Source organism: Vipera ursinii (assembly GCF_947247035.1).
Source record: "Vipera ursinii genome assembly, chromosome: 2".
NCBI lineage: Eukaryota > Metazoa > Chordata > Lepidosauria > Squamata > Viperidae > Vipera > Vipera ursinii.
This window is the reverse complement of record NC_139513.1, coordinates 756078-877973: the sequence shown is the minus strand read 5'-3', so window position 1 is coordinate 877973 and position 121896 is coordinate 756078. Positions and strand designations below refer to the sequence as shown.

At 48.8% G+C, this 121896-nt stretch overlaps 5 protein-coding genes across 5 annotated transcripts; all 5 read right to left on the bottom strand.

Annotated features, from left to right (window-relative positions):
- Positions 1-1423: 1423 nt before the first annotated feature.
- Positions 1424-16941, bottom strand: LOC310634694 (DLA class II histocompatibility antigen, DR-1 beta chain-like; the record flags this gene model as incomplete). Its single annotated transcript, XM_083353228.1, has 6 exons — positions 16847-16941; positions 14442-14714; positions 12185-12466; positions 11905-12018; positions 11643-11666; positions 1424-1638 (listed from the first exon to the last, which is right to left on the bottom strand). The coding sequence occupies exons 1-6, from the start codon at positions 16929-16931 to the stop codon at positions 1424-1426; spliced, it is 993 nt and encodes a 330-aa protein (XP_083209354.1). The 5' UTR covers positions 16932-16941.
- Positions 16942-21325: 4384 nt separating this feature from the next.
- Positions 21326-36704, bottom strand: LOC310634693 (H-2 class II histocompatibility antigen, E-S beta chain-like; the record flags this gene model as incomplete). Its single annotated transcript, XM_083353227.1, has 6 exons — positions 36549-36704; positions 34241-34513; positions 28501-28782; positions 28249-28332; positions 21849-21872; positions 21326-21339 (listed from the first exon to the last, which is right to left on the bottom strand). The coding sequence occupies exons 1-6, from the start codon at positions 36631-36633 to the stop codon at positions 21326-21328; spliced, it is 762 nt and encodes a 253-aa protein (XP_083209353.1). The 5' UTR covers positions 36634-36704.
- An 8097-nt stretch (positions 36705-44801) lies between these two features.
- Positions 44802-68949, bottom strand: LOC310633204 (H-2 class II histocompatibility antigen, E-S beta chain-like; the record flags this gene model as incomplete). The annotated part of the gene is made up of 5 exons (XM_083350886.1): positions 44802-44848; positions 45076-45189; positions 45349-45630; positions 66528-66800; positions 68865-68949. 5 exons carry the CDS (start codon positions 68947-68949, stop codon positions 44802-44804), a joined length of 801 nt encoding a protein of 266 aa, XP_083207012.1.
- A 14633-nt stretch (positions 68950-83582) lies between these two features.
- On the bottom strand, positions 83583-89584 carry LOC310633203 (DLA class II histocompatibility antigen, DR-1 beta chain-like; the record flags this gene model as incomplete). Its single annotated transcript, XM_083350885.1, has 6 exons — positions 83583-83596; positions 84088-84111; positions 84350-84463; positions 84630-84911; positions 86889-87161; positions 89500-89584. 6 exons carry the CDS (start codon positions 89582-89584, stop codon positions 83583-83585), a joined length of 792 nt encoding a protein of 263 aa, XP_083207011.1.
- Positions 89585-102178: 12594 nt separating this feature from the next.
- On the bottom strand, positions 102179-114769 carry LOC310633202 (H-2 class II histocompatibility antigen, E-S beta chain-like; the record flags this gene model as incomplete). The annotated part of the gene is made up of 5 exons (XM_083350884.1): positions 102179-102237; positions 102476-102589; positions 102749-103030; positions 112315-112587; positions 114685-114769. 5 exons carry the CDS (start codon positions 114767-114769, stop codon positions 102179-102181), a joined length of 813 nt encoding a protein of 270 aa, XP_083207010.1.
- Between the last annotated feature and the right edge of the window lie 7127 nt (positions 114770-121896).

Here is a 121896-nt window from a genome sequence, read left to right as displayed (position 1 = left end):
GTTCTCGGGTGGGGGGACCCTCCCCATCCCCCTCCTCCAAGTCTTCCCTCGGGGTCACCCCCACTGCAAGTGAGCCCCTCCCCTTCCATGCTGGTCCCCCTTTTCCCCCCTCCCCTCTTTCCCGGCCATCAGAGCCCCCCCCCCTTAGAGAGCCGAGTCTCCCCGTAACGTCTGAAGGGGGAGAATCGGAGCCTTTGGGTCCTTTGGGCCTCCGGGGACATTTCTTCAACCCTCCGTCGGTTTCTTCTCTGGGCTGTCCGGGGGTCGGGAGGTGCCCCTCAGCCTCTTCCAGGGGGGGAAAGGCAGGGGACCGAGGGGGCCGCCCCACCCGGAGACTTAGCCATGGGGTGGAGCAGGACAGCTGACCCGGGGAAGAATCCTGGCTTGTTGCCTGCTGGATCAGGGCCGGTTCCTCGGTTCCGCTTCGGGGGAGCCCAGCGCTTCTGTCCGGGGGGGGAAGGGAAGCGAAACTCCAGCCCTTCTCCAGCTGTTGGGGGTTGGGGAAACACACAAAGGTCCTCTCTGTGTTTGTGTGTGTGTGTGTGTTTCTGTGTGTGTGTGTGGGGGGGGGTGTTGAGGGCTGGGGGGGCAGGGAGAACCCAAGAGAAAATCCAAACCTCGCTGGGGAGACACGAAAAGAGGAGAGGAGTTCTGCTCTAGTCAGAGGCTGCCTGGATCTGGGACCCCCTTTGTGCGACTGGCTGTGTAGACACAATGGTGGTGCGGTGGGGGCAGGCCCTCCCCTCCCTCCCCCCTCCTGCTCTGGGGACCCCCTCCTGCCCGGAGAGTTTCTCCTCGAGTGATAGACAGACGTCTAGACGGGTGCTTGCCATTACACGCGCAGGCGCACACACGGCTCCCTCCTCCTCAGCGGAGACCCCCATTCACAGCAGCCGCTGCAACCATCCAGTCGCTTATCCGGAATAGCGTCGGTTCTGCTTGGGGTGGGGAGGGGGGGTGGGGAGGGGCTGGACTAGAAGACCTCCGAGGTCCCTTCCGTCTCTATTCCCTTCTAAAAAAAATCTGCTTAACTCCAAATCCTCCTCGGCCCTCAGCCAAGGCCACCAGATCCGGGAAGATCCCCAGACGCCCCAGATCTAGCAGCCCCCCCACAACCATATTTGTGTCTTCAGCTGAGGCTCTGCTGAACAGGCATGCAGGTGTACAAACACACACACACACACACACACACACACAAAGAGAAACTCTTCTTAAAGGGGCAGCAGCGAAGGAGTCACCTGAGGCCTTTTCCAGGACTGCCTGCTCAGCCCCACAGCCGCCCCACACTCCGAAGCCCCCTCCCTCTGGGACAGCGGAGACCCCAGACTCTTGCAGGGCCCGGGATGCTGCTGAGGACCCCCACTTTGTGTCCAGGGTGGGGGGCCCGGTCCTGGCCTGTCAAAGCGCCATGCGTGGCCCCCCCCTATAGAGTTCCCCCCCTGCTCAGAAAAGGGTTCGAGCGATTCTGCGGCCGGTGGCTTTGATCTTTGGGAAGGGGGCGCAGATGTCCGTCTCTCTGGGCCGGGGGCTCCTGGGCGGGGGGCCCGGGGGGGCGTCTTCCTGGGGGCCCCTTGGGCCGGAGCAGGAAGTCCAGGCTGAAACCGTTCCTGGCATAGAAGACGTTGGCTAAGACCAGCTCTGCGGGAGAGAGGGGGGGAATCAATGGGGGGAGCCCCCCCAGGAAGGCCCTGCCCTCCTCCCCCAAACCCCTTTTGTTTTATTCTATTCTTCAATCTATTTATTCTATTCTATTCTTCAATCTATTATATTCTATCCTATCCTACCCAATCTTATCCTATCCTATATTCTATTCTATTCTATTCTACTTTCTACTCTAGTCTATTCTTCAATCAATTTATTCTATTCTATTCTATCTGTCAATCAATCAATTTGTTCTATTCTATTTTTCAATAAATTTATCCTATCCTATCCTATCCTATCCTATCCTATCCTATCCTATCCTATCCTATCCTATCCTATCCTATCCTATCCTATCCTACCCTATCCTGGATTCTATTCTATTCTATTCTATTCTATTCTATTCTATTCTATTCTATTCTATTCTATTCTATTCTATTCTATTCTATTCTATTCTACAGTATTCTATTCTATTCTATTCTATTCTATTCTATTCTATTCTATTCTATTCTATTCTATTCTATTCTATTCTATTCTATTCTATTCTATTCTATTATAATATTATTTAATTCTATTCCATTCTATCTATTCTATTCTTCAATCTATTCTATCCTATCCTATTCTATTCTTCAATCAATTTATCCTATCCTATCCTATCCTATCCTGAAAGGGACGTGGTGGCTCAGTGGGTTAGAACGCTGAGCTTGTCGATCAGAAGATCGGCAGTTTGGCGGGTCGAATCCAGAGTGCCGCGTAGCAGAGTGAGCGCCTGTTAGTCCTCCCAGCTTCTGCCAACCTAGCAGTTCGAAAGCACGTAAAAACGCAAGTAGAAAAATAGGGACCACTCCGGTGGGAAGGTAACAGCGTTCCGTGCGCCTTTGGCGTCTAGTCATGCCGGCCACATGACCACGGAGACGTCCTCGGACAAGCGCTGGCTCTTTGGCTTTTCAGTCAATCAATTTGTTCTATTCTATTCTTCAATCAATTTATCCTATCCTATCCTATCCTAGATTCGATTCTATTATTCTATTCTATTCTATTCTATTCTATTCTATTCTATTCTATTCTATTCTATTCTATTCTATTCTATTCTATTCTATTCTATATTCTATTCTATATTCTATTCTATATTCTATTCTATATTCTATTCTATTCTATCCTATCCTATCCTATTCTATCCTATCCTATCCTATCCTATCCTATCCTATCCTATCCTATCCTATCCTATCCTATCCTATCCTATCCTATCCTAGTTCATACAAATAGCCCTCAATTTACAACCTCAATGGAACCCAACATTTCGGTCGCTAGTTAAGTGAATTTAAGTCCCATTTTATGATCTTTTCGGCCACAGTCGTTAAGTGAACCTGTGCCATCGTTAAGTGAGTAACATTGTTGTTAAGTGAATCCGGCTTCCCCAGGGAGGTTTGCTTGTCAGAAGGTGGCAAATGGGGGTCAGACGAAGCCCCCGGGACTCTGCCACCGTCATAAATACCAGTCAGTTGCCAGGCGTCTGAATTTTGATCATGCGCTGACCACGGGGAGGCTGCGACGGTCGTTAAGTGTGAAAAACGGTTGTAAGTCACTTCTTTTGTGCCCGAGTTCTTTTTGGCCCCAAATTTCAAAAATCTGTGGTATGCACAGCAAGGAGGTTTTGTTCAGGCACATTTTTTTTTAAAAAAAGGAGCAATTAACGAATATTAAAAGAGACATTTATCACTTGAGGAGAAACTCTCAGGGCAGGAGGGGTCCCCCCACCGCACCACAGTTGTGTACACACAAATCCACACAAAGGGGGTCCCAGATCCAGGCAGCCTCTGATCAGAGCAGAACTCCTCTCCTCTTTTCATGTCTCCCCAGCGAGGTTTGGATTTTCTCTTGAGTTCTTCCTGCCCCCCCAGCCCTCAACAACCCCACACACACACACAAACACAGAGAGGACCTTTGTGTGTTTCCCCAACCCCCAACAGCTGGAGAAGTGCTGGAGTTTCGCTTCCCTTCCCCCCCCGGACAGAAGCGCTGGGCTCCCCCGAAGCAGAACCGAGGAACCGGCCCTGATCCAGCAGACAACAAGCCCGGATTCTTCCCCGGGGCAGCTGTCCTGCTCCACCCCATGGCTGAGTCTCCGGGTGGGGCGGCCCCCTCGGTCCCCTGCCTTTCCCCCCCCGAAAGAGGCTGGGGGGCCCCTCCCGACCCCCGAGGAGACCCCGGACAGCCCAGGGAAGAAACGAGGGAGGGCTGGAGAAACGTCCCCGGAGGCCCAAAGGACCCAAAGGCTCCGATTCTCCCCCTTCAGACGTTACGGGGAGACTCGGCTCTCTAAGGGGGGGGCTCTGATGAGTGGGAAAGAGAGGAAAAGGGGGACCAGCACGGAAGGGGAGGGGCTCACTTGCAGTGGGGGGGGACCCTGAGGGCAGACTTGGAGGATGGGTATGGGGAGGGTCTCCCCCCAGAACAGGAGGGGGAATTATGGCAACTTAAGTCCTCTGGAGTCAGGATTGAGTCTTCTGCCCAGGACATGGGGGTGGGAGTGGGGGGGTCCTCAAACTGTGGAAGAAACCTTGTTCAGGTCTTCCCTGCCCAGAGGGAGGGGGCTTCGGGCCCCAAGGCAGGAAGGGCTGTGGGGGGGGCAGTGGGGCCAGGTGGGCAGTCCTGGAAAAGGCCTCTGGGGTGACTGAAGCCCCCCCACCTCCACCCCGGCCTCCAACCGTCTCCTCTGCTGCTTCTTTGAGGGGGGTTCTGTGTGTTTGTGTGTTGTGGGTGCATGTGTGTCCTGAGACAACAATATTTTGGGAGGACCGAGTTTGCCCCATTTTCCCCTCAATGGCCCCCCTGCCCCCCAGGTGGGAAGCTCTCTGCCCTCCCCATATCTCTCAAATGACCCCTTTTCAGGGTCCTTCCCTAAGAGGGGGAGCCATTTTGGGGGGGAGGCCATTTAAAGGCTGTGATGGAACCTGTTGACCGGGGGGGGTCCCCAACTCCCACCAGAGCTTACAGCCTCCCACAGGGGCCCTCGAGGGGCGGGTGAAGGCGGCTTTCCCCTGGTCTGAATGCAGCTGAGGTCAGAGGTCAGGAGGGCCCTTCCCTGGTCATGCGTGTGGTCTGAATGGGGCCACATCTTGACCCCCCCATGTCCTAGAGATAAGGGGAATTGTAGTCCTCACCCTCCCCAATGGAACTCCCCAAAGTTTACCCCTCACCAACCATGGTAACTTGGAGGAGGCAGCTGGATGGGCTGGAGTTCGTCTGGAGGGGGCTTTTCATAGATAGTTGATAGAATGTGAAAGAAGTTGAAAGGGACCTTGGAGATCATCTAGTCCACCCCTTTACCATTTATACCATCAAGCAGGGGAGTCTACACTTCCGGTGGCAACGCCATATATCAACAACAATCGGCTCAAATTATAATTAATGGGGGATTAACAGATGAATTTAAAATTGAAAAAGGTACAAGACGGGGGTGTCCCCTGTCACCGTTACTGTTTGTCTTAACATTGGAGATTTTATTGATTAAAATTCGGGAATCAACTAAAATAAAGGGAATAAAAATAAAGCAGAATGACTATAGGTTAAGAGCATTTGCGGATGACTTGGTTGTTACAGTATCCCAACCGATTCAATCGGTTATAGATTTGACGGAAATCATAATTCAATATGGGAAAGTTTCGGGTTTTAAGGTAAATAATAAGACTAACATATTATCTAAAAATATGACTATGAATGAAAAGGAAATGTTAGAACTGACAGGTTTTGAAATAGTGAAAAAGTTAAAAAGGTTAAGAGCCTTGGTGGAGCAGTGGGCTAATGCCTCCTTAAGTAACACCAGCTGCCTGCAATTAGTGCAGGTTCGAGTCCCACCAGGCTCAAGGTTGACTCAGCCTTCCATCCTTCCCAGGTAGGTAAAATGAGGACCCAGATTGTTGGGGGCAATTAAGCTGACTTTGTAATAATTCCGCTTGGGGTGTGTGTGTGAAAGCCCTAACAAGCAGGCATATACATAGAATGAAGGCTATTGCTAAGCACATTGATTTGTGCTTTAAATTGTAAGCCGCCCTGAGTCTTCGGAGAAGGGCGGGATATAAATGGGATTAAAATAAATAAATAAAAATAAAAAATAAATATTTGGGAGTATATATTACAGCTTCTAATGTGAAATTATATAAGAATAATTATGAGATGTTATGGTTAAAAGTACAAAAGGATTTAAAAATTGGAAAAAATTACAATTATCTTTGTTGGGAAAAATTGCAGCTGTTAAAATGAATGTTTTACCAAAGTTTCTCTTTTTGTTTCAAATGATACCTATTTTGAAAAAGGATGCTAATTTGGATGATTGGCAGAAGGGTATTAATAAATTTATTTGGGCGGGGGAAAAACCGAGAGTTAAACTTAAGATTTTACAAGACGCTCAGGAAAGAGGGGGACTTAAGGTGCCTAATCTGAAACTATATTATGATGCGGTGGTTTTAACACTGGTTAGTGATTGGCTCAATTTAACAAATAAAAGTATACTTTATCTTGAGGGGTGGGACTTATTATATGGGTGGCATGCATATTTGATTTATGATCAAAAAGTTGACAAGGCTTTTAAATCTCATATTTTAAGAAGTGCTTTATTGCGTGTCTGGAAAAAGTATTATTATAAGTTGAATTATAAAATACCAATTTGGGGGATTCCTGGACACGCAATAGAGGGGGTATCTATGGGTGTGAATTTAGATATGATTTCTTATAAGCAATTACTTAGACTGGTAGGGAATGATTGGCAATTAAGGTCGGTAGCTGAGTTAAAACAAGAAAATATCGTACAGTCTTGGTTTCAGTATACCCAATTGCAAGCTAGGTGGAAGTTAGATCAGAAGGTTGGTTTGACACTGATGGATGAAAATTTGGTAAAACAGATTAAAGATCAAACTCGAGCACATATAAAGAGTATTTATAATGCTTTAATTGAATTAGATTCGGAAACGGAATTGGTGAAAGATTGCATGGTAAAGTGGGCTCAAAATATTCAAGAATTGATCCCATTGGATGTTTGGGAGGTAATTTGGGTTAGAAATGTAAGATTTACTCAGGCCCGAAACTTAAGAGAAAATTTTTATAAAATGTTTTATAGATGGCATTTGGATCCTAAAAAGTTGTCTTGTATGTATTCCAACTTACAGTCCAAATGTTGGAGATGTGGTAGTTTGGATGCTACTTACTTTCATATTTGGTGGACTTGTAGAAATATAAAAGCTTTTTGGATTAAAATTTGGTGGAACATCCAAAAGATTTTCAAGAGAAAGATAAAGTTTACTCCACAATTATTTTTATTGGGTGTTATTACAGATGGTGATACTAAAGAAATTAATTTGATGTTGAATTTTATAACAGCTGCGAGGTTATTGGTAGGGCAATATTGGAAGAAGGACTGCCTGCCTACTATAGAGGAGTGGACGCTTAAAGTGTCAAATCTAGTAGAAATGGCTAAGATTTCTGCTTACTTGAAGCATCATTCACAAGAAAGATACATTTCGGTTTGGAGAAGATGGATAGATTATATTCAGAAAAAATATGGGACTAAAAAGTTCCATTTAGCTTATGAGTAAACTTTAGATTGTTATAATTTTTTTTAAGTTCGATATTTTTAGAGTGTTTGTAATCATGTTATAGGCGGGTTAAAGTGTATTATGTATTTGGATACGTAGATAGTTGATCAATGTTAGTTAGTTTATGATTATTATATATTTGTAACCCTGTAATCGGCTTTGGGAAGTGGGGGAGGGGAGGGGGGTTTAGGGGTGGGTTGGGGATGGGATAATATTGTTACTTTTATAAAACTCTTTAATAAAAAAAGCAGGGGAGTCTATACGATGAGAATCTCAGCCCCAAAGAGGGAGGGGGGAGGGAGGGAGGCATTGGAGGGCAAAATGGTGCAGGACCCTCCAGTTGTGAAGGAGAGAAATGGTACAAAGGGCTGGGGGAGTGTAGGAAGAGTCCCCCAATGGCTCCCCACAAGTTTTTAGGGAGGACCGTGGCCAATGGCATCCTGGTCCTCAAAAGGGGGCTTGAGGGGAAGCAGAGGAAAGGGGGCTCTGAGTAGGAGGGGGGTCCTGCCTCAGAGATCAGCTGCTTTAAGTCTTCTTTAGGATTCTCTTTTAAGCCCCTGATTCTAATAGCATACTGCATCTGATGGTACTGGACAAGGCTCAATTCTCCGTCCATTTTATCCCTTATATTTTCATTCTTTAGTACCTTTACTTCTAATATAGAGTTCTTTTGACTAAGATCCTCCACTTTTTCATCCAAACGTTGCACACATTCAGCCACACTTTCGATTGTAGACAAAATGTCTACCCTCATTGCACTAAACATCTCTTCCATCTTCTCCTCCAATTTCTCCAATTTCTCCTCCAGCTTTGCCATCTTATCATCCATCATATCTGACATTACTTGCGATTGCTTTGCAAAGGCATCTTGTAAGTCCTTAAGCATCAATGCCAGAGGAGGTGCAGGAGGAAGCAAAGCTTGCAACGAAGTCTGTTGCACCGGGGAAGTTCCTGCACTCTGAAGAGCTTTAGAAGATTTAGCCGCCATCTTTCCCCACTTTCACTTGTTGCGTACTTTCACTTTAAAGCTATAAAGTCTTGGAGCTGGCTGTGACTGTCTTTGAGCTGCTATTCCACCCTGGCCAGCAGGAGGCGCTGGTGCTGGTGCATTAGCATAACCTGCAGATGACACTGGCCTCCGCATATAAGAACCCGGTGGCAATTGCATGTGGGTTAAATATGGCTGTGTTCTGCCAGGTAGAGGGACTTGCATAGAAGCAATATTAACAGGAGAAGCAATAGTAACAGGAATCCTGGCACCATCAGGGGCTGGAACCTCAGATAATGGCAGAAATCTTGTATCTCTGAGCAAAGACTCCTCCATGGACAGTTGCGAGAGTTCATGTCTTAATGCAGCTTCACCAGTAGATGGTGCTATAACATTTGCTTCAGGCATCACTGTGGCTCTGTATGGCTTTTGGGACAGCCCATAATCATGTGACATAGGAGCCTCCGGTTCCCATTCGTCTTGCATGACACTCAATGATGGGCGTGACTTTGGCTCTGGGGAAGAAGGAGGCAATATGGCTTCTCCTTGTGGGTGTGGCAATATGGCCGGTTCATGCTCATAATTCCTCTCATATTGCTGAACCATTGACACATATTCCTTTGCCTGCTGCAAATGCTTTTCAAAAACCCCAATTTGTTCACAGTAGCCTTGCATAGCCCTATCTCGCATAGTTTGCTTGGGGCTTGAAGGAGCAGAAGGAATTTTCTTCGGCTGAACTTTAGGTTTCGCTCCAAGCCTTTGAAATTCATCTTGAGCCCCTGGAGTGTGAACATTTTCAAAAGCAGCTGCCAGGGAGCTTGGAAAAGTAGAAAAAAGGAGTGACTGACCTTCCATCCTCGACAGGAGCAGGTGCGTCTTCTCCAAGGCATGTGGCTGAAGCTATCGGAGTTCTTAAAGTTGAAGGGAGCTGCCCCACAGAAAGACTCCTTTTCAGCCGTGGCTTCCTTCCTGACATGTTTCAGCAGTTAATCACCGCTGCCTCGCTAGCACTAACTAACTGATAACAGCCGCAGAAACATGCATCTCTAAAAACATAAATCAAACCATCCTCTGCTACCAAAATGTCAAGGTATAAATCACCTTTGTAGAGGGCGAAGGACCGTGCTTCAGAGAATGCATGATATGCATGCAGGAAGGTAATAAAAACACGACGCATAATCTTACTAAATACCTTTTACTTACAAAAATATAAAAACTAAATATATATTATAAAGAGAGCTAGCTGACTACATCCTAACGTAATGGACAGTAACAGCAAAGTGAATAAAACAATAAAGATAAACATTGTGAGAACCTCTTCTACACATGCGCACTAAACAGACTGAAACCATAACATAACTAGTCATATGGGATTCACTATGGTTACCAGATAAATTATCACAACAGGTGCAGAGAGCAGGGGAAATGTACAGTTAGAAATGAACTTTCTGATGAACAAAAAAAAGTGCAGTGACACACACAAAGGAACCTTGTTTGTTTCTGCAACCCCAACAGCTGGAGAAGTGCTGGAGTTTCACTTCCTTCCCCTCCCCATCCCCAGCCTGAAGCGTTGAGCTCCCACGAAGCGAAACCGAGAAACTGGCCCTGATCCAGCAGGCAACAAGCCCAGATTCTTCCCCAGGGCAGCTCAGGGACTATCTGGCTCCGCCCCGTTGCTGAGTCTCTGAGTGGGGCGATGCCTCGGTCCTCTGCCACCCTGAGGGGCTGAGGGGCCCTTCCCGACCCCCGAGGAGACCCCGGACAGCCCAGGGAAGAAACGACGGAGGTCTGGAGAAACATCCCTGGAGGCCCAAAGAATGCAAAGGCTCTGATGCTCCTCCTTCACACGTTACGGGGAGACTCAGCTCTCTAAGGGGTGGGCTCTGATGGGTGGAAAAGAGGGAAGGGAAGAGAGGAAAAGGGGGACCAGCATGGAAGGGGAGGGGCTCAGTTGCATTGGGAGAAAGACCCTGATGGGAGACTTGGAGGAGGGGGATGGGGAGAGTCTTCCCCTCAGAACAGGAGGGGGGAATTATGGACTCAGGATCGAGTCTTCCACCCAGGACATGAAGCGGTGGGGGCCCCTCAAACTGTGGAAGAAACCTTGTTCTCCGGGTCTCTCCTGCCCAGAGGGAGGGGACTTTGGGCCCAAACGCACGAAGGGCTGTGGGGGCAGCAGTGGGGCCAGGTGGGCAGTCCTGGAAAAGGCCTCTGGGGTGATTGAAGCCCCCCACCTCCTCCCCAGCCCCCCACCGCCTCCTCTGCTGCTTCTTGGGGAGGGTTCTCTGTGTGTGTCTGTGTGATGTGGGTGCAGGTGTGTCCTGAGACACCAATATTTTGGGAGAGTTGAGTTTGCCCCATTTTCCCCTTAATGCCCCCCCTGCCCCGAAGCTCCCTGGATCTCCCCATCCTCCTCCCAAGCCCGTTCTGGCTTGGGACCCAAAGCTGTTGGGCTGGCCAATGCAGAGGCAGTGGAGGCCTCAATCTGGGGAGGGGGAGGGGAGAATGGTGGACCCCCTTAAGAGGGGCAGGAAAGAGAAGGAGGAAGAGGAAGGAAGGAGGAATTCCAGGGTTTTCCTACAATGTTTATTCGTTTACAGCAAAGGGAAGGGATTCGGAGAAAGAGTGATGCAGATGAAGCTGCTCTGGATTCAAAGCAGGGAGAGATTTGGGTGTCTGGAATGACAGGCAGGCCCAGAGTCCCCGGGGTCAGTCTAGATTGTCTCCACCCCTCCCTCCCAAGAAAGGGAGGCCCTGAAAGAAAGATGGGGGGCCTCTCAGCAGGAGAAACTCCAGGCTGCCATTGTCCTCCTCTCCCTAATCTAAAATCTTGAGACTCCATTTTTCAGAGGTTGCAAAAAAGCCAGAAATTCATCAGCTACTGAAAAAAAAATTCCTTTTCCATCAAGAAGCAGGAAAGATGGCAGGATTAATTCATGAGGGCTGTAGAGAAAAAGAGAAAAGGAGAAAATGAGAATATAAAGTGAAAATAACTTATTATTCCTCTCTTTTACCAACCCCCCCCACAGACCCACACTGAGGGGGGTGGTTGATAGGCAGGGGCAGAATGAGGGAAAATCTCCCACCCCCACTTCAGGGAGGAAAAGGATGCAAAGGACCAGCAATTCATTTCCCGGGACTTATGGAATTTTCCCCAAATGACTTAATTGCGGCACTTAATCAAAAGAGGAGTCCTCCCCGCCCACCACGTTGGAAAAAACCTGGTCAATATTTTACTATTTGTGGTGTGTTTGTATTTGTTTTTGATTCCAATGCATTTTCAGGTCTCTGTAAGGAAAAGCTGCCCAAAATTTCAACAATTTCTGTTATCCATAGCAAGGAGGTTTTGTTCAGGCACATTTTTTTTAAAAAAGGAACAATTAATGAATGTTAAAGAAACATCTGTAACTTGAGGAGAAACTCACCTGCAGGAGGCTGGATGGGAATTGCTGGAAGGAGAAAAAGAGCCAATCAGAACTCTTCATGGGCTGGAGGACTCAGGGGCTCCCCCTCCCCATCAATAGCCCATAATAGGTTGCAGCATGCTCGCTTATACAGCAGACCCTCAAAGAACAGAATTTCCCAAGCAAATGTCCAAGGGGGGCTCCTTGATTTCTGCTAAGCTTGCTGAGAGCCCCCCCTGGATGGTCCCCTCCCCACAACCTCTCATCCAGCCCCCAGACTCACCTTTCTTGCTCTTCAGGTAGAGGGAGAGCCCCGTGGCAAAGAAGATCACCCCGATCAGGGCCCCCATAATCCCCGTCCAGAGTTTGCTCCTGGCCGAGTTGGAGGATCGGGGCTCTGGGGAAGGAGAAGGAGCCTCCCCTGAGCAGGAGGATCAGGGCCAGCTTCCCACCCCCAGGAAGGTCCAACCTGGCTTCCCCCACAGGGAGGGCCTCTCTCCCCCTCTCAGGGAAGGAGGGGGTCCCCAGAGCAGGAGGGGAGGGAGGGGAGGGGAGGGGCTCACCCCACTGGACGGTGATGGGGGCCTCCAGGCTGGCGTGCCCCACCTGGCAGGTGTAGACGTCCCCCCACTGGGGCTGGGTCTCCAGCATCACCTGGAGCTGGTAGGTCCAGTCTCCGTTCTGGAGCTCCTCCCCGAAGGCCACGCCCTCCTCCTCCGGCCGCCCGTTCTTCAGCCAGCGGACCTGGATCTCCACGGGGTAGAAGCCCCTCGCGGTGCAGAGGAGGATGGTGTGGGGGGAAGCCGTGTCCAGCTTGGTGGAGGAGATGGAGACGGTGGGCTTGGCTGGAGGGGAGGAGGGGGAGGAGGGAGGGGGGGGAGACACAGGAGGGAACAGAACAAAGCAAATTGCAGCAAGAAATTAATTAAATTATCACTTGATTTTACTGATTCCTGCCTTTTAAATATTAAATTATATATACTCTTTTGGTGGTTTTATATTTTATGTGTGTGCCATGCAAAGTCCCTCTGTGTGTGAGAGAGATGGTTTTAAAACTTGATACGGGAGGAATAAAACACTCAGATATTTTCAAAGCCACCTTACAAGGAATCTACTTCTTTCAGATGGGAAAGAATAAAGAAGAAAATCTATAGGAAGCTACCTGAATGGCTTTCAACAATGGAAGCTTTTGCTTACCCAAATTTAATTCATTATGACAAAGCCGTTGACTTAGAAAGATATCTTGGATAACGGAGGGAAATTGAAAGATAGAGAAGATTTACAACGAGAAGGTATTGATTTAGCATGGGGGCCATATTTGCACATTCAAAAGAGATAAAGAGAACAGGATTCCATAAAGAACAGACAGAATTCAATCAAACATTGTTAAAAAGAAATGAAAACTTGATTAGGAAACTCTATAGATTTCTGCTCAATTTAAAGATGGAAGAAGAACAAGTAAAAGAAACAATGATAACATGGACAAAAAACTTTGGATATTCTACAGACTTGGAAGACTGGCAGAAACTATGGGATAGAAATATCAGATCGACTAAAGCAATCTCAGATAAAGAAAACTTGCATAAAATGTTTTACAGATGGCATATGACACCAGTAAGATTACCGAAAATGTTTAAAAACACAGTTTGGGGTTAAAACACAGACATGGTTGGAAAAGATGACTAAAGACAGAATTTAAGCCAGAATTGGTTTTGTTAGGAATATTAGGACCTAATTATGAGAAGGAGAATGAATATTTAATATTGCATGTTCTGACAGCAGTGAGAATAGCATTTGCCCAATGCTGGAAAAATGAAAACTTATCAACTGAAGAGGTTTTAACTAAGAAAATCTTAGAATGTGGAGAAATGGATAGATTGACGTTAGACATTAAAGAGAAAGAAGATTCAGTTTATTATAGAACATGGGATCATTTTTACCAACGGTTAGGAAAATGAACTAGCGAGAAATGAATGTGATATGTTATTTTGAATATATATTAGTAGGAAGAATGAAATGTATTGGGTAACTGATACTGTTTTTGATTTATTATTTATTACATTCTCTACAGATATCTATTACTGTATTAACTATTTTTAATTGAACGTATGTACCAGGACAACAGCCTGTTTGCTAAAGATAGAAAATGTTATTGGGGGATAATCCCAATGTTGATTGCAACCCCTCCCTAAACCCTAATCCCTAACCCCATCCTATTTTATCCCTAACCCTATAAAATTCAATAAAATCCTTTATAAAAAATGTTATTAAGTCAATCAATAAATATTATGGATTTATTCATATAAAATATATTGAAATATTATATAGCATACAGATTATATTGAAATCTATCTACCTACTGGGCAAGAGAGAGACCTTGCTGGATTACTCCCCCCCCCAGAAAAATATAATATTTGGTATAATATTCCGGAAAGAAGTTTTTTGGACCTGGGGAAGAGAAGGAAGATTGTGGGACGATAGGGAAGGAGAGGAATATATTTCTTCCCTCCTTTTGCATGTTTCATTGTCATCCTTGTAGAATTTCTAACATTTAAAGGGTAATTTATTTTTTACACATTTTTATTTAGGGGTGATGTTATAATCCTACCCCCTCCAGACCCCCGCTTTGAGGGAGGGAGGGGGTTAAATTAGGAGGATCAACAAACAGCGATAAATACCAAAGAATAAATTTCCTAGATCGGAGAGCAGAGAATAAATAATGGGCAAATCTTTATCTGGGAGATCCCTAATCAATGAAATGAAACGGGGGGGGGGGAGTCCCTGCATTCCCCCCCATGGAACCCCCCCTCCCCCCCTCACCTCTCCGGCCAATCGCGTGGCCTCTCTGGAGAACCCCGTAGTTGTTTCGGCAGAAGCGATTCACGTGGGCCTTCGCTAATTGCAGGAGATGCTTATCCCTGTTCGCAGCCTCCGCAACCCCCTTCCCGAACTCCGTGACGGCCTCGAACTCCCCGCGGACGCTGTCGAAACGGACGATCTCCTCCCGGTCGTAGATGTACCTGTAGAGGAGCCTCACCTGCTGCGTCCCGTTGAGGAAGCGGCACTCGTACTTGTCCTGCAACAGGAAATGGGCTGCGGGGAGGAGGAGGAGGGGGGTCAGGAGGGACTCCGGCGCCCATGGTCCCCAGCGGCTACTGGAGGAGGGGCCCACGTGGGGAGGGGGAGGGACTGCCGGAAGGCGCCCCCTGGAGGAGGGAGGGGGAACCGTCGGTCCCAGCGAAATTCCCCCTTGGTGGGGGGTCTGGAGGGGGGGGAAATGAGGGAGGGGAGGGAAGAGCTTCCATCTCCCCAGGGTGGGAAAAGGCAGGCAGAAGTTCAGCCGGTCCAGCCCTCCCTCTGTCTGCAGGGAACGCTGGATCCCGGGGGGGGGCTCTTTCCCCCCCCAACCGGCAGGAAGTATAGAGGGAGGGAAGAGACACCCCCCCCCGCTGAGGGAAAATAATATCCAAACTTCTCTCTCCCTCTTCCTTTTGGGAGCACAGTAAGGATACCCACACCCATGCTCCTGGGCTCTCCCCTCCCTTCCAGCCCCACTTTCTCTCCCCCTCCCATCTTAAGCCCCACAAGCTGCCTTTGGATGCTTTTCTAGGCCTCCTTTCTGTCCCCCTCACAAATAGACCCCCCCTGCAGCCCCCCAAGGCCACCTGAAAGGGAGGGGCTCCAGCCCCCTTCACTTAAGGGGGGGTTGGAGGAGCAACTCAGACCCCCCCAATATCCCTCCCAAGAGAAGCGGAGAAGGGGAGGGAGGGGAAGATTTTCAGTCTTGGGGGCTGCAACTTCAGGGGGGTCTTCAGGATGTGTGTGGACTTCATTTTGTGCCCCCCCCATGACTCTCCACCGCAGTCTCCCTTTCTCTTTCTGCCTGCAGGGGTGGACTAGATGCCCCTTTAAGCTCCCTTAAGACCCCCATCAGGAGTCCAGGCTGGGTCTGGGGAGACTTCGGAAGGGCCGAGGGGAGCCGGGGGTCTCTCCGGAGAGTCTCCCCCTCCGGGTCTCGCTTGGCCCAAAGGGGCTTTTCCCAAAGGGAGCAGGAATTTCCTGGTTTTTCCCTTGAAGACGTTTCGCTTCTCATCCCAGAAGCTTCTTCAGTTCTGACTGAATGTTGGAGGATGGGAAGACTGATATTCTTTGGGGTCCTTTTGAAAGTCGGTCCCTGGTTCTCTGAGGGGCCTCGAGGAGCCCCAGGGATTTATCTGGGCCCTCTGGGTCCCCTGAATTGGGGGGACAAAGGGGTGGGGAGCCTTCCTGGGGCTGCTGAAAGGACCCTGTTGGAGGCAGGAGATGGGGGGTCCTTTCCCTCCCCCCTGTTGAAGGGAGGGCTGCTCAGGTGTGACCTAGATGGCCTGGGGGGGCTGGGGATCCTGGGGAGAAGGGAACCCCCAAATTCCCTAGATATCCCCCAAATTTTCTCCCCCCTCGCAACTTCCCTCCTACTGGCTGCCTTTGCCTGATTTGGGGGTTCAGCCCTCTTTCCTGTCCCCCTGCAGTCCCCCCAAAACTATCTGAAAGGGAGGGGCTCCAGCCCCCTTCCCTAAAGGGATAGTTTTGGGGAGCCAATTTAGGGGAGCTATTCAGACGCCCCCCCGAATATCCTCCCTCAGTTCCCCCCTCCCCTCCAGGTCCCGATTCAGCAATGGGGGATTATGGGGTGGGGGGTTCTGGGTCTCCTCCCCAAATTCAGAGTCTCCCCCCAGAAGGAATCCAAGCTCAACTCTTCCTCCGCCTTAAAAAAATGGAGATTCAGAAGAAAAACTGAGGTTGCCAAAAAGCGTCTTTTTGTTATACATTTGCTGATCTTTGTGGATTCGGCTCTGAAAATGCCTCAGTTTCCCCCTTTCGCTTTCGCTTTCCGTCTCCTTCCTCTTTCGGTGCCAGAAACTTCGGGGCTCAGGCGCTAATTAGGGATCCGCAAGGTCCCCCTCCAACCCAGCCACGGGGGGGGGCGAGAGAGGGGCCCCGGCTGCCTCTTATCCCACCTCGGCTGCCTTCCCGCGACCCCCACCCACCTCGCCCGCAAGCAGGGAAGGGGGGCCTCCGTCTCCGTCCTACGGGGGAAAATGCTGAGAGGGAGGGGTGGAGACCACGCGGAGATCCCGCCTCTCTTGCCCTAGACCCCTTTCCCCACTTCTGGGGTCCCAGCCCCATTCATCGCCCCCAGAAACACTGAGGGCCCCTCCCCTCCCCCCGCCGAGCCCCCTCCTTACCGGGGGTCTCCTTCCCCGCTTCGCCTCCGGGGATCCGGGCCAGCGCCCCCACCAGCAACAAAAGGGGGACCCCAACGGAGCCCATGGATGCTCCCCACAAGCGCCCCCAAAGGGAGGGGAGAGAGACGCGGAGGCTCCCAGCCCAGAGGCGGAATCGGGGGGGTCTGGCTTGGGGGGAGGGGCGGTTTCCTCGGACTTCGGGATTGGGAGGGGCCAGGAAAGCGGAGGGACCAATGGGAATTCTCCCTTCTGCAGCGTCATCGGTCTCCGGGCAGAGTCTGCCTGAGTTCATCCACAAGAGGAGATAGTGCGAAGCCGAGAGAGAAGCGGAGAAAGTTGGGGGAGGGGAATCCCTTCAGTCTGGGGGGGCTGCATTTTAGGGGGGCGTTTCCTGCCAGCTCCGGAGGGACCCCCCCTCTGGGATGGAAGGAAAGTAATATCCATGCTTCTCTCTCCCTTTTGGGAGCACAATAAGGATACCCACACCCATGCTCCTGGGCTCTCCCCCCCTTCCAGCCCGTCCTTCCCTTTTCCTCCCCTCGCTCCCATCTTCAGCCCCACAAGCTGCCTCTGGATGCTTTTCGAGGCCTCTTTCCTGTTTCCCCCCCCCCGCCCAAATAGAGCCCCCTGCAGCCCCCCAAGACCGTCTGAAAGGGAGGGGCTCCAGACCCCCTCGCTAAAGGGAGGGTTTTGGGGAGCCAATTTAGGGGAGCTATTCAGACCGCCCCAATATCCTTCCACAACCTTCTTTTTGAAGAGCTCCAGGGATGGAGAACCCCCCCCCCAAATTCCAGGTTCCATTGGTTCTCACGGCTAGGAGATCCCTCCCGATCCCTTCCAGGTCGGATCCCCTTCGGAGGCTCCGGACGGTCCCAACTTCCCTCCCAGGCTGACCGTCACCGACCTTCTCCGGGCTTCGCCTTCGGTCAGCTGCCAGATGATCCCTAGCGAGGCTGCCTCCCCTCCGGGATCTGCCTGTGAGATCCTAAAGGCAGCGAGGAAGATCCCAAGAGCGGGAGTGGGTCTCCACTCGGTCTCCTCCTCCAGGAAGGGCCGCGACTGGATCTGCTTTCCCCCCAAGAAAGCCAGCCGGGACCCCCCTTCCCCCCCCCCGCTCCTTTCCCAGCAGAAGCCCGGAATCCGGGAATCTCCCCCGATGGATCCGCGGCTCTTCCTGGCTCAGCCCGGCCCGATCCTCCGCTTCAGGCGCAGCTTTTCCTCCCGAGGGGAAGTTCTGAGTGGGTTTTCCTCCACAACCCTCTCCGGCTTCCGTGTGTGTTCGTGCAAAGCTTCTTTTGAACAGAAATATCTCAGCTTTTCCCGCCTTCCCAGATTTCTCCTCTTAATTCGGAATAAACATTAACGAACTCCCTGACACGAAGACTTTGAGGAAAGAGAAGGTGGATTATTCAAGGCCGGTGAAAGGATTTCAGCTCAATCAATTTTGCCAATAATTTACATTGTGAGCAGGATAGAGGCTCAGTTCCTGCCCTTGGCTGCGTGCCAATGAATTCAACCTTTTGACTGGCAGGAAGGGAATTTTAGGGGAAAAGGAATCAGCCCCGGGACTCGGTCCTCAGGATCAAGAGACTCGGAAGTTAACTCCGTTCTTCCGGATGGGAGTGGAAGGAAACGTTTTGCCCAAAGAGGAGAAGAAAAAAATCCACCCCCGTGGACGTGGACAGGATGGATGAGAGGATCTGATCGGAGTTTCTTCCTTGGAAAAGTTCTCAGCGTTGAAGGAGGAGGGATGGACGGGGAGTTTATTGCAGGAAACGATGAATTTGGAATTTATAACGTCCTGCAATTTGAATAGAAATTCTGTGGACTTCGGGAATCCCTCGCCTTCAAGTATTGGATTACAGGCTTCACCATTAATGTCTGAAAACCTTTCTCTGCCCCCCCACAACTATCCCCCCCCAAATAAAAGACTTCCTGTTTCTTCTCTTTCCTTACATCAATAGAAAACATTTTTTTTCTAGTCTTCTGCGGAGATTCGGGTTGTGGCGAGTTACGCAAAGGCGGGTCAGGCAGATCCTCAATTCCCGACTCTCTTCAAAAGAGCTTTGGGGGGGGGGTCCAGAGGGGCCCTGAATCCTTTCCTGGAATGGGGGGAGGGGGCTGGAGGGGGTCAAACTCTCCCCCCCCCGGCCCAGCACCAGCCCCGGCAGGCCAGAGCCGGGTTCCTCCCCCCCCCCCGCAGCCGAAGGAGGCGGCAGAGTCCGAATCTGCCCCCCCCCAGTTGTGTATCTGGACACAGCCAGTCGCACAAAGTCTGTCCCGGATCCAGGCAGCCTCTGGGGGGGGCATCGCTCATCTGACCCAGGCAGAACCTCTGGGCTCCTTTCATGCTTCCCCCCCCCCCAGCAAATATTGTGAATTTCCCAGAGTTCTCCCTGCCACTCCCAGCCCCCCACAAACACGCACACACAAACACAGCAACTCCTTTCCACAAACTCCGAAGAGGCGCTTGAGTGCCGCTTCCTCCCCCCCATCCCCGGCCTGAAGCGCTGGGCTCCCCCGAAGCGGACCCGAGAAAGCGACCCTGATCCAGCAGGCAACAAGCCCGGGGCAGCTGTCCTGCTCCACCCCATGGCTGAGTCTCCGGGTGGGGCGGCCCCCTCGGTCCCCTGCCTTTCCCCCCCAGGAAGAGGCTGGGGGGACCCTCCCGACCCCCAAGGAGACCCCGGACAGCCCAGGGAAGAAACGATGGAGGGCTGGAGAAACGTCCCCGGAGGCCCAAAGGACCCAAAGGCTCCGATTCTCCCCTTCAGACGTTACAGGGAGACTCAGCTCTGGGGGGGGGCACTGATGGGTGGGAGAGGAAAAGGAGGACCAGGATGGAAGGGGAGGGGCTCAGTTGCAGTGGGGGGGATCCTGAGGGCAGACTTGGAGGAGGGGGATGGGGAGGGTCCCCCCCTCAGAGCAGGAGGGGGAACTATGGCAACTTTACCTCCTCTGGAGTCAGGATTGAGTCTTCCGCCCTGGACATGAAGGGGGCCTGGGGGGCCCTCAAACTGTGGAAGAAACCTTGTTCTCTGGGTCTCCCCTGCCCAGAGGGAGGGGGCTTCAGGCCCAAAGGCAGGAAGGGCTGTGGGGCAGCAGTGGGGCCAGGTGGGCAGTCCTCGAAAAGTCCTATGGGGTGACTGAAGCCCCCCCACACCTACTTCCACCTCCTCTGCTGCTTCTTTGAGGGGGGTCTGTGTGTGTGTGTGTGTGTGTTGTGGGTGCAGGTGTGTGCTGAGACACCAATATTTTGGGAGAGTTGAGTTTGCCCCATTTTCCCCTCGCCCCCCCCCCCCGCCCACCAGACGGGAAGCTCTCTGCCCTCCCCACATCTGTGAAATCACCCCTTTTCACCGTCCTTCCCTAAGAGGAGGAGCCATTTATTTGGGGGGAAAGAGGCTATTGAAAGGCTGTGACAGAAGCTGCTGACTGGGGGGGTTCCCCACAACTCCCAAAGCCCCCCAGAGCCAACAGCCTCCCACAGGGGAGTTCTAGTCCTCGCCCTGCCCAGCAGCTGGATGGGTTGGACTTCATCTGGAGGCGGCTGTTCATACAGAGTTGATAGAATGTGAAAGAAGTTGGAAGGGACCTTGGAGGTCATGTAGTCCAACCCCCTGCTTGAGCAGGTGAAACCCTTTACCATTTATACCATCATGCAGGAGAGTCTGTACCATGAGAGCCCCAAAAAGGGAGGGGGGAAGGGAGGGAGGCGTTGGGAGGCAAAATGGGGCAGGACCCTCCAGTGCTGAAGAAATGGCTGAAATGGCTTGGGGAGTGTAGGGGGAGTCTCAGATGCCCCCCGAATGGCTCCCCACAAGAGCTTGGGGAGGACCGTGGCTGATGGCATCCTAGTCCTCAAAATTGGGCTTGAGGGGAAGCAGAGCAAGGGGGGGTCCGAGTAGGAGGGGGGTCCTGCCCCTTCCCCTCCCTGAATCTGGCCACCCTCCTCCCAAACCAGTTCTGGCTTCAGACCCAAAGCTGCTGGGGTGGTCCATGCAGAGGCAGTGGAGACCTCAATCTGGAGAGAGGGAGGGGAGAAGGGAGGACCCACCTGGAGGGGGAGGAAATAGGAGGAGGAAGAGGAAGAAAGGAGGAATTCCAGAGTTTTCCTACAATGTTTATTCTTTTACATCAAAGCAAAGGGAAGGGAAGGGATTCGGAGGAAGAGTGATGCAGATGAAGCTGCTGTGGATTCAAAGCAGGGAGAGATTTGGGTGTCTGGAATGACAGGCAGGCCCAGAGTCCCCAGAGTCAGTCTACATGGTCTGCACCCCTACCTCCCAAGAAAGGGAGGCCCTGAATGAAAGATGGGGGGGGGCTCTCAGCAGGAAAAGCTCCAGGCTGCCCTTCTCCTCTTCTCCCTAATCTAAAATCTTGAGACTCCATTTTTCAGAGGTTGCAAAAAAGCCAGAAATTCATCAGCTACTGAAAAAAAAATTCCTTTTCCATCAGGAAGCAGGAATGACGGCAGGATTAATTCATGAGGGCTGTAGAGAAAAAAAGATGGGGAGAAAATGAGAATATAAAGTTAAACCTTCAGTGTAAATAACTTATTATTCCTCCCTATCAGCCCCCCCCCAGACAGACCCACACTGCAGGGGGGTGGTTGATAGGCAGGGGCGGAATGAGGGAAAATCTCCCACCCCCACCCCCATTTCAGGGAGGAAAGGGATGCAAAGGACCAGCAATTCATTTCCCCAAAGAAAATTCATTCTTATGGAATTTTCCCCAAACGACATAATTGCAGCACTTAATCAAAAGATTAAGTGCTCCCCGCCCACCACGTTGGAAAAAACCTGGTCAATATTTTACTATTTGTGGTGTGTCTGTATTTGTTTTTGATTCCAATGCATTTTCAGGTCTCTGTAAGGAAAAGCTGCCCAAAATTTCAAAACTTTCTTTTATCCACAGAAAGGAAGTTTTCTTCAGATACATTTTTTTAAAGGAACAATTAACGAATGTTGAAGTAACATCTACAACTTGAGGAGAAACTCACCTGCAGGAGGCTGGATGGGAATTGCTGGAAGGAGAAAAAGAGCCAATCAGAATTCTTCATGGGCTGGAGGATTCAGGGGGTCTCCCTCCCCATCAATAGCCCATAATACAGAGCCTTGGTGGAGCAGTGGGCTAACGCCTCCTTAAGTAACACCAGCTGCCTGCAATTAGTGCAGGTTCGAGTCCCACCAGGCTCAAGGTTGACTCAGCCTTCCGTCCTTCCCAGGTAGGTAAAATGAGGACCCAGATTTTTGGGGGCAATTAAGCTGACTTTGTAATAATGCCACTTGGGGGGGGGGGGTGAAAGCCCTAATAAGCAGGCATATACATAGAATGAAGGCTACTGCTAAGCTTGTAAGCCGCCCTGAGTCTTCGGAGAAGGGCGGGATATAAATGGATTTTTTAAAAAAAAAAGGTTGCAGGATGCTCACTTATACAGCAGACTCTCAAAGAACAGAATTTCCCATGCAAATTTCCAAGGGAGCCTTCTTGCCATCTGAGAGGTCCCCCCCCCGGATGGTCCCCTCCCCACAACCTCTTATCCAGCCCCCAGACTCACCTTTCTTGCTCTTCAGGTAGAGGGAGAGCCCCGTTGTCAGGACCCACCTCAATCCACATCTTAGGAAATAAGAACTCTTGGATGCAAGTTTAGTCCAAAAGGAAAATGTTTACTAGGAAGGAATTGATTGTGGGAATACAAGACGGAATCTGAGAAAAGTTACATTTCAATCCTATATAAACCATTCCCATTCCAGCCCCTCCCCTCATCCATTTGGTCAGGCTGTCGTCAGTTGCTAGGTGTCAGGTTCTTCCATGGGAAAGGGAACTCTCCTTGGTTTTATGGTTATTGCTTCCCTTTTTTCAGTTGTAAATGAAGACACAAACCATATCTGTCTGTCCCCCTCCCTTCCCCCGTTAAAACATCCCCTGTTGTTTGAAAATCGCTTTAGTAACCATCCTCTCCCCCCCCTCGGAGAGATGGCAGAATCCCCAGTAATAGCACGTTGTTCTACCTATACAATTATGAAATGTGATATAAATGGATTCTGACATTCGGCTCTCCTTTCAGAAAAAAGATGAGTCCATCTGTGGGGAAAGAAAACATATAACTGTTAGCCTGGTTTGTTTGGATATTCTGTATGAAACCTCTTAAGCAACTTAGGTGCTTTAACATGGAGTTTGTTAACCCATTCGTTTTCTGAGGAGGGGAGGTGTTTCCATGCCACTAAATATTGTATCGTTCCATGGTGTTTTCTGGAATCTAAGATTTCTTTCACTTCAAAATGTTGTTCTCCTTCCACCATGATGGGGGGTGGTGGTGGTGGGATTTTTTCTCGTAGTGGAGATTGTTGTTCTCTCTTTAATAGACTGCAGTGGAAGGTTGGGTGTATTCGTCTAAGATTTTTGGGTAGTTCTAATTCAACTGTTACTGGGTTTATGATTCTTTTAATTGGAAAGGGTCCAATATATTTTGGTCCTAGTTTTTTACAGGGTTGGAGTGATTTCAGGTATTTTGTGGATAAATATACCATCTCTCCTACCCTAAATGGTGTGGGATCGGTTCTTTTTTTGTCTGCCTGTGTCTTGTATGCTTTTCTGGCATCTTCCAACGCTTTCCTAACGATTGGCCATGTATTTTGTAATTGAGCAATCCATTCCTTCAGGTCAGGGATAACCGGTTCTTTTGGGGTTAGTTCTGGTATTGGGTTGAAACTCTGGCCTGTAGCTACTTGAAAAGGAGTGTAACCTGTGCTTGAGTGGACTGCATTATTATATGCTACTTCTGCAAAAGGCAGTAGGTCCGTCCAGTCGGACTGCTGAAAATTAATATAGCATCTCAGATATTGTTCAAGTATATTATTAAGTCTTTCAGAAGCTCCGTCTGTCTGAGGATGGTGACTAGATGACAGTCCTTGGGTGGTTCCTAAGAGGGATAAAAATTCTTTCCAAAATGCCGACGTAAATTGCACCCCTCTGTCAGATATGATGCGTTGTGGTACCCCGTGCAATCTGTAAATATGCTGTACAAAAAGTTTTGCTAATGCTTTTGCAGTCGGGATTTTTTGGCAAGGTATGAAGTGTACTTGCTTAGAGAACAGATCTGTGACAGTCCAGACTACGGTGTTTCCATTACTTTCAGGCAGTTCTACGATAAAATCCATGGCTATTTCTTTCCATGGGGCTGAGGGGTTTGCCACCGGTTGTAACAGACCTGGCGGTTTCCCTTGCAGTCTTTTGGCCATCGCGCAAATTTGACAGCTACCCACATAGCTTTCTATGTCCTTTTTCATAGATGGCCACCAAAATTGCCTTTTAGTTAAGTGTAAGGTTTTTACAAAGCCAAAGTGTCCTGCTGATTTTGTATCATGGCACAGTTGCATGAAATTGATTCTCTGTGTGGCAGGTATATATAGCTTCTCCCCCACCCACGGTAGTCCATCTTTAATTGTGCACACATGTTTATTTTTCTGGAACCATTCATCACTTTCCAAAGATTTCCTGAATTCTATTCCAGTTTGGCTATCTACCTTCGGCTTCATTTTTTCTTGTGCCCTGGTGGTGACTGGTGCTGCCAGTTGTTGTTCCGGTACAAGTGGTTTAAAGTCAGTAACTCTTGTGCTGTTATATTGGGGCATGCGGGATAATGCATCTGCAAGGAAGTTCTTTCCCCCCGGTAAGTGTTTGAGAGTGAAATTGAATCGGTGAAAATGTTGGGACCAGCGGGCTTGCTTAGGAGTGAGCTTCCTGGGCGTTTTTAGTGCTTCCAAATTTTTGTGGTCTGTCCAGACCTGGAAAGGTATTTTATTTCCTTCTAAAAATTGGCGCCATGTTAGTAATGCCCACCTCAGCGAGAATGCCTCTTTTTCCCATATTGGCCAGCGTTGTTCTGTTTCTGTGAGTTTTCTGGATGTGTATGCGCATGGTTGCAATGTCCCCCCATCATTTTCTTGTAATAGTACGGCTCCTACCGCTACATCACTCGCATCTGCCTGTATTACAAAAGGTTTGTCGGGATCTGGGTGTTTTAGGACAGGTTCAGCAGAAAAAAGTCTCTTTAGCCTCTCAAATGCTGCTTGACATTCCATTGACCATTTCAGAGGCTGGCTGGGTTTCACGGGTGACCCCCCCTTCGTTTTCAACAAATTTGTGAGGGGCATGGCTATTTGGCCAAATGCGGGGATGAATTGGCGGTAGAAGTTTGCAAACCCCAGGAAACTTTGCAATTGCTTCCGTGTGCGGGGGGGTGCCCACTCTAGTACTGCTCTGACCTTCTCAGGGTCCATTTCGATGCCCTCTGGAGATATGCGATATCCCAGGTAGTCGATTTTTTCCTGATGGAATTCACACTTCGATAATTTAGCATATAAGTGGGCAGCTCGCAACTTCTTCAGGACTGCTCTGACTAGTTTGATATGTTCCTCTTTAGTTTCTGTGAAGATAAGGATGTCATCGAGGTAAACCAGGACCCCCTTATATAGGTGCTCTCTCAGCACGTCATTAATTAATTGCATAAAGACTGCGGGTGCCCCTTGCAGTCCGAATGGCAATACTTTGAATTGATAGCACCCCATTGGGCAGTTGAATGCAGTCTTCCATTCGTCTCCTTCCTTAATCCTAATTCGGTAGTATGCTTCCCTCAGGTCTAGTTTGGTAAAAATCTTTCCTTTCGATAGGTGGGATAACATATCCTTCATTAGGGGAAGGGGGTACAGATTACATTCACTAATTGTGTTCAAATTTCTATAGTCCACAACCAAACGAAAGGATCCATCCTTCTTCTCCCTGAACAGAACCGGGGCGGCCACTTTGGGTTTGGCAGGCTCAATAAATCCTCTTTCTAAGTTTTTCTTTATGAATCTCTCCATTTCTGCCATTTCCCTTGGGCTCATGGCATACATCCTGGGTTTTGGGAGTTTTGCCCCAGGTTTGAATTCTATGGTGCAGTCTGTGGGGCGGTGGGGGGGAAGCTCATCTGCTCTTTCCTCACTGAAAACCTCAGCCAGGTCCCTGTATTCCTCTGGTATCTCTGGTAATCCCTTCTCTTTCCCCACTGCTGCTGTCTCCTCCCTCTGGGTTGGGGGGGTGCTTTTGGAGTCTACGTTCTTCTGCCCCCCCTTTGGGAAGTTGAGTTCTGCTGTCCTCCAGTTTATCCCGGGGTTCCATTTCTTCAGCCATTCCAGTCCTAGGATCATTGGGCATTCCATGCCTGGGGCCACTATAAACGTTATGTCCTCCTCATGGGGCCCCAGTGATAGGTGGATTGGTAAAGTGGCTAGGGTGGCTGGTCCTCCCCCTGCTATTGTCCCATCTAATTGACTAAAAGAGATTGGATGTTTTAGCCTCCTCACTGGGATGCTCAATCTCTCCACCAGCGTTGGGCTGATAAGGCAGCGGATGCACCCAGAGTCTATCAGAGCTTTTATTTTGGCTGCTTCAGGCATAGGGGAAGCTAATATAGTCACTGTCTTAAGCATGGGTGGAAGGGGTCCACTTACCAATGGTTCTCCCTCTGAGCTGTCTTCCGAGTTGTCCACCGTCCCTGCGGTGCAGGCCGGAGTCCAGTCCCAGTTCCTGGCAGGAATTGTGGACTCTACAGCCTCTGTCCCCTTCATGGAAGATTCTTTTGTGTTGCCTTGGGGCTTCCCCGGCTTCTTGGAGGATGATGCCTCTGGTTTTCGGGGGGGGGGGGCTTTTGAACGACATTCTGCAGCACGGTGGCCCTCTCTCCCGCAGTTGAAACAACTTGTTGATTTTTTGGCTGTGGCTGGTGGTTTTTCCCCCTCGCGTGTTTGCTCGGGTGGCAGGCGGCCCCATGGTTTTCCTCTGCGGTGTCTCTTCAGTAGGTCTATTTCCACTTCCTCCGCCAGGATGTACCAGTCGTCGAGGTGGGGTGGGTCTCCTCGAGGCAGGCAAGCATCATACAGGTCGTAGTTCAGACCGTCTTTGAAATGGCTAAGGAGGATGTCTTCTGGCCAGTTCAGCTTGCTGGCAATGGCTCGGAATTCTTGGGTATAATCAGCCACTGTTCGCCTGCCCTGCCTCACCGTTTTGATTCTCTCCCGGGCCTTACGGTCAGCCAAAGGATCCTCGAACCGTCGCCTCAAAGATGACATGAATCGGTTGAAGTCGTTGAGTTCTGGGGCGTTGGAGTCATGCAAGTTCACCACCCAGTCTGCAGCCATCCCGTCCAGGGCAGATTGCACAATTCGGATGCGTGTTTTGTCACTGGGGATGTCCCGTCCGTACTCTTCCATGTAGCTGAGGACTTGGGTTAGGAAAAATCCCAGTCGTGATGGCTCCCCCTTGAATTTGACTTCCAGGGGCGGGAGTCTTTGGCTGGAGCGTTGTCTGCGCCGTGGCCGGTATCGCTCCTCATCCTGGTCCCCATCTGTGGTTCTGGGGGGGTGGGTGGGTACTGCTGAGGCAGCAATTCCTGTTCCATTGGATGGCCCCGGGGTTTCAGGTGTTGGATCCCCTCCGTTACCTTTCCAGTTGCGTCCCCAGGCGCTGCCTCGGTTGCGATTTTCAGCTCTCTCCTCCCTCAGTGAACTCAGGGTTGCTTTCATCAGATCAATGGCCTTTTCCAGGATCCGCTCCTCCTCGCTGGCGTGCAGGGAACTCTCCATCTCTTGCCTCCATTCCGGTTGGTGGTTACTACGCCTCAGGGTCTTTTCTCCCGAAGCCTTTTCCCACTCACTTTTCCTTCCAACGCCCATCGACCACCGGGGTTTTCGGTCGTACTGCTCCACCGCTTCTTCCCCGGGGGAATATGCTGCTTCAGTTTCCCATTGTCTCTGGGATTCCATTTGGGGGGAAGACTCCCCCTCCATGGGGCTTCCCTCCTCTCTTGCTTCGTCGCCAGACATTTGTATTTGTTGCAAAGTCCCCCGGTAAGGTTTTCCCTTCCAGGTTGACTCTTAAAGCAGATTCCGTCTACTGTCAGGACCCACCTCAATCCACATCTTAGGAAATAAGAACTCTTGGATGCAAGTTTAGTCCAAAAGGAAAATGTTTACTAGGAAGGAATTGATTGTGGGAATACAAGACGGAATCTGAGAAAAGTTACATTTCAATCCTATATAAACCATTCCCATTCCAGCCCCTCCCCTCATCCATTTGGTCAGGCTGTCGTCAGTTGCTAGGTGTCAGGTTCTTCCATGGGAAAGGGAACTCTCCTTGGTTTTATGGTTATTGCTTCCCTTTTTTCAGTTGTAAATGAAGACACAAACCATATCTGTCTGTCCCCCTCCCTTCCCCCGTTAAAACATCCCCTGTTGTTTGAAAATCGCTTTAGTAACCATCCTCTCCCCCCCCCCCTCGGAGAGATGGCAGAATCCCCAGTAATAGCACGTTGTTCTACCTATACAATTATGAAATGTGATATAAATGGATTCTGACACCCGTGGCAAAGAAGATCACCCCGATCAGGGCCCCCATAATCCCCGTCCAGAGCTTGCTCCTGGCCGAGTTGGAGGATCGGGGCTCTGGGGAAGGAGAAGGAGCCTCCCCTGAGCAGGAGGATCAGGGCCAGCTTCCCCCCCCAGGAGGGTCCTTCCTGGCTCCCCCCACAGGGAGGGCCTCTCTCCCCCCTCAGGACAGGAGGGTGTCCCCAGAGCAGGAGGGGAGGAAGGGGATGGAGGGGAGGGGCTCACCCCACTGGATGGTGATGGGGGCCTCCAGGCTGGCGTGCTCCACCTGGCAGGTGTAGACGTCCCCCCGCTGGGGCTGGGTCTCCAGCATCACCTGGAGCTGGTAGGTCCAGTCTCCGTTCTGGAGCTCCTCCGTGAAGGCCACGCCCTCCTCCTCCGGCCGCCCGTTCTTCAGCCAGCGGACCTCGATCTCCACGGGGTAGAAGCCCCTCGCGGTGCAGAGGAGGATGGTGTGGGGGGAAGCGGGGTCCAGCTTGGTGGAGGAGATGGAGACGGTGGGCTTGGCTGGAGGGGAGGAGGGGGAGGAGGGACACAGGGGAGACACAAAGACGGCCAAGAAAGGGAGACCAAGTTGGTTAGTTCAGACCAAGATCCCTTTTCACTCCTGAAAATATTATTTGTTTCACGTCATTTCCAAAGCAAATTGCAGCAAAAAATTAAAGGGGATCCTGGAAGATGGAAAAACATAAATCCTTTTAGGGCCTCCCTTTTTCCTTGCTTTTGAGGCGCTGACTTTTAAAACTCCACAAAAATTAAAAGCATCATTAGGCTAGAATGATTAGAAATAAAAAGCATTTTTATTATTATTATTTCACAGCTCCCCAAAGTAGGGCTTGTTTGCCAAATGCAGAGGCCTCTGTTCATTATTTACTTTATTTAGCTTATTCCGTTTGTTTTGAATGTCGATAGAATTAGTCTAGGGTGAAGCTAATCACGTACCCAGAGGCTTGACTGCCTTGATTTATTGATGGGGTTCGGTTCAAGACGCCTTATCTGGAAATAGGGCGGTGACTTCCACATAGGGCCATGATCTGTTGACGTGATCAACACCACGTGGGTTTGTTTACTTTGATGACGTCACTGATCAAAAGGGCTGATAATTTTCATTAAAAAAAGGTATACACTATAACTACTTTCATAGATCCACTCCAGCTCAGAGACCTTTTGCTAACCACGTTTTTCTCCCTTGAGGGATTCTCTTACGAACAGCTAATTATATCATGTTTAAGAACATGCAATTTTTAAAGGTTTGCTTATTTGCAATTCAATCCTGGGATCTGGTCGGGATTTTTTTTTATGAACAGTGAATTATCCTCCTGGGTTTGCAGGGAAGAATTTAGGTGTAAGAATGAATTCCAGACTGAACATGCAGAGAACAAAATCTGCCTCACTTCCTCTTAAATATTCCATAATTTCCGGAAGGAGCAAATTCCCAGCGTCTCCCCGTAAAATGCCCTTTTCTCTTGGGATCTGGCAGTTTTCCTCTTCTGGAAGGAAGATCTTATTTAATTCTTTGGTAGCGTATTATTTTTGCAGACCCCGGCAACAAGAAGTGGCAACAACTGAAGATGAAACATTGCTTTTGTACAATGAAACCTTATCGGTTAATAGAAATATATAAGGTTTTTTCAAAATATAAGCAAATAAAGCTAGAACAACAAACGTAGGCAATTTGCCAGGAATCTGGAACAGGGAACTAAACAATCTCAGGCTTCAGGGCCGAAGGAATCCCCGAAATTCACTTCTGATGTTTGTGGGTGTTTTTTGAATCTTTGCCCCCAAATGAGGAACCTTCCCAGGTAGGACGAGAGAAGCGATTCGGCTGCAGGTGAAGCCGAGTCTGTGACCAAACAGGGGGTCTCAAGGGGGGCTTTTCTCCCAGACCCCCAAAACTGGATGAACAAACGACTCTGAATAAAGAATGAAAAGGACTAAAAGATGGACAGGGCAGAGCAGACGAAACTTCCCTAATTCCCTTTTCCAGACCCTTTGGAAGTTCACTTTTTATCCTAAAATCTCAAAGGCCCCAGAGGGGAAGGGAGCCCCCCCCCATTCCAGAAAGGGGGTGAAAATGGGGTGTGGGGCTTCGCTTGGGGGGTGCAGAGGAGGAGGCAGCCGTGGGGCCGGTCAGCATCCGAAAGCCCTCCCCCTTTTAATGATTTTTTTTATCACTGGATTTTAATCATCCTTGCCTTTTAAATCTTAAATTATATATACTATTTTGGGGTTTTTTATATCTTATGTGTGTGCCATGCAAAGTCCCTCTGTGTGTGAGAGAGACAGTTTCAAAAGTTGATACGGGAAGAATAAAACACTCAGACAGTTTCAAAGCCACCTTAAAAGGAATCTACTTCTTTGAGATGGGAAAGAATAAGGAAGAAAATCTATAGGAAGCTACCTGAATGGCTTTCAACAATGGAAGCTTTTGCTTACCCAAATTTAATTCATTATGACAAAGTCGTTGACTTATAAAGGTATCTTGGATAACGAAGGGAAATTGAAAGATAGAGAAGATTTACAATGACAAGGTATTGATTTAGCATGGTGGCCATATTTGCAAATTCAAAAGAGATAAAGAGAACAAGATTCCATAAAGAACAGACAGAATTCAATCAAAGATTGTTAAAAACAGATGAAAACTTGATTAGGAAACTCTATAGATTTCTGCTCAATTTAAAGATGGAAGAAGAACAAGTAAAAGAAACAATGATAACTTGGGCAAAAAACTTTGGATATTCTACAGACTTGGAAGACTGGCAGAAACTCTGGGATAGAAATATCAGATCGACTAAAGCAGTCTCATATAAAGAAAACTTGTATAAAATGTTTTATAGATGGCTTATGACACCAGTAAGATTACCGAAAATGTTTAAAAACACTTCAAATAATTTCTGGAAATGTAAACAAAGGCCAGGTACTTACTATCATATCTGGTGGACAGGCCTTAAAGCAAAAAAGGTTTGGGGTTAAAACACAGATCTGATTATGAGAAGGAGAATGAATATTTAATATTGCATGTACTGACAGCAGCGAGAATAGCATTTGCCCAATGCTGGAAAAATGAAAACTTATCAACTGAAGAGGTTTTAACTAAGAAAATCTTAGAATGTGGAGAAATGGATAGATTGACGTTAGAGATTAAAGAGAAAGAAGATTCAGTTTATTATAGAACCTGGGATCATTTTTTTACCAATGGTTAGGAAAATGAACTACCGTATTTTCTGGCGTATAAGACGACCTGGCGTATAAGACGACCCCCCCGACTTTTAAGAAGATTTTCAAGGTTTTTCGTCTTATACGCCGAAAAATACTTACATGCCCTGCCCTCCCTGTCCGTCGCAGAGGAGGTGAAGGCCCGACTGGCCCCACCGGTCTTCCCGCTGCTCCCGCGCTTCTGCCGGCCCCCGAGGCGCAGCGTTTCCCGGGTGGCAGGCAGCGCCGGAGGGGAGCCGCCACCCCGCCACGGCCGGCGCCCCTCCTGCTTCCCCCCCAGGCCTTGAACTTCTCCCATTGGGCGCAGGGCGGGGCAGTTCCGCCCGCAGTCTCTTTTTTAGAACTCGTGCCGCTTCCCTCTCACTGTCGGCCGAGGCACGCTCGGCCCGGGCTCCCGGTCCCTCTTCCCGGCTGGCTTCCCGCCCTGCCCCTCATGGAGCTGGACTGGGCGTGCAGCCTCTCGGTGTGGCTGCTTTTCCTGGGCAGCCTGGCGGTGCGGCTCCTGCGCTCGGACCTGTTGCTGAGCCGGCGGCTGCTGCTGCGCGTGGGGCTGCTGGCCATCCTGCAGGCGCTGGGCCAGGCCGTCCTGCCGCTGCCTCTCAGTGCCGCACTCACGGCGGCTGCCTGCTGGCTCGTCTTGGTTGCGCTGATGCGCCCGAGCGGCTGCTTCTCCCGTCCTCGGCGGCTCGCACTCCTAGTTGCAGCGCATTGGAGTAAGCGCCGGCAGAGGCTGCTCTTCGGTCACCCGCCGGGAAACTTGCCAAACTGGGAGAGCGACTGCCGTGCCCACGCCCCGCCTGGGACGCCGCGCCTGCCTGCCTCTTAAAGTGCCCACCCTGCATCCCTCTGGCCAAGGCAAAGGCGGCTGATGAGGACACCGACCTCGTTCCACGGGTGGCGGGAAGAGCTGCCATGTCTGGGGACTCCTCTTCCTCCTCCTTCCCCCCCTCCCGCCACCCTCTCGCCTCACGAAACGGCCTCTTATTCTGGCGCGCAGCTCCGATCCCGGCCACCAGGCTGGCTCGTCTCCGACAGCACTGCCTGGCGGAAGCGCATCCCCGCAGGGGGGAGAGCGGTGCTGGTGACAGGTGTCCGGCAGGCGCGAGGCCCTCCCCTCGGGCCAAGAGCCAACGGGCAGCGCCACCTTCGCGTGGGGAGAGCCGCCCGATGCTCCCACCCAGCTGTGTCCCGGAGCCGCGCCGGAGTTAGCTCAGTTGCACGAGGCGGCCCGGCTTTGCAAGAACGGGAGACGCTCGACTGATTTGTTTTTTTTCCCGGCGTATAAGACGACCCGGCGTATAAGACGACCCCCCAACTTTTGAGAAGATTTTCATGAAAAATACCGGAAAATACGGTAGTGAGAAATGAATGTGATATGTTATCGTGAATGTATATTAGTAAGAAGAATGAAATGTATTGATTAACTGATACTGTTTTTTATTATTGTTTATTACATTTTCTACAGTCATTTATTACTACATTAACTATTGTTAATTGAACGTATGTACCCGGACAATAGCCTGTTTGCTAAAGATAGAAAATGTTATTGGGGGATAATCCCAATGTTGATCCCAACCCCACCCTAAACCCTAATCCCTAACCCAATCCTATTTTATCCCTAACCCTATAAAATTCAATAAAATCCTTTATAAAAAAAGTTAATAAGTCAATCAATAAATATTATTGATTTATTCATATAAAATATATTGAAATATTATACAGCATACAGATTATATTGAAATCTATCTACCTACTGGGCAAGAGAGAGACCTTGCTGGATTCCTCCCCCCCCCCAGAAAAATATAATATTTTGTACAATATTCTGGAAAGAAGTTTTTTGGACCTGGGGAAGAGAAGGAAGATCGTGTGACGAAAGGGAAGGAGAGGAATATATTTCTTCCCTCCTTTTGCATGTTTCATTGTCACCGTTGTAGAATTCCTAACATTTTAGTGGTAATTTATTTTTACCCATTTTTATTTAGGGGTGATGTTATAATCCTACCCCCTCCAGACCCCCGCTTTGAGGGAGGGAGGGAGGGGGGCGGCTTAGGAGGGTCTGTTGCCCTCCGGGTGAGATTCAAGGTGCTGGGGATGACCTATAAAGCCCTAAATGGCCTGGGTCCGGATTACCTTAGGGAGCACCTGCTGCCAGCATCCACTTCCCATCGTCCTGTGCGTGCCCACAGGGAGGGCCTCCTTAGGGTCCCGCCGGTTAGGGAATACCGGCGGGTGATTCCCAGGGGGAGGGCCTTCTCTGTGAGTGCGCCCACCCTTTGGATCGAACTGCCGATGGAGCTTCGGACTGCCCCCCCCCCCCCGACCTTCGCTCTTTTCGCCAGGACTTAAAAACCTGGTTGTTCGAATTGTCTGGCCTGGACTGAGGGATTTTAAATTTTAAAGTATTTTAATTAAATCATACGAAATTATATGAAATTAATTTTAAAATTTTAATTTTATTGTTATTATGAATTGTGGGTTTCTACTAATTTAATTCCATTTTATTCTCTTTTTGTACTGTTTCAACTGCCCTGTGAACCGTCCTGAGTCCTTTGGGAATAGGGCGGTATACAACTAATAAATAATAAATAAATAAATAGCGATAAATACCAAAGAATAAATTTCCTAGATCGGAGAGCAGAGAATAAATAACGGGCAAATCTTTATCTGGGAGAGTCCCAATCAATGAAATGAAACGGGGGGGGGGTCTCCGCATTGCCCCCCCCAATGGAAATCCCCCTCCCCCACTCACCTCTCCGGCCAATCACGGGGCCGCCCTGGAGAGCCTCGTAGTTGCCTCGGCAGAAGCGATCCACGGCGGCCTTCCTGTCCTGCAGGTAGAACTTATTCCTGTTCCAATCCTCCGCGTCCACCTTCCCAAACTCTGTGACGGCCTCGTACTCCCCGCGGGCGCTGTCGAAGCGGGCGATCTCCTGCCGGTCGTAGATCTCCCGGTACAGGTACCGCACCTGCTGCGTCCCGTTGAGGAAGCGGCACTCGGACTTCCACTGGACCAGGAAATGGGCTACAGGGAGGAGGTGGAGGGAGGAAAGTCAGGAGGGACTCCCGGGCCCATGGTCCCCAGCGGCTACTGGAGGAGGGGCCCACGGGGGGAGGGGGAGGGACTGCCGGAAGGCGCCCCCTGGAGGAGGGACGGGGAACCGTCGGTCCCAGCGGGATTCAGCCGGTCTGCAGGGAACGCTGGATCCCGGGGGGAGGGGAACTCTTTGCCCCCCCAAAGCAGGAGGAAGTATAGAGGGAGGGAAGAGACCCCCCGCTGGGCTTGAGGGAAGATAATACCCAAACTTCTCTTTCCCTCTTCCTTTTGGGAGCACAATAAGGATACCCGGACCCATGCTCCTGGGCTCTCCCCCGCCCTTTGAGCCCCACTTTCTCTCCCCGTCACCCCGCCCCATCTTAAGCCCCACAAGCTGCCTTTGGATGCTTTGCCAGGCCTCTTTTCTCTCCCCCTCCCAAAAGACCCCCCCTGCAGCCCCCCCCATGCCACCTGAAAGGGGGGGCTGCAGCCCCCTTCACTAAAGGGGGGGTTTGGAGGAGCAACTCAGACCCCCAACATCCCTCCCAAGAGAAGTGGAGAAGGCGAGGGACGGGAAGATTTTCAGTCTTGGGGGCTGCAACTTCAGGGGGGTCTTCAGGATGTGTGTGGACTTCATTTTTTGCCCCCCCCATGACTCTCCACCGCAGTCTCCCTTTCTCTTTCTGCCTCCAGGGGTGGACTAGATGCCCCTTTAAGCTCCCTTAAGGCCAGCCCTCAGGAGTCCAGGCTGGGTCTGGGGAGACTTCGGAAGGGCCAGGGGGAGCCGGGGGTCTCTCCGGAGAGTCTCCCCCTCCGGGTCTCGCTTGGCCCAAAGGGGCTTTTCCCAAAGGGAGCAGGAATTTCCTGGGTTTTCCCTTGAAGACGTTTCGCTTCTCATCCCAGAAGCTTCTTCAGTTCTGACTGAATGGTGGAGGGTGGAAAGACTGATATTCTTTGGGGTCCTTTTGAAAGTCGGTCCCTGGTTCTCTGAGGGGCCTTAGGACCCCCAGGGGTTTATCTGGGCCCTCTGGGTCCCCTGAATTGGGGGGGCAAAGGGGTGGGGAGCCTTCCTGGGGCTGCTGAAAGAACCCTGTTGGAAGGAGGAAATGGGGGTCCTTTCCCTCCCCCTCTGTTGAAGGGGGGCTGCTCAAGTTTGACCTAGATGGCCTGGGTGGTCTGGGATCCTGGGAATCCCCAAATTCCCTAGTAATCCTCCAAATTTTCTCCCCCCCCCCCGCAACTTCCCTTCTACTGGCTGCCTTTGTGTGATTTGGGGATTCAGCCCTCTTTCCTGTCCCCCTGGAGCCCCCCAAGACCATCTCAAAGGGAAGGGGTCCAGACCTCCTCACTAAAGGGAGAGTTTTGGGGAGCCAATTTAGGGGAGCAATTCAGACCACCCCCGAATATCCATCTCCTCAGTTCCCCCTCCCTTCCGGATCCCGATTCAGCAATGGGGGGATATGGGGTGGGGGGTTCTGGGTCTCCTCCCCAAATTCAGAGTCTCCCCCCAGAAGGAATCCAGCTCAACTCTTCCCTCCCCTTTAAAAAAAGTCAGAAGAAAAACTGAGGTTGCAAAAACCCTTTTGCCAAAAAGCGTCTTTTTCTTATACATTTGATGGCATTTGTGGATTCAGGTCTGAAAGTGCCTCAGTTTCCCCCTTTCGCTTTCCGTCTCCTTCCTCTTTCGGTGCCAGAAACTTCGGGGCTCAGGCGCTAATCCGGTGTCCTCAAGGTCCCCCTCCCACCCAGCCACGGAGGGGGGGGGGGACAGAGAGAGGGGCCCGGATGCCTTCCCGCGACCCCCGCCCACCTCGCCCGCAAGCAGGGAGGGGGGGCTCCCTCTCCGTCTTGCGGGGAGAAATGCTGAGAGGGAGGGGTGGAGACCACGCGGAGATCGAGGCTCCTGCAGTCTCCCGCCTCTCTTGCCCTCGACCCCTTTTCCCACTTCTGGGGTCCCAGTCGCATTCCTCGCCCCCCAAAACACTGAGGGTCCCTCCCCTCCCCCGCTGAGCCCCCTCCTTACCGGGGGTCTCCTTCCCCGCTTCGCTTCCGGGGATCCGGGCCAGCGCCCCCACCAGCAACAAAAGAGGGACCCCAACGGAGCCCATGGATGCTCCCCACAAGCGCCCCCAAAGGGAGGGGAGAGAGACGCGGAGGCTCCCAGCCCAGAGGCGGAATCGGGGGGGTCTGGCTTGGGGGGAGGGGCGGTTTCATCGGACTTCGGGACTGGGAGGGGCCAGGAAAGCGGAGCGACCAATGGAATTTTCCCTGTCTGCAGCGTAATCGGTCTCCGGGCAGAGTCTGCCTGAGTTCATCCACAAGAGGAGATAGTGCGAAGCCGAGAGAGAAGCGGAGAAAGTTGGTGCTTCTCTCTCCCTCTTCCTTTCGGGGGCATAAGAGGCGGGGGTCATAATAAGGACACCCACACCCATGCGCCTGGGCTCTCCCCCTTTCAAGCCCCTCCTTCCCTTTTCCTCCCCTGGCTTTCATCTTCAGCCCCACAAGCTGCCTCTGGATGCGTTTCGAGGCCTCTTTCCTGTCCCCACCCACCCAAATAGAGCCCCCTGCAGCCCCCCAAGACCGTCTGAAAAGGGAGAGTTTTGGGAAGCCAATTTAGGGGAGCAATTCAGACCCCCCCATATCCTTCTCTCTCAGTTCCCCCCTCCCCACCCCGTCCCGAATCAGCAATTGGGGAATATGGGGTGGGGGTTCTGAGTCTCCTCCCCAAATTCAGAGTCTCCCCCCAGAAGGAATCCAAGCTCAACTCTTCCCTCCCCTTTAAAAAAAATGGAGATTCAGAAGAAAAACTGAAGTTACAAAAATACTTTTGCCAAAAAGCGTCTTTTTTCTTAGACTCTTTACTGGCCTTTGTGGATTCAGCTCTGACAATGCCTCAGTTTCCCCCTTTGGATTTCGCTTTCCGTCTCCTTCCTCTTTCGGTGCCAGAAACCTCGGGGCTCAGGCGCTAATTCGGTCTCCGCAAGGTCCCCCTTCCAGCCAGCCACGGGGGGGGGATAGAGGGGCCCCGGCTGCCTCTTATCCCACCTCGGCTGCCTTCCCGCGACCCCTCTGCGTCCTTCTGAGGGAGGGGGCGGAGACCACGCGGAGATCGAGGCTCCTGCAGGCTCCCGCCTCTCTTGCCCTCGACCCCTTTTCCCACTTCAGGGGTCCCAGCCCCATTCTTCGCCCCCAGAAAGACTGAGGGCCCTTCTCCTCCCCTCCCGCCACCGAGCCCCCTCCTTACCGGGGGTCTCCTTCCCCGCTTCGCTTCCGGGGATCCGGGCCAGCGCCCCCACCAGCAACAAAAGGGGGACCCCAACGGAGCCCATGGATGCTCCCCACAAGCGCCCCCAAAGGGAGGGGAGAGAGACGCGGAGGCTCCCAGCCCAGAGGCGGAATCGGGGGGTCTGGCTTGGGGGGAGGGGCGGTTTCCTCGGACTTCGGGATTGGGAGGGGCCAGGAAAGCGGAGGGACCAATGGGATTTTCCCCTCCTGTAGCGTCATCGGTCTCCGGGCAGAGTCTGCCTCGACTTCGCCCGATGGAGGAGATAGTTCGGCGCAGAGAGAGAAGCGGAGAAAGTGGGGGGGGGGGGTTTAATCCCTTCAGTCTGGGGGGGGCTGCATTTTAGGGGGCGTTTTATGCCAGCTCCGGAGGGGAGGGAGGACTTCCATTTTCACCCCACCCACCCCCATGATTCCCAACCAGAGCCTCCTTTTCTCTGTGTGCCTGGAGGGGTGGACTAGATGCCCTTTCACTTCCCACAGGGAGCCTAGTGCAGGGCTTTTCAACTTTTTCACCCACTTTTAGGATGTGGCGACATCCGAGGACCACCAGTCGCCTAGCAAGGTGTCAAAAAAGGAAAAAAGTGATGAAGGTCAGGTAGTTTGAGCCCCCCCCCTCCCCCCCATGTCCTGGACGGAAGACTCGATCCTGACTCCAGAGGAGGTAAAGTTGCCATAGGTTTTTTTATTATTTTAATCCCATTTATATCCCGCCCTTCTCCGAAGACTCAGGGCGGCTTACAAGCTTAGCAGTAGCCTTCATTCTATGTTTATGCCTGCTTATTAGGGCTTTCACACACACACCCCAAGTGGCATTATTACAAAGTCAGCTTATTGCCCCCAACAATCTGGGTCCTCATTTTACCTACCTGGGAAGGACGGAAGGCTGAGTCAACCTTGAGCCTGGTGGGACTCGAACCTGCACTAATGGCAGGCAGCTGGTGTTACTTAAGGAGGCCTTAGCCCACTGCTCCACCAAGGCTCCCCCTCCTGTTCTCGGGTGGGGGGACCCTCCCCATCCCCCTCCTCCAAGTCTTCCCTCGGGGTCGCCCCCACTGCAACTGAGCCCCTCCCCTTCCATGCTGGTCCCCCTTTTCCCCTCTTTCCCACCCATCAGACCCCCCCCCCTTAGAGAGCCGAATCTCCCCGTAACGTCTGAAGGGGGAGAATCGGAGCCTTTGGGTCCTTTGGGCCTCCAGGGACGTTTCTCCAGCCCTCCCTCGTTTCTCCCCTGGGCTGTCCGGGGTCTCCTCGGGGGTCGGGAGGGCCACCCCAGCCTCTTCCCGGGGGGGGGGAAGGCAGGGGACCGAGGGGGCCGCCCCACCCGGAGACTCAGCCATGGGGTGGAGCAGGACAGCTGCCCCGGGGAAGAATCCTGGCTTGTTGCCTGCTGGATCAGGGCCGGTTCCTCGGTTCCGCTTCGGGGGAGCCCAGCGCTTCTTTCCGGGGGGGGGGAAGGGAAGCGAAACTCCAGCCCTTCTCCAGCTGTTGGGGGTCGGGGAAACACACAAAGGTCCTCTCTGTGTTTGTGTGTTTGTGTTTGTGTGTTTGTGTGTGTGTGTGTTTGTGTGTGTGGGGGGGGGGTCGTTGAGGGCTGGGGGGGCAGGGAGAACCCAAGAGAAAATCCAAACCTCGCTGGGGAGACACGAAAAGAGGAGAGGAGTTCTGCTCTGATCAGAGGCTGCCTGGATCTGGGACCCCCTTTGTGCGACTGGCTGTGTAGACACAACGGTGGTGCGGTGGGGGCAGCCCCTCCCCTCGCTCCCCCCTCCTGCTCTGGGGACCCCCTCCTGCCCGGAGAGTTTCTCCTCGAGTGATAGACAGACGTCTAGACGGGTGCTTGCCATTACACGCGCACGCGCACACACGGCTCCCTCCTACTCAGCGGAGACCCCCATTCACAGCAGCCGCTGCAACCATCCAGTCGCTTATCCGGAACAGCGTCGGTTCTGCTTGGGCCGGGGTGGGGGGTGGGGAGGGCTGGACTAGAAGACCTCCGAGGTCCCTTCCGTCTCTATTCCCTTCTAAAAAAAAAAATCTGCTTAACTCCAAATCCTCCTCGGCCCTCAGCCAAGGCCACCAGATCCGGGAAGATCCCCAGACGCCCCAGATCTAGCAGCCCCCCCACAACCATATTTGTGTCTTCAGCTGAGGCTCTGCTGAACAGGCGTGCAGGTGTACAAACACACACACACACACACACACACACACACACACACCTGAGGCCTTTTCCAGCACTGCCTGCTCAGCCCCACAGCCGCCCCACACTCCGAAGCCCCCTCCCTCTGGGACAGCGGAAACCCCCAGACTCTTGCAGGGCCCGGGATGCTGCTGCCCCCCCACTTCGTGTCCAGGGTGGGGGGCCCGGTCCTGGCCCGTCAAAGCGCCATGCGTGGGCCCCCCTCCAGAGTCCCCCCCCGCTCAGAAAAGGGCTCCGGCGATCCTGCGGCCGGTGGCTTTGATCTTTGGGAAGGTGGCGCAGATGTCCATCTCTCTGGGCCGGGGGCTCCTGGGTGGGGAGGCGGGAGGGGCATCTTCCTGGGGGCTCCCTTGGGCCGGAGCAGGAAGTCCAGGCTGAAGCCTTTCCTGGCATAGAAGACGTTGGCCAAGACCAGCTTTGCGGGAGAGAGGGGGATCAATGGGGGGAGCCCCACCAGGAAGGCCCTGCCCTCCTCCCCAAAACCCCTTTTGTTCTATTCTATTCTTAACAAAAAGTTCATCTGTTTTCTCCCTTTAGTTTTGGGGTTACCATATACACACCCCTGGCTCTGTCCGTCTTTCCCCCTTTCATGTTAACCCAAATGCACTCAAGGAGATTTTCCTCTTTGCTCTCTTGCATTTCTACAGCGGTGTGGTTATTTTTTATATCTATTGTGCAACTGCACCTCCTCTTTCATTAGGTCTGTTTCTTTCTTATTGGTTTGTTTGTTTAATATATAAAATACAAAGAAAAATAGAAATGGGAAATTAGGGGAAGGAGAAAGAGAAGGGAAAAGTAAGTGTGAGGCGCGAGGGAAAAAGAGAGAAAAAAAGGTGTTGACATCTGACTCTTTTTAGCACAGTACAAGACTAATTAAATAAACAATCCAACCTCAACTTTTTGCTTTTATATATTACTGTATAACTAGCCATTTCTGTAATGACCAATTTAGCTAATCGACAAAACCAAAGTCATATCAGGTCTGTTTCTTTTGAACACTTTAGATGTTAAAATATTAAATTTAATAGTTGGAAGAGGAAAGTGTACAATGGTGCAGAACACAGCCTGCTAGTTGAGTGAGGGCGGGCTCCTGCATGAGGCAATCTGTGCTCTGATTGGTTGCTGCGGCTGTAAAGGGGGCATTTCCCTTTTCTCCCGCCTTTTTCTTCTGTGTGCTCTGTCTGCTCTTTTGTGATTTACCTCAGGATTTACCTCACGATGGAGTGATAGGCCTGACTATTTTATCTGCTGTAAATATAGATGTTAAACATACTTATTGAATTAAAACTGCAAATTTGGGTCAGCGTCTCCCACTTCATCTGGACAGCCGCTGCTCAATTCCTCCACATTAAATCTTTTTAGTTCTGCCTTCCAGTCCTGGGTTTCACCCCACTAAGTTTCAGGAATTGCCACAAGGACAGACCTGCCTTTGGCTTTTGAGTTCTCCCTGCTTATTCCTCGTACTTTGAGCGTTTGTGTGTAGAGGCATCTGAGTCCCTTTTGGCTGACCCTCTATTGGGTTTCCAATAGAGGCAGGGCTAGAGAATAGAGAAAGGCAGGGCTAGATGAATCAAAAGTTGGAATTAAGATTGCCGGAAGAAATATCAACAACCTAAGATACGCAGATGATACCACTCTAATGGCAGAAAGTGAAGAGGAACTAAAGAGCCTCTTGTTGCAGGTGAAGAAGGAGAGTGCAAAACTTGGGTTGAAACTTAACATTAAGAAAACCAAGATCATGGCATCTGGCCCTCTCAATTCCTGGCAAATAGATGGGGAAGAAATGGAGGTAGTGACAGATTTTATTTTCCTGGGCTCCAAGATCACTGCAGATGGGGACTGTAGCCAAGAAATTAAAAGACGCTTGCTCCTGGGGAGGAAAGCCATGGCAAATCTAGACAGCACACTAAAAAGCAGAGACATCACCCTGTCAACAAAAGTGCGTATAGTCAAGGCTATGGTCTTTCCAGTTGCAATGTATGGTAGTGAAAGTTGGACCATAAGAAAGGCTGAGCGCCAAAGAATTGAGGCCTTTGAACTCTGGTGCTGGAGAAGACTCCTGCGAGTCCCTTGGACTGCAAGGCGATCAAACCGGTCAGTCCTAGAGGAGATCAATCCTGACTGCTCTTTAGAAGGCCAGATCCTGAAGCTAAAACTCAAGTACTTTGGCCACCTAATGAGAAGGAAGGACTCCCTGGAGAAGAGCCTAATGCTGGGGAAGATCGAGGGCAATAGAAGAAGGGGACGACAGAGAATGAGGTGGCTGGATGGAGTCACTGAAGCAGTAGGCGTGAGCTTGAATGGACTCCAGAAGATGGTGGAGGACAGGAAGGCCTGGAGGAATGTTGTCCATAGGGTCGCGATGGGTCGGACACGACTTCGCAGCTAACAACAACAACAACTATTGGGTTTCCACATCCCAGTGTGGAAGAGCTCACTTCTTTTCTGCCCAAATTCTTTTTGGCCCAAAATTTCAGAAATCTGTTGTATCCACAGCAAGGAAGTTTTGTTCAGGCACATTTCTTTTAAAGGAACAATTAACCAATATTAAAAGAGACATCTATCACTTGAGGAGAAACTCTCAAGGCAGGAGAGGGTCCCAGGCAAGGAGGGGGGAGGGGAGGGACTCCCCCCACCACACCACAGTTGTGTATACACAGCCAGTCGAACAAAGTGGGTCCCAGATCCAGGCAGCCTCTGATCAGAGCAGAACTCCTGCCCTCTTTTCATGTCTTCCCAGAGAAATTTTGATTTTCTCTTGAGTTCTTCCTACCTCCCACCAGCCCTCAACACAACCCCACACAAACACACAGAGGAACCTTGTTTGTTTCTGCAACCCCCAACAGCTGGAGAAGTGCTGGACTTTCGCTTCCTTCCCCTCCCTGTCCCCAGCCTGAAGCGTTGAGCTCCCTGAAGCGGAACCAAGAAACTGGGCCTGATCCAGCAGGCAACAAGCCCAGATTCTTCCCCAGGGCAGCTCAAGGACTATCTGGCTCTGCCCCGCTGCTGAGTCTCCGAGTGGGGTGACCTCTCGGTCCTCTACCACCCCGAGGAACACGCTGAGGGGCCCCTCCCGACCCCTGAGGAGACCCCGGACAGCCCAGGGAAGAAACGACGGAGGGCTGGAGAAACGTCCCCGGAGGCCCAAAGGACCCAAAGGCTCTGATGCTCCTCCTTCACACATTACGGGGAGACTCAGCTCTCTAAGGGGCGGGCTCTGATGGGTGGATAAGAGGGAAGGGAAGAGAGGAAAAGGGGGACCAGCATGGAAGGAGAGGGGCTCAGTTGCATTGGGAGAAAGACCCTGATGGAAAGACTTGGAGGAGGGGGAGGGGGAGGGGGGAATTATGGCAACATAAGTCCTGTGGACTCAGGATCGAGTCTTCCACCCAGAACATGAAGCAGTGGGGGGCCCTCAAACTGTGGAAGAAACCTTGTTCTCTGGGTCTCTACTGCCCAGAGGCCAATCCAGAGGCAGTGGAGGCCTCAATCTGGGAAGGGGGAGGGGAGAATGGTGGACCCCCTTAGAGGGGCAGGAAAGAGAAGGAGGAAGAGGAAGGAAGGAGGAATTCCAGGGTTCTCCTACAATGTTTATTCTTTTACATCAAAGCAAAGGGAAGGGAAGGGATCCATAGGAAGAATAATGCAGATGAAGCTGCTGTGGATTCAAAACAGGGAGAGATTTGGGTGTCTGGAATGACAGGCAGGCCCAGAGTCCCCAGGGTCAGTCTAGATCAGGGGTGTCAAACTCAATTTCATTGAGGGCCGCATCAGCATTGCGGTTGCCCTCAGGGGGCCGGGTGGGTGTGGCCTGGGTGGGCATGGCCTACTGGGTGGGCGTGGCTAGAGTGTGTATGGCCTACTGGGTGGGCGTGGCCAGCTCTACATCGTTCGCATCAAGGGTGCCTATGGGGGCCTGGGCAGGAGTGGGACAGATCTGAGGGTCTCTGGCAGAAGGAGGGTCTCAGGGCCAAGGCAGTGGGGGCCGTTCCCTCACTGTTTCCAGGATGGCTTCGCGGGCCGGATGAAACCACTTCGCGGGCCGGATCCGGCCCCCGGGCCTTGTGTTTGACATGTCTGGTCTAGATGGTCTCCACCTCTCCCTCCCAAGAAAGGGAGGCCCTGAAAGAAAGATGGGGGGGCCTCTCAGCAGGAAAAGCTCCACGCTGCCCATCTCCTCCTCTCCCTAATCTAAAATCTTGAGCCTCCATTTTTCAGAGGTTGCAAAAAAGCCAGAAATTCATCAGCTACTGAAGAAAAAAGAATTTCCTTTCCCATCAGGAAGCAGGAATGACGGCAGGATTAATTCATGAGGGCTGTAGAGAAAAAGAGAAGGGGAGAAAATGAGAATATAAAGTGAATATAAACCTTCAGTGTAAATAACTTATTACTCCTCTTTATCACCCCCCCAACACAGACCCACACTGCAGGGGGGTGGTTGATAGGCAGGGGCAGAATGAGGGAAAATCTCCCATCCCCACCCCCATTTCAGGGAGGAAAAGGATGCAAAGGACCAGCAATTCATTTCCCGGGACTTATGGAATTTTCCCCAAATGACATAATTGCGGCACTTAATCAAAAGAGGAGTCCTCCCCGCCCACCACGTTGGAAAAAACCTGGTCAATATTTTACTATTTGTGGTGTGTTTGTATTTGTTTTTGATTCCAATGCATTTTCAGGTCTCTGTAAGGAAACGCTGGCCAAAATTTCAAAAATTTGTGTTATCCACAGCAAGGAAGTTTTCTTCAGATACATTTTTTTTAAAGGAACAATTAACGAATGTTAAAGTAACATCTACAACTTGAGGAGAAACTCACCTGCAGGAGGCTGGATGGGAATTGCTGGAAGGAGAAAAAGAGCCAATCAGAACCCCTCATGGGCTGGAGGTCTCAGGGGGTCCCCCTCCCCATCGATAGCCCATAATAGGTTGCAGGATGCTCACTTATACAGCAGACCCTCAAAGAACAGAATTTCCCAAGCAAATTTCCAATAAGACCCTCCTTGCCATCTGAGAGGTCCCCCTGGATGGTCCCCTCCCCACAACCTCTCATCCAGCCCCCAGACTCACCTTTCTTGGTCTTCAGGTAGAGGGAGAGCCCCGTGGCAAAGAAGATCACCCCGATCAGGGCCCCCATAATCCCCGTCCAGAGTTTGCTCCTGGCCGAGTTGGAGGATCGGGGCTCTGGGGAAGGAGAAGGAGCCTTCCCTGAGCAGGAGGATCAGGGCCAGCTTCCCCCCCAGGAGGGTCCATCCCGGCTCCTCCCACAGGGAGGGCCTCTCTCCCCCTCTCAGGGCAGGAGGGGGTCCCCAGAGCAGGAGGGGAGGGAGGGGAGGGGCTCACCCCACTGGACGGCGATGGGGGTGTCCAGGCTGGTGTGCCCCACCTGGCAGGTGTAGACGTCCCCCCGCTGGGGCTGGGTCTCCAGCATCACCTGGAGCTGGTAGGTCCAGTCTCCGTTCTGGAGTTCCTCCCCGAAGGCCACGCCCTCCTCCTCCGGCCGCCCGTTCTTCAGCCAGCGGACCTCGATCTCCACGGGGTAGAAGCCCCTCGCGGTGCAGAGGAGGATGGTGTGGGGGGAAGCTGGGTCCAGCTTGGTGGAGGAGATGGAGACGGTGGGCTTGGCTGGAGGGGAGGAAGGGGAGGAGGGACACGGGGGAGACACAAAGAGGGACGAGAAAGGGAAACCAAGTTGGTTAGTTCAGGCCAAGATCACTTTTCACTCCTGAAAATATTATTTGTTTTAAGTCATTTGCAAAGCAAATTGCAGCAAGAAATTAAAGGGGATCCTGGAAGATGGAAAAAAGTAAATCCTTCCCGGTTGGGATCAGTTTCCATCATCCAGTTGCATAAATTCAACAGGAATTTAAATGCTGGAAACAAGAGACAGAAGGAATTTCCTGCCAGATGTGGGCGAGACGGAAAGAGACCCAGAAGACGGGGAAGACACACACAGCATATTTTGGAGAATTGTAGGGATCTCATTCAAAATAAAACCACATTTTTAAAAATTAGGTATAATACCGGAATATATATTTATTTATTAAATTTATTTGCCACCATCTCATGATAAAATGACTCTAGGCAGCTTACAGCAGGGCTTTTCAACCCGTGGTAAGTGTACCTCCTGTGGTACATTAGCATGTGGCAGGTGGTACGCAGCCCTGCCCAACCAGGTGTAGCGGGGGAGGGAACAAGCCAGCGCAGGCAAGGACTTACTGTGAGAGAGTCCTCTGGAGCTGTTGAGTGGCTGGGGAGAGGCAAAGGCCCTAGGCTCACTTCCGGCTCACCTCCCTCCCCAATGAGAAAAGAAGAGGAGGGGCAGACACAGGAGAGGCTATAAAAGGAGGCAGTTTGGGTGGGAGAGGGCGAGAGAGAAACAGAAGCAGCCTTGGGAGGAGGCGGAGTCAACTCTAGCTGCACCGAAGGGAAAGGAGGAGGAGGAGGGTGGGGGGAGAGGAGAGGAGATCAAGCAGGTCATCCATGATCTACAACTTCCATGGCAGCCACCTGTGTTGGCAGCAACAAACAGGCAAGGAATGTAGTGCAGGGGGAGAGGTTGCCCTACACGAGGAATGAAGAAAGGCAGCAATGAAGAAAGGCAGCAATGGCTGGAGGTGAGGCATAGAGGGAGATGAAGAGTGGAAGGAATCTTATGTGCTTCTGTGACTTTGAAGTTCTGGGATTTGTGCAATGTGGGCTTTGTGTCCTTAAGGAGTCTTTGGCAATTTCTATTTGGCTAATGGCTGATGTCTCGTGTTAGCTTCTATTGCTCTGCTATTGTTAGCTGTAAGTTTTGCTCCAAGGGATTTTGAAGTATTTTTCTCCTGAACGGATTTTGCCTGTAGCTTTCCTTTACTTACGAATGCAGCCATTATGGGAGGCTGTCTTAGCCGACAGGTGTACTTACTACATTTTTTTTCTTCCTTAAGTGCCGGCTGCGCTCCTTAACTTTCCTTTCTAGCCAGTAGCTAATTCTTAAAGGGGAATGCGCCTTTTTAAGCTAGTTCCTTCAATGGCTTGTCTTTTCTGTCTCTGGAGGCTTTTCCTTGTTTGAAGAATATATATGGAAGAGGGAAAATATGGGTTTTTTAAAACAAATTCTTCCTTCAGAAGGAGGTTGGCATGAGAAAGAGGGACGCAGGGAAGGAGGGAGGGAGGGAAGGAAGTCCCGCCTTAGTACTTGGCCACCAGGAGCCCTGCCTTTCTAGGTGGTACTCAAATATTGCCATACTCTAAAAGTGGTACTATACTGACTCTGACTGTTGTTTAATGATTTATCCCCTTGCTAAGACCCCTGTGCCTGGCCTGCCTTGCTAGGTGGTATTCGCATATTGCCATATCCCAAAAGTGGTAGAATCGGTGAAAAGGTTGAAAAGGCCTGGTTTACAGCATTAAAACATTAAGATCGTAGCAGATAAATATTTCTATAGCAATCAAAATGGAATTCTCAATCAAGATAAAATTATAGTTAAAAGATGGGGAGGAACCGTACGTGCGAGGGGGGAGGGGGGATCGCCTCTTAATTCAACAACGACCTCCAGTGTGATGCTCCCCATTAGGCCCCCCTGATTTTGAGCCAAATTGTGCCTAATCTGTACTTGAACCTTTGTTTTTTTCCCGCCTAAGTGTAAGACTTTGTATTCTGGATCCAAAGCCGTTGTACTGTAATTAACCCCTTGTTAAGACTTCTATGGTCTATATAAGCAGGCCATTACCCTTAACAGTTCTCTCCAGATAGTTTGAACTCGTGGAAACACCCTTTATCATATAGAAATACCTTTATTGCATGTAGAGTCGAATACAGTAGGTGGGGTGCATTAAGATGACATTTGTACAGCATTTCCAAGATGTTTCCAAGGTATCTCCAAGGTAAGAAAATGGTAATACTCCCAGCGTCTGCACATGTCTGCTGTTGTCACATGTTTGCTGGTTAATGGAGAAGGAGAAATCTCCAGGGACAAAGGAGGAGGAAGTCCATCCCAGAAAGGGGAGGGAAGAGGAAATACATCATAGGGTAGGAGGGTCTGACTGCCCACATTGTAATTTCTCCAAAACAGCCATGTGATGGAAGCACACTCCCCATCTGGTATTACATAATACCACCATATAAAATCATATAAGGGTAGTTATACAAATGCAAATACATGTTTGTGGTTTGCTTGTTGTCATACACACCTGAGATATATAAGTAATAAACCTGAGATAGACATAAAAACCTGAGAAATATAAAATAAACTTTCCTACATATGAGGCATAACCTGAAAGATATAAAAATCAACATGAGATATATAAGACATAAAACTTGAGAGATATAAGAAATAAACGTGCATACATATTGCAATAATAAGAACTGTAATTACAGGGCTAAAATAGTGTAGATTAAAGTTCAAATAACTTTTCTTCTTGGAGTCAGGATTCAACCAGGAACGGCAATGAGTTCAATCTTCAAGGGACAAAAGCAGGACAAGTTCTGCGATGGTCTGATGAAAGTTTTTGATGCCTTTCGATTCTTGAGCTTGATGGTCCTTAAACAGAACAAGGTCTCTAACTTGAAGATAGGGGTGAAGATGAGACCTTTGTGACTGGAGCGTGATTTTGTTGCTCCCCACCATGTTGCTCCACGCCATAATTTGAAGCAGGGTTGGATACAGGTGGTTGCTGTGGATTGCCTAGAAGTGGAGCAGGATGCATAGCTGTAATGTGTTTGTCAATTTATGAGTAGATCAAGTTCCTCTCTGATGTTGAATTTGAGATCAGCAATAGCAGCTTTGAAGGTTGCTTTCCAGGATCTGTAGGTCTCTGGACGGTCATTAAACTTTGAGAGGCTAGAGTTGAGAAGCTCTCGTCGAATCATGTACCTGGCATGGTCAGAACAGTCTGACCCCTCACTCCTTGATGCCAAAAGAACTCGTGGGACCCCTTGGGTGTGAAAGTTCTCTGGTGAATAAGGGTGAGGTGTAGCAGGATAGAATGATGTTGCAAGAGCATTCAGTTGTGGTGTAGTCTCTAAAGCTTGTGCTGGTTGTCGATTCAACCATTGTTGCTGGATGTTACATTGTCATTGTCAAGAGATGATGCAGTTTGAAGTGTTGGTGCACCTGTGTTATGGCGTTGAAGAGGTGTAGGCTTTTGCAGGCTTGGGTTTGGTGTGCTGTTTGTAGGAAGCAAGGTTGATGAACCTGTCTGATCAAACCAGCTCTTCTGAATCAATGAGACACTCAGCCATGGCTAGGATAGGTACAGAAAACTTCCTAGGTATTTTTAACTAATTCAGTGAACTTTGCTCTTTGACCACTAGGGGGCACTCTACACATGCCTGAGGACAAGCCTTTTACTTGCTGAGCAGCCACTGGGGTGCTGCTTGTGTAGGTGAGTACTTCAATGAAGTTCACCCCTTGACCACTAGAGGTCGCTGTTTGGATGCAAGCCTGGTATTGTCCCTAGCTTGAATTTGGACACAAGATGAGCCAAATTGTTTCTTCTTAAGACCATGAGTTGTGAGCCAGTTTGGAACTCTCAAGGGACTTCCTGTCCGTGTTCAGAGTGCCAACCGTAGGCTGTAAACTGTGTCACTGACGAAGGTTAATTTGCTCTTTGTTCCTTGTTTATAGCTAGAGAGACTGAGTAGGATGGCTTGCTGAAAATTCTCCCTTTGGAGGTTCAAAACATATATTTTAGGATTGTTAACTAAATCACTTGCTTATTCATATAAAGATGCTTGCATGGCTACTTCGTCAGTCCTTTGAACAAAAGATTTCAACAAACTGGCAAACTTTTTGGTTTGAGCAAAATTCCATTTTTTAAGACAATGGCTAGCAGCACAGGATGAAATCTCTGTAAAGATGCTTGCATGGCTACTCATCATTGCAATCAATGCCTCTCTCCCCTTTAATATAAATCCAAGCTTGCAAGCTGCTGCATTAGCTGGCATTCCAAAGGTGGGGGTCTCTTTCACTGAGCAGCAAACCAAGAGCTGGGTTACCAGGGCAATTAATTGTTTTATTGTTCTTTATGGCTTTTGAACAAGGGATCTTAGCAAACTGGCAGGCTTTTTTCCTCTTTGAGTAAAGATTCAGCTCTTTAACAAATTGTTTTTCAACAGTAAATCTCTGAACTTTCTAGTGAAATTTGGGAGAAAGGCAATTTTAGAGGAGACAGACATGAAAATTCTAATCTTGCATCTTGATTTCACAAAACTCAAGCCTACAAACACAGTCTCTCTTTCAATTTGAAACATTTGAACATTTAAGGTACATCTCAGCAGAAATTCATTTGCATTTAAAACCACTCTAAATTGCAGACAAGACGCTGGCTGGAAACTCGCTAGCAGAGAGGCAGTAAGATTTTAACTGGCCTTTTTTTGCTGGGGGGCAAAGTTACTCACGTCTGTGGCAAACCTTAAGCCACACGTGTCTCCTGGGTGGTGCTAAATGAGTAACAGATGGACTGGTAGCCAGACATCTGCAAGAATCTCCTGGCTTCACACACAACTCCACAGTCCTTTTAAGGACTAAAAAATAGCAGAAATAACAGAAATAACAAATACCAATACTAAAATGATTCGGAATATTGGAAGTTCAATATGTATATGCCAACTTAACATCGAAGGCAGTAGTAGATCAAAATGTGAACATCTCTCCAAACTACTACTTGAAAACTATGTCGATTTGGCTGTGATTCAGGAAACACGCATTGAGAATGAACAGCAGCTTAAAAGCAGAGGAAGAATACCTGGATATGACGTCTTAGGCGCTATTTTTCATCAAACTTATGGCCTAATAACATACGTGTGTAATAACATTGAAAATGCATATTTATTGGAAACAAGCAGTGAGGAAAACATCTACACTATCACAATTAAGATTGGAGACACCCAAGTTATGAACATCTATAAGCCCCCTACTATCTCTTGGCCTAACACAGTTCTTCCAAGGATTCCACACCCGGGCATCTATATAGATTTCAATAGCCACCGTACCCAATGGAGATATATGCTTAATGATACTAACGGCGAGACCCTCTGCGAATGGGCAGAGCAGAACAACCTATACCTAATTTTTGATGCTAAAGATCGAGGTACTTTTAAATCAGCTGCATGGAAGAAAGAGTATAACCCTGACTTATGTTTTGTTACACAAGATAAAACCAAACCTGTACCTGCCTCTCGGCAAGTGCTACCAACCTTCCCCCATAGCCAACATAGACCTATTATCATTAAGACAGGAATAAAGATACCTATTATCAGATCTATACCCCGACCAAGGTGGAACCTGAAGATGGCGAACTGGGAAAGGTTTACGATGGACCTTGAGAACACAATAGGATGTATCCCAGCAGTTAGTAAAAGCTACTATCGCTTTGTCGGAGCAATCATGTCATCGGCTAAAAAATCCATCCCACGTGGCTTCTGCAAGGAATATATCCCAGGATGGAATGAAACCTGTGAAAACCTGTACCAAAAACATCTAGAGAATGGTGATGCTGAGATAGCCGATGAACTTCTTCATAACCTTGACCTGGTGCGCAGGCAAAAATGGGAGCAAACTACATCTGGACTAGACTTTAAACACTCAAGCAGGAAGGCATGGAGCCTACTGAAAAAATTGGGAGGAGACCAACCAGCTCAATGCAAACAACAAGAGGTTACTCCAGATCAAGTAGCAACTCAAATTGTCAACTTAACTAGAGTACCCCATGATAAGAAACATACTAAATTAGTGAAAAGAGAACTAAAGCACTTAAAAACTTTGTGCTCGCCTAGCCAGGAATATTTAATTTAATAATAATTTAATTTGTATACCGCCCTTTTCCCGAAGGACTCAGGGCGGTGAACAGGGCAATACATAATAAAAAACAGAATACAAAAATTAAAAAGTGATTAAACCATTATGCCCGTAATAATTAATACATATTAAAATTAAAACTATTTATAAAAACCCAACCCCATCCCGTCAGACCAGGCCAGCTTGTTCAAAAAAGAAGGTTGTCGGGCCGAGCACGCCCGACATTCGGACGGGCCGCGGGGTGACTCGCCAGGCCGCCAGGCTCCCACAGAGCACCCCGTCAGGCCCCGAAGGCATTCGGCCCTCCCCAGCACTCCGGAAGCACCCCGTCAGGCCCCGAAGCCTCCTGCCGGCGGCCGTCGTCTCCCGGAGGGCCAGGACGGCATTCGGCCCTCCCCAGCACTCCGGAAGCACCCTGTCAGGCCCCGAAGCCTCCCGCCGGAGGCCGTCGTCTCCCGGAGGGCCAGGACGGCACTCGGCCCTCCCCAGCACTCCGGAAGCCGCAGCAACCCACCAGGCCCCAAAGCCTCCCGCCGTCGCCCGTCGTCATCCGGAGGGCCGGGTCAGCACGCGGCCCTTCCCAGCGACCCGGTAACCACCCGGAGCAACGTACCAGGCCGCAGGGTCGTTCGCAGGCCTCCTCGTCTCGTCGCCATGCTGCCGGGTTCCAGTGACGGTTGGCCACGCCCACGCTGCTCCAACGGATCGGGAACTAGGTCAGCGAGAAGAACGGCGCAGCGGCGGGCCGCCTGTCAGCTGGGGAGGCCGCGGACCAGCCAGCCGGGCTCCAGAAGCTGCTTACAGGCCGGGAAGGGGCCGTGCGAAGAACGAGGCGGTGGCTGCCCAGCGCCCGAGCCGCAGGGCACGAATGGGTGCCTGGGTGGGTCAGGGGGTGCTGGAGACAACCGGTGGGCCGGGAAGGGGTTTAGCGAGCAGCTCGCGGCGATCTGGGGTGGTGCGGGGAACGAAGAGTCAAGGCAGAACTCCGGGGAAAAGGAGGGAGGGTTAGGCTGGGGGGTAACTTACCGGCTGCATTGGTGGTGGGACGGGAGCCAAAAGGAGGGAACCATGGGAGGTGGGGTTTAAGTAGGGTGGGGGCGTGGTGCTGTAATTAAGGGTGTGGTGGTGGGAGTTAGCCTTGTCGGTTATTTAACAGCGTTGACTGTGCTGTAAAGGCAACGCTGACTTCATTTGTCTTTGAGCGAACGTTTATGCGGATAATAAACACAGCTTGGAAGAACCAGCTCCCGTTCCGGTTTCAATCTGTGGGTGATTCGTCGGACGGGGTCTGATAAAGGTTTTGAGATCGCGCCGGAAGGAGCGAAGGTCAGGGGCCATCCGGAGCTCGACCGGTAAGCGGTTCCAAAGGTCTGGCGCGCCCACAGAGCACGCTCTCCCCCTGGGGGCCACCAATCGGCATTCTTTGATCGGCGGCACCCTGAGGAGGCCCTCTCTGTGGGAGCGCACTGGACGGAGGGAAGTTGATGCCGGCCCCAGGTGTTGCCGTAGGTAATCCGGACCCATGCCATGAAGGGCTTTGTAAGTCATCACTAACACCTTGAACCTCACCCGGAGAGCAACCGGTAGCCAATGCAGCTCGTGGAGCAAAGGTGTAACATGGGAGTATCGGGAAACCCCCAAGACAACTCGCGCGGCTGCATTCTGCACCAGTTGAAGTCTCCGGGTGGACCTCAAGGGCAGCCCCATTTAGAGAGCATTACAGTAGTCTAGACGAGAAGTCACGAGCGCATGAGTGACTGTACGCAAGGCATCCTGGTCTAGATAAGGCCGCAACTGGCGCACCAGGCGAACCTGGGCAAAGGCCCCCCAAGTCACAGCTCCAATATGCTCTTCCAAAGAGAGCTGTGAATCTAGAAGGACCCCCAAGTTGCGAGCCCTATCTATGGGGGGTAATAGCTCACCCCCATGGCCAAAGATGGAATAATCGGAATTTCCCGGGATGCCGGCACGAACAGCCACTCAGTCTTGTCAGGGTTGACTCGAAGCCTGTTCCTCCCCATCCAGACCTGGACCGCCTCCAGGCAGCGGGACATCACGTCGAGGGCATCACTGGGGTGGTTTGGGGTCGAAATAAAAAGCTGGGTATCATCAGCATATTGATGATACCCAACTCCGAAACCACGAATGATCTCACCCAGCGGCTTCATATAGATGTTGAACAGGAGAGGCGAGAGAACCGATCCCTGAGGAACTCCACAAATGAGAGGTCTCAATGTCGATCTCTGCCCCCCTGCCAACACCAACTGCGAACGTCCCAGAAGGTAAGAGGAGAACCACTGGAGAACTGTGCCTCCCACTCCTAACCCCCTGAGACGTCGCAGCAGGATACCATGGTCGATGGTATCAAAAGCCGCTGAGAGGTCTAAAAGGACTAGGACAGAGGAGCAACCTCTGTCCTGAGCCCGCCAGAGATCATTCACCAGCGCGACCAATGCCGTCTCCGTGCTGTACCCGGGCCTGAAACCCGATTGGTACGGGTCTAGATAATCAGCTTCATCCAAGAACAAAGGGGGCTGCTGTGCCACTACGCTCTCAACAACCTTCGCCAGAAAGCGAAGGTTGGAGACCGGACGATAGTTGTTTAAAATTGCTGGGTCCAAGGCAGGCTTCTTGAGGAGGGGTCTCACCACCGCCTCCTTCAAGGCGGCGGGAAAACTACCCTGACTCAAAGAGGCAGTAATCACTGCCTGGAGCCAGCCTCGTGTCCCATCCTGGGCCGCATAAGTCAGCCAGGAGGGGCACGGGTCCAACAAACACGTGGTGGAGCTCAGCTTCCCCATGATCTTGTCCACTTCTTCAGGAGTCACAGGATCGAACTCTTCCCAGATTAAATCGACAAGGCCGCCCGTATCCTCATCGTCAGACTCTGCCCAGTTGGAGTCCAAACTGGTCCGGATCTGAGCGATTTTGTCCAACAGAAATCGACTAAACTCCTCGGCTCGACCCTGCAAGGGTTCCTCCCTCACCTCCTGATTAAGGAGAGAGCGAGTTACCCTAAACAGGGCGGCCGGGCGATTATCTGTGGACGCGATGAGGGTGGCAAAGTGGTTAGACCTAGCCACCCTCAACGTCGCGAGATAAGTTCTCGTAAACGACCTTAGTCGTAACCGGTCGGATTCGGATCGGCTGGATCTCCAACAGCTCTCTAGGCCCCGTCTCCGACGCTTCATCTCGCGGAGCTCCATGGAGAACCATGGGGCCCGTTGGGATGTGCGTCGGGTCAAGGGCTGCATGGGTACAACTTGATCGAGTGCCTCTGTGGCTGCCCTTTCCCAGGCTTCCACTAGGGCATTGACCGAGCTGTGAGCAAAGGAGGCAGGTGGGGGCCCAAGCGCCGTTTGGAACCGCTCAGGGTCCATAAGGCACCTAGGGCGGAACCATCTTATTGGCTCAGCAACCCCACGACAGGGAGTGGCAAAACGGAAGACCAACCGCAGGAGATGATGATTGGTCCATTACAGGGGTGTATTAATTGGGGAACCCCCCCCCAAGATCATCTAACCACCGTCCGGATAGAAAAACCAGATCGAGCGTGTGACCCCCCCCCGTGAGTTGGGCCCAGAATAACCTGCATCAGGTCCATGGCCATCATGGAAGCCATGAACTCCCGAGCTAACTCAGATGATCCCCCCAGGGATGGTAGGTTGAAGTCACCCAAAACTATAAGTTTGGGGAACTCAACCACCAACCCTGAGAGGATATCAGAAGCTCAGGCAGGGCCACTGCTACGCGACTAGGCGAAACGTACACCAGCAGCAAGCCCAACTGAGCTCTAGGGCCACATCTCAGGAGGAGGGACTCACACCCGACTATCTGGACCATGGTGGCCTCCCGCGGACATAAGGTCTCCCTCGCCACTACTGCCACTCCACCGCCCCTACCCTGAGCCCGAGGCTGGTGCAGCACCCGGAAACCTGATGGGCAAAGATCAACCAGGGGGACACCGCCCTCTGGGCCCAACCAGGTCTCCGTAATGCAAGCCAGGACCGCATGCTCCTCCTCAACCAACTCACGAATGAGAGGAGCCTTATTCATTATGGACCTGGCATTGAAATACACGAGCCTGAGCTCAGGTGGCTGCTCATCCTCGCTCCCGGTACCACGGGCTGGAATCAGAGGGTCGGAGCGCATCACCGCTTGGAGACAGCGGGGACGCACTCCCGGATATTGATACGGCCCTCTGTTCATACACCTGCGGCCATTCCCTACCGCCGTGGGAATAGGCAATCCCACACCCCGCCCCGGGGCCCCGTAGGCACCCAACCCAAGCCCCGTCATGGCGCGATCAATCTCAGGCCTGGTCTGAGTAGCGGTTGATGGAACCCCCCCAGTTTCCAACCCAACCTGTAAACCCACCCCCCTCCCTAACCCCACAAAAACGTTTGCTAAAAAGCGCACTAGAGGCCTCTTATTAAATTTATGATAGAGGCTCCTGTCTCTGTCCAACCATCTCTCTGGGTCCCAATAATTGGGCCCATCATCAAGAGGAGCAATGGAAACAAAGGCGGGTCGTGCCCAGGAAGGGGGGGCACCCCTGAGCGCAAACAAGTCTGTGCTAGAGTAGAACAAACGGACCATTTTCCGGGTGGGTCCCATCAGGCAGTCCCATAGGTAGATCAATCAGGAAGATGTACAAAGGAAGGTAGAAAATGTCCAGTCCACCAGCTCCCTGCCACTGAGCTGGGTACCTTTCAGGTAGCTTCCAAAGTAGGTTGGACAACTCCCTCTCACGGAGGGCTCAAATCCATCTTGGAGCGGACGGAATACCAACCCAAACAAGGCATACCTCCCTAGAACTCTCACCTCTAGAGAGGCAGCAGATGGCATAGGTTGGTATAGGTGATAGTACGTCCGAGCCACCCTCTCACAGCGGCTCAACACAGACCTTCTAAGTCCCACGGGATCATAGGGGGAGAGAGAAGAAGAGCAGCAGTTCCTAGGCATAACAGCCTGGAGATGAGAATAATTAAATTGGAGAGCATAGTTCTTATCATAGCAGGGAGAGTAAGAGAGGCTGAGCAACAGATGGATGGACCCAACCCAGGCAACTGAAGTCCAGATGGCCAGAACATAAAAGTCACGAGCTAACCCGTGTCGTCCAGCCAGCAACACACAGCGCCAGCAGTCAAGAGTCCAATGCCAGCCATAGGTCTCATCTGCCGAAAACGGGCGTAGAGCAGTCTCAGATGACCAAGACAAGCCGCGGAGAGACCATAAGCCGACATAACGCTCCCATGACGATAGCAAGTCTCGGCCCGACACTCCACAGCAACGCCGGGCATCCTCCATTCCACAAGCAACCAGCAGACAAACGGCATTCCTCAGGCAAACGGCAGTTCCGGAGGCCACTCTAGGCCGTGGCTCTATCGACTCCGAAGATCGATTACTCAGAGCCCTCCAAGCCGCGGCTCCTCCTAACTCCACCGGGACCTCTGAAAAAATGCCGAAGCTCTCAGCTGGAAAACGCCTAAGCTCTTAGAAGCTCTTAGAAAGGGAGGGCTGCAACTCCAATAAAAATGCCGAAGCTCTTAGAAGCTCTTAGAAAGGGAGGGCTGCAACTCCAATAAAGATGCCGGTAATCTCTCTTCTCAGGTCATTCTCAGGTCATTTGTCCCTTAAAACCTTCACACAGAGAAAAAACATCTCTGCGGACCCGTCGGACCCTGAAAGACCACCGCGGACGCCAGAAACTGGGAGCTCAACATGGAGCTCAGCCCAGCACGTCCGCCATCTTGGGCATGCGCTCGAATATGCTCGACCCTTCCAAGTGGCTGAAATAGATACTGCCCTGAAGAATGTCAAAGCTGGAAAGTCTCCTGGTTTTGATGGAGTAATGCCTGAATTTATCATCCATTCTGGGCCTCGTACAAAAGAATGGCTGGCAAAATTCTACACAGATATCCTAACTTCCAGTAAGCTCCCTCCAGAATTTAAGAGAACCAAGGTAATCGGCATATTAAAACCTGGAAAAGAAAGCAATAAGCCAGAAAACTATCTCCCCATTGCTCTGTTAAGTGTTTGTTATAAACTACTTGAAAGGTTGATACTTAACAGAATTGGACAGAAAATAAACAAACAAATACCGATTGAACAGGCTGGGTTTAGATCTTATCGGAGCTGTGCCGATCAAGTCCTTAGTCTTACTAGCCACATTGAAAGCAGCTATCAGAATAAATTGAAAACGTCTGTTGTATTTGTGGATCTCACAGCAGCATACGATACAGTGTGGAGGGATGGTCTATTAAGCAAATTCCTCCACGCTGTCCCTTGTAGTACCATGGGCCACCTAATAAATAACATGCTCTCAGCAAGGACCTTTCAAGTCATCATGGGTGATAAAATTAGTAAGCAAAGACATCTGAATAATGGATTCCCTCAGGGCTCTGTATTGGCCCCATCCTTATTCAACTTATATATTTCCGATATACCACCCACACTATCAACAAAGTTCTCTTACGCTGATAACTCGGCATTAGCATATAGCCACAAGGACATCGAAGTTACAGAAGGTGTACTTACAGCCGACCTTACAACTCTGAGCACATACTTCCACCAATGGAGGTTAATCCCAAGCGTAAGTAAGACAGTCACATCATGTTTCCACCTTAATAATAAACTGGCAAAAAGAGAACTCAATGTATACCTAAATAACAAATTGCTCCCCTATGAGGCAACTCCAAAATATCTGGGGATCACCTTAGACAGGACCCTGTCTTTTAAGAAACATATTCAGAATATGGCTGCCAAGGTTAATAGCAGAAACAACATTCTGCAAAAACTATGCGGAACAACCTGGGGAGCTTCAGCTCCAACTCTTCGATGCGCAGCCCTTGGGCTTTGCTACTCTGTAGCGGAATACTGTGCACCTGTATGGATAAACAGCTCACATACAAGACTTGTTGATGTTCAACTCAACCATACAATGAGATTAATTACTGGGTGCATAAAATCTACACCTATTCACTGGCTACCAGTTCTTAGCCACAATACTTCCAATGTTAATATGAATAGCAATGGTGATAAATGACATCCTTGTCTTGTGCCCTTTTTAATATCAAAGTTTTCTGTATAGTCTCCATTTACAACTACTCTAGCAGTCTGTTTATTATAAATTGCATAAATTGCATTCATAAAATTTTCTCCAAAATCCATTATCAAAAGTTGCTGAAACATAAATTGCCAATTTAAGTTATCAAACGCCTTTTGCACATCCAGAAATATCAAAGCCATCTGTTTGCATGGATGGGCTTCATAATACAGCCATTTTGATCTGTATTTTGTATTCAATCAAAAATTTCTTAATTCTTTCTGCCATTATCAAGGCAAAGATTTTATAGTCTACATTTAGCAATGAAATTGGTCTATAGTTTTTTATATGTGTCAAATCTACATCTTCTTTGGGAATTAAAGTGGTATTAGCTTCAGACCATGTCTTTGGTATTTTAGTTTTCAGAAGAGTTTCATTACAAAGTTCTTTCAAGATCAGAGTAAGCACGTCTTGTAAAGCAATGTAGTATTCTACAGGCAGTCCATCTGGCCTTGGAGCTTTGTCCTTTTTTTGCCTTTTTATAGCTTCTGTAATCTCCATCATTGTTATTGGTTCATTCAATATATTTTGGATATTCTGAGGAATTTTCGGTAAATTTGCTTTCATTAAATACTGCTCTATTTTTTCCTTAGAAATTTTCTTTGCTTTATAAACAGACTCACAGTATTCTTTCACAATTTTTCTAATTACATCATTTTGAAACTGTATTTCTCCTTTTGTATCTTGGAGTTTCTTTATTACTTTCTTTTCTTTTTCCTTTCTCAATTTATATGCTAGCCATCTTCCCGGCTTATTAGCGTTTTCAAAAAAGGTCTGTTTGGCCCGTTTAATCTGTTGAGCCATTAATTTCATCTCAGCTAAATTTAATTTGTGCTTTATTATTTCCATTTGTTTCTTGAGTGTTAGTTTATCTGGATATATTTTTTAATTCTAATTCTAGTTCTCTAAGTTCCTCCCTCAGCTTTAATTGTAGTTGTTTCAATAATTGCTGGAATCCTCTTGAGGAAGAGATTATTCCCCCCCCCCGAAGACCGAGAGATCCCGAGTCCCCCTTTCGAAGCAGGATGGACAGGAGAGCTTTTGGGGGATCTCAGGGTCTCCCTTGTGCTGCGGAGGATCCTTCCTGGGGGTTTTGGGGGGGATTCAGAGGGAGACCCCCACAGACTATCTTCTCCCTGCAGCCATCCGGCCTCCTTCTCAGCCGCAGGAACCGGCCATTTCCCACCCCCTGGGAAGGAGGTGGGGAGGGGTCCGACCCCCTGCCTGGGATGGGGGGGCAGGGAGGGGTTGAGGACAACTGGCCACACCCAACTCAACACGGCAAAAAAGTTACACAAAATGGAAGAAATAGAGAAAGAGACTCAGGAAAGAAAGAAGGCCGAGGGAAGAACAAAAGGAAGGTTCTATATAGATTCTAGATAGATCTCTATAGATTTCTGCTCAATTTAAAGATGGAAGAAGAACAAGTAAAAGAAACAATGATAACATGGACAAAAAACTTTGGATATTCTACAGACTTGGAAGACTGGCAGAAACTATGGGATAGAAATATCAGATCGACTAAAGCAGTCTCAGATAAAGAAAACTTGTATAAAATGTTTTATAGATGGCATATGACACCAGTAAGATTACCAAAAATGTTTAAAAACACTTCAAATAATTTCTGGAAATGTAAACAAAGGCCAGGTACTTACTATCACATCTGGTGGACAGGCCTTAAAGCAAAAAGGTTTGGGGTTAAAACACAGACATGGTTGGAAAAGATGACTAAAGACAGAATTTAAGCCAGAATTGGTTTTGTTAGGAATATTAGGACCTAATTATGAGAAGGAGAATGAATATTTAATATTGCATGTACTGACAGCAGCAAGAATAGCATTTGCCCAATGCTGGAAAAATGAAAACTTATCAACTGAAGAGGTTTTAATTAAGAAAATCTTAGAATGTGGAGAAATGGGCAGGCAAGAGACCGAGAGTTAAACTTAAGATAATGCAAGATGTACGTGAAAGAGGTGGTCTTAAAATGCCCAATCTTAAATTATAGTATGAGGCTGCAGTATTATCGTTAATTAGTAGTTGGTTCAATTTAACACATGGGAGATTATTGAATATTGAAGGATATGACTTGCTATATGGGTGGCATGCTTATTTATTTTATGATAAAAAAGTGGATAATGTTTTTAAGACACATATATTAAGGTATGCTTTGCTGAGAGTTTGGAAAAAATATTGTTATAAGCTGAATTTTAAAATTCCAATTTGGGCAGTACCTAAACATGCGATTGAAAATATAAATGAGGGTTTTAAGCATGATGTGACTACATATAAAGAGATTCTTAGATTGGAAAGAAATGTTTGGCAATTAAAGCCATTTAATAACTTAAAAGAAGAAAAGATAGTACAAACTTGGTTTCAATATGGACAGTTACAAGCCAGATGGAAACAGGATAAAAAAACCTACTATTTCTATAGTAGATGAAAATCTGGTCAAACAAATTAGAGTTCAAGGTCCGGCACATATAAGGAGGATATATAATGCATTGATAGAAATAGATTCAGAAACGGAACTTGTTAAAGATTGTATGATAAAATGGGCTCAGAATATTCAAGAACCAATAAGGATGGATACTTGGGAAATAATTTGGGTTAGAAATGTGAACTTTACACAGGCACAAAATTTAAGAGAAAATTTTTATAAGATGTTTTATAGATGGCATTTAGATCCTAAGAAATTGGCATGTATGTATCCAAATTATCAGCCGAAATGCTGGAGGTGTGGTTCGGACGATGCAACGTATTACCATATGTGGTGGACGTAAAAAAGTTAAAGCTTTTTGGATTAAAATTTGGTGGAATATGCAGAAGATATTTAAGAAAAAGATAAAATTTTCTCCACAATTATTTTTGCTGGGTATTACTATAGACTGTACTGTTATAGAAACCAAATTGATGTTGAACTTAACAACGGCAGCAAGACTTTTGGTAGCGCAATATTGGAAGGAGGACGATTTGCTTACTATAGAAGAATGGACTTTAAAAGTTTTGAACCTGGCAGAAATGGCAAAAATCTCAGCATATTTGAAAGATTATTCGCAACAAAGATATATCATGGAATGGAGAAAATGGATTGACTATATTCAGAACAAATATGGGACTAAAAAGTTTCACTTAGCATTTGAATAAGTATTAGATTTATAAGATTTATTATTATTTAGTTATTTTTAAGGAGAGTTAAAGCGCGATAGGATTTAGAGTGTTATTATGGTTAGTTAGCATATTATAGCTTAAGATTGTTAGGGCCAATACCAGCTCTGGGAAGTCGGAGGGGGGAGGGGATGGGAGGGGAAGGGGGGAAGGGGGGGAGGGAGTTTATGTTTATGTTTAAAATGTACCTTAAAACTTTTCAATTAATAATATAATAATAATAATAATAAGTTGGAAGGGACCTTGGAGGTCATCTAGTCCAACCCCCTGCTAAGGCAGGAAACCCTATACCATTTCTGACAAATGGCTGTCCAGTCTCTTCTTAAAAACTTCCAGTGTTGGAGCGTTCACCACTTCTGGAGGCAGGTTGTTCCACTGATTAATTGTTCTAACTGTCAGGAAATTTCTCCTTAGTTCTAGGTTGCTTCTCTCCTTGACTAGTTTCCATCCATTGCTTCTTGTCCTGCTCTCAGGTGCTCTGGAGAACAGCCTGGCTCCCTCTTCTTTGTGGCAGCCTGTTCTGGGACAGGCAGTTGTATTGCGAATATAATTCCTTGTTAAGACATTTATTGGTCTGTTTAAGCGAATTTAGTCACATTTAACGGCCCTTTCCAGACAGTGAACTCATAAAGCACCTGGTTCATCTGAAATACCTTTATTTTGCATGTAGAAGGTGGTTACAGCAGAGAAGGTGTGGTCAGGTGAATCTGGACAGAGCTTTAAGGTCAAAAGACAGTAACAGGATTACTGTCCGCATGGCTTGTGTTCAGATGTTACAATGGAGGATGGATCACAAGGGAGCAAGGAGAAGGAGGAAGTCCAACCCAGACGGGGTGGATCCTAGTACAGCATCATGAGCAGGATAGGAAATACATCACAAAGGGGGAAGGTACTGGCAGACCCAATTAGCATATTGGTAATTTCCCAAGAACAGCCACGTGGTGGCAGCACACAGCCCCTGAGATATTGGAAGACTGCTATCATGTCACCCCTCACCCTTCTCTTCATTAAACTACACATACCCAATTCCAGCAACTGTTCCCTATATGTTTTAGCCTCCAGTCCCCAGATCATCGTTGTTGCTCTTCTCTGTACTCTTTCTAGAGTCTCAACATCTTTTTTCCATTGTGGTGACCAAACCTGGATGCAGTATTCCAGGTGTGGCCTTACCAAGGCATTGTAAAGTGGTATTAGTACTTCACGTAATCTTGATTCTATCCCTCTGTTAATGCAGCCTAGCACTGTGTTGGCTTTTTTGGCAGCTGCAGCACACTGCTGGCTCATATTTAAGTGATTGTCCACTAGTACTCTGAGATCCCTCTCACAGTTACTACTATCGAGCAAGGTACCACCTATGCTGTGCATTTGATTTTTCCTGCCTAAATGAAGAACCTTACTTTTTTCACAATTGAATTTCATTTTGTTAGATAGTGCCCAGTGTTCGAGTCTGTCCAGATCCTCCTGTGTTTTAAGCCTATCTTCTGGAGTATTCCTGCCAGCTTGGTGTCATCTGCAAATTTGATGAGTTTCCCATCTATCCCCTCATCCAAATCATTGATGAAGATGTTGAAGAGCACTGGGCCCAGAACAGAGCCCTGGGGCACCCCACTACACACTTCCCTCCATGAAGATGCGGCTCCATTGAGGACCACACGCTGAGTACGGCCTGTCAGCCAGCTACGAATCCATCTGGTGGTGATGCTATCTAACCCACATTTTTCTATCTTATCAAGTAGTAGGTTGTGATCTACTTTATCAAATGCCTTACTGAAATCCAAGTAAATTATATCTTCAGCATTCCTCTGGTCCACTAATTTTGTTACTTGGTCAAAGAATGTAATAGGATTTGTCTGGCACGATCTGTTTTTGACAACCCCATGTTGGCTTTTAGTGATGACTTTGTTTGCATCAAGGTGTTTGCTGATTTGTTGTTTGATTATCTTTTCCAGAATCTTCCCAAGTATTGAGGTCAGGCTGATAGGTCTGTAGTTTCCTGGATCTATTTTTTTCCCTTTTTTGGATATGGAAACTACATCAGCTCTCTTCCAGTCCTCTGGTAGTTCCCCAGTGCTCCAGGATCTTTGAAAAATATAGTTCAGTGGTTCTGAGATCACGTCTGCCAGTTCCTTGAGAACCTTGGGGTGTAATCCATCTGGTCCTGGTGATTTGAACTCGTCTAGGCTGGACAGGCGCTCACTTACCATTTTCTTGCCTATCTTAACTTGCGTTTCTATTCTGTTTTTTATGGCACTGGTTTGGGTAGGTTGGACTGTTTTTTCCCTTTGTGTAAAGACAGATGCAAAAAACGAATTAAATAGTTCTGCTTTCTCCCTGTTGCTTGTCACCTTCTTGCCACTTTCCCCCACTAATGGACCAATCATTTCCTTGACTTTTTTTCTTGTTTCTTATATGTTGAAAGACGCTTTTTTTGTTATTTTTGACTTTGGTCGCAAGCCTTAGTTAATTTTGAGCCTTAGCTTCCCTCACTTCATCTTTGCAGGCACGGGCTGTTTGCTGATATTCTGCCTTAGTTATGTGCCCCTCTTTCCGCTTCTTATACTTGTCCTTTTTATCTTTCAATTTATCAGAGAGTTCTTTATGCAGCCATGCTGGTTTCTTTTGAAAGCTGTTATTTTTCTTCTTTATTGGTATTGTGCTAGACTGGGCCTTTATTATCTCAATTTTCAAAATTTCCCAAGCTTCTTGAGTTTTTTTCCCCTTTAGGATTCTCATCCATGGAATTCTTCCCATGGTCTCTCTAAGTTTATTGAAATTAGCTCTTTTAAAGTCCAAGACTCTAGTTTGGCTGTGTTCTATTGCTTGTGCCTCCAGAATGTTGAATTCCAATATTGCATGATCACTTCCCCCCAAGGTTCCTGTGGCTTTGACACTTTCTATCATTTCATCTCTGTTAGTGAGAATTAAATCCAATATGGCTAATCCCCTAGTTCCCTTCTCTACTTTTTGGGAGAGAAAGTTGCCTGCTAGGTTTGTCAGGAATCTGTTAGATCTTCCACTTGGTGCAGAATTTGTCTCCCAGTTGATATCAGGGTAATTAAAGTCACCCATTACTATTGTGATGGGCTTCTTACATACCTTAGTTAACTGACTAGCAAAAAGTTCATCTATTTCCTCTGTTTGATTGGGCGGCCTATAGTATACACCTATGGCAATGTCATTTTTCCCCTTTTATGTTGACCCAAATACATTCAAGTTTACAGTTTTCTTCATTGTTGTGCTCTATTTCTGTAGAGATAAAGTTATTTCTTATATAGAGAGCAACTCCACCTCCTCTTTTGTTTAGTCTATTTCTTTTAAATAATTTAAATCCCTCTAGCTGTGTGTTCCATTTGTGGGTTTCGTCCCACCATTTTTCTGTAATGGCAACAATATCATATCCGCCCTCATTTACCTGAATTTCTAGTTCACCCTGCTTACTGTTCATACTCTGCGCATTGTTGTACAGACATTTGAGTCCTTTATGACTGACCCTGTGTTTACTTGCTACATAACTTGTGTGGTGCCTAAGTTCCCCTATCTTCTTAGATTGCCGGGGACAGTGATGTTCTGTATAAATTCTGTCCCCGTTGTTTAGTTTAAATATTCCTTCAAAAAAAAGAATGTGGAGAAATGGATAGATTGACGTTAGAGATTAAAAAGAAAGAAGATTCGGTTTATTAGAACATGGAATCATTTTTACCAATGGTTAGGAAAATGAACTAGTAAGAAATGAATGTGATATGTTATGTTGAATATATATTAGTAGGAAGAATGACATGTATTGATTAACTGATACTGTTTTTGATTATTGTTTATTACATTCTCTACAGATATCTATTACTATATTAACTATTGTTAATTGAACGTATGTACCCGGACAATAGCCTGTTTGCTAAAGATAGAAAATGTAATTGGGGGATAATCCCAATGTTGATCCCAACCCCTCCCTAAACCCTAATCCCTAACCCCATCCTATTTTATCCCTAACCCTATAAAATTCAATAAAATCCTTTATTAAAAAAGTTGATAAGTCAATCAATAAATATTATTGATTTGTTCAAATAAAATATATTGAAATATTCTGGAAAAAAGTTTTTTGGACCTCGGGAAGAGAAGGAAGATCGTGGGATGAAAAAGAAGGAGAGGAATATGTTTCTTCCCTCCTTTTGCTTGTTTCATTGTCATCCTTGTAGAATTTCTAACATTTTAAGGGTAATTTATTTTTTACACATTTTTATTTAGGGGTGATGTTACAATTGTACCCCATGCAGACCCCCGCTTTGAGGGAGGGAGGGAGGGGGGTGGCTTAGGAGGATCAATAAATACCAATGAGTAAATTTCCTAGATCTGAGAGCAGAGAATAAATAATGGGCAAATCTTTATCTGGAAGAGTCCCAATCAATGAAATGAAAAGGGGGGAGTCTCCGCATTCCCCCCCATGAAACTCCCCCTCCCCCACTCACCTCTCCGGCCAACCATGGAATTCCTTTGGAGACTCTCGTAGTTGTGTCGGCAGAAGTAATCCATGGCAGCCTTCCTGTCCTGCAGGATGCTCTTATCCCTGTTCCGAGCCTCCGCGTCCACCTTCCCAAACTCCGTGACGGCCTCGAACTCCCCGCGGGTGCTGTCGAAGCGGACGAACTCCTCCTGGTCGTAGATCTCACGGGACAGGAGCCTCACCTGCTGCGTCCCGTTGAGGAAGCGGCACTCGTACTTAGTCTGGAGCAGGAAATGGGCTGCGGGGAGGAGGACGAGCGTCAGGAGGGACTCGAGGGCCCATGGTCCCCAGCGGCTACTGGAGGAGAGGCCCACGTGGGTAGGGGGAGGGGTGGGAGACCTGCTGGAAGGCACCCCCTGGAGGAGGGACGGGGAACCGTCGCTCCCAGCGGGATTCCCCCTTGCTGAGGGAGTCTGGGGGGGGGAGGAAAATGAGGGAGGGGGAAAAGAGCTTCCATCTCCCCAGGGTGGGAAAAGGCAGGCAGAAGTTCAGCCGGTCCAGGCCTCCCTCTGTCTGCAGGGAACGCTGGATTCCGGGGGGGGCTCTTTGCCCCCCCAAACCTGCAGGAAATATAGGGGGGGAAGAGACCCCCCTCTGGACTGGAGGGAAAATAATACCCATGCTTCTCTCTTCCCTTTGTGAGCAGAAGGGAAGGGGCGGTTCACAACAAGGATACCCACACCCATGCTCCTGGGCTCTCCCAGCCCTTCCAGCCCCACCTTCCCTTTCCTCCCCCCTCCACCCCATCTTCAGCCCCACAAACTGCCATTGGACACTTTTTGAGGCCTCTTTCCCCTCCCCCTCCCCAAAAGACCCCCCTGTAGCCCCCAGAGGTCATCTCAAAGGGAAGAGTTTGAAGTGGAGAAGGCGAGAGAGAGGAAGATTTTCAGTCTTGGGGGCTGCAACTTCAGGGGGGTCTTCAGGATGTGTGTGGACTTCATTTTCTGCCCCCCCCCATGACTCTCCACCGCAGTCTCCCTTTCTCTTTCTGCCTGCAGGGGTGGACTAGATGCCCCTTTAAGCTCCCTTAAGGCCCCCATCAGGAGTGCAGGCTGGGTCTGGGGAGACTTCGGAAGGGCCGAGGGGAGCTGGGGGTCTCTCCGGAGAGTCTCCCCCTCCGGGTCTTTTCCCAAAGGGAGCAGGAATTTCCTGGTTTTTCCCTTGAAGACGTTTCGCTTCTCATCCCAGAAGCTTCCTCAGTTCTGACTGAATGTTGGAGGGTGGGAAGACTGATATTCTTTGGGGTCCTTTTGAAAGTCGGTCCCTGGTTCTCTGAGGGGCCTCGAGGACCCCCAGGGGTTTATCTGGGCCCTCTGGGTCCCCTGAATTGGGGGGGCAAAGGGGTGGGGAGCCTTCCTGGGGCTGCTGAAAGGACCCTGTTGGAGGCAGGATATGGGGGGGTCCTTTCCCTCCCCCCTCTGTTGAGGGAGGGCTGCTCAAGTTTGACCTAGATGGCTTGGGGGGCTGGGGATCCTGGGGAGAAGGGAACCCCCAGATTCCCTAGATACCCCCCAAATTTTCTATTTCCCCCCGGCAAATTCCCTCCTACTAGCTGCCTTTGTGTGATTTGGGGGTTCAGCCCTCTCTCCTGTCCCCCTGCAGCCCCCCCAAGACCGTCTGAAAGGGAGGGGCTCCAGCCCACTTCACTAAAGGGATAGTTTTGGGGAGCCAATTTAGGGGAGCAATTCAGACCCCCCTGAATATCCTTCTCCCTCAGTTCCCCCCTCCCCTCCAGGTCCTGAATCAACAAGGGGAGAATATGGGGTGGGGGGTTCTGGGTCTCCTCCCCAAATTCAGAGTCTCCTCCCAGAAGGAATCCAAGCTCAACTCCTCCCTCCCCTTAAAAAAATTTCAGAAGAAAAATTGAAGTTGCAAAAACCCTTTTGCCAAAAAGCGTCTTTTTTCTTAGACTCTGCTGGCCTTTGTGGATTCAGGTCTGAAAGTGCCTCAGTTTCCCCCTTTCGCTTTCGCTTTCCGTCTCCTTCCTCTTTCGGCGCAAGAAACTTCGGGCCTCAGGCGCTAATTCGGGGTCCGCAAGGTCCCCCTCCCACCCAGCCACGGGAGGGGGGGTACAGAGAGGGGTCCGGCTACCTCTTATCCCACCTCGGCTGCCTTCCCGCGACCCCTCTGCGTCCTTCTGAGGGAGGGGACGGAGACCACGCGGAGATCGAGACTCCTGCAGGCTCCCGCCTCTCTTGCCCTCGACCCCTTTCCCCACTTCTGGGGTCCCAGCCCCATTCTTCACCCCCAGAAAGACTGAGGGCCCTTCTCCTCCCCTCCCCTCGCCCAGCCCCCTCCTTACCGGGGGTCTCCTTCCCCGCTTCTCTTCCGGGGATCCGGGCCAGCGCCCCCACCAGCAACAAAAGAGGGACCCCAACAGACCCCATGGATGCTCCCCACCAGCGCCCCCAAAGGGAGGGGAGAGAGACGCGGAGGCTCCCAGCCCAGAGGCGGAATCGGGGGGTCTGGCTTGGGGGGAGGGGGCGGAAAGCAGAGGGACCAATGGGATGTTTCCCCTCCTGCAGCGTCATCGGTCTCCGGGCAGAGTCTCCCTCGACTTCGCCCGATGGAGGAGATAGTTCGGCGCAGAGAGAGAAGCGGAGAAAGTGTGGGGGGGGGAATCCCTTCAGTCTTGGGGGGCGCTGCATTTTAGGGGGGCGTTTCATGCCAGCTCCGGAGGGGAGGGAGGACTTCCATTTTCACCCCCCTTCATGATTCCCAACCAGAGCCTCCTTTTCTCTGTGTGTCTGGAGGGGTGGACTAGATGCCCTTTCATTTCCCACAGGGAGCCTAGAGCAAAGTGGAGCCAGAGCTTGAGGGCTCCTCCTTCTATGGGGGGACTGCGGACACACACACACACACACACACACACACACACACACACACAAAGAGTCCCAAACCCCTCAGGCAGCCGATACCAGATGTTGTATCAGAAGCGTTGCACCGCATCCCCCACAAATCCTGGAGCAGCGGGGAAGTTCCCGAGGATGGGAAAGGGCTGATGTGGTCCCCATCTTATTTTATTTATTTTATTTATTTTATTTTATTACATTTATATACCGCCCTTTCCCGAAGGACTCAGGGCGGTATATATCTTCAAGAAAAGGGGGGGAAACGGACCCAGGAAACTCCAGACCGATCAGTTTCACCTCCATACCTGGGAAGATCCTGGAAAAGATCGTCAAAAAACAGATCTGCCAACAACTAGAGGCAAACAAAGTCATAACCAGCAGCCAGGACGGGTTTCTTAAAAACAGATATTGCCAAACCAATTTTATTTCCTTCTTGGATAAAGTGACTGAACTAGTAGCTCAGAGAAATGCTGAGGACGGAGCAAACTTAGACTTCCGTAAGGCTTTGGATAAAACAGACCACGACCATTTCATTCCATTCCATTCTCTATTCCATTCTATTCTATTCTATTCTATTCTGTTCTGTTCTGTTCTGTTCTGTTCTGTTCTGTTCTGTTCTCTATTCTATTCTATTCTATTCTATTCTATTCTATTCTATTCTATTCCATTCCATTCCACTCCATTCCATTCCATTTTATTCTCTATTCTGTTCTGTTCTGTTCTGTTCCGTTCTGTTCCCTTCCCTTTCATTCCATTCCATTCCTTATTCCATTCTGTTCCGTTCCATTTCGGTCTGTTCCCTATAAACTGACCCCAGGGACTCTGGGCCTGCCTGTCAGTCCTGAACCCCAAATCTCTTGCAGCTTTGACCCCCACAGCAGCTTCATCTCCAGAGCCTTGGTGGAGCAGTGGGCTAATGCCTCCTTAAGTAACACCAGCTGCCTGCAATTAGTGCAGGTTCGAGTCCCACCAGGCTCAAGGTTGACTCAGCCTTCCATCCTTACGAGGTAGGTAAAATGAGGATCCAGATTGTTGGGGGCAATTAAGCTGACTTTGTAATAATGCCACTTGGGGTGTGTGTGTGTGAAAGCCCTAACAAGCAGGCATATACATAGGATGAAGGCTACTGCTAAGCTTGTAAGCCGCCCTGAGTCTTCGGAGAAGGGCGGGATATAAATGTAATAAAAATAAATAAATAAATAAATTACTCTTCCTCCGAATCCCTTCCCTTCCCTGTACAATAAAAGAATAAAATTTAGAGAAACCTTGGAATGAATTCTTCCTTCCTTCCTTCCTTCCTTCCTTCCTTCCTTCCTTCCTTCCTTCCTTCCTTCCTGCCGTGGGTGCTCGAGGACCGGGCTGGACGTTTGACCTCTGCTGCCCAGGGCTCCGGGCACCCCACGCCACCGTCCAGCCCCCCCTTGCATGGCCTGAGAGGACCAGTGAGGCTCCCGCAGTGGACCAGGCCTTGGCACTTGCCCCATCCCACCCCCTTCTGCCAGAGACCCTCCGCTCTGCCCCACTCCTGCCCAGGCCCCCACAGGCCCCCTGGGCGCCAACGATGTAGAGCTGGCCACGCCCACCCAGCAGGCCACGCCCACCCTGACAACACCCACTCGCCCCCCCCAGGGCCATTGCAACGATGATGCGTCCCTCAATGAAATTGACACCCCTGGCATAGGAGGATTCCCGCTCTCCCCCCCCCCACACACACTGATTTCCTCCCCACGGAGATCCACAAGAGCCATTCCTGAACCAAAACCGACCTTCTATTTGCGGCGGGTCAGAAAACCCCACTGTGCTGGGGGCCAAACCTCCCCCCCCCGTCCGCCCCTTCCCCAGGGACGAAAAGGGTCCAAGCCGAGGCTTTTTGGAGGGGGGGACACTGACCCCAGACGGGTGCGGGGTGGGCAGTCCCACCCAGGACGGAGATCTGGCCTCTTCTTTAATGCGGGCCAGAGAACGCGTGTCTGTGTGTCTGAAGGCGCCCGAGAGCTCCCCAGTCAGCCCGCTCAGAGACACCCCCCAAGCGCCCCCCTTCTGCCTTCCCCTGCAGCCCCACTCCCCGCCAGATCAAGGGGGAGGGCAAACGGAAGTCCAGAGACTCCCCTGCAGGGCTGGCCTGAAACCCCCCCCGCCCTTGAGCTGCAGCCCCCCAAGACTGAAGGGATTCCCCCCCCCCCACTTTCTCCGCTTCTCTCTCTGCGCCCAACTATCTTCCTCCGTCGGGTGAAGTCAAGGCAGGCTCTGTCCGGAGACCGATGACGCTGCAGAAGAGAGAATTCCCATTGGTCCCTCCGCTTTTCTGGACCATCCCAATGGTAAACTTGGAGGAAAACGCCCCCGCCTCCTAATCCACATCCACCCCCCCATTCCGCCTCTGGGGGTGGTCGCGTCTCTTTCCCCTCTCTTTCGGGACGCTTCTGGGGCGGCATCCATGGGCTCTGTTGGGGTCCCTCTTTTGGTGCTGGTGGGGGCGCTGGCCCGGATCCCCGGAAGCGAAGGGGGGGAGGAGATCCCCGGTAAGTGGGGCAACAGGGCGGGGGGGGAAGAGAGGGGAGGGGTCCTCAATGTCCCTGGGGAAGGGGGGGAAGGAGCTGGGACCCCAGTAGTGGGGAAAGAGGTCGAGGGCAAGAGAAGCGTCAGACTGCAGGAGCCTGATGCTGATGCTGGGGGGGGGGGGCGCTGGGCCGCATCCCCGGAATCGAAGGGGGGGAGGAGACCCCCACCGGAAGGAGGGGGGGTCTCACCCTGCAGGTGAGTTTCTCCTCTTCTACCCTCGTCTCAAGCCCCCACCCCACCCCAAAACAGCACCAGCGGTTAGCTTCACGCGCAGGAAGTTCTGAGTGGGTTTGTCTCCCCAACCCTCCCGGCTTTCGTGTATGTGTGTGTGTGTGTGTGTGTGTGTGTGTGTGTGTTCGTACAAAACTTCTTCTGAATAGAAATATCGCTTCCAAATACAGGCAGCTTTTCACGCCTTCCCAAATTTCTCCTCTTAATTCGAAATAAACATGAACCAACTCCCTGACATTGAAAAGACGTTGAGGAAAGAAAAGGTGGATGATTAGATTCAAGGCTGGTGAAAGGATTGAAGCTCAATCAGTCTTACCGATAATTTACATTGTGAGCAGGATAGAGGCTCAATTCCTGCCATTGGCTGTGTGCCAATGAATTCAACACTTTGACTGCCAGGATCGTGGCAGGAAGGGAATTTCATGGGGAGAAGAATCCCCCCCCCCCCCGTAGTGATTACGGGTGGAGTTGAAACAGCGTACAGGGGGGAGGGACAAACACTATCCCTGTGGTGTTTAGAGAACAACTTGCACCTGAACATCGGCAAGACGAAAGAGATGGTGCTAGACTTCCGGAGGAAAAGAGAGGAACCTGCCCCACTTTACATGGGGGGGGGCTGTGTGGAGAGAGTTTCCTCCTTTAAATTCCTGGGAGTCTGTGAGGATCTTACCCGGAAAGTCAATGCAACCAGGTGGCCAGAAAGGCCCAACAGAGACTCCACTTCCTCAGGGTCTTGCGGAAGAACAGGGTAGAACAACGGCTAAGGACCCTCTTTTACTGGCCTACTATAAAGAGGAAGATATTACAGAGGGTGGTGAGCCGAGCACAAAACATCGTGGGCTGTCCCCTGACACCACTGGATGACCTCGCCAGGGCCCGCTGCCTTGGAAGAGTGAGGAAAATCCTCAGGGGCGACTTACACCCTGGTCGGGACCTCTTTACTCTCCCACCGTCGGGGAGGAGATACAGGAGTATCGCCAGCCGCTTCTCTCCATGGGCTGTCAGGCTCCTGAACGGGGGAAATAACTCTATGTATGACTGACTTGCGAGGCCGGAGTGTTGTGCAATTAGCTCACATGGTGTAACAAGGTGGTGGGTTTGTTGTCACCGTGAGTTGTGTGTGTGGGGGGGAACGAAGGGGGGCTCAGCCAATCTCAATGTATACATCTTGTCCTTTGATAATAAAGGTTCATTCATTCATTCATCCGTCCTAAGGATCAATAGACTCTGAGGTTAACTCCGTTCTTCCGGATGGGAGTTGAAGGAAACGTTTTGCCCAAACAGAAGAAGAAAAATATCCACACCCATGGACGTGGACAGGATGGATAAGAGGATCTGATCGGATTTTCTTCCTTGTAAAAGTTCTCAATACTGAAGAAGGAGAGATGGATGGACAGTATATTGGCATAGATAGATAGATAGATAGATAGATAGATAGATAGATAGATAGAGGAGAGAGAGGAGAGAGAGGAGAGAGAGGAGAGAGAGAGAGAGAGAGAGAGAGAGAGAGAGAGAGAGAGAGAGAGAGAGATCCTGGGATTTCCAGACCGCTTCATCCCAGGACTGGCCCAGGACTGGCCTTGCACAGTTGCTGAGATCAGAGCCTTGGAGAGGGAGGGATTTTCACCTGGTGACAGAGAGCTTTTCCTCTCTAGATAATCCGAAAAAATCTCTCCAAAAGTTCTTGAAAAGAGCCTATCCGAAACAAGATTCCAAAGAAGGAGCTGCTTCTTCTTTACTCCTCCTAGTATAAAGGGTGGATTTCATCTTCCAAATCCCTTCGTGTTGTGACACACCGATCAAAACATCAAAACGAGTGAAATAATCTGTCCCTCTTTTAAGGCAGCCTGGGACTCTGAGGGAGACTGAAGTCCAGCGGGGCTGATCCTAGAGGTCCCTTCTCCACTTTCGGGGAGACAAAGTTCTCTGCGAGGTCCGTCAGGATCCTGCTTGATCCCCCATTAGATGCAGAGCTTCTCCCCCAGTTGAGCTCAGGGCAGTCAGAGTCCCCCATTGCTATCGTGGTCTGCTTCCTCCATGCCATGGCTAGCGAATTAAGAAAAAGTTCATCTGTTTTCTCCGTTTAGTTTTGGGGTTACCATATACACACCCCTGGCTCTGTCCGTCTTTCCCCCTTTCACGTTAACCCAAATGCACTCAAGGAGATTTTCCTCTTTGCTCTCTTGCGTTTCCATAGCGGTGTGGTTATTTTATATATATATTGTGCAACTGCACCTCCTCTTTAATTAGGTCTGTTTCTGTCTTATTGGTTTGTTTGCTTCTTTTATTTAATATATAAAAAACAAAGAAAAACAGAAATGGGAAATTAGGGGAAGGAGAAAGAGAAGGGAAAAGAAAGTGTGAGGCGCGAGGGAAAAAGAGAGAAAAAAAGGCGTTGACATCTGACTCTTTTTAGCACAGTACAAGACTAATTAAATAAACAATCCAACCTCAACTTTTTGCTTTTATATATTACTGTATAACTAGCCATTTATACAATGACAAGTTTAGCTAATCGACAAAACCAAAGTCTTATCAGGTCTGTTTCTTTTGAACACTTTAAATGTTAAAATATTAAATTTAATAGCTGGAAGAGGAAAGGGTACAATGGTGCAGAACACAGCCTTGTAGTTGAGTGAGGGCGGGGTCCTGCCTGAGGCAATCTGTGCTCTGATTGATCGCTGTAAAGGGGGCATTTCCCTTTTCTCCCGCCTTTTTCTTCTGTGTGCTCTGTCTGCTCTTTTGTGATTTACCTCAGGATTTACCTCAGGATGGAGTGATAGGCCTGACTATCTTATCTGCTGTAAATATAGATGCTAAATATACTTATTGAATTAAAACTACAAATTTGGGTCAGCGTCTCCCACTTCATCTGGACAGCCGCTGCTCAATTCCTCCACATTAAATCTTTTTAGTTCTGCCTTCCAGTCCTGGGTTTCATCCCACTAAGTTTCAGGAATTGCAACAAGGACAGACCTGCCTTTGGCTTTCGAGTTCTCCCTGCTTATTCCTCGTACTTTGAGCGTTGCTGTGTAGAGGCATCTGAGTCCCTTTCGGCTGACCCTCTATTGGGTTTCCACATCCCAGTGTGGAAGAGCTCACTTCTTTTGTGCCCGAATTCTTTTTGGCCCAAAATTTCAGAAATCTGTTGTATCCACAGCAAGGAGGTTTTGTTCAGGCACATTTCTTTTAAAGGAACAATTAACCAATATTAAAAGAGACATCTATCACTTGAGGAGAAACTCTCAGGACAGGAGGGGGTCCCAGGCAAGGAGGGGGAGGGGAGGTGCTCCCCCCACTGCACCAGAGTTGTGTATACACAAAGTCGCACAAAGGGCGACCCAGATCCAGGCAGCCTCTGATCAGAGCAGAACTCCTGCCCTCTTTTCATGTCTCCCCAGAGAAATTTTGATTTTCTCTTGAGTTCTTCCTACCTCCCCCCAGCCCTCAACACAACCCCACACAAACACACAGAGGAACCTTGTTTGTTTCTGCAACCCCCAACAGCTGGAGAAGTGCTGGAGTTTCGCTTCCTTCCCCTCCCCGCCCCCAGCCTGAAGCCTTGAGCTCCCCTGAAGCGGAACCGAGAAACTGGCCCTGATCCAGCAGGCAACAAGCCCAGATTCTTCCCCAGGGCAGCTCAGGGACTATCTGGCTCCACCCCGTTGCTGAGTCTCCAAGTGGAGCGATGCCTCGGTCCTCTGCCACCCCTTGGAATAGGCTGAGGGGCCCCTCCCGACCCCCAAGGAGACCCCGGACAGCCCAGGGAAGAAACGACAGAGGGCTGGAGAAACATCCCTGGAGGCCCAAAGGTTGCAAAGGTTCCAATGCTCCTCCTTCACGTTACGGGGAGACTCAGCTCTCTAAGGGGGGAGGAGCTCTGATGGGTGGAAAAGAGGGAAGGGAAGAGAGGAAAAGGGGGACCAGCATGGAAGGGGAGGGGCTCAGTTGCATTGGGAGAAAGACCCTGATGGGAGACTTGGAGGAAGAGGATGGGGAGGGTCTTCCCCTCAGAACAGGAGGGGGGAATTATGGCAACATACGTCCTGTGGACTCAGGATCTAGTCTTCCACCCAGGACATGAAGCGGCGGGGGTCCCTCAAACTGTGGAAGAAACCTTGTTCTCCGCGTCTCTCCTGCCCAGAGGGAGGGGACTTTGGGCCCAAAGGCACGAAGGGCTGTGGGGGTAGCAGTGGGGCCAGGTGGGCAGTCCTGGAAAAGGCCTCTGGGGTGATTGAAGCCCCCCACCTCCTCCCCAGCCCCCCACCGCCTCCTCTGCTGCTTCTTGGGGAGGGTTCTCTCTGTGTGTCTGTGTGTTGTGGGTGCAGGTGTGTCCTGAGACACCAATATTTTGGGAGAGTTGAGTTTGCCCCATTTTCTCCTTAATGCCCCCTGTTGCGATGAGCGACCGGTCAGGGTTCTGGCCTCAACTCTTAGAGCCCCGTAACAGGGGTGAGAATTTAGAGGGACCCTCGTCAAGGGTGAACACCTTGAATAAGGAAGGATCTTGCCCTTTACCACCGACCCAGTATGCCGGAAATTCCAACGGTCATACTTGGGAACTGCGGATAGTTCAGAGGCAGAGTCCTAGGACAGACTGAGGCACCAACACAAGTTTGCTCAAGGTGAGGGAGCACAGAAGTGCCCGGGGTGGATGTTATGCCCCAGAACAGTTCTGGCGACCCTCTTTTATTAGGCTGTTTCATTTGGGAGGGGGGAAAAAACACTCATGGAAGGTCAAAGGGGAACATAGCTCATGGTATACAATTGCTAATGAAGAAAGCAAAGGTCATTACAGGAAATAATAAAACATAGTTTATGCTAACAGAGAACTGCTAATGAAGAGGGCAAAGGTCATTACAGGAAACAATAATGCATAGCTATCTTATACAAATGTTAACAAAGTTGACAGGGATTATTGCAGGAAGACATAACTTGAGGCAGAGATAATTGCAGGAGACAGGGCTAAATACAAATGCTAACAGGGAAGACAAAAGGTTATCACAGGAAGACATGACTTGAAAGACATAATCTTGAAACAGAGACAATTTCAGGAGACAGAAAACTATATATCTTGAGGCATGGGCAATTTAAATGAAACAAGTCTTTGTTGTATACACATGTGAATCAGAGACAGGAATGTGGTTGTAAATAAGAAAAGAGTTTTATCACCAGAGGCAGAGATGGAATGTAGGAATGTGGCCTTACAATTGCAGATTAGGTAGAACTGAATGCAGGAATGTGACTTAATCGATTACTAATTGGGGAAAAGGCAGAAGTGTTGAACTTTTTCAAAGAAGGTCTTTTGCAGGCAGAGGAAAGCAGATTTTACACTTGCAGAAATATCATCACTGGAGACAGGAAGGGAGAACCTTGTAATTTTTAATATAGGAATAAAAAAGGTCTTTTGTAGGTCTGGGATATCTACAACTCCTCTTTTTCTGTTGTTTTTTTTTTAAAGCCAATTACTGAGAAGGCCCCTCAAAATCCAAAACTTTCTCTTCTAGGATACTTACGCTGGAAAAAGAGAAATCCTCCGACAACTCCTGTGCCGGCGCCAGTATTCCTTTCAAAGAGTGCTGGTGTGAGGGTGCATCAGTCTCTGGGTCAGAAGTGAATTCTAAAAGAGGGTGTTTGTATTCACTGTCAATAGTGTGTTTCATCAACAGAATGTCATCGCTAATGCTGCTCAGCCTTCGTTGTAGAAAATTTAAAAGTTTACCCATAACACATGGGCCAATTGCACATGCAAGTAATAATAAAATTAAAGGACCAGCTATGGCTGAGAAAAGGGTGGTCAGCCAGCGAGAGAAGTTAAACATTCCTTGATACCAAGTATAATTCTGCCATGGAGTCAAGCACAATCAAAGAAATACTGTTAGTAATACTTCTGATAAAAATAGGCAAGACACAAGGTAAAATAATACATCCTAATACAATCATACTAATAAAAGCTACAATAGCTTGTAAACCAGGTACTTTGGGAAACCAGGAGCCAAGTAATTCCTGAAAGTTGAAACCATTTCAAGTTTGGACAGGAACATGAGCTACAGAGTTCACATAGATGATGATAGTAGACTCGTTGTTAACAACAGGTTGTTCCTTCTGGGTCCATGCGATGGGCAAAAACAGTGTGAAAAGAGCCATTTTTGACTGGAAGCAATGTCAAAGGTGTGAGAGGCGGCAAGACTTTGACGTCTGGGGTTAGCTTTCAGATGGAATTGTGTTTTAGCGGCATCAGTCAGTGGTGTTAAAGCTGAAAAAAGTCACAAACCATGCTGTCATCTTTAATGGGTTCTGCAGTTGTGTTTGTGGAGGCATGATACGGATGAACGTAGCGACCTGGGATCCACAGCACTTTGTCTGGCAGTTGAGCTGCAGCGTAGCCTCTGCCCCAGGTGATAAGGTCTGCGGGGCCTTTCCAAGTTAGGTCTGGAAGTTGGCGATACCACACCTGTGGCTTAGGGAGATCTAAAGAAGAAGAAGAAGAAAAATGCTGCTCTGCAGCTGTGGTTAAGGGATAGCCAGTCAAGTTAGAAAAGTTTAGAGTGTAGAGGCAAAGATTAAGACTTTCTCGCATTGCTGGGAGGTTGGGGTTTCGTTTTCCCCTGTTCTGATTTTTATAGTGATCTAAAGCATGTTTCAAGGTTTGGTTAACCCATTCCACCAAGGCTTGGCCTTGGCTATTATATGGAATTCCAAATTTGTGTGTGATTTGCCAATGATGACAAAATTCTGCCATGGCTTGACTGCTATAAGCAGGGCCATTATCTGTTTTGAGTTCTTTTGGACATCCCAGCACTGCAAAGGTCCGAATACAATGATTAATGACATGTTTGGTGGCTTCTCCCCATTGGGGGGTAACCATGATGAATCCTGAAAAAGTATCAATTGAAACATGCAAATACTTCCATGGGGCAAATGGTGCATATTGTGTGACATCCATTTGCCAAATTTGGCAAGGCTCCAATCCCCTTGGATTGACACCCATAGGGATTGCAGTGGCTTGTTTGCTGCAGGTTGGACATTGCTGGCGAATTGCAATTGCCTCTGCAGTGGTGATGCCAAACTGCTTCTGCAAAGCTTTGGAATTTTGATGAAAATATGAATGACTTTCCCAGGGGGTGAGGGGTTGCAAAGAACAGGCCGAAGGTCCGGAGGCAGCCTGATCTGCAACAGTGTTTCCCTCTTGCAAAAAACCTGGAAAAGGCTGATGACTACGAATGTGAGCAACAAAAACAGGATGTTGGCGTTCAAAAAGCAAATTTTACAAGGTTAAAAAAAAAAGAGTTGTAACAAATCTGGTTGAATGGATGGGGATAAATAAGATCCATAAATCACTTGAATTGTGTGATAAACATAAAAGCTATCCACAATAAGATTCAAAGGTTGAAAGGAAAAAAGTTGACAAGCAAAAATTGAAGCAGCCAGTTCAGCTTTTTGAGCTGACCGCTGGGGTGTTGTTTGCTTGGTTATCCATTGACCATTTTCCAACCAGGCACAGGCGCCACACTCCTTGCTCCCATCTGCAAAAACTGTAACAGCCGAATGTAGGGGATGAGGAGACAAGGGTGACAACCAGTCAATGGGTACAGTGCGAACAATTTGCAAACGATAATCGGGTGGTGGGTGGCAAGAAACCTTGCCATGCCAATCAGCTAAGGAAAATTGCAATTCACTTGAGGTTTGAAAAAATGATTCCCAAATTTGCAAAGACATAGGCACAAAAAGAGTGTCTATCTCCAGCCCAATCAAAGCTTTCGTTCGGTGACGGATTTTAAAAATCAATTGAGCTAATTGTGCTTCTCTGGTTAAAACAGAAACTTTGGGCGTATGGGATAAATGAATCCACTCCAAAATTTTCAATTGGTTAAACAATAGCAACATCCGACTCCCATCATGCAACATCTACCTCTCACTTTCTTCTACTTCCCATGTTTCTCCCTATCCATATTTCTATAGTACATTCTTGTTCCTTCAGCATTCTAAGGCTTGTGTTAAGGCATACAATTCATGCATGCAATTCACAAATCTGTGCAAACCAACTTAAAAACCACTTTTCTGTTTCTCCCTTCTATATCTATTCATTCACTGCCCTTCTGCCATTCTGGCCTAACTTCTGTCTTTTTTGCTTCCAGCTTCTATCAACTTTTGCATGAGCCAACTGTTTCTCTTAGCTATTAATCAATCCTCTACATTTCTCTTCTCCAGAAGTATTGAAGATTCAATAATCATATTTGGAGTCAGTGTATATGTTCCTCCTTTCCTGTATTAACAATCTTAGAGCCTGTTGTAAGGTATAAAATCCACAGGCTAGTGCTGATGAAGGGAGGGAAATTCTCCCAGATATCACCTTCTATCAATGTGTCCTGCACACAGACACAAAAACAGCAAAAACAAAAAAACAAAAACAAAAAACAACTCCACAAAAAGATCAGAGTAATTTCTTTTGGGTGATGTTTAACTAAAACTCAAAGAATTCCAAAAACTTCTTTTGGGTGATGGTTAACTAAAACTCAAAGAATTCCAAAAACTTCTCCAACAAAGAATCTCTCCTCTTTCGAGTAAAAAAAATTGCAAGCTGAAACTGCAAGAGTGGGCATCAAGTTTCACATCCACCCCCCTTTCTCAGACTGGAATTCTAAGCAGAGAAAAAAAATGGTTAAAAGGACCAGCCACCCCCCCTTCTTCTGGCTGTCTCTCCCTTCCTCACTCTTAAAGTAACAGAGTAGGGTTGGGGGGGGGGGTAAAAGAAACTTTACAAAAATCTCACCACCAAAAAAAAAATAAAATAAATAAAAATAGTTTGCTCTCCTTTACATGCATTTACTCTCACACATCATCCATGGCTTTTACAACAATAAAATCTGCAATTTAGAGGGCTAACACTCTCACATGTACATATTGGTGAACCTCCGGCTGCTGGTGGCGGCAAAAAATTAACAAGATAACAAGATGACAAATCTTCCTCATAAGGAGGGGGAGGTGGAGAAACTGAAAAGGCTTAATGAAAAAGAGAATCATTAAGAGGAAAAGAAATGTCCCGGAGGCATGAGCCATAAGCATAGAGTGAACAAAAGGTGCCTCTTGAGTGAGGAGAGAGATTTGGAGAAGGAGGAGGAGGGAAGGGGGGAGGGGGGGTTTAGAAATGGCAAGAAGCTCAGAGGCTTTTTCCTCTTTGTCAGAGGGAGAGACAGGCACAGCAGGGCAAAGAGAAAAGGCAAAAGGAAGATTCTCCGGAGGCAGAGCAGAGGGGAGGACATGCACAGCAATAGGAGGAAGTTTCTCTGATTTTTCATAGGGTGGGGGTGGCACGGATGAAGGCAGAAGATCAGAAGAGTGATCAAGAGGTTTAGAGATAGAAGATGTTAGATCTAAAGGAGATGGCAAGAGTTTTAATGCTGCCATCATTGCTTGCCATGCAGACAGAATGTCAGCAGGCACCCTGGGATGACTGTGAAAATATTTACCTAGATTTTCCCAGGTTATAACAGACAAAGTGCCTGATTCCGGATAAGCCAGACAATTTTTGTTAATATATCGTAAAAGTTTTGTTAAAAGTCTCTTTCCTACAAGATGGACCATGGTGCCATTGTGTTTTTGAACAAAATTAGCCTTCTGCATTATATTAAAAAGTTCGTCCCTATGACCTGACGAAACTTTGGAAATTGGAGAGCCCGTTTACTCACGATGTGAAGCCTTCTCCGAGGTGCGTGAGAACAGGGAATGCAGGCAGCACACGCCTGGACAGGAGTCGTGCTGTGGAGTTGAAGCCGCGATCCAATGGACGAGCCCCCAGTTGTTGCGATGAGCGACCGGTCAGGGTTCTGGCCTCAACTCTTAGAGCCCCGTAACAGGGGTGAGAATTTAGAGGGACCCTCGTCAAGGGTGAACACCTTGAATAAGGAAGGATCTTGCCCTTTACCACCGACCCAGTATGCCGGAAATTCCAACGGTCATACTTGGGAACTGCGGATAGTTCAGAGGCAGAGTCCTAGGACAGACTGAGGCACCAACACAAGTTTGCTCAAGGTGAGGGAGCACAGAAGTGCCCGGGGTGGATGTTATGCCCCAGAACAGTTCTGGCGACCCTCTTTTATTAGGCTGTTTCATTTGGGAGGGGGGAAAAAACACTCATGGAAGGTCAAAGGGGAACATAGCTCATGGTATACAATTGCTAATGAAGAAAGCAAAGGTCATTACAGGAAATAATAAAACATAGTTTATGCTAACAGAGAACTGCTAATGAAGAGGGCAAAGGTCATTACAGGAAACAATAATGCATAGCTATCTTATACAAATGTTAACAAAGTTGACAGGGATTATTGCAGGAAGACATAACTTGAGGCAGAGATAATTGCAGGAGACAGGGCTAAATACAAATGCTAACAGGGAAGACAAAAGGTTATCACAGGAAGACATGACTTGAAAGACATAATCTTGAAACAGAGACAATTTCAGGAGACAGAAAACTATATATCTTGAGGCATGGGCAATTTAAATGAAACAAGTCTTTGTTGTATACACATGTGAATCAGAGACAGGAATGTGGTTGTAAATAAGAAAAGAGTTTTATCACCAGAGGCAGAGATGGAATGTAGGAATGTGGCCTTACAATTGCAGATTAGGTAGAACTGAATGCAGGAATGTGACTTAATCGATTACTAATTGGGGAAAAGGCAGAAGTGTTGAACTTTTTCAAAGAAGGTCTTTTGCAGGCAGAGGAAAGCAGATTTTACACTTGCAGAAATATCATCACTGGAGACAGGAAGGGAGAACCTTGTAATTTTTAATATAGGAATAAAAAAGGTCTTTTGTAGGTCTGGGATATCTACAGCCCCCCCCACCCCGAAGCTCCCTGGATCTCTCCATCCTCCTTCCGAGACCGTTCTGGCTTGGGACCAAAAGCTGAGGCAGTGGAGGCCTCAATCTGGGGAGGGGGAGGGGAGAATGGTGGACCCCCTTAAGAGGGGCAGGAAAGAGAAGGAGGAAGAGGAAGGAAGGAGGAATTCCAGGGTTTTCCTACAATGTTTATTCGTTTACAGCAAAGGGAAGGGATTCGGAGAAAGAGTGATGCAGATGAAGCTGCTGTGGATTCAAAGCAGAGAGAGATTTGGGTGTCTGGAATGACAGGCAGGCCCAGAGTCCCTGGGGTCAGTCTAGATGGTCTCCACCCCTCCCTCCGAAGAAAGGGAGGCCCTGAAAGAAAGATGGGGGGGCCTCTCAGCAGGAGAAACTCCAGGCTGCCATTGTCCTCCTCTCCCTAATCTAAAATCTTGAGCCTCCATTTTTTAGAGGTTGCAAAAAAGCCAGAAATTCATCAGCTACTGAAAAAAAAATTCCTTTTCCATCAAGAAGCAGGAAAGATGGCAGGATTAATTCATGAGGGCTGTAGAGAAAAAGAGAAAAGGAGAAAATGAGAATATAAAGTGAAAATAACTTATTATTCCTCTCTTTTACCAACCCCCCCCAGACAGACCCACACTGCAGGGGGGTGGTTGATAGGCAGGGGCAGAATGAGGGAAAATCTCCCACCCCCACCCCCATTTCAGGGAGGAAAAGGATGCAAAAGACCAGCAATTCATTTCCCGGGACTTATGGAATTTTCCCCAAATGACATAATTGCGGCACTTAATCAAAAGAGGAGTCCTCCCCGCCCACCACGTTGGAAAAAACCTGGTCAATATTTTACTATTTGTGGTGTGTTTGTATTTGTTTTTGATTCCAATGCATTTTCAGGTCTCTGTAAGGAAAAGCTGCCCAAAATTTCAACAATTTCTGTTATCCATAGCAAGGAGGTTTTGTTCAGGCACATTTTTTTTAAAAAAGGAACAATTAATGAATGTTAAAGAAACATCTGTAACTTGAGGAGAAACTCACCTGCAGGAGGCTGGATGGGAATTGCTGGAAGGAGAAAAAGAGCCAATCAGAACTCTTCATGGGCTGGAGGACTCAGGGGCTCCCCCTCCCCATCAATAGCCCATAATAGGTTGCAGCATGCTCGCTTATACAGCAGACCCTCAAAGAACAGAATTTCCCAAGCAAATGTCCAAGGGGGGCTCCTTGCCTTCTGCTAAGCTTGCTGAGAGCCCCCCCTGGATGGTCCCCTCCCCACAACCTCTCATCCAGCCCCCAGACTCACCTTTCTTGCTCTTCAGGTAGAGGGAGAGCCCCGTGGCAAAGAAGATCACCCCGATCAGGGCCCCCATAATCCCCGTCCAGAGCTTGCTCCTGGCCGAGTTGGAGGATCGGGGCTCTGGGGAAGGAGAAGGAGCCTCCCCTGAGCAGGAGGATCAGGGCCAGCTTCCCACCCCCAGGAAGGTCCAACCTGGCTTCCCCCACAGGGAGGGCCTCTCTCCCCCTCTCAGGGAAGGAGGGGGTCCCCAGAGCAGGAGGGGAGGGAGGGGAGGGGAGGGGCTCACCCCACTGGACGGTGATGGGGGCCTCCAGGCTGGCGTGCCCCACCTGGCAGGTGTAGACGTCCCCCCGCTGGGGCTGGGTCTCCAGCATCACCTGGAGCTGGTAGGTCCAGTCTCCGTTCTGGAGCTCCTCCCCGAAGGCCACGCCCTCCTCCTCCGGCCGCCCGTTCTTCAGCCAGTGGACCTCGATCTCCACGGGGTAGAAGCCCCTCGCGGTGCAGAGGAGGATGGTGTGGGGGGAAGCCGTGTCCAGCTTGGTGGAGGAGATGGAGACTGTGGGCTTGGCTGGAGGGGAGGAGGGGGAGGAGGGACACGGGGGGGGGAGACACAGGAGGGAACAGAACAAAGCAAATTGCAGCAAGAAATTAATTAAATTATCACTTGATTTTACTGATTCCTGCCTTTTAAATCTTAAATTATATATACTATTTTGGTCGTTTTATATTTTATGTGTGTGCCATGCAAAGTCCCTCTGTGTGTGAGAGAGATGGTTTTAAAACTTGATACGGGAGGAATAAAACACTCAGATATTTTCAAAGCCACCTTACAAGGAATCTACTTCTTTCAGATGGGAAAGAATAAAGAAGAAAATCTATAGGAAGCTACCTGAATGGCTTTCAACAATGGAAGCTTTTGCTTACCCAAATTTAATTCATTATGACAAAGTCGTTGACTTAGAAAGATATCTTGGATAACGGAGGGAAATTGAAAGATAGAGAAGATTTACAACGAGAAGGTATTGATTTAGCATGGGGGCCATATTTGCAGATTCAAAAGAGATAAAGAGAACAGGATTCCATAAAGAACAGACAGAATTCAATCAAACATTGTTAAAAAGAGATGAAAACTTGATTAGGAAACTCTATAGATTTCTGCTCAATTTAAAGATGGAAGAAGGACAAGTAAAAGAAACAATGATTACTTGGGCAAAAAACTTTGGATATTCTACAGACTTGGAAGACCGGCAGAAACTATGGGATAGAAATATCAGATTGACTAAAGCAGTCTCATATAAAGAAAACTTGTATAAAATGTTTTACAGATGGCATATGACACCAGTAAGATTACGGAAAATGTTTAAAAACATAGTTTGGGGTTAAAACACAGACATGGTTGGAAAAGATGACTAAAGACAGAATTTAAGCCAGAATTGGTTTTGTTAGGAATATGAGGACCTAATTACGAGAAGGAGAATGAATATTTAATATTGCACGTACTGACAGCAGCTAGAATAGCATTTGCCCAATGCTGGAAAAATGAAAACTTATCAACTGAAGAGGTTTTAATTAAGAAAATCTTAGAATGTGGAGAAATGGATAGATTGACGTTAGAGATTAAAGAGAAAGAAGATTCAGTTTATTATAGAACATGGGATCATTTTTACCAACGGTTAGGAAAATGAACTAGCGAGAAATGAATGTGATATGTTATCTTGAATGTATATTAGTAGGAAAAATGAAATGTATTGGCTAACTGATACTGTTTTTGATTTATCGTTTATTACATTCTCTACAGATATCTATTACTATATTAACTATTGTTAATTGAACGTATGTACGTGGACAATAGCCTGTTTGCTAAAGATAGAAAATGTTATTGGGGGATAATCCCAATGTTGATCGCAACCCCTCCCTAAACCCTAATCCCTAACCTGATCCTATTTTATCCCTAACCCTATAAAATTCAATAAAATCCTTTATTTAAAAAGTTGATAAGTCAATGAATAAATATTATGGATTTATTCATATAAAATATATTGAAATATTATATAGCATACAGATTATATTGAAATCTATCTACCTACTGGGCAAGAGAGAGACCTTGCTGGATTACTCCCCCCCCCAGAAAAATATAATATTTGGTATAATATTCCGGAAAGAAGTTTTTTGGACCTGGGGAAGAGAAGGAAGATTGTGGGACGATAGGGAAGGAGAGGAATATATTTCTTCCCTCCTTTTGCATGTTTCATTGTCATCCTTGTAGAATTTCTAACATTTAAAGGGTAATTTATTTTTTACACATTTTTATTTAGGGGGGATGTTATAATGGTACCCCCACCAGACCCCCGCTTTGAGGGAGGGAGGGGGGCGGCTTAGGAGGATCAGTAAATATCAATAAATACCAAAGAATAAATTTCCTAGATCGGAGAGCAGAGAATAAATAACGGGCAAATCTTTATCTGGGAGAGTCCCAATCAATGAAATGAAACGGGGGGGGGTCTCCGCATTCTCCCCCCCATGGAACCCCCCCTCCCCCACTCACCTCTCCGGCCAATCACGGGGCCGCTCTGGAGAACCTCGTAGTTGTGTCGGCAGAAGCGATTCACGTGGGCCTTCGCTAATTGCAGGAGATGCTTATCCCTGTTCGCAGCCTCCGCAACCCCCTTCCCGAACTCCGTGACGGCCTCGAACTCCCCGCGGACGCTGTCGAAACGGACGATCTCCTCCCGGTCGTAGATGTACCTGTACAGGTATCTCACCTGCTGCGTCCCGTTGAGGAAGCGGCACTCGTGCTTGTCCTGGGCCAGGAAATGGGCTGCGGGGAGGAGGAGGGGCGTCAGGAGGGACTCCGGCGCCCATGGTCCCCAGCGGCTACTGGAGGAGAGGCCCACGTGGGGAGGGGGAGGGACTGCCGGAAGGCGCCCCCTGGAGGAGGGAGGGGGAACCGTCGGTCCCAGCGGGATTCCCCCTTCGTGGGGGGGTCTGGAGGGGGGAGGAAAATGGGGGAGGGGGGAAAGAGCTTCCATCTCCCCAGGGTGGGAAAAGGCAGGCAGAAGTTCAGCCGGTCCAGCCCTCCCTCCGTCTGCAGGGAACGCTGGATCCCGGGGGAGCCTCTTCCCCCCCCCCCCAAACCGGCAGGAAGTATAGGGGCAGAGAAGAGACCCCCCCCGGCTGAGGGAAAATAATATCCAAACTTCTCTCTCCCTCTTCCTTTTCGGAGCACAGTAAGGATACCCACACCCATGCTCCTGGGCTCTCCCCTCCCTTCCAGCCCCACTTTCTCTCCCCCTCCCATCTTAAGCCCCACAAGCTGCCTTTGGATGCTTTTCTAGGCCTCCTTTCTGTCCCCCTCCCAAATAGACCCCCCTGTAGCCCCCCCAAGGCCACCTGAAAGGGAGGGGCTGCAGCCCCCTTCACTAAAGGGGGGTTTGGAGGAGCAACTCAGACCCCCTCCCCAATATCCCTCTCAAGAGAAACAGAGAAGGGGAGGGAGGGGAAGATTTTCAGTCTTGGGGGCTGCAACTTCAGGGGGGTTTTCAGGATGTGTGTGGACTTCATTTTTTGCCCCCCCCATGACTCCCCACCGCAGTCTCCCTTTCTCTTTCTGCCTGCAGGAGTGGACTAGATGCCCCTTTAAGCTCCCTTAAGGCAAGCACGGAGGGGGGGGGCTCCCTCTTCGTCCTGCGGAGAGAAATGCTGTGAGGGAGGGGTGGAGACCACGCGGAGATCCCGCCTCTCTTGCCCTCGACTCCTTCTCCCAGTTCTGGGGTCCCAGCCCCATTCTTCACCCCCAGAAACACTGAGGGCCCCTCCCCTCCCCCCGCCGAGCCCCCTCCTTACCGGGGGTCTCCTTCCCCGCTTCGCCTCCGGGGATCCGGGCCAGCGCCCCCACCAGCAACAAAAGAGGGACCCCAACGGAGCCCATGGATGCTCCCCACACAAGCGCCCCCAAAGGGAGGGGAGAGAGACGCGGAGGCTCCCAGCCCATAGGCGGAATCGGGGGGGGGGGTCTGGCTTGGGGGGAGGGGCGGTTTCCTCGGACTTCGGAATTGGGAGGGGCCAGGAAAGCGGAGGGGCCAATGGGAAGTCTCCCTTCTGCAGCGTCATCGGTCTCCGGGCAGAGTCTGCCTGGGTTCATCCACAAGAGGAGATAGTGCGAAGCCGAGAGAGAAGCGGAGAAAGTTGGGGGAGGGGAATCCCTTCAGTCTGGGGGGGGGCTGCATTTTAGGGGGGCATTTCCTGCCAGCTCCGGAGGGACCCCCCCTCTGGGCTGGAAGGAAAGTAATATCCATGCTTCTCTCTCCCTCTTCCTTTTGGGAGCACAATAAGGATACCCACACCCATGCTCCTGGGCTCTCCCCCCTTCCAGCCCCCCCTTCCATTTTCCTCCCCTCGCTCTCATCTTCAGCCCCACAAGCTGCCTCTGGATGCTTTTCGAGGCCTCTTTCCTGTCCCCCCCCGCCCAAATAGAGCCCCCTGCAGCCCCCCAAGACCGTCTGAAAGGGAGGGGCTCCAGACCCCCTCACTAAAGGGAGAGTTTTGGGGAGCCAATTTAGGGGAGCAATTCAGACCCCCCCCCCTTATTCTTCTCTCTCAGTTCACCCCTCCCCCCGTCCCGAATCAGCAATGGGGGGATATGGGGTGGGGGGTTCTGGGTCTCCTCCCCAAATTCAGAGTCTCCTCTTCCCTCCCCTTAAAAAAAAAGGAGATTCGGAAGAAAAACTGAAGTTACAAAAACACTTTTGCCAAAAAGCGTCTTTTTTCTTAGACTCTTTGCTGGCCTTTGTGGATTCAGCTCTGAAAGTGCCTCAGTTTCCCCTTTCGCTTTCCCTTTCCGTCTCCTTCCTCTTTCGGTGCCAGAAACCTCGGGGCTCAGGCGCTAATTCGGGGTCCGCAAGGTCCCCCTCCCACCCAGCCACGGTGAGGGCGAGAGAGGGGGTCCGGCTGCCTCTTATCCCACCTGGGCTGCCTTCGCGCGACCCTTCTCCGTCCTTCCGAGGGAGGGGGCGGAGACCACGCGGAGATCCAGGCTCCTGCAGGCTCCCGCCTCTCTTCCCCTCGACCCCTTTTCCTATTTCTGGGGTCCCAGCCCCATTCCTCGCCCCCAGAAACACTGAGGGCCCCTCCCCTCCCCCTCCGAGCCCCCTCCTTACCGGGGGTCTCCTTCCCCGCTTCGCTTCCGGGGATCCGGGCCAGCGCCCCCACCAGCAACAAAAGGGGGACCCCAACGGAGCCCATGGATGCTCCCCACAAGCGCCCCCAAAGGGAGGGGAGAGAGACGCGGAGGCTCCCAGCCCAGAGGCGGAATCGGGGGGTCTGGCTTGGGGGGAGGGGCGGTTTCCTCGGACTTCGGGATTGGGAGGGGCCAGGAAAGCGAAAGGACCAATGGGAATTCTCCCTTCTGCAGCGTCATCGGTCTCCGGGCAGAGTCTGCCTTGACTTCAACCGATGGAGGAGATAGTTCGGCGCAGAGAGAAGCGGAGAAAGGGGGGGGGGCTGCATTTTAGGGGGCGTTTTATGCCAGCTCCGGAGGGGAGGGAGGACTACCATTTTCACCCCCCCCCATGATTCCCAACCAGAGCCTCCTTTTCTCTGTGTGTCTGGAGGGGTGGACTAGATGCCCTTTCAGTTCCCAGAGGGAGCCTAGTGCAGGGCTTTTCAACTTTTTCAGCCACTTTTAGGATGTGGCGACATCCGAGCACCACCAGTCGCCTAGCAAGGTGTCCAGAAGTTGATGACCAAAAAGAAAAACAAAAGGAAAAAAGTGATGAAGAGCAGGTAGTTTGAGGCCCCCCCACTCCCCCCCACTCCCCCCCCACTCCCCCCCACTCCCTCCCCACTCCCCCCCCATGTCCTGGACGGAAGACTCGATCCTGACTCCAGAGGAGGTAAAGTTGCCATAGCTTTTTATTATTATTTTAATTCCATTTATATCCCGCCCTTCTCCGAAGACTCAGGGCGGCTTACAAGCTTAGCAGTAGCCTTCATTCTATGTATATGCCAGCTTGTTAGGGCTTTCACACAACCCCCCCAAGCGGCATTATTACAAAGTCAGCTTAATTGCCCCCAACAATCTGGGTCCTCATTTTACCTACCTGGGAAGGACGGAAGGCTGAGTCAACCTTGAGCCTGGTGGGACTCGAACCTGCACTCATGGCAGGCAGCTGGTGTTACTTAAGGAGGCATTAGCCCACTGCTCCACCAAGGCTCCCCCTCCTGTTCTCGGGTGGGGGGACCCTCCCCATCCGGCTCGTCCAAGTCTTCCCTCGGGGTCCCCCCCCACTGCAACTGAGCCCCTCCCCTTCCATGCTGGTCCCCCTTTTCCCCCTCCCCTCTTTCCCGGGCATCAGAGCCCCCCCCTTAGAGAGCCGAGTCTCCCCGTAACGTCTGAAGGGGGAGAATCGGAGCCTTTGGGTCCTTTGGGCCTCCGGGGACGTTTCTCCAACCCTCCCTCGTTTCTCCCCTGGGCTGTCCGGGGTCTCCTCGGGGGTCGGGAGGGCCCCCCAGCCTCTTCCTGGGGGGGAAAGGCAGGGGACCGAGGGGGCCGCCCCACCCGGAGACTCAGCCATGGGGTGGAGAAGGACAGCTGCCCCGGGGAAGAATCCTGGCTTGTTGCCTGCTGGATCAGGGCCTGTTCCTCGGTTCCGCTTCGGGGGAGCCCAGCGCTTCTGTCCGGGGGGGGGAAGGGAAGCGAAACCCCAGCCCTTCTCCAGCTGTTGGGGGTTGGGGAAACACACAAAGGTCCTCTCTGTGTTTGTGTGTGTGTGTCGGGGGGTTGTTGAGGCCTGGGGGGGGCAGGGAGAACCCAAGAGAAAATCCAAACCTCGCTGGGGAGACACGAAAAGAGGAGAGGAGTTCTGCTCTGATCAGAGGCTGCCTGGATCTGGGACCCCCTTTGTGCGACTGGCTGTGTAGACACAACTGTGGTGCGGTGGGGGCAGCCCCTCCCCTCCCTCCCCCCTCCTGCTCTGGGGACCCCCTCCTGCCCCGAGAGTTTCTCCTCGAGTGATAGACAGACGTCTAGACGGGTGCTTGCCATTACACGCGCACGCGCACACACGGCTCCCTCCTACTCAGCGGAGACCCCCATTCACAGCAGCCGCTGCAAACATCCAGTCACTTATCTGGAATAGCATCGGTTCTGCTTGGGGTGGGGTGGGGGGGTGGGGAGGGGCTGGACTAGAAGACCTCCGAGGTCCCATCCGTCTCTATTCCCTTCTAAAAAAAAATATCTGCTTAACTCCAAATCCTCCTCGGCCCTCAGCCAAGGCCACCAGATCCGGGAAGATCCCCAGACGCCCCAGATCTAGCAGCCCCCCCCCACAACCATATTTGTGTCTTCAGCTGAGGCTCTGCTGAACAGGCATGCAGGTGTACAAACACACACAGAGAGACACACACACACAAAGAGAAACTCTTCTTAAAGGGGCAGCAGCAAAGGAGTCACCTGAGGCCTTTTCCAGGACTGCCTGCTCAGCCCCACAGCAGCCCCACACTCTGAAACAGCGGAGACCCCCAGACTCTTGCAGGGCCCGGGATGCTGCTGCCCCCCCCACTTCGTGTCTATTGTGGGGGCCCCAGGCCTGGCCCGTCAAAGCACCATGCGTGGCCCCCCCTACAGAGTTCCCCCCCCCGCTCAGAAAAGGGCTCGAGCGATCCTGCGGCCGGTGGCTTTGATCTTTGGGAAGGGGGTGCAGATGTCCGTCTCTCTGGGCTGGAGGCTCCTGGGTGGGGGAGTCAGGGGGGGCATCTTCCTGGGGGCCCCCTTGGGCCGGAGCAGGAAGTCCAGGCTGAAGCCTTTTCTGGCATAGAAGATGTTGGCCATGGGGGGGAAGACCAGCTCTGCGGGAGAGAGGGGGGGATCAATGGGGGGAGCCCCACCAGGAAGGCCCTGCCCTCCTCCCCAAAACCCCTTTTGTTCTATTCTATTCTTCAATTAATCTATTTATCATATCCTATCCTATCTTATCCTACCCAATCTTATCCTATCCTATATTCTATTCTATTCTATTCTACTTTCTACTCTAGTCTATTCTTCAATTTATTCTATTCTATTCTATCTGTCAATCAATCAATTTGTTCTATTCTATTTTTCAATCAATTTATCCTATCCTATCCTATCCTATCCTATCCTATCCTATCCTATCCTATCCTACCCTATCCTGGATTCTATTCTATTCTATTCTATTCTATTCTATTCTATTCTATTCTATTCTATTCTATTCTATTCTATTCTATTCTATTCTATTCTATTCTATTCTATTCTATTCTAATATTATTTAATTCTATTCCATTCTATCTATTCTATTCTTCAATCTATTCTATCCTATCCTATCCTATTCTTCAATCAATTTATCCTATCCTATCCTATCCTATCCTATCCTGAAAGGGACGTGGTGGCTCAGTGGGTTAGGACGCTGACCTTGTCGATCAGAAGATCGGCAGTTTGGCGGGTCGAATCCCGAGTGCCGCGTAGCAGAGTGAGTGCCTGTTACTCCTCCCAGCTTCTGCCAACCTAGCAGTTCGAAAGCACGTAAAAACGCAAGTAGAAAAATAGGGACCACTCCGGTGGGAAGGTAACAGCATTCTGTGTGCCTTTGGCGTCTAGTCATGCCGACCACATGACCACGGAGACGTCCTCGGACAAGCGCCGGCTCTTCGGCTTTTCAGTCAATCAATTTGTTCTATCCTATTCTTCAATCAATTTATCCTATCCTATCCTAGTTCATACAAATAGCCCTCAATTTACAACCGCAATGGAACCCAACATTTCGGTCGCTAGTTAAGTGAATTTAAGTCCCATTTTATGATCTTTTCAGCCACAGTCGTTAAGTGAACCTGTGCCGTCGTTAATTGAGTAACATTGTTGTTAAGTGAATCCGGCTTCCCCAGGGAGGTTTGCTTGTCAGAAGGTGGCAAATGGGGGTCACGCGAAGCCCCCGGGACTCTGCCACCGTCATAAATACCAGTCAGTTGCCAGGCGTCTGAATTTTGATCAAGTGGTGACCGCGGGGAGGCTGCGATGGTCGTTAAGTGTGAAAAACGGTCGTAAGTCACTTCTTTTGTGCCCGAGTTCTTTTTGGCCCATAATATCAAAAATCTGTCATATCCACAGCAAAGAGGCTTTGTTCAGGCACATTTTTTTAAAAAGAAGGAACAATCAAGGAACATTAAAAGAGACATCTATCACTTGAGCAGAAACTCTCAGGGCAGGAGGGGGTCCCCAGAGCAGGAGGGGGGAGGGAGGGGAGGGGCTCCCCCCACCGCACCACAGTTGTGTCTACACAGCCAGTCACACAAAGGGGGTCCCAGATCCAGGCAGCCTCTGATCAGAGCAGAACTCCTCTCCTCTTTTTGTGTCTCCCCAGCGAGGTTTGGATTTTCTCTTGAGTTCTTCCTGCCCCCCCAAGCCCTCAACAACCCCCCCCCGACACACACACAAACACAGAGAGGACCTTTGTGTGTTTTTCCAACCCCCAACAGCTGGAGAAGTGCTGTAGTTTCGCTTCCCCCCCGACCCCGGCCTGAAGCGCTGGGCTCCCCCGAAGTGGAACTGAGAAAGCGGCCCTGATCCAGCAGGCAACAAGCCCGGATTCTTCCCCAGAAGAGGCTGGTGGGCCCCTCCCGACCCCCAAGGAGACCCCGGACAGCCCAGGGAAGAAACGACGGAGGGTTGGAGAAATGTCCCCGGAGGCCCAAAGGACCCAAAGGCTCCGATTCTCCCCCTTCAGACGTTACGGGCTCTCTAAGGGGGGGGAGCTCAGTCGCAGGGGGGGGCAAAGCCGAGGGAGGACCCGGAGGAGTGGGGGGGAGGGGTCTCTTCAGAGAAAGTCTATCCATGGACTTTCCTCTTTCTAAGTTTTTCTTTATGAATCTCTCCATTTCTGCCATTTCCCTTGGGCTCATGGCATACATCCTGGGTTTTGGGAGTTTTGCCCCAGGTTTGAATTCTATGGTGCAGTCTGTGGGGCGGTGGGGGGGAAGCTCATCTGCTCTTTCCTCACTGAAAACCTCAGCCAGGTCCCTGTATTCCTCCGGTATCTCTGGTAACCCCTTCTCTTTCCCCACTGCTGCTGTCTCCTCCCTCTGGGTTGGGGGGGTGCTTTTGGAGTCTACGTTCTTCTGCACCCCCTTTGGGAAATTGAGTTCTGCTGTCCTCCAGTTTATCCCGGAGTTCCATTTCTTCAGCCATTCCAGTCCTAGGATCATTGGGCATTCCATGCCTGGGGCCACTATAAACGTTATGTCCTCCTCATGGGGCCCCAGTGATAGGTGGATTGGTAAAGTGGCTAGGGTGGCTGGTCCTCCCCCTGCTATTGTCCCATCTAATTGACTAAAAGAGATTGGATGTTTTAGCCTCCTTACTGGGATGCTCAATCTCTCCACCAGCGTTGGGCTGATAAGGCAGCGGATGCACCCAGAGTCTATCAGAGCTTTTATTTTGGCTGCTTCAGGCATAGGGGAAGCTAATATAGTCACTGTCTTAAGTATGGGTGGAAGGGGTCCACTTACCAATGGTTCTCCCTCTGAGCTGTCTTCCGAGTTGTCCACCGTCCCTGCGGTGCAGGCCGGAGTCCAATCCCAGTTCCTGGCAGGAATTGTGGACTCTACAGCCTCTGTCCCCTTCATGGAAGATTCTTTTGTGTTGCCTTGGGGCTTCCCCGGCTTCTTGGAGGATGATGCCTCTGGTTTTCGGGGGGGGGGGGCTTTTGAACGACATTCTGCAGCACGGTGGCCCTCTCTCCCGCAGTTGAAGCAACCTGTTGATTTTTTGGCTGTGGCTGGTGGTTTTTCCCCCTCGCGTGTTTGCTCGGGTGGCAGGCGGCCCCATGGTTTTCCTCTGCGGTGTCTCTTCAGTAGGTCTATTTCCACTTCCTCCGCCAGGATGTACCAGTCGTCGAGGTGGGGTGGGTCTCCTCGAGGAAGGCAAGCGTCATACAGGTCGTAGTTCAGACCGTCTTTGAAGTGGCTAAGGAGGATGTCTTCTGGCCAGTTCAGCTTGCTGGCAATGGCTCGGAATTCTTGGGTATAATCAGCCACTGCTCGCCTGCCCTGCCTCACCGTTTTGATTCTCTCCCGGGCCTTACGGTCAGCCAAAGGATCCTCGAACCGCCGCCTCAAAGATGACATGAATCGGTTGAAGTCGTTGAGTTCTGGGGCGTTGGAGTCATGCAAGTTCACCACCCAGTCTGCAGCCGTCCCGTCCAAGGCAGATTGCACAATTCGGATGCGTGCTTTGTCACTGGGGATGTCCCGTCCATACTCTTCCATGTAGCTGAGGACTTGGGTTAGGAAAAATCCCAGTCGTGATGGCTCCCCCTTGAATTTGACTTCCAGGGGCAGGAGTCTTTGGCTGGAGCGTTGTCTGCGCCATGGCCGGTATCGCTCCTCATCCTGGTCCCCATCAGTGGTTCGGGGGGGGGTACTGCTGAGGCAGCAATTCCTGTTCCATTGGACGGCCCCGGGGTTTCAGGTGTTGGATCCCCTCCGTTACCTTTCCAGTTGCGTCCCCAGGCGCTGCCTCGGTTGCGATTCTCAGCTCTCTCCTCCCTCAGTGAGCTCAGGGTTGCTTTCATCAGATCAATGGCCTTTTCCAGGATCCGCTCCTCCTCGCTGGCGTGCAGGGAACTCTCCATCTCTTGCCTCCATTCCGGTTGGTGGTTACTACACCTCAGGGTCGTTTCTCCCAAAGCCTTTTCCCACTCACTTTTCCTTCCAACGCCCATCGACCACCGGAGTTTTCGGTCGTACTGCTCCACCGCTTCTTCCCCGGGGGAATATGCTGCTTCAGCTTCCCATCATCTCTGGGATTCCATTTGGGGGGAAGACTCCCCCTCCATGGGGCTTCCCTCCTCTCTTGCTTCGTCGCCCGACATTGTATTTGTTGCAAAGTCCCCCGGTAAGATTTTCCCTTCCAGGTTGACTCTTAAAGCAGATTCCGTCTACTGTCAGGACCCACCTCAATCCACATCTTAGGAAATAAGAACTCTTGGATGCAAGTTTAGTCCAAAAAGGAAAATGTTTACTAGGATGGAATCGATTGTGGGAATACAAGACGGAATCTAACAAAGTTACATTTCAATCCTATATAAAACATTCCCATTCCAGCCCCTCCCCTCATCCATTTGGTCAGGCTGTCGTCAGTTGCTAGGTGTCAGGTCCTTCCATGGGAAAGGAAACTCTCCTTGGTTTTATGGTTATTGCTTTCCTTTTCAGTTGTAAATGAAGATACAATCCAGATCTGTCTCTCCCCCTCCCTCCCCCAGTTAAAACATCCCCTGTTGTTTGAAAATCGCTTTAGTAACCATCCTCTCCCCCCCCCTCGGAGAGATGGCAGAATCCCCAGAAATAGCACGTTGTTCTACCTATACAATTATGAAATGTGATATAAATGGATTCTGACAGATAGATAGATAGATAGATAGATAGATAGATAGATAGATAGATAGATAGATAGATAGATAGATAGATAGATAGATAGATAATAGAATGGATGGAGATGATAGATGGATAGATAGATAGATAGATAGATAGATAGATAGATAGATAGATAGATAGATAGATAGATAGATAGATAGATAGATAGATAGATAGATAGATGATAGAATGGATGGAGATGATAGATAGATAGATAGATAGATAGATAGATAGATAGATAGATAGATAGATAGATAGATAGATAGATAGGATAGATGTCTGGATGGATGGATGGATGGATGGATGGATGGAGATGATAGATAGATAGATAGATAGATAGATAGATAGATAGATAGATAGATAGAATGCATGGAGATGATAGATAGATAGATAGATAGATAGATAGATAGATAGATAGATAGATAGAATGGATGGAGATGATAGATAGATAGATAGATAGATAGATAGATAGATAGATAGATAGGATGGATGGATAGATAGATAGATAGATAGATAGATAGATAGATAGATAGATAGATAGATGATAGATAGATAGATAGATAGATAGATAGATAGATAGATAGATAGATAGAATGGATGGAGATGATAGATAGATAGATAGATAGATAGATAGATAGATAGATAGATAGATAGATAGATAGGATAGATGTCTGGATGGATGGATGGATGGAGATGATAGATAGATAGATAGATAGATAGATAGATAGATAGATAGAATGCATGGAGATGATAGATAGATAGATAGATAGATAGATAGATAGATAGATAGATAGATATTTATTTATTTATTTTATTTTATTACATTTATATACCGCCCTTTCCCTGAGGACTCAGGGCGGTTTACAGGGAGTTAAAAAACCAGCAATACAAAAGTTAAAACCAATTTTAAAAAGATTAAACTAACCCTGTACAAATTAAAACCCCGATTTAAAATAAATTACTCCTCAGCCTGGGCCCGAGAGCTCAAAGAGCCAGGTCTTCAGGCCCCGGCGGAATGACCGGAGGTCAGGGGCAGTCCTCAGCTCCACTGGATAGATAGAATGGATGGAGATGATAGATAGATAGATAGATAGATAGATAGATAGATAGATAGATAGATAGATAGATAGATAGATAGATAGATAGAATGGATGGATAGATAGATGGAGATGATAGATAGATAAAGATGGATAGATAGATAGATGAAAGAAAGAAAAAGAAGGAAAGAAAGAGAGAGAGAGATGAGAGAGAAAGAAAGAAAGAGAGAGAGAGAGAGAGAGAAAGAAAGAAAGAAAGAAAAGAAAGAGAGAGAGAGAGAGAGAGAGAGAGAGAGATCCTGGGATTTCCAGACCGCTTCATCCCAGGACTGGCCCGGACTGGCCTTGCACAATTGCAGAGATCAGAGCCCTGGAGAGGGAGGGATTTTCACCTGCTGACAGGGAGCGTTTCCTCTCTAGATAATCCGAAAAACTCTCTTCAAAAGTTGTGGAAGAGAGAAAACAGCCTATCCGAAACAAGACTCCAAAGAAGGAGCTTCTTCTTCTTTACTCCTCCTAGTATAAAGTGTGGATTTCATCTTCCAAATCTGTCCGTGTTGTGGCAGACGGATCAAAACGAGTGAAATAATCCGTCCCTCTTTTAAGGCAGCCTGGGACTCTGAGGGAGACTGAAGTCCAGCGGGGCTGATCCTCGAGGTCCCTTCTCCACTTTGGGGGAGAGAAAGTTCTCTGCGAGGTCCGTCAGGATCCTGCTTGATCCCCCATTAGACGCAGAGCTTCTCCCCCAGTTGAGCTCAGGGCAGTCAGAGTCCCCCATTGCTATCGTGGTCTGCTTCCTCCATGCCGTGGCTAGCGAATTAAGAAAAAGTTCATCTGTTTTCTCTATTTACTTTTGGGGTTACCATATATACACCCCTGGCTCTGTCCGTCTTTCCCCCTTTCACGTTAACCCAAATGCACTCAAGGAGATTTTCCTCTTTCTTCTCTTGCGTTTCCATAGCGGTCTGGTTATTTTTTATATATATTGTGCAACTGCACCTCCTCTTTAATTAGGTCTGTTTCTTTCTTATTGGTTTGTTTGCTTCTTTTATTTAATATATAAAATACAAAGAAAAACAGAAATGGGAAATTAGGGGAAGGAGAAAGAGAAGGGAAAAGAAAGTGTGAGCTGCAAGGGAAAAAGAGAGAAAAAAAGGCGTTGACATCTGACTCTTTTTAGCACAGTACAAGACTAATTAAATAAACAATCCAACCTCAACTTTTTGCCTTTACATATTACTGTATTACTAGCCATTTCTGTAATGACCAATTTAGCTAATCGACAAAACCAAAGTCTAATCAGGTCTGTTTCTTTAGAACACTTTAAATGTTAAAATATTAAATTTAATAGATGGAAGAGGAAAGTGTACAATGGTGCAGAACACAGCCTTGTAGTTGAGTGAGGGCGGGGTCCTGCATGAGGCAATCTGTGCTCTGATTGGTCGCTACGGCTGTAAAGGGGGTGTTTCCCTTTTCTCCCGCCTTTTTCTTCTGTCTGTTCTGTCTGCTCTTTTGTGATTTACCTCAGCGTTTACCTCACGATGGAGTGATAGGCCTGACTATCTTATCTGCTGTAAATATAGATGCTAAATATACTTATTGATGTAAAACTACAAATTTGGGTCAGCGTCTCCCACTTCATCTGGACAGCCGCTGCTCAATTCCTCCACATTAAATCTTTTTAGTTCTGCCTTCCAGTCCTGGGTTTCATCCCACTAAGTTTCAGGAATTGCAACAAGGACAGACCTGCCTTTGGCTTTCGAGTTCTCCCTGCTTATTCCTCGTACTTTGAGCGTTGGTGTGTAGAGGCATCTGAGTCCCTTTTGGCTGACCCTCTATTGGGTTTCCATATCCCAGTGTGGAAGAGCTCACTTCTTTTGTGCCCGAATTCTTTTTGGCCCAAAATTTCAGAAATCTGTTGTATGCACAGCAAGGAGGTTTTGTTCAGGCACATTTCTCTTAAAGGAACAATTAACGAATATTAAAAGAGACATCTATCACTTGAGGAAAAACTCTCAGGACAGGAGGGGGTCCCAGGCAAGGAGGGGGAGGGGAGGGGAGGGGCTCCCCCCACTGCACCACAGTTGTGTATACACAGCCAGTGGCACAAAGGGCGACCCAGATCCAGGCAGCCTCTGATCAGAGCAGAACTCCTGCCCTCTTTTCATGTCTCCCCAGAGAAATTTTGATTTTCTCTTGAGTTCTTCCTACCTCCCCCCAGCCCTCAACACAACACCACACAAACACACAGAGGAACCTTGTTTGTTTCTGCAACCCCCAACAGCTGGAGAAGTGCTGGACTTTCGCTTCCTTCCCCTCCCTGTCCCCAGCCCGAAGCGTTGAACTCCCCCGAAGTGGAACCGAGAAACCGGCCCTGATCCAGCAGGCAACAAGCCCAGATTCTTCTCCAGGGCAGCTCAAGGACTGTCTGGCTCCGCCCCGTTGCTGAGTGGGGCGACGCCTCGGTCCTCTGCCACCCTGAGGAATAGGCTGAGGGGCCCCTCCCGACCCGAGTAGACCCCGGACAGCCCAGGGAAGAAACGACGGAGGGCTGGAGAAACATCCCTGGAGGCCCAAAGGACGCAAAGAATGCCGATTGGTGGCCCCCAGGGGGAGAGCGTTCTCTGTGGGTGCGCCAGACCTATGGAACCGCTTACCGGTCGAGCTCCGGATGGCCCCCGACCTTCGCTCCTTCCGGCGCGATCTCAAAACCTTCTTTTTTGAACAAGCTGGCCTGGTCTGACGGGATGGGGTTGGGTTTTTTATAATTAGTTTTAATTTTTAATATGTATCAATTACTACGGGCATAGTTGTTTAATCACTTTTTAATTTTTGTATCCTGTTTTTTATTATGTATTGCCCTGTTCACCGCCCTGAGTCCTTCGGGAAAAGGGCGGTATACAAATTAAATTATTAAATTAAATTAAATTAAAGGCTCAGATGCTCCCCCTTCACACGTTACGGGGAGACTCAGCTCTCTAAGGGGCGGGCTCTGATGGGTGAATAAGAGGGCAGGGAAGAGAGGAAAAGGGGGACCAGCATGGAAGGGGAGGGGCTCAGTTGCATTGGGAGAAAGACCCTGATGGGAAACTTGGAGGAGGGGGATGGGGAGGGTCTTCCCCCCAGAACAGGAAGGGGGAATTATGGCAACATAAGTCCTGTGGACTCAGGATCGAGTCTTCCACCCAGGACATGAAGTGGCGGGGCCCCCTCAAACTGTGGAAGAAGGGCTGTGGGGGGGGTGGCAGTGGGGCCACGTGGGCAGTCCTGGAAAAGGCCTCTGGGGTGATTGAAGCCCCCACCTCCTCCCCAGCCCCCCACTGCCTCCTCTGCTGCTTCTTGGGGAGTTGAATTTGCCCCATTTTCTCCTTAATGCCCCCCCCACCCCGAAGCTCCCTGGACCTCCCCATCCTCCTCCCGAGCCCGTTCTGGCTTGGGACCCAAAGCTGTTTGGCTGGCCAAAGCACAGGCAGTGGAGGCCTCAATCTGGGGAGGGGAGAATGGTGGACCCCCTTAGAGGGGCAGGAAAGAGAAGGAGGAAGAGGAAGGAAGGAGGAATTCCAGGGTTTTCCTACAATGTTTATTCGTTTACAGCAAAGGGAAGGGATTCGGAGGAAGAGTGATGCAGATGAAGCTGCTGTAGATTCAAAGCAGGGAGACATTTGGGTGTCTGGAATGACAGGCAGGCCCAGAGTCCCCGGGGTCAGTCTAGATGGTCTCCACCCCTCCCTCCGAAGAAAGGGAGGCCCTGAAAGAAAGATGGGGGGGGCCTCTCAGCAGGAGAAGCTCCAGGCTGCCCTTCTCCTCCTCTCCCTAATCTAAAATCTTGAGACTCCATTTTTCAGAGGTTGCAAAAAAGCCAGAAATTCATCAGCTACTGAAAAAAAAATCCTTTTCCATCAGGAAGCAGGAAAGATGGCAGGATTAATTCATGAGGGCTGTAGAGAAAAAGAGAAAATGAGAAAATGAGAATTTTTTCCTCTCTATCAGCCCCCCCCCCAGACAGACCCACACTGCAGGGGGGTGGTTGATAGGCAGGGGCAGAATGAGGGAAAATCTCCCATCCCCACCCCCATTTCAGGGAGGGAAAGGATGCAAAGGACCAGCAATAATTCATTTCCCGGGACTTATGGAATTTTCCCCAAATGACTTAATTGCAGCACTTAATCAAAAGAGGAGTCCTCACCGCCCACCACGTTGGGAAAAACCTGGTCAATATTTTACTATTTGTGGTGTGTTTGTATTTGTTTTTGATTCCAATGCATTTTCAGGTCTCTGTAAGGAAACGCTGCCCAAAATTTCAAAAATTTCTTTTATCCACAGCACGGAGGTTTTCTTCAGATACATTTTTTTTTAAAAAAGGAACAATTAATGAATGTTAAAGTAACATCTGTAACTTGAGGAGAAACTCACCTGCAGGAGGCTGGATGGGAATTGCTGCAAGGAGAAAAAGAGCCAATCAGAACTCTTCATGGGCTGGAGGACTCAGGGGCTCCCCCTCCCCATCGATAGTCCATAATAGGTTGCAGGATGCTCACTTATACTGCAGATCCTCAAAGGACAGAATTTCCCAAGCAAATTTCCAAGGGAGCCTCCATGACATCTGCTAAGCTTGATGAGAGGCCCCCCCAGATGGTCCCCTCCCCACAACCTCTCATCCAGCCCCCAGACTCACCTTTCTTGCTCTTCAGGTAGAGGGAGAGCCCCGTGGCAAAGAAGATCACTCCGATCAGGGCCCCCATAATCCCCGTCCAGAGCTTGCTCCTGGCCGAGTTGGAGGATCGGGGCTCTGGGGAAGGAGAAGGAGCCTCCCCTGAGCAGGAGGATCAGGGCCAGCTTCCCCCCCAGGAGGGTCCATCCCGGCTCCCCCCACAGGGAGGGTCTCTTCCCCCCTCTCAGGGCAGGAGGGGGTCCCCAGAGCAGGAGGGGAGGGAGGGGAGGGGCTCACCCCACTGGACGGTGATGGGGCCCTCCAGGCTGGCGTGCTCCACCTGGCAGGTGTAGACGTCCCCCCGCTGGGGCTGGGTCTCCAACATCACCTGGAGCTGGTAGGTCCAGTCTCCGTTCTGGAGCTCCTCCCCGAAGGCCACGCCCTCCTCCTCCGGCCGCCCGTTCTTCAGCCAGCGGACCTCGATCTCCACGGGGTAGAAGCCCCTCGCGGTGCAGAGGAGGATGGTGTGGGGGGAACCCGGGTCCAGCTTGGTGGAGGAGATGGAGACGGTGGGCTTGGCTGGAGGGGAGGAGGGGGAGGAGGGACACGGGGGAGACACAAAGAGGGCCGAGAAAGGGAGACCAAGTTGGTTAGTTCAGACCAAGATCCCTTTTCACTCCTGAAAATATTATTTGTTTCAAGTCATTTCCAAAGCAAATTGCAGCAAGAAATTAAAGGGGATCCTGGAAGATGGAAAAACATAAATCCTTTTCGGGCCTCCCTTTTTCCCTGCTTTTGAGGCGCTGACTTTTAAAACTCCACAAAAATTAAAAGCATCATTAGGCTAGAATGATTAGAAATAAAAAGCATTTTTTATTATTATTATTTCACAGCTCCCCAAAGTAGGGCTTGTTTCCCAAAAGCAGAGGCCTCTGTTCATTATTTACTTTATTTAGCTTATTCCGTTTGTTTTGAATGTCGATAGAATTAGTCTAGGGTGAAGCTAATCACGTACCCAGAGGCTTGACTGCCTTGACTTATTGATGGGGTTCGGTTCAAGACGCCTTATCTGAAAATAGGGCGGTTACTTCCGCGTAGGGCCATGATCTGCTGACGTAATCAAAACCACGTGGGTTTGTTTACTTTGATGACATCACTGATCAAAAGGGCTGATAATTTTCATTTTAAAAAGGTATACACTATAACTACTTTCATAGATCCACTCCAGCTCAGAGACCTTTTGCTAACCACGTTTTTCTCCCTTGAAGGATTCTCTTACGAACAGCTAATTGCATGCAATTTTTAAAGGTTTGGTTATTTGTAATTTAAATCTGGGATCTGGTCGGGATTTGTTTTTATGAACAGTGAATTATCCTCCTGGGTTTTCAGGGAAGAATTTAGGTGTAAGAATGAATTCCAGACTGAATATGCAGAGAACAAAATTTGTGTCGCTTTCCCTTAAATATTCCATAATTTCCGGAAGGAGCAAATTCCCAGCGTCTCCCCGTAAAATGCCTTTTTCTCTTGTGATCTGGCGGTTTTCCTCTTGTGGAAGAAAGATCTCATTTAATTCTTTGGTAGCGTATTATTTTTGCCCCTAAACGAGGAACCTTCCCAGGTAGGACGAGAGAAGCGTTTTGGCTGCAGGTGAAGCCACGTCTGTGACCAAAAAGGGGGTCTCAAGGGGGGCTTTTCTCCCAGACCCCCAAAACTGGATGAACAAATGACTCTGAATAAAGAATAAAAAGGACTAAAAGATAGACAGGGCAGAGCAGACGAAACTTCCCTAATTCCCTTTTCCAGACCTTTGGAAGTTCACTTTTTATCCTAAAATCCCAAAGACCCCAGAGGGGAACCCCCCCCCATTCCAGAAAGAGGATGAAAATGGGGTCTGGGGCTTCGCTTGGGGGGTGCAGAGGAGGAGGCAGCTGTGGAGCCGGTCAGCGTCCCGAAGCCCTCCCCACTTTTAATAATTTTTTTATCACTGGATTTTAATCATCCTTGCCTTTTAAATCTTAAATTATATACACTATTTTGCTCATTTTATATTTTATGTGTGTGCCATGCAAAGTCCCTCTGTGTGTGAGAGAGATGGTTTTAAAAGTTGATACGGGAGGAATAAAACACTCAGATAGTTTCAAAGCCACCTTATAAGGAATCTACTTCTTTGAGATGGGAAAGAATAAAGAAGAAAATCTATACGAAGCTACCTGAATGGCTTTCAACAATGGAAGCTTTTGCTTACCCAAATTTAATTCATTATGAAAAAGTCGTTGACTTATAAAGATATCTTGGATAAGGAAGGGAAATTGAAAGATAGACAAGATTTACAATGACAACGTATTGATTTAGCATGGTGGCCATATTTGCAAGTTCAAAAGAGATAAAGAGAACAGGATTCTATAAAGAACAGACAGGATTCAATCAAAGATTGTTAAAAACAGATGAAAACTTGATTAGGAAACTATAGATTTCTGCTCAATTTAAAGATGGAAGAAGAACAAGTAAAAGAAACAATGATAACGTGGGCAAAAAAAACTTTGGATATTCTACAGACTTGGAAGACTGGCAGAAACTATGGGATAGAAATATCAGATCGACTAAACCAGCCTCATATAAAGAAAACTTGTATAAAATGTTTTATAGATGGCATATGACACCAGTAAGATTACCGAAAATGTTTAAAAACACTTCAAATAATTTCTGGAAATGTAAACAAAGGCCAGGTACTTACTATCACATCTGGTGGACAGGCCTTAAAGCAAAAAGGTTTGGGGTTAAAACACAGACATGGTTGGAAAAGATGACTAAAGACAGATAAAAATTTAAGCCAGAATTGGTTTTGTTAGGAATATTAGGACCTGACTTCTGCTAGCGCTGCCGCGCCGAATAGCGGCGTTCTGAAGCCGCCCGATCCTGGGAAGCGTCAAAGCGCTCAGAGTCAGCGAAAATCAGCTGTTCTGCGGCGCTGGAGCTTCTCCCTGGGAGAAGAGGGAGAGGCAAGCCTGCCTGGGTAGAGGTAGAGCTCCCCTGCGATTCTCCCATGTAGTTTGGGGGATAACAGGGTGAGCCCCCTCGGAGCCCAGGCTCTCTCCGCTCTCAGGACGTCTTCGCTCCAAAAGGAGTGGAACAAGACGCGACAACTGCACCTGCTGCTTAGAGGGGACTGTGAGGGGACTGTTTCTTTGAGAAGCAGGCAGAGCAAAGCAGGAAGATCTGAATTTTCAAGTTGGATTTTAACTTTAACTCAGTTTCATTATCTTCTTCAAGTTTCAAGTTTGAAATGGAGTAAAAATGGCGCTGGAATGTTTCTCTCCTGTGTGAAGTGACTGCGTTGGAAAACTGTTATATTTTGCTTCATAGCAAGAGATACAATTTGCAACTGACTTCACCCAGTACCGGATTTTGTTTATTTGAAAGCCTGTTCCCTTTTTTCCTATTGAAGGTTAAGAACTTTGGGAGAATTTTTATTTTATTTTTTTCCTTCCCCTTCCTTTCCCCCCCCCCTTTTTTCTGAACTTTGATTCTGCTGGGTGAAAGAGGAAATCGAAACCTAAGAGATGGCTGCGAGACGTGGGGGAGGGCCTCCAATTTCCAAGAATGTTATTTCCTCACCTATACCACAAGCTGCAGGGCAGACCTCGATGAAACCTACAGTACAACCACCCTCCCCCCCACCTCCTGCATTTACACTGACAGACATTCAGCGAGTTGTGATGCAGTCAACACAAGTTTTGCAGCAAGAAATAAAGGAAACAAGGGAAGAATTTGTTAACCAAAACAATCAGATGAGGGAAGATATAGTGCTTGCACTCCAGGGTTTGGCTGCACATATAGAACGCCTGGATGTTCGTGTGGACTCATTTATGGAGTATGTGGAGAATTTGGAAAATAAAATCATTGATGCTGAACAGAAGATTGATAGAGCAGAGGCCAAGATTGACAGAACAGAAGACGAGGCTACTATATCACAATATAAGAACATGGAGTTTGCTTTGCGTCTCAGAGGCCTCAAAGAAAATCCTAAAGAAGATTTGGAATGGGAAATAGCACGAGCAGTGGTTCCTGTTTTGAAATGTGAACCTGAAGAACTACTTAAAGAAATGGATAAGACATTTAGGGTTAACTCCTGGATTGCAAGGCAAAAAAATTTACCTAGAGATGTAGTGATTTATTTTTCCAGGAGATTAACCAGAAATTCTATTATCCAGGCTTTTTATTGGGAAAAATTTCAAATTGCAGGCCAAGACATTATGATTTTAAAGGAGATACCTCCAAAAATTCTTAGAAAAAGGAAAGATTTTGCCTTTCTGTCCGATGAGCTTAAAAAGCGACAAATCCAGTTCAGATGGGAAATACCTAATGGAATTGTGGTAAATTAGGCAGGGACCAGATACAGATTGGATACAATTTTAAAAGCAAAAGATTTCTACACTAAGGTCCTGAAAGCAGGCTCACCACCGTCTCCTCGAATCAAAAGAACAGAAGTGAGACAAGAAGATAAACAATTGAGTGAAGGGGCAATATCATTGCCTCTTGAGGAGATGAGGAAGGCAGAGGCTACGGAGCAGAGTTTGGCATTAAAGGAAGACCCAAAAGAACAGAGGATGACAAGAGCTGCATGTAAGCGTATGGAAAAAGAGCAAAAACAAAAGCCTGTATCTGGTCCAGCTACGCTGTCTCAGAGCCTATGTGGCTGTCTCAGAGCCTGTGGGAGGAGCACGTCCAAAGAGAGCAACAGCTGATCTTCAGGCCATGTTCCAAAGGCTCATGGTCACCAGAGATGGTGAAGTTCCTGACATGGAATGTTAATGGCTTAAATTCACCACAGAAAAGAAAGAAAGTATTTTTTATTTGAAACAACATAAAAATGACATTGTTTGCTTACAAGAGACACATATTGTCTTAAAAGACCAAAAGTATCTGATTAATTCCCGATTGGGAACACATTTTGCATCTTTTGCTCCGGACAAGAAGGCTGGAGTGGCCATTTATCTAAGAAAAGACTTTTCGGCAAGATTGATTGAATCAGATAAACAAGGGAGATATGTTAGTATTGAATTAATACTACAAGGAAAGAAAGTTCTTCTTATTGGATTATATGCTCCAAATCAACAACAGCAAAAATTCTTCAAATTTTTACATCAGAGACTAATCGAATTGGATTATAAATCTGTTATTATGATGGGGGACTGGAATGGAGTTTTGGTGCCATCTGAAGACAAGAAGGGATCCTCCAAAAACTTTTTTAATTCAAAATTGCCTAAAGCTTTTTTTTTATTTGAAGGAAGATCTGGAATTAAGAGATGTATGGCGGGAAAGGAATATGAGAGACAGAGATTTTACCTTTTTTTCGGATAGACATAAATCTTTCTCCAGGATTGACTTTATTTTGATTACTACTGATCTTTTTTCTTCAGTTAAGAAGGTTAAGATTTTTCCTAGGACAATGTCTGACCATAGTCCTGTTTGGTTGGAGTTTTTTGCTGAAGATGGTAGTAGAAGATCCTGGAGGCTGAATGAGAATTTATTTACAAATGACTTGTTCTTGCAGAAATGTAGAGAACATATGAAAGAATTTTTTGTTACAAATATGCATAAAGGTACACCGATGGAAATGGTTTGGGATGCTAGTAAAGCTTATATGAGAGGGGTTTTGATTTATATGAACAATGCTTATAGGCGTAAGCAAATGCAAAAACATTTAGATATTGAGGAAGAGATTAAATCTAATGAGAAAAAGCTTATTTTGAATCCATTGGGTAATAATTTAAGGATATCAATACATTTATTGAAAGAACAATTTAACATGCTACTGGCTGATCAAGTAGCAACTAATTTGCGCTATGCTAAACACAATACTTTTTGCAACGCCAATAAGCCTGGCTTATCAATTAAGGAAGAAACAGAAATCACGTACTATAGATAAAATAGAATATAAAGGAAAAGAAGTCTACCAACAAAATTTGATTAAGAGGAGTTTTTTAGATTTTTATTCGAAATTATATTCTAAGGAAAATATACAAGCTTTAGATATAGACAAGTATTTACAGGGAGCTCATTTTCTGAGACTCTCAAAAGAACAACAACTTGAGATGAACTGCCCAATTACATCAGAAGAAATTTCTTTAGCTATTAAACAGTTGAAATTGGGCAAGGCTCCGGGAACAGTTGGATTAACAGCAATTTACTATAAAAAGGTGTTGCTCGAAATGATTGAACCCTTAAAGATTTTGTTTAATGAAATTCAGACTGGAGGTGCAGTTCCTCCATCATGGAGGACAGCTTTTGTATCATTGATTCCAAAGGAGGATCAAGACCTTACTCAACCTAAAAATTATAGACCTATATCGCTTTTAAATACAGATTATAAGATTTTTGCTAAAGTATTGGCTAATAGATTAATGCAAGTTTTGAAACAAATGATTCATAGTGATCAATCGGGATTTATATCTGGAAGGTATATGAAATATAATGTAAGACAAATTGTAAACTTGCTTGAATATTTGGATACGAACAACCAAGTCTCCGCAGCATTGATATTTTTGGATGCAGAGAAAGCCTTTGACCAATTGAATTGGCAATTTTTATTGAGAGTTGTTGAGGAGATGAATTTTGGAGAAGGTTTTTTACATGTTATTAAAGCTATATATCAACAACAAACTGCACAAATTATAGTTAATGGGGGGCTAACAGAGACCTTTAAAATTGAAAAAGGTACAAGACAGGGATGCCCCCTATCACCATTATTGTTTGTTTTAACATTAGAGATTTTATTACCGTAATTAAAATTCGAGAGTCCTCTATGATAAAGGGAATTAAAATAAAACAGAATGATTATAGATTGAGAGCTTTTGCTGATGACTTGCTTGTGACAGTATCCCAACCGTTACAGTCGGTTATAGACTTGATGGAAATTATAACTCAGTATGGTAAGGTTTCTGGGTTCAAGGTGAATAGTAATAAGACTAAGATATTATCTAAGAATTTATCTATGAGTGAAAGGGATATGTTATCTAAATTAACAGGTTTTGAAATACTGAAAAAGGTTAAATATTTAGGAGTATATATTGCAGCTTCAAATGTAAAATTGTATAAGAATAATTATGAAACATTGTGGTTGAAGGTACAAAGGGATTTAAATAATTGGAAAAAATTACAATTATCATTACTGGGAAGAATTGCAGTTGTTAAAATGAATGTTCTGCCAAAGTTTCTCTTTTTGTTTCAAATGATACCTATATTGAAAAAGGATGCCAACCTTGATCAATAGCAGAAGGGTATTAATAAATTTATTTGGGCGGGGAAAAAACCAAGAGTTAAATTTAAGATTTTACAAGATGCTAGGGAAAGAGGGGGACTCAAGGCACCGAATTTGAAATTGTATTATGATGCGGTTGCCTTGACGTGGGTTAGTGATTGGATTAATTTAACTAATAAGAGAATACTTCATCTTGAGGGATGGGATCTGGTATATGGATGGCATGCATATTTGCTTTACGATAAGAAGGTGGACAGGGCTTTTAAATCCCATATTCTTAGAAGTGCTTTATTGCGTGTCTGGAAAAAGTATTATTATAAGTTAAATTATAAAATACCGATTTGGGGAATTCCTGGACATGCGATAGAGGGCGTATCTATGGGAGTGAGTATGGATATAGTTTCTTATAAGGAACTACTTAGATTGCAAGGGAATGATTGGCAACTTAAATCATTAGAGGAGTTAAGACAAGAAAACATAAGTTACTCTTGGTTTCAATATACCCAACTGAAAGCTAGGTGGAAGTTAGACCAAAAGGTTGGCATCACAATTACAGATCAAAATTTAGTAAAACAAATTAGAGATTTAAATTGTGCACATATAAAGAGGATATATATAATGCTTTAATTGAATTGGATTCGGAAACGGAATTAGTTAAAGATTGTATGATAAAGTGGGCACAAAATATTTAGGAACCATTTTGTTGGACACGGGAGATAATTTGGGTCAGAAATGTTAAATTTACTCAGGCTCAAAACTTAAGAGAAAATTTTTATAAAATGTTTTATAGATTGCATCTGGATCCCAAGAAGTTGTCTAACATGTATCCTAATGTACAGTCTAAATGTTGGAGATGTGGTAGTTTAGAAGCCACCTATTTTCATATGTGGTGGACTTGTAGAAATATAAAAGCTTTTTGGATTAAAATTTGGTGGAACATTCAAAAGATTTTTAAGAGGAAGATAAAGTTTTATCCGCAATTGTTTTTATTGAGCATTGTTGTAGATTGTGATGTTAAAGAAACTAATTTGATGTTGAATATGATAACAGCAGCACGGTTACTGGTGGGACAATATTGGAAGAAGGATAGTTTGCCTACTATAGAAGAATGGGTGTTTAAAGTTTCGAATCTTGCAGAAATGTCTAAGATTTCTGCTTACTTGAAAGATCATTCACAGGAAAGATATATTTCAGTTTGGAGCAGATGGATAGATTATATTCAGAACAAATATGGGACTAAAAAGTTCCATTTAGCTTATGAGTAGATTTTAGTGGGATATTGTTATTGGTACTTTGTTTGTAGTTATGTTAAAGGGGAGTTAAAGCGCATTATGAATTTGGTTAATTGTATATTATGCATACGGTAATTTTTATTTAGAATATGATTATTATAACTATAATCCTGTATTTAGCTCTGGGAAGTGGGGGGGGGAAAGTGGGCGGGTTTGGGGTGGGGGGGATCTGGGGATATATTGTAAAATTTTGTTTTTGTAAAACTCTTTAATAAAAAAAAGGAATATTAGGATCTAATTATGAGAAGGAGAATGAATATTTAATACTGCATGTACTGACAGCAGCGAGAATAGCATTTGCCCAATACTGGAAAAAATGAAAACTTACCAGCTGAAGAGGTTTTAATTAAGAAAATCTTAGAATGTGGAGAAATGGATAGATTGACGTTAGAGATTAAAGAGAAAGAAGATTCAGTTTATTATAGAACATGGGATAATTTTTACCAACGGTTAGGAAAAGGAACTAGTGAGAAATGTTATCTTGAATATATATTAGTAGAAAGAATGACATGTATTGACTAACTGATACTGTTTTTGATTTATCGTTTATTACATTCTCTACAGATATCTATTACTATATTAACTATTGTTAATTGAACATATGTACCTGGACAATAGCCTGTTTGCCAAAGATAGAAAATGTTATTGGGGGATATTCCCAATGTTGATCCCATCCCCACCCTAAACCCTAATCCCTAACATGATCCTATTTTATCCCTAACCCTATAAAATTCAACAAAATCCTTTATAAAAAAAGTTGATAAGTCAATCAATAAATATTATTGATTTATTCATATAAAATATATTGAAATATTATACAGCATACAGATTATATTGAAATCTATCTACCTACTGGGCAAGAGAGAGACCTTGCTGGATTCCTCCCCCCCAGAAAAATATAATATTTTGTATAATATTCTGGAAAGAAGTTTTTTGGACCTCGGGAAGAGAAGGAAGATCGTGGGACGAAAGGGAAGGAGAGAAATATATTTCTTCCCTCCTTTTGCATGTTTCATTGTCACCGTTGTAGAATTCCTAACATTTTAGTGGTAATTTATTTTTTACACATTTTATTTAGGGGTGATGTTATAATCGCACCCCCTCCAGACCCCCGCTTTGAGGGAGGGAGGGGGGCGGCTTAGGAGCATCAACAAAGAGCGATAAATACCAATGAATAAATTTCGTAGATCGGAGAGCAGAGAATAAATAATGGGCAAATCTTTATCTGGGAGATCCCTAATCAATGAAATGAAACGGGGGGGGGAGTCCCCGCATTCCCCCCCCCATGGAACCCCCCCTCCCCCACTCACCTCTCCGGCCAATCGCGTGGCCCCTCTGGAGAACCTCGTAGTTGTATCGGCAGAAGTAATCCACGGCGGCCTTCCGGTACTGCAACTCGCTCTTATCCCTGTTCGCAGCCTCCGCATCCACCTTCCCGAACTCCGTGACGGCCTCGAACTCCCCGCGGGCGCTGTCGAAGCGGAGAAACTCCTGCCGGTCGTAGATCTCCCGGTACAGGTACCGCACCTGCTGCGTCCCGTTGAGGAAGCGGCACTCGTGCTTCCACTGGTAGAGGACATGGGCTGCGGGGAGGGGGGAGCAGCGTCAGGAGGGACTCCGGGGCCCATGGTCCCCAGCGGCTACCGGAGGAGAGGCCCAGGTGGGGAGGGAGAGGGATTGCCGGAAGGCGCCCCCTGGGGGAGTGAGGGGGAAATGAGGGAGGGGGGAAAGAGCTTCCATCTCCCCAGGGTGGGAAAAGGCAGGCAGAAGTTCAGCCGGTCCAGCCCTCCCTCCGTCTGCAGGGAACGCTGGATCCCGGGGGGGGGCTCTTCCCCCCCCCTCAAACCGGCAGGAAGTATATAAGGGGAGGGGTGAGACTCCCCCACTGGGCTGGAGGGAAAATAATACCCAAACCTCTCTCTCCCTCTTCCTTTTGGGAGCACAATAAGGATACCCAGACCCATGCTCCTGGGCACTCCCCTCCTTTCCAGCCCCACCTTCCCTTCCCCACCCTCACCCCCATCTTCAGCCCCACAAGCTGCCTTTGGATGCTTTTCCTGGCCTCTTTTCTCTCCCCCTCCCAAAAGACCCCCCTGCAGCCACCTGAGGCCACCTGAAAGGGAGGGGCTCCAGCCCCCTTCACTAAAGGGGGGGTTTGGAGGAGCAACTCAGACCCCTCCCAATATCCCTCCAAGAGAAGCAGAGAAGGCGAGGGAGGGGAAGATTTTCAGTCTTGGGGGCTGCAACTTCAGGGGGGTCTTCAGGATGTGGACTTCATTGTGTGCCCCCCCCCATGACTCTCCACCGCAGTCTCTCTTTCTCTTTCAGCCTGCAGGGGTGGACTAGATGCCCCTTTAAGCTCCCTTAAGACCCCCATCAGGAGTCCAGGCTGGGTCTGGGGAGACTTCGGAAGGGCCGAGGGGAGCCGGGGGTCTCTCCGGAGAGTCTCCCCCTCCGGGTCTCGCTTGGCCCAAAGGGGCTTTTCCCAAAGGGAGCAGGAATTTCCTGGGTTTTCCCTTGAAGACGTTTCGCTTCTCATCCCAGAAGCTTCTTCAGTTCTGACTGAATGTTGGAGGGTGGAAAGACTGATATTCTTTGGGGTCATTTTGAAAGTCGGTCCCTGGTTCTCTGAGGGGCCTCGAGGACCCCCAGGGGTTTATCTGGGCCCTCTGGGACCCCTGAATTGGGGGGGCAAAGGGGTAGGGAACCTTCCTGGGGCTGCTGAAAGGGCCCTGTTGGAGGCAGGAGATGGGGGTCCTTTCCCTCCCCCCTCTGTTGAAGGGGGGCTGCTCAAGTTTGACCTAGGTGGCCTGGGGGGGCTGGGGATCCTGGGGAGAAGGGAACCCCAAGATTCCCTAGATATACCCCAAATTTTCATTCCCCCCGCAACTTCCCTCCTACTGGCTGCCTTTGTGTGATTTGGGGGTTCAGCCCTCTTTCTTGTCCCCCTGAAGCCCCCCAAGACCATCTGAAAGGGAGGGGCTCCAGACCCCTTCGTTAAAGGGATTGTTTTGGGGAGCCAATTTAGGGGAGCAATTCAGACATCCCCCCGAATATCCTTCTCCCTCAGTTCCCCCCTCCCCTCCAGGTCGTGATTCAGCAATGGGGGAATATGTGGTGGGGGGTTCTGGGTCTCCTCCCGAAATTCAGAGTCTCCCCCCAGAAGGAATCCAGCTCAACTCCTCCCTCCCCTTTAAAAAAATTCAGAAGAAAAACTGAGGTTGCAAAAACCCTTTAGCCAAAAAGCGGCTTTTTTTCTTATACTCTTTGCTGGCCTTTGTGGATTCAGCTCTGAAAGTGCCTCAGTTTCCCCCTTTGGATTTCCCTTTCCGTCTCCTTCCTCTTTTGGTGCCAGAAACCTCGGGGCTCAGGCGCTAATTCGGGGTCCGCAAGGTCCCCCTGCCACCCAGCCACGGGGGGGGGAGAGAGGGGCCTGGCTGCCTCTTATCCCACCTGGGCTGCCTTCCCGCGACCCCCGCCCACCTCGCCCGCAAGCAGGGAAGGGGGGGCTCCCTCTCCGTCCTCAGGTGGAAAATGCTGAGAGGGAGGGGTTGAGACCACGCGGAGTTCCCGCCTCTGTTGCCCTCGACCCCTTCTCCCACTTCTGGGGTCCCAGCCCCATTCCTCGCCCCCAGAAACACTGAGGGTCCCTCCCCTCCCCCCGCCAAGCCCCTCCTTACCGGGGGTCTCCTTCCCCGCTTCGCTTCCGGGGATCCGGGCCAGCGCCCCCACCAGCAACAAAAGAGGGACCCCAACGGAGCCCATGGATGCTCCCCACAAGCGCCCCCAAAGGGAGGGGAGAGAGACGCGGAGGCTGCCAGCCCAGAGGCGGAATCGGGGGGTCTGGCTTGGGGGGAGGGGGCGGTTTCCTCGGACTTCGGAATTGGGAGGGGCCAGGAAAGCGGAGGGACCAATGGGAATTCTCCCTTCTGCAGCGTCATCGGTCTCCGGGCAGAGTCTGCCTGAGTTCATCCACAAGAGGAGATAGTGCGAAGCGGAGAAAGTTGGGGGAGCGGAATCCCTTCAGTCTGGGGGGGCTGCATTTTAGGGGGGCGTTTCCTGCCCGCTCCGGAGGGGAGAGGAAGCGGCAATGGATCTTCCTCTGGTGCAGGAAATGGGTTGTGAGGAGGGGGAGGGGGAGGGGGAGAAAGAGGGGCAGAAGGGACTCCGGGTGTCAGAATCCATTGATATCACATTCATTAATGTATGGTTAGATATTGTGCCTACCGGGATTCTGCCATACTTGTAGAAGGAGGGGGGATTGTTTATTCAGTCTATCTGTGGCTGCTTTCAAAGATCTGGGGAAAAGTGATCTGTCTGTTTGGGGCTGTAGGAAGAAGGCGATCTACCAAGGAAGGCAGGAAGTTCCTTCTTCCCAGGGAAGGACCTGACAAGCAGGAATTGAGGGGATCCTAACCAAATGGAGTTTTGAGGGGAGGGGGTTGAACCGGGAACGCTTATATAGATTTGAAATGTGACTCAAGACCAGATCCTGTCTCATTTCTCCACAACCAATCCTATTGTCAGGACCCACCTCAATCCACATCTTAGGAAATAAGAACTCTTGGATGCAAGTTTAGTCCAAAAGGAAAATGTTTACTAGGAAGGAATCGATTGTGGGAATACAAGACGGAATCTGAGAAAAGTTACATTTCAATCCTATATAAACCATTCCCATTCCAGCCCCTCCCCTCATCCATTTGGTCAGGCTGTCGTCAGTTGCTAGGTGTCAGGTTCTTCCATGGGAAAGGGAACTCTCCTTGGTTTTATGGTTATTGCTTCCCTTTTTCAGTTGTAAATGAAGACACAAACCATATCTGTCTGTCCCCCTCCCTTCCCCCGTTAAAACATCCCCTGTTGTTTGAAAATCGCTTTAGTAACCATCCTCTCCCCCCCCCCTCGGAGAGATGGCAGAATCCCCAGTAATAGCACGTTGTTCTACCTATACAATTATGAAATGTGATATAAATGGATTCTGACATTCGGCTCTCCTTTCAGAAAAAAGATGAGTCCATCTGTGGGGAAAGAAAACATATAAATGTTAGCCTGGTTTGTTTGGATATTCTGTATGAAACCTCTTAAGCAACTTAGGTGCTTTAACATGGAGTTTGTTAACCCATTCGTTTTCTGAGGAGGGGAGGTGTTTCCATGCCACTAAATATTGTATCGTTCCATGGTGTTTTCTGGAATCTAAGATTTCTTTCACTTCAAAATGTTGTTCTCCTTCCACCATGATGGGGGGTGGTGGTGGTGGGATTTTTTCTCGTAGTGGAGATTGTTGTTCTCTCTTTAATAGACTGCAGTGGAAGGTTGGGTGTATTCGTCTAAGATTTTTGGGTAGTTCTAATTCAACTGTTACTGGGTTTATGATTCTTTTAATTGGAAAGGGTCCAATATATTTTGGTCCTAGTTTTTTACAGGGTTGGAGTGATTTCAGGTATTTTGTGGATAAATATACCATCTCTCCTACCCTAAATGGTGTGGGATCGGTTCTTTTTTTGTCTGCCTGTGTCTTGTATGCTTTTCTGGCATCTTCCAACGCTTTCCTAACGATTGGCCATGTATTTTGTAATTGAGCAATCCATTCCTTCAGATCAGGGATAACCGGTTCTTTTGGGGTTAGTTCTGGTATTGGGTTGAAACTCTGGCCTGTAGCTACTTGAAAAGGAGTGTAACCTGTGCTTGAGTGGACTGCATTATTATATGCTACTTCTGCAAAAGGCAGTAGGTCCGCCCAGTCGGACTGCTGAAAATTAATATAGCATCTCAGATATTGTTCAAGTATATTATTAAGTCTTTCAGAAGCTCCGTCTGTCTGAGGATGGTGACTAGATGACAGTCCTTGGGTGGTTCCTAAGAGGGATAAAAATTCTTTCCAAAATGCCGATGTAAATTGCACCCCTCTGTCAGATATGATGCGTTGTGGTACCCCGTGCAATCTGTAAATATGCTGTACAAAAAGTTTTGCTAGTGCTTTTGCAGTCGGGATTTTTTGGCAAGGTATGAAGTGTACTTGCTTAGAGAACAGATCTGTGACAGTCCAGACTACGGTGTTTCCATTACTTTCAGGCAGTTCTACGATAAAATCCATGGCTATTTCTTTCCATGGGGCTGAGGGGTTTGCCACCGGTTGTAACAGACCTGGCGGTTTCCCTTGCAGTCTTTTGGCCATCGCGCAAATTTGACAGCTACCCACATAGCTTTCTATGTCCTTTTTCATAGATGGCCACCAAAATTGCCTTTTAGTTAAGTGTAAGGTTTTTACAAAACCAAAGTGTCCTGCTGATTTTGTATCATGGCACAGTTGCATGAAATTGATTCTCTGTGTGGCAGGTATATATAGCTTCTCCCCCACCCACGGCAGTCCATCTTTAATTGTGCACACATGTTTATTTTTCTGGAACCATTCATCACTTTCCAAAGATTTCCTGAATTCTATTCTAGTTTGGCTATCTACCTTCGGCTTCATTTTTTCTTGTGCCCTGGTGGTGACTGGTGCTGCCAGTTGTTGTTCCGGCACAAGTGGTTTAAAGTCAGTAACTCTTGTGCTGTTATATTGGGGCATGCGGGATAATGCATCTGCAAGGAAGTTCTTTCCCCCCGGTAAGTGTTTGAGAGTGAAATTGAATTGGTGAAAATGTTGGGACCAGCGGGCTTGCTTAGGAGTGAGCTTCCTGGGCGTTTTTAGAGCTTCCAAATTCTTGTGGTCTGTCCAGACCTGGAAAGGTATTTTATTTCCTTCTAAAAATTGGCGCCATGTTAGTAATGCCCACCTCAACGAGAATGCCTCTTTTTCCCATATTGGCCAGCGTTGTTCTGTTTCTGTGAGTTTTCTGGATGTGTATGCGCATGGTTGCAATGTCCCCCCATCATTTTCTTGTAATAGTACGGCTCCTACCACTACATCACTCGCATCTGCCTGTATTACAAAAGGTTTGTCGGGATCTGGGTGTTTTAGGACAGGTTCAGCAGAAAAAAGTCTCTTTAGCCTCTCAAATGCTGCTTGACATTCCATTGACCATTTCAGAGGCTGGCTGGGTTTCACGGGTGACCCCCCCTTCGTTTTCAACAAATTTGTGAGGGGCATGGCTATTTGGCCAAATGCGGGGATGAATTGGCGGTAGAAGTTTGCAAACCCCAGGAAACTTTGCAATTGCTTCCGTGTGCGGGGGGGTGCCCACTCTAGTACTGCCCTGACCTTCTCTGGGTCCATTTCGATGCCCTCTGGGGATATGCGATATCCCAGGTAGTCGATTTTTTCCTTATGAAATTCACACTTCGATAATTTAGCATATAAATGGGCAGCTCGCAATTTCTTCAGGACTGCTCTGACTAGTTTGATATGTTCCTCTTTGGTTTCTGTGAAGATAAGGATGTCATCGAGGTAAACCAGGACCCCCTTATATAGGTGCTCTCTCAGCACGTCATTAATTAATTGCATAAAGACTGCGGGGGCCCCTTGCAGTCCGAATGGCAATGCTTTGAATTGATAGCACCCCATTGGGCAGTTGAATGCAGTCTTCCATTCGTCTCCTTCCTTAATCCTAATTCGGTAGTATGCTTCCCTCAGGTCTAGTTTGGTAAAAATCTTTCCTTTCGATAGGTGGGATAACATATCCTTCATTAGGGGAAGGGGGTACAGATTACATTCACTAATTGTGTTCAAATTTCTATAGTCCACAACCAAACGAAAGGATCCATCCTTCTTCTCCCTGAACAGAACCGGGGCGGCCACTTTGGGTTTGGCAGGCTCAATAAATCCTCTTTCTAAGTTTTTCTTTATGAATCTCTCCATTTCTGCCATTTCCCTTGGGCTCATGGCATACATCCTGGGTTTTGGGAGTTTTGCCCCAGGTTTGAATTCTATGGTGCAGTCTGTGGGGCGGTGGGGGGGAAGCTCATCTGCTCTTTCCTCACTGAAAACCTCAGCCAGGTCCCTGTATTCCTCTGGTATCTCTGGTAATCCCTTCTCTTTCCCCACTGCTGCTGTCTCCTCCCTCTGGGTTGGGGGGGTGCTTTTGGAGTCTACGTTCTTCTGCCCCCCCTTTGGGAAGTTGAGTTCTGCTGTCCTCCAGTTTATCCCGGGGTTCCATTTCTTCAGCCATTCCAGTCCTAGGATCATTGGGCATTCCATGCCTGGGGCCACTATAAACGTTATGTCCTCCTCATGGGGCCCCAGTGATAGGTGGATTGGTAAAGTGGCTAGGGTGGCTGGTCCTCCCCCTGCTATTGTCCCATCTAATTGACTAAAAGAGATTGGATGTTTTAGCCTCCTCACTGGGATGCTCAATCTCTCCACCAGCGTTGGGCTGATAAGGCAGCGGATGCACCCAGAGTCTATCAGAGCTTTTATTTTGGCTGCTTCAGGCATAGGGGAAGCTAATATAGTCACTGTCTTAAGTATGGGTGGAAGGGGTCCACTTACCAATGGTTCTCCCTCTGAGCTGTCTTCCGAGTTGTCCACCGTCCCTGCGGTGCAGGCCGGAGTCCAGTCCCAGTTCCTGGCAGGAATTGTGGACTCTACAGCCTCTGTCCCCTTCATGGAAGATTCTTTTGTGTTGCCTTGGGGCTTCCCCGGCTTCTTGGAGGATGATGCCTCTGGTTTTCGGGGGGGGGGGCTTTTGAACGACATTCTGCAGCACGGTGGCCCTCTCTCCCGCAGTTGAAGCAACCGGTTGATTTTTTGGCTGTGGCTGGTGGTTTTTCCCCCTCGCGTGTTTGCTCGGGTGGCAGGCGGCCCCATGGTTTTCCTCTGCAGTGTCTCTTCAGTAGGTCTATTTCCACTTCCTCCGCCAGGATGTACCAGTCGTCGAGGTGGGGTGGGTCTCCTCGAGGCAGGCAAGCATCATACAGGTCGTAGTTCAGACCGTCTTTGAAGTGGCTAAGGAGGATGTCTTCTGGCCAGTTCAGCTTGCTGGCAATGGCTCGGAATTCTTGGGTATAATCAGCCACTGCTCGCCTGCCCTGCCTCACCGTTTTGATTCTCTCCCGGGCCTTACGGTCAGCCAAAGGATCCTCGAACCGCCGCCTCAAAGATGACATGAATCGGTTGAAGTCGTTGAGTTCTGGGGCGTTGGAGTCATGCAAGTTCACCACCCAGTCTGCAGCCGTCCCGTCCAAGGCAGATTGCACAATTCGGATGCGTGCTTTGTCACTGGGGATGTCCCGTCCATACTCTTCCATGTAGCTGAGGACTTGGGTTAGGAAAAATCCCAGTCGTGATGGCTCCCCCTTGAATTTGACTTCCAGGGGCGGGAGTCTTTGGCTGGAGCGTTGTCTGCGCCGTGGCCGGTATCGCTCCTCATCCTGGTCCCCATCTGTGGTTCTGGGGGGTGGGGGGGTGGGTACTGCTGAGGCAGCAATTCCTGTTCCATTGGATGGCCCCGGGGTTTCAGGTGTTGGATCCCCTCCGTTACCTTTCCAGTTGCGTCCCCAGGCGCTGCCTCGGTTGCGATTTTCAGCTCTCTCCTCCCTCAGTGAACTCAGGGTTGCTTTCATCAGATCAATGGCCTTTTCCAGGATCCGCTCCTCCTCGCTGGCGTGCAGGGAACTCTCCATCTCTTGCCTCCATTCCGGTTGGTGGTTACTACACCTCAGGGTCGTTTCTCCCGAAGCCTTTTCCCACTCACTTTTCCTTCCAACGCCCATCGACCACCGGGGTTTTCGGTCGTACTGCTCCACCGCTTCTTCCCCGGGGGAATATGCTGCTTCAGCTTCCCATCATCTCTGGGATTCCATTTGGGGGGAAGACTCCCCCTCCATGGGGCTTAGCTCCTCTCTTGCTTCGTCGCCAGACATTTGTATTTGTTGCAAAATCCCCCGGTAAGGTTTTCCCTTCCAGGTTGACTCTTAAAGGAGATTCCGTCTACTGTCAGGACCCACCTCAATCCACATCTTAGGAAATAAGAACTCTTGGATGCAAGTTTAGTCCAAAAGGAAAATGTTTACTAGGAAGGAATTGATTGTGGGAATACAAGACAGAATCTGAGAAAAGTTACATTTCAATCCTATATAAACCATTCCCATTCCAGCCCCTCCCCTCATCCATTTGGTCAGGCTGTCGTCAGTTGCTAGGTGTCAGGTTCTTCCATGGGAAAGGGAACTCTCCTTGGTTTTATGGTTATTGCTTCCCTTTTTCAGTTGTAAATGAAGACACAAACCATATCTGTCTGTCCCCCTCCCTTCCCCCGTTAAAACATCCCCTGTTGTTTGAAAATCGCTTTAGTAACCATCCTCTCCCCCCCCCCTCGGAGAGATGGCAGAATCCCCAGTAATAGCACGTTGTTCTACCTATACAATTATGAAATGTGATATAAATGGATTCTGACACCTATCCTTAGTAAACCTTTTCCTTTTGGACAACTCGGCTCCAAGGGTCCTTATTTCCTAAGATGTGGATTGGGCTGGGTCCTGACGCCGGGGCCCATGGTTCCCAGCCTCTCCCAGAGAAGGGACACAGGCTCTTCAGAGGAGGGGAGGGAAACCTGCCGCAAGAGGCTACCGGAAGGCACCCCCTGGAGGAGGTATGGGGAACTGTCGTTCCCAACGGCTAATCCTCCTTGGTGGGGGTCGGGGGAGGGGAGGAAAATGAGGGAGAGGAAGAGACTCCTGAGGGACCCACTCCATCTTCCCAGGGTGGAAAAAGGCAGGCAGAAGTTCAGCTGGTCCAGCACTGGGTCTAACTGTCTGCAAGGAATGTTGGATCCCGGTGGGGACTCTTTGTCCCCCCCCCAAAATGGCAAGAAATATGGGGGGAGGTAAGAGACGCCCCCCTCTGGGCTGGAAGGGAAGTAATATCCGTGCTTCTCTCTCCCTCTCCCTTTCGGGGGACATAAGGGCTGGAGGGTCACAATAAGGATACCCACACCCATGCTCCTGGGCTCTCCCCCCTT